General features: G+C 43.2%; 3 protein-coding genes across 4 annotated transcripts in view; all 3 read left to right on the forward strand.

The window, feature by feature from the left end:
• Nucleotides 1-3,319, forward strand: part of LOC115408252 (uncharacterized) — an 11,186-nt gene extending 7,867 nt beyond the window's left edge. The window contains exon 5 of the mRNA XM_030118896.1: nt 458-3,319. Within this exon, the coding sequence (XP_029974756.1) occupies nt 458-2,118 (1,661 nt within the window). The 3' untranslated portion in view covers nt 2,119-3,319. The remainder of the gene's footprint in view (nt 1-457) is intronic.
• Nucleotides 3,320-6,762: 3,443 nt separating this feature from the next.
• Nucleotides 6,763-13,141, forward strand: LOC115408256 (E3 ubiquitin/ISG15 ligase TRIM25). The gene is made up of 4 exons (XM_030118904.1): nt 6,763-7,558; nt 8,237-8,376; nt 11,384-11,551; nt 11,699-13,141. Exons 1-4 carry the CDS (start codon nt 6,926-6,928, stop codon nt 12,405-12,407), a joined length of 1,650 nt encoding a protein of 549 aa, XP_029974764.1. The 5' UTR covers nt 6,763-6,925; the 3' UTR covers nt 12,408-13,141.
• A 401-nt stretch (nt 13,142-13,542) lies between these two features.
• On the forward strand, nt 13,543-100,434 carry chchd6a (coiled-coil-helix-coiled-coil-helix domain containing 6a). Of its 2 annotated transcripts, XM_030118928.1 has the most exons (10): nt 13,543-13,729; nt 15,084-15,177; nt 15,608-15,713; nt 16,546-16,678; nt 48,563-48,586; nt 50,962-51,045; nt 65,863-65,933; nt 76,025-76,160; nt 98,767-98,807; nt 100,424-100,434. In XM_030118928.1, exons 1-9 carry the CDS (start codon nt 13,646-13,648, stop codon nt 98,788-98,790), a joined length of 756 nt encoding a protein of 251 aa, XP_029974788.1. In that variant the 5' UTR covers nt 13,543-13,645; the 3' UTR covers nt 98,791-98,807; nt 100,424-100,434. The 2 variants fall into 2 exon arrangements, with proteins under 2 accessions (XP_029974788.1, XP_029974789.1); XM_030118929.1 differs by lacking the exons at nt 48,563-48,586; nt 98,767-98,807; nt 100,424-100,434 and adding an exon at nt 94,279-95,129.
• Nucleotides 100,435-144,179: the final 43,745 nt, after the last annotated feature.

The raw sequence follows: 144,179 nt of genomic DNA on the forward strand, positions 1-144,179 counted from the left end.
TTGCCGTAGATTTTCAGTTTTACCATTAATTATAATTTTGCATAACTGTCCACTGGCTGAGAGTCAGCCTGCTGCACAAATGATTACTAAAACAACCCGCAGCACCCAGTTGTGGCACAACATACTAGCTACATTGTCTTCAGATTTTCTCCTGCTTTCAAGCAAACAGACATTCTTCTCAAAACATCTCCTTATAAACGTGAACCGAAAATGCAGAACAACACGTTTAATTCTCATGTAAGTGGGGCCATAGATATTGTTGTACATAAGCTTGTCTAGTAGCTCTTACCTTAAGAGCCTGTTGTTCTTTAGGTCTCACTGAACACAGATCAGTCAGAGTTTGGTGACGAAACCTTTTTGTTGGGACTGTCTCCTACTCTCATGTTGATGACTGAGATGAAAGCAACTGTTTTAGCTGTCACTGAGTGTCCAGTTAGATCTGTCTCTCTGTCCTCAGGCCTGTCGGCAGTCACCCTCTTCTTTTTTGGATCGATGTTGGGATTTCCCGGAGGCGTGCTGCTGGGAAGAACAGGGGTCGCTACACTTCGGTCTTTGGAGCTTCTGGCTGATGACAAGCTACTCATGGACCACTTAGAAAACTACATGAACACTGTCACGGACTATGATCATTACATATCTGAAAAAATGAACATAGCACACAGGAGTGATAATGTCCACATGTTTAACGTCTTCATATCAGTTTTGGCTGAGGAGTTTGGTGGCCTGGCTGCGATCTTCTCTTTACCTGTCGGTCTGGCTGTTGGATCGACAATGTATAAGCTGGTGATCAAAAAATCTGGTGAAACAGCTACAGGGAAGGCTCTTTCTGTGGCTGGGCCACTTTGTCTGGTGGTTATCAGCACAAGCGGGTGTCTTCTAGGTCTTCTGTTGCGCATGTATCTATCCATTACTTTACCTGTCATCATATGTTTCTTTTTTTTTGTGGTCTTTTTGGGGATTTTAATCGCTTTCTTTGGGAATTGTGGCAGATGCAGTTTGCTTTTTGGTGTGCTAACAATATTTGCTTTCTCTCCACTGAATACGCCCATCGTCTTGTCCATGATGTATCTCATGACATTTGTGTTCCAGACAAAATTGATTCTCTCTGAGTTAGTTCCAAAGACATCACCCCTGAGGACGTTTGCAAAGTCATATGGCTTCGACCTGATTATCACTCCAATATTACTGTTTTTGATTATAACTGATGTGTTTAACTTTGCAAGACACCCCATTGTTATCCTGCAGCAAACAAACACAAGCAGCACAGGCAGCGCTGCAGTGGAGGGCGTTTTTGTTGGTGTTTTGTCCTCTCACTTTCTGATGGTTGCTGTGGGAATGTCATTATTCTCCTTTAAAGAAGTAACCGGAGCAGCTAAAGTGTGTGCTGGTGCTGTGACTTCAGGTGGAGCAGCTATCGCTGGGATTGAGTCTGTTGTGTCTCTGCTGGGTCCAGGTCCCACTATAGGAGCTCTGATGGGGGTGGCAGGGGCAGTAGGGGTGACTCTTACTGCAGCTGGGGCAACAGCATTTCGTTATGGACAAGTGATGGGCGGCCATAGATTGATGGGACTGCTTGGAGTGACAGCTGGAGCAGCTGCAGGAGCATATCTAGCTTCATCTACCCACGGTGGGCTGTCAGCTCTCTATATGGCTCTGTGTGCTGCAGCAGTTCCAGGTACACTCATTCTGAACTGGATGACTGTCGTCCTGAAGAGACATGCTCGATGGTCAGTGATTAACATCTGTTTCTACTTGTTCATGGGAGTGCTTTCTGCAGTTTGGGTGTATTTCGCCATCCCCATTCAAGGTGTACTGACTTTTATAGCTTATTCGATTGTTTCTACTGCGGCAATTGTAGTCCTTGCTTGTGTTTCTTGTGCTTTTGATTTCTGGGGACTGACGGCCTCCAGCGATGAGGAGGAAGATGAGAGTGACCCATCTTCTCCAGAGGCCCAAAGTAATAACCGACTAAGACAACTCTCAGACTTATTTTCATTGTCCAGCTTAACACAATCAAAACTGGACATTCTGGAGAACTTGTACAATGATGCCGGCGGAAAACTGGTTCACTTAAGCAAGAGTCTTCGGCTTCGAGCACGTCCATCTCAAAATAACTAAGATCCTGACTCCAGGTAACACAGGCATAGCCTGTATCATAGTTATCTGGCAGTGAACTGCAGAGACATTTATTGTCGCAATAGCCAGAAAGTGACGATCAGCTGTGTCAAACTTCAAAGAAGTCGTTCGCATCTGGAGCTGATAAGAAACAGAAATCACCACCAATGATAAAAGTCAGGACAGTGAATGAGTGCATGCTGAGATTGTGTGTCTTGTATTTGGAGAGTATAGTTTGATGCTGCTCGTAGCATTCTTCTTCGTTTTCTGTGGTATGTCTTTTCACTTGAAGCTTTGTTGGGCCAGATCTATCATCTCAGAGACTGGAGTGAAAAACAAGTTCAAGATCATCAAAATTTGTTTTCTTCTTCTTCCTTGGCTAAAACGGCAATGTACATTCAATGTATAACAATCAGTGGAACTGAACCTTAATAGTTGTGTTTTTAATCACTGTTAGCTCTGAGCTCCCAGCTCATTGCCCTGACTGGAACTGTCAGTTTATTCAAGGCTGGACATTACATCTCTGCACTGTGGTTAAAACTCTGTGAGAGCAGCTGAGCAGCAAAGAAAGAGACAGATTTTGATGGAAGCAAAAGAGAAATGGTTGAACTTTTAAAATCATTCTGCTGGTTCATTAAATCTCAGATATGACGTTGAATGTAAGTCACAATGAGAGTATTTTGGACTCTGAGAACATGTTTTGCTAAGGTAAACAACTCGGTGCTTTTCAAACAAATGTGTGTCATGATGTTGAATGAACAGGGAAAATATGTCAGTTTGTTTTACTACACATTTATATGAATGTATTGTTACGGCTGCTGCCGTATTGTTTGTGGCTTGTGTTGTGTGCGTGTGTGTGCACGTGCAGGTGTGGCTGTTTCTCTCCTCTGCTTCACCTGAGAGAAGCAGAGGAGGGTGGGGGGGGCGGAGGCGGCGGCTGTGTCTCCCCACTCGTCTGGCTCCGTTGCAGTGATTAACTGCTTGTGTTTGTGTGCTCCTGCTGAGCTTTAGGAAGATAGCCAGTGGTTTTGTGTTGTTTAGATATTAGTTAGGGATCACCTTTTGCAGTAGTTTTATTTCCCCTCATTTCGTTGTGTTCGGCTTTTGGTGTCCCTTAGTTTCGGTAACCCTTTTTATTTATTAAACACCTCTGTTTACCTGCAACATCTGGGTTTTATGTTACCTCCTTTTTCCTCCTTAAAGAGCCCTGGTCGTAACATGTATAATAATAAAGATAGGAGAACAATCCACAGCCTTCTGTTTTTATTAGGTCTGTTTTTGACCATGAAGTGAAGACATTACTGATGACGAGTCAACTCAGAAAGTACAACACTCAGTAATGTTTAGCACAGTTTATAGTCATTTGTTTTTATCAATGTCCATAAGAAGATCTCTTTGTACGAAGCTCTTTGAAAACTTTAATCATAATATTCATGGAATCTGAATTCTAACGAAATGATTTCCTTCAACTTCCTGTAGAATTAAACCCTGGCCAACTAACCCGTCTACTCACATAACTAGTTTTGATAATTTTCCAAAATGCTTGAACTTTTCTGGGGTTCCTGTACAGATCTTTGGGGTTCACCACGTTTCAAGCAGAGAGGTCTTCAGCCTTACCGATTTAGGTAAGCCATTGATGCCGGTGTTCAGCTCAAAACAAATTAGAGAGGAAGAATTTTATCAAGGAATCAATCAGATCTTGAGAAGTAGAAGATGAGCGCCACAGTAGGACAGTAACCATTCACCAGCAAGGGGCTCGAATCAACTGGGACCATGCAACTGCCCGGAAGATCACCTACAAGAAATTTGGAAGTCAGAAGCAACAAGACTCAAGTTTCTGATCAAGGTATGATGTACTCTGTAGCCCACCCGACCTGCATGGCTGGGGCCTCACAGGAACACCAGCATGTCTGTGCGCAGCAAGAAGCACTCTGGAGAACATCCTGAGCTGCTGCCCTGGGGAGGGGAGGTACACATGGCTCCACAACCAGGTGTTTAAGTAGCAGATGGCATCTGTACCAGAATCCAGCTGAGGAGACATCAGGCCCCGGCAAGGTACACAACCTCTGCTCAGACAAACAAACAAGCCATCGCCGTAACAAAAGGAGATTTAAAAAAAAGAAAAAAAAAGACTTTTTTTCACAAAAAAACACTGTCCTATTTAAGTTTAAGCAATGTGGCCAACTAACAGTAGTAAAATTTTCTGATATTGGTTCAAATATTTCATGAAAGCTTTAAAAAGTTTTTTGTTTTCTTCCATTTGAAAGAGATTGCTGTGCATTGTTGTTCTGGATGTTGCCACCAGGGGGCGCCAGCTGAAAGGCACTTCCAAAATATCACAGTCTGCTTGTGGCTTTAATTCATGAATCCATAGTAACAGATGATTGAGGATAAATACTTCATATGCACGTCAGCAGGTTCGAATGGCAAAAATTAGAGAAATATATAGTAATAACAGGCATTTATGTAAAGTAACTGAGGGTGTTTGTTACCAAAGTGGTTGTTTTGCACACTATCGTACAACAAGGAACACTGGAGAACTCTTGAGTGTTTTTACGGTTCAGTGAAGCTTTATTTAAGACTTATTAAACAAAAACAATAAAAAAAACTCGCTGTAGTTTCATCCAGTACTTGTATGTTTGTTTGCTTTTTTAATTTTCTCTTCTCTCGATCTCCGTCAGTCAGTCATGCAGCTCTTCTGCATTAAGTGGGACACTGTTTTCATCATTCTTAAATTAACTACATATCCTGTTTTAAATGTGTTGCTTAAGATGAAATATTCCTTCATTTGTCCCATGACGGGGTAATTTGCATTATTACTGCAGCAAGTGGACAGCAAAAGAAAATAAGAAATAACTAGTATGTATATACTGTATGTATGTATATATAAATCAAGACATTGACCATAATAATAATATAATTTACATTTTTAAAAGTTTGATGTAACAGTAATGTTTTGGTCAGTGTCGAGGTGTATGAGCTCCAACAGCAAATTCACCAATCATGTTGCTCAATTGATCTATATATGTATTTTTTCACTTGCACGCAATAAAGTAAAAACTTTTGTTAATCAAAGATAAAGTTAAAACTAAAAGTTTCTTCCTCCTGATATGTAGATGAATAGAAAATGGGACATACCATAATTAACATTAGTCTAAAATCTTCACATTTCATGAAGAAGCGCGCCTCATGTTATCCCACATGCTATGAAACAAGCACACAGGATACGGTGCCTGCAGGTATTGAACATTTTGAAAATAATTTGTTGTCACTACAATGAAATGATTGAGTGGGTACTTTTCCATGAGATTATTTCCTTTCCCTCACATGCAGTTGATTTGTTTTGTTTTTGCACTCATCACTTGCTTCTCAAGTGACCTTGATGTTCCAATTGAGAATACACTCTAGCTGCCTTGATAAACCATAAATAGGCTTAGAGAGATGGAAATTTTTCCTTTTGGAAAACAGAATTCAGAGTTTTACTGTGTTTATGATTCCTGTAACTCTCCTGCAGAAGTGAAAAAAACACATGTACACACACACACACACATATATATATATATATATATATATATATATATATATATATATATATATATATATATATATATATATATATATATATATATGTATGTATATAATAGACATAAAAAATAAATTATACACCATGACAACAAGAAAATGCAAATTCACCTCAGACAAACAGTATAAGACTGATAATGATGACAAAAGAGTCGTGCAAACATGCAAAACTACCTTGAGAAGTAGCAGAGTGGATACACAATGAAACCAACCATATGAACACCGGGGATTACCACAAATACACAAAAACCAAACAGAAACAAAACTGACAACGAAGATAAGTAAAAGAGGTGTAAAAATACCACAAAGGGACATAAAGTCGTAATTACAGGACACAGGTGACCAAAACAACTTACACTAATAAGAAATAGTCATCAAACCACTGTAAAGACAGAACACAGCAAAAAAAAAAAAAAAAGATGCACAAGACAATGAATCACCAAAAAACAACACATGACACAATAAAACAATGCAAAACCACTCGCCATTGTTAATGTTTATGGCGTACTGTTCTCCGTGTGGATGTGTACATGATTTTACTACAAAACAAACAATAGCCCCCAAAGTGACCCAACATAAAAATGCATCATTTTCTGTGTTTCTGCCACCGAAAACCAGGGGTAGTCTAATCCCACGACATGAAATTCACTGCAATATATTCACTAAATGCTTCACGATAAGTATAACACCACAGAAAACCACTATTATGTAACGCACAAACAAACAAAGCGACTTGGACATGCAGCATGGCCCCAAATAACTGAAAAAGTTTCCAAATGAGCGATTCACCTGAAATTTTGAGGCATTAATACTTTTTGGAGCTGATTAACACTGAAACAAAAAAATTGTGATAACTTGTACTTGTGCAAGTCAGTTCAGCACATGCTACGATTCTACAGTGATTTTCAGTGACAGAGGTCTTTGTCTTGTTTGTCAGTGTGCTTTGAGAACTTTGCATATTTTTACCATCAACAGCAGCCATGCTGGTGCAAATTCCCGTCAGCACAGATGACTGGGCCTCCATGAAAGGAATGCTGTCTTGTGCACGTCTGTGGACGCGCCGCCTCCCGCTACTCCGGTTTGCTGTGTATATCACCTGCTGCCACTGCAGCCGAGTGAGAGCAGCGCACGAGAGGCAGCTGGATGACTGGACAGCTTTACAAAGAAGAAGCAGAACAAGAGAAATTGTGAAGAAGAGCAGAAGCTGTGTGTCTTGTCACCTCGCGACATGTCTTGGTCGACGTCAGAGGACCCGCTCACCCACGAGCTGAGCTGTCCCATCTGCCTCCAGCTCTACTCTGATCCGGTGGTTCTCCCCTGTGGACACAACTACTGCCGAGCTTGCATCTGCAGGAGCACCGACGCCACGGCGGCCAACAGCAACGTGCGTCCACGCTGCCCGGAGTGCCGCCGCGAGTATCAGGGTGTGGAATCCCTGCAGAGAAACTTCAAACTCCGTGGCATCATTCAGAGTTACCAAGCCGCCGCGTCGCAGCTGGGCCGACGGGCCAGCGATGGCGAGCCGGCCTCGGCGACGGGGAACCTGTGCGACCACTGCATTGACATCCAGACTCCCGCGGTGAAGACCTGCCTGAACTGCGACGTCTCGCTCTGCTTGAGGCACCTTCAGAAGCACCAAGAGAAGGAGACCTTCAGGTCCCACAGAGTGGTGGGGCCAGACGAGGAGCTGGGGGTCACTCGCTGCCTCGTCCACCGACGTCCCCTTGAGTACTTCTGCTCCAACGACATGACCTGCCTGTGTTCAGCGTGTTTCGTAGAGGGTCACCACAGGGACCATGACATTCTCACCTTAAGCGTGGCCGAGGAAGAGATGAGGCGAGCGCTGGAGAACTGCAACAAGGTAGTGTTCCAGTCACTGTGCTCAGTTGCTCCCCACCCGAACACTAACCGAGACTGACACTAACACAAACCAACCACAACAGACAATATGCACCAAAGGATAATGACGCGTGATAATATTTGGTAGCTTATAGTTCCAGATAACATTGAGAAAATGGATAAAAACTGAATTAAACTGGTTCCTGAAAGCAACGCAGGGTCAAACTGATGCACAAGTCAATGAAGCATGTCAAAATCTCAACAGGACCCGTTCAAATGAAAGAGAGTAAAGAAAAGCACATTGTGGATGAACAATATACCTAATGCTTAACAAACTTGAAACACCAGCTTTGAATAAAGTTACTGTGGGCTATCTGGCGCCCTGCCAATTTTCTTCAAAACATGCATTGACTGGTGGGAACAATCTCATCATGCTTCACAGATTGCATGAGAGATCTTAATCCCTGGTGGTTGATTCCAATCTTTGAATTTTAGTGCAGATTACAACTGCCAAATGTTGTCTTGAGAGGCTTTATTGGAGTGGAACACAACCCAAAGTCTCCCTGTGACTTTATTTCATTATATTCAGGCACATGAAAAAGGTTCAAGCATTGCAAGCTGACCAGAAGAGACTCTACGACGAATTCCTTCTGTGGTGAAGACACAAAAGATTGAAAGAATGCTGACTGGGTGTTCACAGGTGGTTTCCAGCAGGCTGCACCTGACAGAGAAGTTCCTGCAGAGAACGGCGGAGGAGCAGGGAGCCTCTGAGGCAGTCGGAGACAAGCTGGTCAACAGAGCCGTCATGCTCATGGACAGCATGGCGGCACTCGTGGACAGGTAACAATCTGCATGTGAGCGCTTCACCGCCTTTCAAATGGCAGGAAACGTTATTTTTTCAAGTGGTGCTCACACTTGTGCCTACCAGCTCACCAAGAACTCAACTCTTTGTAGAATTTAAGGAGATTTGAAACATTGTCCAATAAACGAGGTTCGGTCCAATCGATAAGGCTGTCTTCCAAAATCCCAAGTCATGGCTGGAGACGTACCAAACTGGCATCGATAAAATGGCAGCTATAAATAAGTACAAGGAACGTAGAGATTACAAAATGATGCCTGGATTATGTAAGATAATTGAATTGTATTTCTTAATTTAAATGGACATGCTCACATTAAGGGAGCTGGGTTGTATTGTAGTATGGGAACTGGTTCGGTGAGTCTTTAACTTTCATTTGTCTTTAGCAGGGTTTCTCAACAATGAAATCTCGTGTCATCACATTAATGGCAGGCTTTTGTAAAGGCTTGAAAAGCAGACTCATTAAGACAGTGACTGGTATAGATACAAATGAAAGTAAAAGCACAACACACCCATGTTTTACAATAACGTCTCGTCTGTCGGCATTTTTAGATTTCTGGTAAACCTTTTGTTTCGCAGTGTTATTGGTTCTTCCTATTCATTAAGAGAGTACTGCAATTCAGACGGCTGCAAACTGTTTAAACAAGCATTGTTTGATTAAAAGAACCCCGCTGCACTTTCTGTTTCATTGAATTTAAAGTGTGAAAGTGTGGGAACACACACAATGAAAAATGAAGACTTGCAGGACCGGAGAGATCTTAACAAGCGCTTTGCAGAGGTTGACAGGTTGAAGGTTTCATATCCCAGATCAGAGCTCTGTGGTACATCGCAAAGACGTGGCCGAGCCAGAAGCTACCATGCTAAGCTAACAACTACAGTCACTCATAAGTATTCGATTTGTATCAGAATCTCATGTATTCTAGCTAATATGTGAAACTTTGACCCGCCCTACGCATCCTCTGACTTGTTGATTCCTGCTGTATTCACTGGTCCTTCCGGACCAACTGCTGCTTTTAGACCTGACCGATTACCCTGTTGGAAGAACTCATGAGATGACGGTACACTACACCCTTGTTACGTGCGTCTCGTTTGTATCAGTGCTCAGCAGACTGAGACGTGCCAAGCGGCACAAACCGTGCCATGAAAATTACTACCAAAACATTGCACGGTCAGCAACATCTCGTAATGTTGATGCAGGATGCCATGCTGTTTATGACTGAATCTAACCCCGTGATCCAAATCTTACATCACACAGGCAGGCTCATTTATCCTGTGGGAATCGTTGCAACAGTTTTTAGCTGTCTGAAGTGGACCAGTTTTTGTTTTCTGGTGCTATGAAGCATCGATGTACTGCGAGTAAGGATTCCTTACACCAGGGACTGGATCCCACTGGGCTGGGGATGCCTTCACACTTCCACTTGGTTTGATTTGAATTCATGGAATGAATCATTTCAAGAGTGGCTCAAACTGGTGCGACAGATCATGCATCTTTATCAGCTGCTCATCTGGACAAACACCGAACAGGAATTTAAAAAGCACAAGAAAGAAAAGAATCAAGCTTATTTGTTGGCAAGGACAGAAAACGAAAATCCGCTCACTTCCCACACCTTCCAAAATAGCCACAAACCAACAAACAATTCAAACAATTTTCAACATAATCATCTTAATCAACCCTTCTCCTTGTCATTACTGCCAAGACATTTTCCTAACTTGTTTTTTGTGTTCCTGACCTTCCTCAAACCAGCTTAGTTTTTTTCTACTTGATTGCTAAATATCACTATCTTTGGTTCACTTCCTGTATCTGTCCTCCCAGGTAGTCTGGAGGTATTTCTTCCACTGTAGATGAACTGCACAAGCGTTCACCTGTAAGTGAACCTAGAACCATGTTTGTCCGCATACCAGAGTTTGTTTTGCACTGGCAGATGCAGACCGTCGGATCAGTCTGGTTCACCTGAAATGGGCCAAACAGCACTGGTGTGAATGATCTTCTGCATATCTGGAGTTATTATGCCTTCTGTCATCTCAAAACATCGTTCTCTGAACTCTGGCATCGTGGCAGATGTTAAAAACAGTCTATTATAGAACAGGTGACATTTGGTCCACAAAGATCCAACACGTCAGGGAATAGTATAAAATAATTGAACCCAAGAAAGACAAAATATGGTCGAGAACAAATTGAACTGAACTCACAAGACCAGACGGTTCGTACAAAACAGTCAGTAGACGGGAAAAACGGGCTGAAGACAACACTTTGCTTACATGCACACAGTGAGTGAAGAATCGTGACTCAGTTGACAGTAATCAAGGAGGTGGGATCAGCACGTAAGATCACACAGTGGGCGGGGAAGACTGGAAACCTGGAAGCAGCCATGAAGCTTTTGGAACACAAAATGACAGCAGTGCTCAGCCTTGGCACACCCAAAAACTTAATCTCACTTTATGTTTTCTTTATGTGTAACCTTTCTTGTAAGATACTTGTGTGTAGGGAAGCAAATCACCAAGATCTTCAACATCGATGCCATTCAAATCATTCACTCAGTTCCTCTTCATCCTTCATAGAGCGTAGATCTTCCACTGGGGCTTGTAGTCTGCCCCTATTCTGTTCAGGATCTTTTGCCTTAAGCCCTTTCTTCTTATGTGGGTTCCACCCAACAGTCCTCTTTGACCACGTGTCCATCTGGCCTCTTTGGTGTGTGGCGTCCATACCTCCTTTAATTTACTCTAGTGGGATAGTTTGTGTCTCTAAGACTTCTAGAGTTGCAGGATGTCGACTGCAGTGTTTTTGCTGAAACCGAAACTTACATTACCATTTCCATTGATGAACAGACTTCAGTTTATGAGCTGAGGAACAGGTGTACTCAATACCTTGTGATACTGAAACAGTTCTGTCTGTTGTGTTCTCTACTGGACAAAGTACTAGACTAAACAAGAGATGCTGGTCAAAGCAGGAGGACAAAACAAGTCAGCAAAACTTTTGTTTGATATGTTCAGATACAAGGAGCGTCTGAGCGTGCTGTTGGAGGAGGAGCGAGGGCAGCGCAGGAAGAGCTGGCAGCTCGGAGTGACGACGCTGGAGGAGCAACAGCAGCAGCTGATGGAGGCCCACAGGAGCGTTGAAGAGACCCTGAACGAGACAGACACCAGCGCCTTCATTCAGAGGTACGAAAAAAAAAAAACGCATCTAAGTAATCCATGAAATCTTTTCCTTTATTTTGTTGTATTTCTACTTTGCTGTCACATTAATTGCCCCACAGGGACACAAATAAACACTGAACTATGAGCTGATGACCCTCTTTGTGTGTCCAGGTTCATGCAGATCGAACAAAAGCTGAGAGAGGTCGTCACAGCCACCATTCCCTCCTCGGTCCCCTCCAAGGCTCCGGTCAACACCAAACGTCTCCAGGCGGGCCTCAAAACCCAAGACTTCCGCTCAGAAATGACCCGCCTGGTGGAATCTCTTCACATCCTCCTCAACCCCCTGGAGCTCACCTTCAACGTCTCCACCGCCCACCCGTCGCTGCTGGTGTCCAACGACCGGCGCACCATCAAGTACAGCTCGGTCAAGCAGATGCACGCCGAGAACTCGGAGCGGTTCACGAGCGCGCCCCAGGTCCTGTGCAGCCAGAGCTTCCAGAGCGGCGGGCACGTGTGGGTGGTGGAAGTGGGGCCCCAGACCATGTGGTCGCTGGGCGTGTGCTACAAGAGCATCCCCCGCCGCGGCGACCACAGCCGTCTGGGCCACAACTGTGTGTCCTGGAGGATTCAGTGGAAAAACGGCAAGCTGACGGTGTGCCAGTCCTCCTGCAACGTGGCCCTGGGGGAGGTAACCAGTCAGCCCACCAAGATCGAGGTGGCGCTGGACTATGAAGGCGGGACGCTGGCGTTCCACAGCGTCAAAGGGCGCAGGGAACACCTCCACACTTTCAGGGCCGTGTTCAAGGAGCCTGTGTACCCTGTGTTCAGTATTCATTCAAACACACCGGAGTCCTGGATCACACTGCACAGTGGCGTTTAAACACTCATTTCTATTACTGATTGAATTTACTTTTTACTTTTGTATTTACCTTATTTTTATGCCTTTAAAATCATAATTTTGTTTACCTGTGCTAATTATACCTAATAATCCAACCATTGAACCTTTCTCTGACCAGGTTGTGCATCACAGGATTTATTTAAACTATGAATGGTGAATTGAAGGAAATATTAGACTGCAGGAAAGGGCTGTTACTCTCAATGATTGTTGAAATGGATGTTATTTTTGTAGTATTAATAGGGTTTAGCCCATATAACAAACATCTGGTCAAAGTTGGTGCACCTTGTTGATGCATTAATCTCAAAAATTTAAATATACTTCAAATTCTAGTGTCTATTTCTAGTCTAAGCTAGCAACTCACATTTTTGTTTTGGAAATAACTGCAGAAATGGTGAAATATGTATAATTTTTCTTGGTTTGCAAGAGATTTTATTGCATAATTCCACACAAGGGCAGATATTTAAACTGGCATTCAAGTCTTGCAATCTTCAATTCAGAAATATTTATACAGCGTCAAAGAAAGGGTTAATTTCTGGGCTATGATCTGCTGGCTGAAAAGAGCCAAAGTCAAATTATAACTTGTGACTCTTTAAATGAAACTTTTATCATGCTTCTATTTGAACATCAAAATATCCTGTCGATGGTGGGTGTTTTTTCTTCTTCTGTGTACTGTAGATGTACGAACACTACAAATAAACTTCCATTATTACTGTTAGGCTCTGGCCGTCTATGTAAATGTGTGTGTGTGTGTGTGTGTGTGTGTGTGTGTGTGTGTGTGTGTGTGTGTGTGTGTGTGTGTGGGGGGGGGGGGGGGGGGGGGGGGGGGGGGGGGGGGGGTGTGGTGTGGTGTGGTGTGGTTTGTTTTTTGGCTCAGGCGGTTCATTCATTTGAGGCTGCCTGACTCCCGGATTGCCAGGTTTGTTGAAAAATCCGTAAAAACAAACAGCACTTCTTCTCGAACTCACTGCAGGTTTCAAACTATTTTATCAAATTTTTCAGTAATAATGAAATATAAATTGTCTTTAAATGATCAGTTATTAGGACATAAGTCAGTTGTGTTTACACACGCACGTTGAAAGGGGGACGTTTTAAGAAGCATCTGGCAACCCGAGTCTAATCTGTCACATTGTGTCATTGGGCAGGACACTAACATTATTTCATGTTTGTGAGATTATTGTCCACACGTTCCCCCCAAACACTGCCACTTCTCATCAGGAGACATGGGCTCGGGAGAGAGCACGACCAGGAAGGTATCTTTCGGTGTGGATGATGAGGACAGAGTCAGGATTCTCCGCGGAGTCAAGGTAATGCTAATTTAGCTTAGCGTTTGATAAGCCCTGCTAACTTTGATGTCACGCCCCTAGCCTCCTGGGTGTTGTTTGTACACCACATATGGGGTTGTCGGCGTATTCCCGGTTCGTTTAAGGTTAGATAGAGCATTTGCTGATGTGAGAGAGGATGCGGACGGATGCAGGGGCGAGGACAGGTTGATGAAGGAGCCGCAGCAAGCGCCCCTGTCTTCACACCAAACTCCAGTCAGAAACATACGGAAACGCAAACACGTCCTGTATTATGAAGAAAAAAAGTTAATGTGGCTAATACTTGACTACATTAATTAACCAACACAGACTTTGGATAGTTTCGGCTGGCATCCCATTCAACAATAAGTAACATATTTCAATAAAAAGACACATTTATCTTCTGCTTTGTGGCGTCTGCTAGCATGGTTAGCTATGATGCGCTCAACTTGCAAACGACAAATAAACTCAGATTTCAACTTTAATAATTGTTGAATTAAGAATGTCAGTCGACCGGAGGATGCCCCGTCAATGAAAGGACTGATCTGTTTGAATGCTGCAACGACGTTAAAAGTAGTTGTAGCTGAGAATAGTAGTAGTCTTTAAATGTGTTAATTTCAAACGGGGTTTGGTGGCTACTGACAGTGCTGCCTTCCCGAGCTGTGGTGCGTGTCGGATTTTTGAGTGATAATATGATTCAAGTGTATTCAATATTTATTGTATGTCTATAAAAAGCCAATGTGTATCAGGCACTTCTTACTGATACATTGCCTACATTTGATATGTTGTGGGCCAACAACATAAAAAGACTGTAGTACCACACGTTTCGGCGTTTATAACGAGCTCTAGGCAACAATTGTTGCAACTATAGGTCTTTTCCTACATCACTTGAAAGCACCACGAGACCTACAAACGCAAGCTGTCAAATTTTGACATCAAAACAGGAGTTTGTTGTTCTCTTACTAATGTATAACGAATATAATCGACACTTTATAATCTCCAGTAAACTTAAAAGTTAACTTACAAAAGAAGGAAACTAACAAAGAGTTTTCAGTTAAATTCTTTGCTTTTGCAGTTGTGGTTTGTGGTGCCAGCTGTGAGTCATAGAAACAATGAGTCAGTGAAGGCTGCCTGTGTGTGTGTGTGTGTGTGTGTGTGTGTGTGTGTGTGTGTGTGTGTGTGTGTTGTTTAACTCTTTGTTTGAACACATTTTTGCAGCCTTGTGTTTCCCCTGAGGCCAACTTACTGTTCTGCTCTTAAGCATAAAAATGAAGGACTTATGAAGGAAAGTGTTTTCCAGCTGAATCCAGTCCAGTCCCCATCTTTACTTTTCTAATGTTTACTTCTTGTTTGTGAACAGCTGTCGGAGGATGTTCTTCAGAGGATGCGAGGAGTAGCCAACATCGCTCCAGAACGCACATCATCACCAACCTCCAGCCCTCGGAAAGACACAGGTAACACACACACACACACACAGGCGTTTTGCATCTTCTATTATTCATGGTTTTTCACATGAACACTCAGATTGTTGCTTTCATGCATCACTTATACACTTGCTATTCACGGCAGTTTTCTTTCTTTTTTTTTTTTTGTAAAATTGATGTCTAAGTTATTTTTCATTCCGTTTTGGCTTCTCTAATTGAATAATTTTGACTTTTCACTTAAGTAGTGTGTACGGTGTAGCATTTCCGCCATGTTTCCACGTGTGGTTGCAATTGTGTTTCCAGCCTTTATGTTCCAATGTCCCAACATGTCTGAGATATTTTGGACTTTTTTGTGACATGTGACACAGTTTCCCAGCTTCACTGGAATTTGGGTTGTGTGTACACACACTCTACCTGCTCGCTACATGAGTTTCCCCTGTTGTTTTCTCTCCTGACTCAGGGACGTCTCACTCAGGATCTCCACCGCGGAAGAGTCCGCAGCACCGAGCCCCCCCGACGCCCCCACCCGGGAAACCCTCCTCCCAGGCCAAGGAAGAACAGAAGAGGTGGGCCAAACTTCCTTTATGTTGAATTTGTTGCATTTTCTGTACTAACTGTTTGCTTTTTCTAAAATGGAGACATTTCCATCACACTTTACACTTCAATACAGCAAAGAGAAACTCTGAAGTTTAGCTTTACAGGTTATTTGGCTCTGCTTTACTGAGATGGGCTGTGTGCCTCTAAATTAAAATAAGTTTGACTTAGAACTGATAGAATCACCGTCATGTCATAAAATCAGCTTCGGACTGCTTCACGTGCTTTATCGTCATGTTCTTACTCTGTTTGCTTTAATCTCAATGCAAATGGATGTTTTTGGATTACTTACACTCCCTGTATGAAAACACCTGAAGGCAGGTGAATCTGTTTGTGGAAGCTCCAAATCTTCTCCCCAAGTGGATTTGAAGAACTTTTTACACTCTATTACACGGCTTTATGAAACTTTATCACTCTCTAAAGTAGAAATGTATCACACACTGTTGTGTTAGGAATATGAAGCCATTGAGGAGAGTTTAATTTCTCCATCACGTGTGTCTGAGTGGAGGACGGCCTCCAAAAATATATATCTTGACAAATGACATTTTCTTTTTCTTTTCTGCGATAATTCTCAAATTAATGAGTCTTCATTTTATTGCATAAAGATTTCACAACGCCACAGCATCACTTCCGGTGAAAGCAGAGCTTTCCATTGAATCTGTGTAATTCAGCCTTGTGTGAAACGCAGCACAATGCTGCCACCGTGTGGCTCAGGCTGGTTAAAGCATTTTGTCCATTTTGAGGACTCCTGGAAAGTATGAGCTGCAGTAGGATGAATGATGAATGTTTTCTGGTGTGTTTCAGGTACGAGCGGCAGCAGACGATGCTGAAGGAGGAGATGGCCAAGGCGGCCCAGAGAGAGCAGGAGGAGGCGGCCAAAGCCGCGAGCCGGGAGCGGCTGCACGCCCGCCAGGAGGCTCAGAAGGTCAAACAGCTGGTGGGTGAATCATGCAAACGCTCAGACGGCTCAGTGACGTGCTCGAATGAAATGCTGACTCCTCTATTTCTAAAAGATGAAAATACTAGCAGTATCATTAATGCACGAAGTGGCATCAGGTCAGCACCAGGACTGGGGATAAAAAGAGCTTTTTCACATATAAAGATGGTTGGAGGTTCATGACTGACTGCTGTCAGTAATCTGCAACCTTTACAACCGAAAGAGCTGTTTTCATAATCTTCCACCAAATACAATTTATCTGGAGCCACAAAACATGCTGATTATTTTATTTTATTAATTTCTTTATAAATTAGAACTACAACACCCCGTTTTACACGGAACTATACAGTAGGAAGATTTAGGTTGCAGTCATATGTTATTGGTATAAATTAGTTCTGTTTTATAATATATTTTTCTCTTTAGACATTTTTTATTCTTAGAGATTTTTTCCTTTTTTTTCTCACTTTGATTTTTTGATTTTAGTACTTTCATGCATCTTTACTGTGTGTGTTTTCTGTTCGTAGTTTGATCAGTTTTAGACCTGTTCGCAAGTTTGTTTCTTCTCTCCTCCTTTTTTCTCATTTCCTGTTTTCTTTCGCCCCTGTTGTTTCCTTTCTTTTTTTCATTTTCCTTTTTTCTTTTCCTGTTAGAATTTGTTGTGACGATTTTAATAGTTTCAGTTTGATCATTTTTACAGTTTATTTTTCCCCCAATTATTAATATTTTAGTAATTTTTTTTCAGGTAGTGCATCCTTTTTTGAGCAATTCCAGCTTTTTGCTCTGTTTTATGTTATTGAGCTGTATTTATTCTAGATTAGATCGTTTTTGTAAATCAGTGTGGAGTGCAAATCAAGTGTTTATAGAAAAACCGTGAGATTCAGATGAACAGGAGAGACCTCTCTGCTTTAGGGACAGTGCGGCTGTCAGAGGTTGCTGGTGCGATACTTTACTGGATGCCTCTGGCTCGTGAGCACGGTGAACACAGCTCAGTGCAGAAGCCACGCTGCACGCTGCAGCTCTGTTTCAGTTGAAAGTCCCGCTGCTCTGATGGCTCGGGCTCCATGGTGCCTCTGGAAGCAGCAGCTTCCACATCTGGAGAGGCGTATGCAGAGGTTCCGGACCCTCCAGCCTCAGCTGCGGGCGCCGCTGACCTGCGGGGGGAGCTGTTGCAGTCTGCACGCGGCGCCCGGACGCCTCTTGACTCCCGGTCCGGCGCTTCTGACTGAACACTTTGAGGTTTTTACAGGAATACAAGCGATAAAGCCGAGTCAAAGCGGATTAACTTGAGTGTCTCTCAGTCGAGGGGAGGAGATAAGTTTATGTAGGGTCAGGTCACGATTCCGTCTGCTGAGCTTTCCTGCACCTGAATCACACATTGGAGCGTTTTTGCGTAAATTGGTTCTCGGGAATGCGTTTGTAATTTCCATGGTGATCCTCACTCCTCCTCCTCCTCTTTTCACCTATCACATCCCTGTTCTTCCTCCTGCTGGTTTCTTTCTCTCCTCACTCTGTCCCCCACCGTCTTTCTCACACTCTCTCTCTCTCTCTTATCCCAGCCCATCGCTCCCTCCAGTCCGTCCCCACTTTGGGAGGTGTGTTATCGGAGGAGTGCAAAGCAGTAAATTGCACCCTGAGAGCCTCCAGGAGAGATAGGAGCTGGGGAGGGGAGAGCTTGTTGCCCATTTCACGTGACTCCTCCTCCTCCTCCTCCTCCTCCTCCTCCTCCTCCTCCCCCTCGCCATATGTAGAGACGCGCTGTAACGCCGGCCTTATCTCCACTCCAGCATGCTCCCACCGCTAATGGGAAGCTGCTGGAGGGACGTCGTGAGCAGAATGACCGGCCGGGCTGTAAAAGACCTCCCGACGCTCGGGGCTCCCAGTAATTGCCGCCCCCTCCCGCCCTGTGCTCTGAATACATATATGCATATACACATCAATTGCAGATGGATTTACTCACATTTTGAGCGGGAATGAGATTTCCTTCCCCCTGTGGCGGAATCAGAGGGCCATGATCACCCGTCATCTCCGGCTCTTTGTGGTCTGCAGCCACAGAATCACTGGATAGCCAAACAAATTAGAGGGCTGTTGTGAGCGTGTTTCACAGCTGTGTGACACCTACATAACCAGGGCTGCGCACCACGTTTCTATTCTTCAGAATAGGGACACTGTTCTAATGTACAGCCTCGTCTCCACTCGCATGTGTCACATGTGTCTCGTTTGCATTCGTTAAAGTATCAGATCTTTGCTTTGAAGCATTCTTCGTTTAATCTACGTCTCATTTTAGTTGGGTTCAGTTTTTTTTTTTTTATTTCTCAATCTTGTGCATATTAGTTATATTTTTTTCATGGTCATTTGTGCTACAGTAGATTCCCAATGGAAACTGAAGGTGCAGCAAAAGTTGATGTGTCCCCAATGTAGTCCAGTAGTGACCGCTGCTTTTTGCTTTGATCAAATTCAAACCAATCCTAATGAATAGAGATCTTCTGCTGGTCATTTTCATTAACTTTTAACTCTTGTATTCGGCACATCCCACTTCTTAACAGGTGCTTTTGTAACGGCGTTGAGTGAATGAAAGCCGGATGACACAAGCACAGCTCGACTTCACATTCATGGTTTTTTAGAGTCAACGTCTCAGAGTAGATTAATCATCACTTAAATGACTCACCACTCAGCCCAGGCGCAACACCTGCGTCATGCACTTTTTCAATGGCCTGTTGTCCGGTTATTGCCTTTACCACACATGTGGAGCAGGAGGGATCCGACGCAGACCCAGAAACAGAATATCCAGTCTGTCTACTTGGTTTATTTGAAGAAAGCAAAAGATCTACAGCCTGTGTCGAACTAAAACAACCAAATATCCAAACCCTAAAAAAAAAAAAAAAAAAAAAACTTATATTACATAGCTTGCCAAAAATTAGTGTAAATAGCTCCTACAGCAAGAATTCCAATTGTTTCACCTGTTCTGGAGCACCGGTGGCGGGGATACAGAGTCAGCCAGGTGCTGTGGTCCCAACCGGCTTACATTTGGCAGGTGGCCCGTTTTAATTCCACCAGAGAAAGTTTAAAGACGTGACAGTGATGCAATATCGCAGAGAGAAGATCGGAGAGAGGGGGGAAAAAAAGGATGAGGAAGACTGAACACACGAGAAGATGAGAAATGGGAGCTGACAGCTGATTAAGCATTTACTAAGTAATTGGGAGCAAGAAGGATGTGAGGATGAAAAAGAAGTGACTGAACATTTTGTGAAGGGTTAGGATGAGGAATGAAGAGAAGGCGAGGATGAATGGGAGTGAAAGAGGAGATGACACACGTTTCCTGTGGAACTGAAGTGAAGGGAATGAACCGGGCGGCTGAAGAAGGCGCTCTTCACAAGCCATTCAGCGTTTCCTGGAGGAGCAGGAGGAGGAGGGGCGGCACGGGAGGGAAGGAGCCACTGTTTGGAAGAGTCGCTTGTTCCCTTAACAGAACGAAATGCCGAATACAGAGGGTGGCTCATACAAACGGCAGAGCAAGATGGCTAAACATTTAGCTCAACGAGAGGGGGGGATAGGAGGAGTTGATCAAATACAGGATCTGAAGGAGGAGATCAATCAAGAATGACTGTCGGAGACAGAGGAATGAAGTAGGGTTGGTTTTGAAGATGAAAATGATAACAGTGAAAACAAGCTGTTGTTCTTTTTCAATAATGAAACTGCACGCATGCAGGAAACAATACACGATAGCATTAGCAATGAAAGTACACAGACATTCATACAAACCAACGAGTGACTTTTAACTGCTGTTCCCGGAGACTCTCAAATATTAAAACTTCCAGGTTCCAGGAGAGTATAGTCTGGGAGTCATGATTTTTGAAAAGTTCCGCCTTTCCACAATGACTATTTTCCATTTTCACTTGAAAACTTTGCAATCTGAACAGAACCTTGATGTTAACTTTCTTTTTCCTGTTCACATAAGATTTTTTTAGTATGAGAAATTAAATTGAAATATAGAGATATAAAGTCCTTCCATCCACCTTCTATACTGCTTTATCCTCTGCGGGATCACCTGGCGCTTCAGCCGATACCAACCAACCGTGGGTACAGCCGGCACGGTTCTCTAGTCGATCACATTAAAAATCTAGTACTATGTGAAAAGATGGAATTGAATTGGACAGTCTCCTCCTATTTCTTCAGATGATAATGAGCATTTCTATATATTTCTGCACAGTATTCACTCGGAATTGGAGGCGTACGCCCATCCATCCATCCTTATACCACCTCTCTGACTGCAGATTTTTGTCATAAATAACAGAAAACCCACACAGGCTCAGGGTAATCATGCAAACCCTGTGCAGAACAGGACTTGTTGCACACTATGCTTTAAACAAATTTGCACAACCAGTAAGGATTATTTTAATCTGATGCCCAAGAGATGATTAAAGAAGATGGATGGGGTAGAATTCTTTTGATGTGTGCACTTTCACTTTTCCGATTTCTGCAATCTGAACCTGCAACATAAAAAGGTTTGGTGGCTTTCTCAAGGTCGCTTTGAAATTTGTATCAAAAGCAGAACCTAAAACCTAAAACGAGATCCCAAACGTGGAGTTGGACTGAAGATGCGAGGAAGCGGCGCCGCAGGTGACTCAGTGCTTCCTGTCTTTGTGTGTGGGTGCAGCTCTGAGTCACAAGTCAGACAGAGACGTGTGGCGTCTGCTCCTCAGTCTGTCACTCCCTCGCTCGTTTCCTCCCGTCTTTTGTCTTCTTCCCGGTGAACTGCCTGATCCCTCCGTTCCTCCGGCCCCCCTTTCGTCAGCCCTCAGCCGCGGCCCTCACCCGTTGCACTGCGCTCCATGAATAGCCTTTGTTAACGGAAAATCTTCTGCAGATTAATTTCAGAATGAGTGAGGGGACCGGGAGAATGGGAAGAAAGGACGGCAGTAGAACTAAAGGGCTAGAAGGGATTTTCTCTTTTCCTAATGTATTAATGGCCTTTCGGAGCCTGTTGAAAGCAAAAAGAGGTTATAAGTCACATTAGCATATGGTGAATTTCTCTCTCTGTCTCTGTGCTCCCGCAGAACAATTAGGGAGCCTATTTTATTAGCTGCCCTTTAACTTCCTCTGATGGAGCTTCGGCTTATACAAAATGCCATCCGTGCCTTCCTCATTCTTCGAACACGCCTTTGAAACACGTGTGAATCAGCTGCGTCTTAGTTGGGTTTAATGTATCAGAGCAGGGGAGATATCAGCTGGTGAGCGCTACATAGTGGTGTTTTTTAATGTTCATTTACTGTTTTTTATTTTTTTAATGTGCTGATTGTGGATTCAAACTCATATTTTAAACTATGGTGTGGATTAATGCTAATGCTGATGTTGTTCACGTTGCTGTCAGGAGGACTCACTTCAGGTTAAACAAGGCATTTAAACAGGAGTTAAGTGAAATGGTAACAAAGCTGATCCTCACTGGAAATTATTGCTTCGGCTGATGGTTTTAACACATTCAGAGGTCTAGTTCAGAACCATGTCAGAGCTGTTCATGCAACAACAGTGAGTGAAAATATAGGTTTGTCATAATATTCTTGATCAATAGCTGTAAATCATGTGTTGTGTTTCCATCTTTTAGCCCGATTTAATGAACCACACAAATGTGAACAACAAACAAAAAAATTCCAAGACGTTATAAGCAGTATATCTTTAAAACAGTATTGGCAAATTTATGCTCAATAAAGAACTAAAGGTTCAGAATAAATCATTTAAATTGGAGCGATCCTGATCATTTCTGAAGGCAGCAGTTCCTCTGTTTGCCACTAGATGGCAACAAAGCCATGTCTCATCTTCCGCTGATTTCCCACATAGGTGTGAAGGTCTGCACTCCTCTTCCTCTTTATTTCTTTAACGCCCATCCTACACACAAGCAAAGGTAAATATCAAGTGTGAAATCGTCTCGGTGCAAAACTGAATGTTAGTGCACAGGCCCCCCCCTTATCAACCTGCTGGCTTCTACAACCCTCTTTCATCTCTCCCAACAATTCACTTCTGCTCAGATCGGATGAAGAGCGGCTCTTTTGATTACTCTTATCTTAATCTTAGAATAAGTTCTCACGATCTAATGGCTGTTGGTGTTTGTGGGGAAAGTGTTTGACCCTGCAGTCTCAGTGGTTTGGGAAATAACAGGAGGTTTGTGAAATAGCAACTAAGCTTATTCTAACAGCAACGCGACAGCGTTTTCAAGTGGAAACAGAAAATCTCTGTTGCGTGTTGGATATCTGTTTACATGAGTCCCTGAAAACTGAACTTTATGAAAACGAAAACTTTTTCTAAACTCTGCTCCTCTACATGATCCAAGCAGTCATCGTAAGTATCTCTGCACATGAATGAGGAGGATTAATCCATCACAGTGAATAAGGTGTGTGCTGTTCATGCTTGAATTCAACAGCGCTAATCAAGCATAATTATACTGCACCGTCATCTGGATCACATCCAGAGACGCACTTGATTTCTTACATATAGACACTGAGTGGGCCAAAATGGATGAAGACAGTTTAAAAGAGCTTCAATGTTTACAGTGAAGTATTCTTTCTATGCATACACGGAAAAAGACAGAACCCGCCCAAACACAAAAGTTTTTTTGCGAACAAAAATGTTGTTGACAAAAAACCGTTGCAAGAAAAAGTCAACTGGACCAAAATTAACAAAAGTTCTTACTGTTAGTCGTTTTCTGACACTGCGACACTTTTCCCAAGCAAGAACACATCCACATCCCTTTTTTTCCCCTCCATCTCTGTATCTGGAATGAGCCAGATGTTGGCTCTGATTGGCCAAACCTGCCTCGCTTGTTTATAGCTAAAACCATGTAATCAGTTGGAGATTCTCTGCTGATGGAGCGACAGTTTTGCTTCTCTCCCTACACACTCAGGAAACTCATTGAGACTTTGCTTATGGTTGCAAGAGAAACAGCTGTGTTTATGCACACACACACACACACACACACACACACACACACACACACACACACACACACACACAGAGGAGTGAACCAGACTGGGGCAGATGGGACATGCTTCATTATAGCAATACATATGAGCTGGTGAATTGCTCGGTGTTTTATCATGTACCCCTCTGACTGCTTATTTAGTCAGACATATGGTAACACACTGCTATTATGTCGTTTAGATGAGTGAGAAAAAAAAAAAGGTTAAATGAGTTGTGCAGCAGGCAGGTTTTGTCTTGAATATCAATGCTTTCACATGCTTCAAGCTGTCTGAACATTATCACCCAGTGCATGCAGAAGTCTCACGTCTTGCATGGAAACGCGCCGCGCAGAGACCGAGGTGCCGAAATTAAAATAGTTACACACACTTCCTCCTGGATTTTCAACATGCTTGTTCCAGGTATTTCAGAGAACTGGCTGCATTTTACAGGATATGTTCAGTTACTTCTATCTTTCTCCTGCTGAAATGAGCATTTTATGGAGTTTTTTTCCCCTTTTGCTGAAGAATACTTAGGATACTTAGGATATTTTTGTCAAATTTAGAGGAATAAATTACAAGAAGAAACTTTTAAGAATGGGATCTTGATTTTAGTTGCTGTTTTCTAGGAGTAAAATGAGGTTAAATATTGATTACCACACCTGCTTACCCTGTCTTTTCAACATACAGGGAAGAAAGTGTTTCCCATGCTTCAGACGGGGTCTTTACCTTGCTTTATGGGAAAAATATGTAACCTGATATCGCACTGGTATTTTATCAGTTTGTCCCAAATGTGTTTTTAATAATGTGATATCGGAGAGGTGGCCACGAAGTGATGTAATGGATTTGCACCTCATAGTGAGAATGTTGTGGGTTCAATTTCCAGCCTGGCCTCTCTGTGTGTGGTTTGCATGTTCTCCCTCCACATGGTCCCAAAAGCATGCATCTCAAGTTAATTCCAGAGAAATGTCCTTGTTAAGACAGAGTGATTAAAAAAAAAAAAAAAGATAAAATCAAGAATCAGAATCATGAAACTCTTGTTAAAATGTTTTAAAACTGCATTTGGCAGAAAATTTTTATTTAAAAAGAACAGAAGAGGATTTATTTAGTGGATTCTGCTCTAAGTTCCTCTGTGGGAGACTGAATGCATCAAATTTTACAAGGTGGGCATAGATCGAAAGACTCGAACTCTCTGTATATGAGCTGAAGCTACTCCCAAAGCTGCTAAAACTTAGGCAATGTTTACACAATATTTTCAAATGAGAACTGAAGACTTTCGTTGAGTTCTGGGTTTGCTTTTACACAACTTGCTTGCTTAGAGCCACTGAAAACACAACTCCTTGAAAAGGCTTTGACTCCGTTTCTTTGTAAACAGGGAAAAACACAGCTTTTCAGAAATGCTGCTAATGTACGTGCTACCACAGCTGCAGAAAATAGTTTTATTTCTGCACATGCACAAGCAGATGGACAGTAAGAACAATGCTTACCTCCAGAGTGTCATGGCCTCCAGTCCAGATTTCTCCTGGACTTGGTAGTTTTAGACTTGACAGTCACAGTCCAGCTTTGTTAAATGTCTGTGCACTCCCATCGTTAGTGTTGATAACCTACTGTCCTCTGCACACGTGTGCATTTGCTTTCATTTCAAAATACCTACCAGCCCCAGATCGTGGCCTGCAATGCTACATCGGTTTTAAAACGTTGTAAAGTAAATGCAGAACTTGTCTGAAACTCAAATGCAAGAACAACATGTTTTCATTTAAAATGTTGGTCCTTAATAATAGAATTCTTACAGTTCACGATACAATATAGATCTGCTGTCCTTTTGTGATCTAACTCGATTAGTTTATATTCTTGAATGGAGAAACTGATTTTTTTTCTTTCTTATTTTTATTTCATTATATTTAAAACGTTGACAACAAAACAAAATCCTCAGTGTGGTTACATGGTGTTTTTAGTTTGGAATTGGTTTATTCCGAACTTCGCAGTACAGAATTATCTTCCTGATCTTGGTGTTTACATGGGAAAAAATGAAGGATTAATCCTCCCTAACGCCGGGGACTGTGAAGCGTTCTTATTGGACAGGGCCGCCGTGACGTACTGACGTCTCCCGGAAGTAAACAAAGCATTTTGGTGGAGATTTTTCTCTTTTTTTTCTCGATTAACTTTGATGCAACAGCTTTGAAAATGTATGTGTCCATCCAGCTGCACCTTTCATGATATCCAGTTCTTCTAAAACTCCCGTTGAATAAACCGTCTCCATACGGGTCGAATGGTGGGCCACGGGCCACCATCTTGGAAAAACGCACCATTGTGAGGATGCACAGAACAACCAGAATAAAGTCACGCCTAATTTACATATAATTCCGCTCCCAGAGGAGAATAAAGCAGTCGGTTTATTGAGGCTTAAACTTAATTCCAAAGTTTTCAGTTGTTTACATGCTCATTTTAGAGTGCGACTAGGCTTTAGTCAGATTTAAACAGGAATAAAAAGTCCCGTGTGAACGCACAGATTGTAGACTGAGAATGATTTTTATCTTTTCCTCAGTATTAAAGGTACATCGTTCATGAACAGTTATTGCATAAAGGTGAGAAGCGCTGGCAGTTCAAAAAGACAGTGAAAGGAAACAGTGGATGAAAAGGAGGTTGCTAGGGAAAAGCAAGGAGACGGAAGCAGTGGAAGGATCCTGGAAGCAGAGAGTGATGGCCTGGATGAAGGAGGAGGAGGAGGAGGAGGAGGCGGCTGAGGTACCGATAAGCCTGCGGTTGTATCAGTAATTGTAATCTGCAGGAACTGACATGGTTGTGCATGTAAAGCTATTAGTTTGTCTGCGTGCTCACAAGCTGGCTGCAGGGACAGATAGTGAAGTAAGATAAGCTAAATAAGTGGGCAAAATAAGTTTGGATTAAACCAACAAGCTATACAATTAAAAAAAACAGGTATATTGTAATCCTGTTAGTAAATGGGTAGTAAATAAACCAATTAACCATATGAAACACTAGTAATACTATGGAGGGCCTTTCTATTTGTTCTGCCCAATATGAAAATATCTGATTAAAAACGCAGCGGGTTACAATCTACCGCTCCTGCTCTGCTGCATGTTGAGTGTTTGTATTTCTCTCTGTTTTCTGAGATAATTTGAATTAAAATGTGAAAGATTCCAATCTTTCCACCCTGAGTGGATGGGTGAATGTGTTCCCGCAAGCCTGAAGTGTAAAAATTACCCCGCCACTTTCAACACAGAAGGAAAGCCTGCTCTGAATAGAAGGCATCTTGTTTTCCTCTAACATGGAGCGAAGCCGCAAACAGGAAGCCTGAGAGAGGAAGGAAGGTGGAGATAGAGGAGGAGAAAGGGCCAGTTGCCCATTTCATCTCCTTCTCCTGCGTCTGGCTGGTAATTATCAGTCGGATTATTATTGAGTGCTAATTTATTGCCTCGCTGGGAGCTATGTGTTAAATAAACGTGGCGGAGTAAATAAAGAAGAGGAACGGGCAAACAGGCTGCGGCTGCTATCAGATGGCGACACAGCACACGGGCTCAGGGAAATGAGTGAGTGTGTGTTTATGCGAGCCTCTCCCAGACGTCCTCGGGAGCCCAAACACTAGCGGTCCGTGCCCATGTGCTGTGCCGACGAGCCGTTGGACTGTTAGCGGTGCGTTGAGGCACACTTCGCTTGCTCCTTCTGTACTGGATCATGGAGCTGGCCCGCCGCAGCTGATATCCACTCCTCAGACGCACTGCCTAACGGCTCACCCAGCCACCATCTGTTGTTCCCACAGCTTAACCTCGGAACCTGCGGCATGGCTCCAGTGCCGTAGAGCCGGGAAAATATTGTCTCTAATTGACGTTGAAGAGCGGACATTTCATCGTGAGTGTGTTTGAGGTCGATCGGTGGTTCTGGGTGTCTTGATTGCGAGCTTGTCCTGTGGTCAGTCCAGGGCGTAGCTGCCTTCACCCAGAGTCGGCTTGGATTGGCCTCAACGCCCCACGGTGGATGAGATGGGTGGAGTGGTGTGCACTTCTTGTTTTGAGGGTCTGAGACTCATTCATCTGTTTAACTGAGTCTCAGGTCGTCTGTTCTAAGAGGTGTACAGGTTACCTCCTGGACATTTCACACACACACACACACACACACACACACACACACACACACATTACCTACACACATGCCAAAGGAAGAATCAAGCCAAGTTCTTTTGGTTCTTTTAGTGTTACTGTGACATTTCAGCTGCGCTTTTAATATTGCTTGGTTAAATAAAACAGCTAAATCACTTCTGAAGTTAAACTTAAATTAAAAACAATTAGCAATATGAAGATACGTCCTATGTGTTCCACATTTTGAAAGAAATAGATATATAAACTTGTGAAAACAAAAAGAAGCAGCCTCAAAAAAGTTGAGATAAACTGCTAACATGCTGGCAGCTCTTAGAAAGCCAAGCTACTTTATTTTTTTCTACTACATGAGACACTGTTGATGCAGGCTAATGCCGATATTATTTACAGTAAGACATCTTCCTAGTTGACTAAGAACGGAGTTCAGCATAAATGAGGCATTTCTCCAGTTAAAACCAAATTTGGGGAAATGGTAACAAAGCTGCTCATATCAAGAGAGAGCAATATCTGAAAAGTCTAATACTAAAGCTAACAGTTTTCTCATTGATCATGTGAGAGGCCTTCTCAACGGGTGTGAAAATGAATCTTTCCAAGTGGCTCACTGTTTTAAGCTTTGTTGTTTATCTCCTGCAGTTTAACAAAAGTCTGACAAGAGTACTTTAACTTACAAGTAAATCATTGGACAGACCTGATGATCCGTCTTTGTCCGCCATTGACTCTAAAAGGGCAAAATCTCTGAAAATCAATGTACGGTGTACTAGGTGTACTGGTTCACCAACTGACCATTCATTGTATTAGCTCAGCTCTTTGAGTTGATAGTAATAGCCACCTGTCCATTGGCCAATCTCACTCTATAGCAATGACACTGTTTCACATTACTGTGTGGTTGGGTCATCACCTTTAATGAACTGCACCGCTGCATTCTGGGAGCCTGGGGCATGTAGACAGCTGCAACCAACTGCTGGAGGACAGAAGAAATGGCCGAGCAGCAGTGAAGCAGCATTTCTTCCACATGTGCCTCGAAACCCGTCAGTCTGGTTAAAAAGTTCCACATTAAGCTGATGGTGATAATGGTGGAACATTAACATATATTGGAAAAGATCATGGTTGGCTAATGGCCATTTGTTTCAAACTGTGTGCATATTCGAGACTTGTTAGCCAACCATATTATATATTTCTTGATTTAATTCAGGGCAGTGGGGTGCTCTGGCTGATCTCTGCTGGCCATGATGAAGACAGGATGAAACATCTGCACCTACATTCATTTTATAGTCACAGATTAACCTCACTTCATGTTTTTGGGTTGTTGGATGATGGAAGCTCATGCAATCAAAGGGAGAACATGCAAACCTCACCCAGACATGCCCCTCAGCCCCAACTCAAACCGAGGTCATTTGTGTTGTGAAACAACCCAAATGTGCAGCCTGTAGATTGTTTTTTAACTAAGGGTTGATGAGTGGTTATTTCTGCAGAATAAATCCCATGACCCTTTAGTGTGTCAGACTTCACATTCATGCAGAGGAGACTTTGACGCCCTTTATAAAGAGGGCAATCTGCAGAAGCTGATTGGTTAAAGGGCAGCCGTTGTTGTGGAAATTCTATTAATAAATGCACCAACGATGAGTTCCTTATTGATTCCTTTATTTCCAGTTGCAACAGGAGAGAAGTCACCACTGCTCAGTCAGTGTGAGTTCTGAAGTTCTGAGACACAGACTGATATTTATACCCTGCCCTGAACCCCTGTGGCCAGGGGCAGACATGTTAATGTCATTAACATGTCTTAGAGGCTGCCCTCAGATAGGAAGGGACACATATTTAACATATGAAGTGACAAAGGAACAACTCCAACCACCCAACCTACTTCAACCCCCTGTGGCTGCCGATGCATCAGAGGCTGTGTTCACACCAAAGCATTTGGCTCGACATAAATGACGTGGTGGAGCCGGTACCGACAGTGTGAACACGTTTTTCACGTTGGAGCGACCTACTTTCGGGTGGAGCCGGGGCCGCTTGGAGGAGGAGGTCCGAGGTCGGCACCGGCTCGATCTGCATGCGGTGAGAACACGGTCACTCCCCGGGTCCAGCTCGCTTTCCTCGTTTGCCACACTTTTGTCCGTGTGAGGCTTCCGTAACGCACGACACGGACTGTTATTCTGAGCGCGCACGTCGAGCATGGCAGAGAGTCTGTGCTTCCTTCTGAAAGTCGGCGATTTGTATGGTCTGCAGAAAAATCATGTACAACAGAACAACCGTTCTTCTGGCTGCGTTGCGTCTGCAGAACGGAATCACCGCAGCACCGTCTGCGGTGTCTCTGCAGTCCGCTGGAGGAGGTTGCCAGATATGTCGATCTGGTGCCATAAACCCGTTTAACACAATAGAAAGCAGCCCAAACTGCCATCTCGGTTGAAAATTCACGTTAAAACCGTATTTGTATAATTAAAAAAAACACTTCATAAACACATAATCGTTTCATCAACCCGTCTGACGTGTTCAAAAAAGAAGCTTGATTTGGCGGAAACCCGTCCAATCTGGCAACACAGCCGCTCTGGTCAGAGAGCTGTTTTGTGCAATTTTGGAGCTGTTTGACTTTCCTGCAGTGACGAGGTACAAAACCGTTCATTCTTCTGAAGCGTATAATAACTACATCATGCTGTTTGTTCTGTGTTCTACCAGAAGAAGTAAAAAATAGAATATTAAGGCAAAAACACGACACAGCTTTTATTTTGATGTCACTTATTTTGGAACAAGTATCGCGTTTCCTTCCGGCACCCGACTTGCTTCTGTCTGGTTTGACACCCCTTCGGTTCGACGCCGGTGAGAACACGATTCAGTTATTTATGAGGAGGCTGATTTACAAATTCACACTTCACAAAAGGGGTCCTGGCTCGACTCAATTCGGTGTGAACACAGCCAGAGAAGAACAGCATACAGACCACAGATACCATTTGGAGATTACACCCGGTCAGGGGGAGACACATCTGCTTAAAATGCAACAGGACAAACAGGAGAGAACCCCCATTTGGGTTTCTTGGTGTCAGGAGTCCAGGGGGCCGTCTGCTAAGGAGTCTACTTAAAGTTGATAACCATCACTTGCATCAAATACATAAAATTTCCATTACAGTTTCCCCCTTTTGATTAAATCAAATACATTACAATCAACATTATTGAATGGAAAATTTTACTCAAACATATGCAACTTTAAATCTTCAGCAGCAGCATAGTCAGGGTTCTAGCACAGTTCCCCAATAAGAGCGCAAAACCCCTCCTTTCTCGACAAGAAGGAGATCCAAGGCCACTCTGTTCTGCAGGCTCATGACACGCATGGTTTCCTGTTCGTCTGTGAGAGTCAAAACGATACAGCTGGAATTATGAAGTCCTCGTGCTCCTGTGTGGACTGTTTTCCACCATAGATTGTCTTGAGGTCCCATGAGGTCTGCCATGTGTCTGTGCTGAGGCGAAGGTGCTGTTGTCGTCTGAGGCAACAGCTTCATCAGGAACAGGAACATCTTCATCGCTGCCTCGTGGAGGGTGGACCACCTCACACGGGAGTTGATCTCAGGGATTATTCTGCCCTGTGGCTGGGAGATCAACTTAACAGCAGTGTTGGCTTGTCTTCCAATGTTTCCTTCAGCAGTCCTTTACCAGGACCCGATCTCCTGGTTTCAGCTGATGACGAAGTCCTTCAGCAGGGCGAGGGAGAGCTTCTTTCACTGTCTGTCGGTCATGGAGACTCTGTCTTCTCGGAGTTGCATCCTCCAGCGTCTGTCGAGTGGCTGCTGCCTCCTCCTGGGTTGACCTCTTGTTTTGTGACTTCAAAGGATGACCTGGAACTCTTTCCATGTACATCCTGTGACTGTCTGTCCCCATTGGAGGTGAAGCGTTGTTGAACTGCAGTCATGGCATCTGAAAAAGAAGAAGAGAAACAGAGGCAGACCATCCTACCCTAACTTTGAACTAAGCCAAATCTTTAAACACATAAACACAATTATTCGTTTAATCTAATGTTCCCTGACATAACATGACCATTAAAAATTCCTAGAAGTCAGTTACTGCTTCATTGTAAAAACCTTGACTCATTAGTTTCAACCTGAACCTTCGTTGATGCTAAATCACCATTGCAAATTGCCAAATTAATCCTTGACCTTGTATAACCTAAAGAAGTCCTAAAGCATAATGCAAGAATTTAGTGTCAAATTCAACATTATATCCCAGATAAAATGTTAGAATTGATCAGACAATTTCTTCCCTCTGACATGCTGGAACTTCTGAAATGATAGAAAACAAAGTTAGACAATAATTCCATCAACCATATTCATCATATGATGGTATTGATGGAGGTGTTGGGTTCCAGGATCTTTGTCACCTGTTGGAAAAACTGTGAGTCTGGTTTAGAGTTAGTGGATTATTTCTGTTAGTTTAAGTGTTAGTCATATCATGCTTGAGACATGCCAGACAAACAGACAAACAGACAAACAAACAGAACATTTAACATTTAACATCCTATCAGAAGCTGATTGAACATCCCTCCATAAAACTGGATGCTGAGCGGAGCGCATCACAGCAGCACATCCACCCATTTGGTGAGTGTGTCAACCCCCACCATGTGATAGTTCTTCCCCTCCACAGGGGTCAGTTCATCAGATGATCTAAAGGAAAGTCTGGTGAGGATGAGCAGCGTTCTCCACAGGTTCGACCCGGCCTGCATTGTGAGCAGCACACCCCAAACATTTTTTACAACTCTGTTCTACGACTACTGAGAATCCCTTAGTGGACTGCAGTGATGTAATCTGTTGAACCGTTCCTGCTCTTCAACACATGGTCAGAACCAGGTGTAACTCTGCAGTTTGAGCAGAGTAGTGAGCAGGGAGGGAACCAGAGATCAAAGTTTCATAATCTGAACAGACAGCGAACCCAACCCGGTTCTTCCTCTGCCTCGAGGGTCCATGGAACCGGTTCTCCAGCTGCGAAAATGAGACCCATAGATGCCTCTGTTTAGAGAAACACTTGTGACCTTACCCAAAGAGATGCTGCAACAATGTCAGGGTGTCAACTTGACACTAGGCCTCTGTAGGTGAGCAGACCAGAAGATCATCTACATACTGCAAAAGGAAGAGCAAAAGATAAGAGAGGAGGACACGCAGCACTGAATTGTAAATAACCTTGCCACAGCCATGTGAAGGTGTTGGTTTCCCTTGGAATTCAAATGCAAACCAGCACATCTGGGTGAGCTGGGCCAGAGAAGATTGCATTTGAAAAGGTCTACCACAGAGAAGAACGCTGCTGTTGGTTCTCTTGCTCTGTGTCCTGACCTCCTGCAGTGTGAAAAACACATCTCTGCAGACTTAAACTCCAAATTAATTTAAAATTACTGAATGTGCTGTGCAACCACTGTCTACATAAAATCTCAGCACTGGTCAAAAATTAAGGTCTTAAGATTATTGATCACAAAAACTTTAACACATCACAGAAAAGTTGACCAGAAAATGTTAATTCCTCCCCCTTTAAACTGGTGTGTCCTCATCCTGCAAACACCAGTTTAAAATATATTTATGATCAATGGTGACATTTAAAAACTGTTGACTTGTAACAGAATAATATTTCCACAATGAAAACCACCATTCTACTGCATTCTCTTCTCTGTCTCGCAGTATCACATCAACCATGATCTCATGACGATTTGCCGACAGTGCCGGACTTACAAATGAGAAGCTGTATAACTATTTGCCACACAACATAAAACATAAACCATACACATGTTTCAGACCTCACCATGTACTCACTCACATCCAAGTCACTTTCTGGATGTGGAAAATCACACCTTGCTTCCAAAACCCAAACTACACCCCACAGATTGAACTGGGTGCAGTAGGTGTCCACTGAGTACAAAGCCAGAGCTTGAACACACCAAAAAGATCAACACCATGTATTCAAGGCCTTCAGATCACTCAAACTTCCACATTCATACTCAAAACATCGATGTTTTTTCCACTGAATACATTCACACTCACACAGGTACATTTGGGTTTCCCGTAAAAACAACTAATTTAGATTATTTAAAAGTTTCTAATTTTTCATTTTGGTATATTCTGAAGTCAATTTATTACAGTTCAGAGTCGGCCTGACTTTCCCAACTCTCCCCACAGCCTCTGCAGCAGCTGTGGGCAGGGATTGTGAAACTGCCCCTCCTCTTTCTTAAAATCCTATTTCGCTTCCATTCTTATTGTCTATTTGCAGTTTACTCTTCTTTTTTTTCTCTCTCTTGTTAAGTTTATTGATTTTGTTTTTATTTTCTTTAGAGCTTGAAGATATACTAACACGTCAGCTGCACAGTGCGCTGGGCAGGAAAGACATTTGAAGCAAAGATCCTTCACCCCCCCTCACAGAGTGAACTGTGAAGGAGTGAGGGAGACCACAGTCCCACACCAAGTGTGAAACATCAAGTTTGTCATTTTGTCATGTGTCTCTCTGAACAGCTGTTTTTCATAACTTTCATCTAGACCATCATAGCAGGAATAGGACGTACAGCGCAAATCTGCTGCTTCCATAACAACTAAGGAAGACACCACTCGATCATAAATCTTTTCAGCCAATGCAAATTAGTTGGTTGTTGACCAAGTCTCCACTGATACACACAGCTGGGTGTCAGTGGGCAATCTTTCACCATTGTGAATTTGCTCATATTGTCCTCCACAGGAAGAACTGGGGCCCAGCCCCTCAGGTCCTGACACAACCGCGAGCCTGAGTTTCCTATTAGATCTCTACCCTGTAGATTGATCGGGCATAATTTTGATAGAAGAAATTTGTGAGTGAACTGTGGTCCTGTAGACGGTGAACAGGCTGCTGGCGCTGTAAACCACTCTCTCTGCTGATGCTCAGATGTGGCTGGAGTTTATGGAATCCTCACTCAGTCTTAGACCTGGAGTGAGGATGCCATGCTGTATGACTGAACGGGTGGCTCCTGTGTCCACCATAAATACTACAATGTGACTTCTTGTATCGCTAAGTGTCTATATATGCACGTGTGTGATGTCTCGCGTATATGTTTGTGTGTGTGATGTCTCACTTCCCTTTTCTGTCGCTGTTGAAATCTCATCAATGGAATCCACCTTCCTGGAGTCGCCTCCCCCCTCTCACACCATCAGTCTGCTGCTCTTGGTTGTCCAACGTCCATGCTGTCTACACATGAAACAGCAACCAAAATCCCTTCTGTGTTGACCTCCTCTTCCACAACCTCCTCTTTCGTGGCCACGTCCTCTCTGACTTCCTTGGACAGGTGCAGATCCGGAGCACATGGTTAGAGGCGCCTTATGAAGTGCAGCATCTCACTTGGCAGTTTGTGCAGCGGCCTTTTCCCTGAGCCTGTGTCGGGCATGGCTGCAGAGCCTCCTCAGCAGAGACGGATCTCAGGTCTCAGTCTCATGTAGAGGTGGCTCACATGAGCTGCTGTGTTGGAAGACAGTCCATCCATGATTGTAGCACACAGAAGTCTTTCCCAGGAACCCGCGTCGTTCCCCAGTGTTGCAGGACGCTGCAGACCAGAGTGAGACTGAAGATGTCTTCTGCACGATGCATGAAATTCTCCTCCATTTTCTGAGGGCCCTGCTTCAAGGTTCTCAGGGCTGTCAAGGCCATGCGATGTGAGGCATTGTCTGCGTAGTCCCAGTCCAGGTCTCTCATGTGGCTCCATCTCCTGCTGGGTCGCCTGCTGAGGGTGACGGTGCCTGGTGTTGCTGCTGGTGGCGAGGTCTTCTCTCATCTCTGCTCCAGTGGGTCTGAATTCTTTGCAGAATGCTTGAAACTCCTGTCCAAATGCCTGTCCATTTTCTATAATGGTGGAATCTGCACCCCGATGGGATCTGGTGGACACAGAACGCTGCCGTTGGTGAGTGTGTGACAGAGGTCTCACAGGACTGCGACCTCGACATCTGCTCGCAGCAGAATCTGAATCAGCGTTTCCTCTGGCTTGATCGTCTGCCGGTGCGGATGGCGGTGGTGAGGGGGATGCGAGTCCAGGTCAGGGTCCACTTTCAGCGCAGTTAGTGCCTGTATAGCAGGAGCAAAAGGCCAAGAAAGTGAAGCACCACTGTGTGTATTAATGTACGGCGGGGGCCGTGTGAGACGGCTTGAAAGTTGTTTCCTTTCTGTTTCCTACATCTAAACTCACATCCAAATCTCCTGCCATTTTACACTTAGTTGCTTTCTTATCTTCTTTTTTTTTTTTTTTTTTTTTTCTTAAGTTTTCTGGTTCACACTCAAACTCAAACTTCCCCCTTTGGGGAGGCCAAACTTCTCACACCATTCTCTCACTCACTTCACACACTTGGGCCCATATTTCTTAGACATGTCATTACATATCGGACTGTCTGGAGGACTTTCTACTTTAACAGATCTGTTACCCATCCTCAGTTGGAACGTCTTCCACTGGCCTTTGCCTTCGTGACCCCGTCACAGGGTGCAATAGTGCTAAAAACCCCCTTCCCTTAATGTAACCCAGTTACTGTGGCCCTGCCACTTAAGGAAATGTTCTTTGTGACCCAGGCACTGTGGTCCTGCCACTTAGATATCTGGTCACTGTGGCCCAGCCACTTAGATAGGAAATGCTCTAGGTGGTCCAGCCACCCTTCCTATCTCAGTCCCCCAAACAACCCGATATGAAAGGAACTCACCGGGTGCCTGATGAATTTCCTCTGAGGAGAAAAAAAAATCTGTTCGTGGATCCTATCGGTGTCCCGGACGGTGGGCTCAGACCCAGTCCCCTTCTGGTCCAGCAAATGCGGTGGGGGCTGCAGGAATATGTCTGCAGGATGATCAGTCACCGGGTCGTCGTCCGCCGCCGGGGTTCACTCGTAGGATCCTGCCGACAACGCCAAACTGTTGTGGAAATTCTATTAATAAATGCACCAACGATGAGTTCCTTATTGATTCCTTTATTTCCAGTTGCAACAGGAGAGAAGTCACCACTGCTCAGTCAGTGTGAGTTCTGAAGTTCTGAGACACAGACTGATATTTATACCCTGCCCTGAACCCCTGTGGCCAGGGGCAGACATGTTAATGTCATTAACATGTCTTAGAGGCTGCCCTCAGATAGGAAGGGACACATATTTAACATATGAAGTGACAAAGGAACAACTCCAACCACCCAACCTACTTCAACCCCCTGTGGCTGCCGATGCATCAGAGAAGAACAGCATACAGACCACAGATACCATTTGGAGATTACACCCGGTCAGGGGGAGACACATCTGCTTAAAATGCAACAGGACAAACAGGAGAGAACCCCCATTTGGGTTTCTTGGTGTCAGGAGTCCAGGGGGCCGTCTGCTAAGGAGTCTACTTAAAGTTGATAACCATCACTTGCATCAAATACATAAAATTTCCATTACACCGTCTATAGACTCCTGGATCAAAGCAAATTCATGGGTAGTTGACTGGAAGGGCGGAATGTTTGAGGAAAAGGTCAGAAGCTGCAGAGCAGCTGCCAGAAAGAGACAGTCAAGCAAAGCCAATTCAAGAAGCTGGAGGAACTTCGGAAAGCATGGAAGCTTTGAAGCATAGCCTTATTCGTTTGGGTTCGAGGAATGTCTAACATTCACAGCACACACGCTCCTTAACAGGAGGCAGAACCAGAACAGCCCTACCTGGGCTCAGCAGTAAAAGACCCGGATGTGGACACTGGAGCAGTGGAGAGGCTCCCAGCCCGAACTGTTTTATGTCCTGAGGAGTCTATTCAGTGAGGATTTGGACTGTTGCAGCTGCTCGACTGTGTTTTATCTCGTCCAAAGTCACCGCAGCATCGACCAAAGCAGCTGCTCTTCTCGTCTGTTGAAAGCTTCATGGAGATGTTGAGTTTTCCCTCCAACAAATCCCCTCAGAACTGCTCTGCTGATGTTGGTATCTCTGAGCTGTGACTGCCTGGCCTGATCTGAACCCTGCAGGGACTGTGGGCTGCTGTCCAGAAGAAGATTAGAGACACCAGGGCAATTCAGATGGGCTAAAGACTCTTATCACAACAACTCATAACACCTCGGCAGGTCCATATGCTTGTGACATAATTTATTTATTTTTTCACTGTCCTAGTGCAGCAATTCTAAAAAAAACATAAATCTTAATATATTTATATCACTCACATTTTACTTATGCTTGGAAAATGCTGATCAAATACAAGTGCAAATTGTTTTACTAATAATTTTTTCACAAATCAAACAAAGTTAGAACATCTACCTTTCATATGTTTTTTTTTAATGCAATATAAACCACAGTTTCAAAATCAGAGCTTGCTTGTGGTCATTGTGCACAGTACACAGGTCCTTCGGGTCAGTTCTTATATCTGCCAGCGGTAATCTGTATTCCAGTACTACCTGCTTCAGGGTCGAGTGGCCAGCAAGCCCCCCCAGTGAGGTGGGTGGCTAGACTCCCTGATGGATTTAAAAGATCTATCAAATATGGTTGGTTTGGAAGAGCAAATGACAACAATCTTAACTTCTGGATGGATGGAGCTAGAAGGCTTGGTTGGTGATCCATCCAAGACAATTAAAGTCTTCATGTAACACCTACAACCCAAGGACCTCCTCGTCACCGTCCAGCATGCTAGACTGTGTCTAAATAACCCAGGGTGTAAAGGATGGGGGCATTTCCAGTTTTCATTTTTACTTCATCTTAACTACAAAACTCCATTGCACAAGCCAAAGGACATGTCAAAAAAACATTAAGAGTTTATAACAATAAAGGAAGAACTGTGCAACGACTGCATCAAACCCAAATCTGACTTTCACCTAAAAAACCGACATTGGCCTGCATGACAGTAGAATGGAACTCCCCGCTGCACATAGGAAGCTTGCATAGAGAAATTTAAGCTTTTCTCTTCCGTTTCAGTGTTTTTTATATTGTGCAAAAAATACTTATTTGCTTGTAAAGTTTGTAATCCCTTCCACCAGAACAAGACGAAATACAGAAAAAGGCACACTTTTTTCCACATTTGCAAGGAAGCGGTCGGCAGTCACATTACAGCACACTGGAGAGCTGATGGGGTCAAGGGTCATGTTCAGGGTTCCTCAGTAGTGATGGGTTGATCTTTCGAACCTGCAAACTTCTGATCCCAAGTTTGCTTCTCTAAACTCTACACCATTATTACCTCTAAAGAGAAATATTTAAAGTTATCCTGATGTAAAAAAGATTGTGCTTTTGTTTGCCTGGTTCAGTCTCCTGGAGATTGAACTGGGCCGTATATGACCTTTGACACTGTCGTCATGTCGTCATTTCTAAAAGCAAGACTGTTAAAAAAGCCTAAAAGTGGCTGCAGGTAACGAGAGCATCTGCCTCATAACTGTGGGAACCTCTTTAACTTTTCTTGTCAGAAGTTCCCAGCACAAATCCCTTCTTCCTCAGCGTTCAGACTGTGATGTTGTTTTGCCTTTCCTCATCTATTTTTTTTTTTTTTTTTTACCCCTTCGTGTTTGTTACCCGTTAAACCTGTTTTCTCCTCTCCCGCTTTTCCCTGGCTGATTTTTCAGTCTCGCACACTCACACACTTCCCTCCCTTCTGTGTGGAAGCCTCACACCTCTGGCTGTGTACTCAATTGATTCATATGCAGAAAGTTTCCCGGAGAGGGAAAACTGACGGTGATACATTTGTAAGCTAATCTTCTGCTTCGCTCGTGGCTAGCAGCTGCTGGATTCAATTACTCTCCTCGTTAATAACTGAAGTTTGTTTTCCGGCACTTATTTACATTTGTTATGTATCTGACCTTCCACTTATCTTGAGTGTTTTCTCTCTCCTTGTTTTTATCACCTCAGACATATGAATCTTTTCTAATTTAGCCATTTAGGTTACTTTTTGAGACAGATTCACCATACGCCATATAGACTCATTTGCTGTTGTGATGTATTTCCAGAGCATGTTATCTGTTTTTACTCTGACTGAAGTGAAACACCTTTGGCGGTAACGATGCCTCCGTTCGTCTAAAGCACAATCCGTCTCTTCACTGTGATTTAACACGACTTTTTGGCTGAGAATCTCAGCAAACTGAATTCCTTTTGTAGTTGTTTTTAGACATAAAAGCTGATTGTGACTTGGATTCAGTATTGGAGTGACAAAATTAAAAAAAAAACAAAAAAAAAAAAAAAACAACATTTTACAAAATGAATAAATGGACAGCTCCAGCGCTCTTTTTTAACAGTAAGACTGAAATGGCTTGGCAGGGGTGTAATTGCGAGAACATTCCTTTGTGCTCATGAATTTTTGTGAAATCAATTTCTTTGTCAAACTCGAACAAAACAAGCACTGCCGCTTTGTTCTCTGCGCATTTTTAGAGGGTCTTTGTGGAGGATACAACTAATATAGATTTTAATAAAAAAACATTCTCATTAGAAGTGAATAGAACTTGAAAAATTAAGACACTTTGTGTAATTGGTAGTCTGTGGGCTACATGCAGCCCCGGTCCTCATTCTTTGCAAGCCAAAAATTAATACATGCCTGTTTTCACAGGTAGTGAGAGGAGAAAGAGAATTGTAACCACATTTGAACATCATTTCACATGGAAAGACTTGGTGATTCCACTTTTTTTTATCTTTCAACTGCTCCATTAAGGGATAGTGTGTGATGTAGTTGTAGGTTGAGGGCCTTGTTAAGGAACCCATGGTGATGTCCTGTCCTTTGATGGAATTTAATTGGCTTACCTGTAGAACATCCAGGCTACCACTGACCCAGCAAATACTTTACAATTTACATTTCTAAATTCAAATTTGATTAAAAAGTTTTTCAAATATACAAATCTCAGCACTAATTAATCCCTGCGTTCAAAAATGGTGAAAATGGTAAATGGTCTCATTTATATCGCGCTTTTCTCCAAAGCGCTTTACAACATGAGTCACATTCACCCATTCACACACTGATGGCTGAGGCTGCCATGCAAGGAGTAATTTGGGGTTCAGTATATTGCCCAAGGATACTTCAACATATAGCCAGGGGAGCACGGGAGTCGAACCGGTGATCACCGGTTACTGGACGACCCACTCTACCACCTGAGCCACAGCCGCCCCCGTTCGAAATACTCAAAAATATCATTTAGCCCTTTGGGAGCGAAGGAAGCAATTCTGTAGATGTTACTATTGTCAAATTGCCCATCACTGAAGAAACGCTATAAAATCAACTAGTTCTAGAAGTTCTACACAACTATGCTTTTCTTGAGAAGGAAGCTTTGACTTCTGTCTTTTATTATTATGATCTCTTCCAATAAATATCCCAAGATCCGCTAAATTAACACAATCTTCATTAGGAAGTTTGTATTTTCCAATATTTCAAATAATCGAAACGTTTAGCTTGTGAAACTACCTGCTACAGTATATGATGGAGGTGTATCTCGTATTTTAATTTGAAGTAAACCTCGTTATGCTACTGACACTCGGTCATAGCAGATGCAGCTCTGAAGAAATGCAATCCATCAGATGAAATAGTCGCTTATCTGCCTAAAAATGATGTAAAACGTTACAGATTTTATACTGAGACCTTCGTTTGGATATTACAAACTATCTCACAACATAAGAAGCTTTTATAGACCAGCTCTGTGTGCATGGTAACCCAACAAGATGTGCAAGAACTCTGATTTGGCTTCTACGGTGTGTTAAAGGAAGACTTTAAAGATGGAGACTGAAGAATAAAGACCTACTAACCCGACTACAACATCAGTAGACAGTTAGTCTTCCAGTCATTGCCTGTGTTGGACTTGTTTTTGTTTTCCCTAATGATTCCAAACCACATCAGCATTAAAGGAATACTCTGAAGATTTTGGACCCATGCCCTATCCCTATCATTTTAATAGTGAGACAAGATCATACATACCTTTATTGTCTCTCTGCGTTCAGTGCCTGGCTCCCAGCTGTTAGCATCGTAGTTAGCTTAGCTCAGCTGCTGGAGGTGAAGAGGAAACAGAGCCGGAGTGACGAAAGTGGAAAAAATACTCCTTCCAGTGGTCCAGGGGACGGCGTATGAGCACGTGAAGTAAATCGAAATGGTTATAAAACATTTTAAAAGACATGTTTTCTTTTCAATCCGTTAAAATAACGTTTTGATACACACAGACCTGCACATGCGCAGTGCTCCATGGAAGGATATACCAGAGCACAGCGTTAAGGCTTCAGCTCCCCCGTCGCCGCCACGGCGTTCCTATGCCGGCAATCCTACGCCGCTACTGAACATATCTTGCTTCTCCGTCAAGGGAACACCCTCCTCTGCCAAGCCGCTAGCAGTCACAACAACAATGCGGCTTCCGTAGCTCCGGCTTTACCTAGACATAGATCTGTAGACATAGATTTCTAGACATGCGTATCTAGACACGCGTGCATTTACCGAACATATATCTGCATATATGACATATCTGGCGACACTGGGCTGTGGTGGAGGAGAGGCTGAGCGGACCATGATGAAATATTGGTGAAACTAATGAGCTTTTGGACGATTAAAGCCATTTTAGGAGCGGCTATACACATAGCCCCATCTGCTAACACTGCTAACAGTATAGGGATGTGCGCCGCTCAATTTTGGATCTAAATTTCTCCTGAAGCACTGTTCGGATCAGAAAAGCATTCCATGTGAGTTCTACTTTATTCTATAAACAACGCGAAAGTGGACCAATCACAGCCCTCGACGTTCACGTCACCATGCGTCGCCTCGACGCAAAGTCACTTTTTTCGGGAGGCGCACGTCAAGCCCCAGCGTAGCCTGTCGTAGGGCTACGATGTAGACGTTGTAGGGTTGCCGTCGCGGCGACAGGGGAGCATACCGAGGCCTTTAGAAGCCGTAGACTCGGCCGCTGTGCACCGCTATTAGGGCTGCCACAAACGATTATTTTGGTAGTCGACTAATCACCGATTATTCTTTCGATTAGTTGACTAATCGCATCTTATATAAATTAAATGTAGAACATAGTTTATCACACCACCATGAAGCTGCTCTTATATAGCCACAATTAAATTTCAGCTTTTAAATGTTTAAGGTATATTCTAACTAAAAATAAAGACAATTCAGATGGTAGTTCATAAAACCTTTATTAAAATATGCAACAAACACTTGTTTAACTGTGTACCATAAAGTGCAAATACTTGAGTAAAATAAGGAAAAGGCACTTGCCTAAACAACACAAAAATAAATCTTTCATGTTAATTTTTTATTCCTTAATTTTTGTTTGGCATCAAGCATAGCAGCAATAAGGCAGGCACCTGTAACTACGGAATTATTGAAGTTTTTGTCTCACTGACTCAAATAAAACAAAGTGCATTTTGTGCTCAGTGCTCAACTGTATACAACTTTATTACACTCTGACTCTACATAATCCCAAACTACACAGGGCTCTTGTTCACAGCCAGGAAAGTCAGCATTTCTATATGTGTTGGATACAGGCTTGCTCTCTTTTGGGAGCAGATGTTCTGCTGGGCAGAAAATCAGAAACATAACGTTAGAAAACATTAGCCTGACATCACTTCTTATTAAAACACATCACTGTTATAACGTTACAGAAAACATGAAATGTGTGCTAAAGACAGCTAATGAATCAAATCACCACTACTAATGTTAACATTTATGAGTAAATAGCAAGTTAGCCCTCTATACTAATATTATTAGCTTACCGAGACGACGGTCAGTCTTCATCGTTGTCACGAGCCACGACGTGCTTCTGTTTCAGGTGCTCATGCATCGCAGTTGTGCTGCCGTGGAAGGCAAGTTCTGTCCTGCAGATACTGCATTACACTTTTCTCTGAGGTTTTCTTGTCATGCTCCCACACTTTGGAGCTCCACTGCTGCCGGGTAGACATGACACCAGTCCGGTGTCGTCGTGGCTGACACGACTGCGCATGTGTGTCAAACACAGAAAGGCAGATGCGGCAGTGGAAGGTACCGCAGCAGTTTCGAGACAAAAACAAAGATTAAAAAAAAAAAAAAAAAAAACGACAAGTCGACTATTAAATTAGTCATCGATTATTTTAATAGTCAACATAAAACATAATCATGATTAATCGACTAATCGTGGCAGCCCTAGCCACTATATCCTTCCACGGAGCGCTATGCTTGTGCAGATCTGTGTGTATCAAAACGTTATTTAAATGGGTTAAAAAGAAAACACGTCTTTTAAAATGTTTTATAACCATTCGGATGTACTTCACGTGCTAATACGCCGTCCCCTGGACCACTGGAAGGAGTATTTTTTCCACTTTCGTCACTCCGGCTCTGTTTCCTCTTCACCTCCAGCAGCTGAGCTAAGCTAACTACGATGCTAACAGCTGGGAGCCAGGCACTGAACGCAGAGAGACAATAAAGGTATGTATGATCTTGTCTCACTATTAAAATGATAGGGATAGGGCATGGGTCCAAAATCTTCAGAGTATTCCTTTAATGCTGATGTGGTTTGGAATCATTAGGGAAAACAAAAACAAGTCCAACACAGGCAATGACTGGAAGACTAACTGTCTACTGATGTTGTAGTCGGGTTAGTAGGTCTTTATTCTTCAGTCTCCATCTTTAAAGTCTTGCCATCAACACTTCTAAGAATACAACCAACAGTTTGAGCCTCGTGCATTGAGCAGCTCAGCAGGGAGACGGAGGCAATAAACAGGAGCATGCGAGCTCCAGCCAGCCTCTGCATGTGCGTGTTGGTGTGCCGATGAGGTGAAGCTGTGTGTAAAGTCACGGCTGGCTGCCTGTTATCTACCATAGACTCACGGGTCCCTGGAGGCACACCGGAGGAGCCATCTGATTCACTTGCAGTTTCTTCCCTGACTGCAAATTAAAACGGGACATACACGGAGAGGTGCAGATAGGAAGGAGAGCTTTTTCCTCTCTCTCTCTTTTTTTTTTTTAATTAAATCCGTTCTGTTTCTGCTTAATCCCCGCCAAACAGATACTTGTCTAACACATAAAACGAACACACGAGCAGTTTTCAGCCTCTTCCTTTCACCTGCATTAACATGCAGCAGCTGCAGCCTTTCAGCATGACAGTGGGAGCGTCTCCCACATCAGAAGCCCTCTCGCTCTTTGTCTCTCCTCTGTTAAGGTCTGTTTATGAAACACAGACGATTGGCTGTGATTTGATTTGGCGTTCAGCAGCCCTGATAATTATGATGAATCTTCCCCTCGCTGCGCTGTGCGTGCAGACGCTCTTCACCTCGGCTTGTGCTGCTCTTGCTGCTTTTCACAGCCGCTGTGCTCCCAGTCAGACCTGCGACTCAAGAGCTGAAAAACATATTGATTGGCGTTAATTTACCCGGAGCACCAGATGTGTAGGTTTTAGTACATTAAGGTACTTCCAATAGTGACAGCCTGTCACTCTGTGATACTTTGCAGTGATTACGTATTTCTACATTTTGAGTTTTACTTACATGACAAAAGCGCCCATCTGGCATTAAAATGAGCTGAATGAACTACGTGTGCTCTAGCAGTGTATATAAAGTTACTGATATATCCCAGTGTCGACGCTATTGAGGTTTTTAAAAGGTTCTGATCTGCAGAAACATTTCCAAACAGCATGGTGCTAAAATGGCATTTCATCAAGGTTTTTTATTACTGTGTAAAAAATAGCCTGTTATGTAGCTCTTCCTCAGAGCTGCTGAAATAGATCGAGACCGTAGAAGGTTTGCTGTGGTCTCATATCAGCAGCCACTGATGCCATCAGTTCTGAAAACACCAGCTTGGCGTTTGTGAGGCCAGTCCCCCAAACTTGCTCCGCGATTTAATGAGTAGTGCAATTATGAAGCTGTCGACGTCAGTTAATGAGTTGACTGGATTTTAAAGATTTTGACCGTGCCTGTTGTGATGTGCCTGAAGGATGCTACACTCTGTGCAATTTTTGACCATCCCAGATGAAAAGTAACAATTGTGAGAGAATGGTAGTAGTGTCTTTGGCCTTGGATCTAAAGCAGTGGTCCCAGTGTCAGACCGGGTTAAGGACAGGTGTTGCTATACTCTTATCACACTGATAATATTTTGACAGTATCAAAAATGTGTGTTAACAGTGGCTAACCAATAGAAATGTAGTATGAAATGACGTATTAATCAGCGTGACACTAAAGCTCTTTGAAAAATTGACGATATAAGTCTTGCTCTGTCACATCAGCTCACGTACATCGCACGCTGTGATTCAGCTTCCATTTCCACCATTCAGTCTGCACACAGTAAACTTCATGTTGTACCCAAAGATTATTAGATCCTGGCTGTGAACTTATGAGATTGCTGAAATTACACAGTGTGTAGCGGCCTTCAGAGGAAGTGAGATCTCCACCTTTGAATGAGCAAACACAGCTGAGCATTCTGAACATGGTTACTGGGCGAGATGTTTGCACTAACTTGACCAGGTCTGGCTGTGTGATAGGTTTTTCCTCCATCATGTTTTTATACGGGTTTTATTAGAATGAAAGTTTAAGAACTTATAGGGTGATAATGATCTCAAACACCTTCTACATTAAAGTGCAGTGTTGTCGGAACTGGGGCAGACTGAGCATCTTGTTTTCACAGCCTAGATTGTTCATTATCATATTTGCAATTTAAAAAAAATAAGAATATTCCACCAATTAACTTCAGCTTCTTCACATGCCTGGCCTGTGCTGTGGTACCTAAAGTGTCTGTGCACTTGAGTATTTGTTTACTTGCTATTGTTTGCTCTAACTATCCTGGCCCTGCCAGATATAACAGCCCAAACTTACTCAGCCGTCACAACTGCCAAACAAACTGCGATCAGCGGCAGCTTGTTCTGGGTCATCGGTTGTTTACGTTCGCTTGACCCTAAAAGTGGCAGAGGTCAGCAGAAGCCTGGGCGTGTGACGTCACATGAAATTATCTACTGTCAAAACATAAATAAAATGAAATAAAATAATCCGATGACAAAATATTCTGTGTTGAAGTTCTGTCCAACTGAAAAACATCAAAAAAGAAAGCCCAGCCATAAGTCATACCAGTGTTGGCTTCATTCAAAAACATCAATTCCTTGAACTTTTGTTTATATTCCCCAACCCTTTCAGCCCCATTGAATAGGTATAATTGTGATAGGTTTCTTTATACTCTTGAAAGTTTTATCTGGATGACTTTAGTTCATATGAAAAACACTTTTATGAAAGCCAAGACTAAATGATCGCTAATAGATCATCCCTTAAAGCACATTTAAAACAAGCATATCTTGTCAAGTCACTCCGAAACTGCTCAGTAACTTTGAGGGAGGGATGGTATTTTCAGGAGGAGCTCAGAGCCTTCACTCTGTAGGCGGTCAAGCCCCTGCGAGGTTGAGAAGAACTGAGGAGAAATCCGTTGGGTTCTCCTTCTCCATGTGTCACATAATCAACTTTGTTGTTCAGTGAAAAAACATTTGTGAATCGGTGCCAATCTCCAAGGCCAAATCCAAGTGTTTACTTCAGCACCAGGAGCTCTCTCCTGGGTTCAGTTCTGATGCTAAAGGTTCCCACTAATATGAAGAAAAGTTTACCTTTTTACAGGTTGGTGAAAACCACAAAGACCAGACTTTACCCCTCATGGATTTTGGCATTTATGAATGGTTCACCTTAAACAGTTAATGCTGTCCTGTCAGGTAATAATAACTACATATCTATAACACCTGACAATTTGGCGTTTTCTTCACCTCCATTTTTTTTCTTCCAACATTTCAGTGTTTGTCCACTCGATGTTTAATAGATCCCATCCTTTGACAGATGCTTGTGTCATAAGACAGTCGGTGTTTCTCATACAGACCTCGGGCGTTACAGTCAAAACTCTGCACTCAAGTTACTCTGTGGCTTTCAGATCAAACTCTTAACAGATACTCTGATGGCTCCTTTACACCCAAAATCAACAGACAATAACCTAACAGACTGAAGAACAAAAAAGTTTCGCAGTCGGTTCAGTTTAACTTGTGAGGGACTTTTGATGTACAGTTTGATGGCAAAAGCTCGATAATCTTCACATAAATTATGAGGAGGGTCTGATGTAACACTGCCAGGCAGACTGCGTTCTCTACTTATGAGCTGTTTCAGACGCGATCGGTCCGCAATTTCTCAAGCAAACATGGAGCATATTTTTAACTTTTAATGGCCAATCAACATGTGAAGCCTCAGGCTGGCTAGGCTATGGCTGCTCTGTCTTATAAGGCGTAGCTGCTGCATCTCTATTCAGCGCTTTATTCTGAAAGAGTTTTCAGAGTTTACTTGTAGCTGTAAGTTTGATGGGCTGTTCAAGGCGAAGTACATCATGTAGCAACTCATATTTTTACATAAATTCACATAAAACATGCATTGTTAGTATTTTTGAGTCAGTTTCATAACATTTGATTTGAAAAAAATCTAAATGTTCTTTCAAAAAAGTTTTGTGAGTGTTTTACTAATGGGATCTTTCAACCTTGGGTGAGGGATTCTTGGTTTCCTAAGACAGCACTCTCATTAAAAATGATTCTGCCTATTGATATTTGGATCTTTGAGTTGACTGTTCAGAATGAAGCACACAACCCTTCGACAGTTCAATGTTTTTTACATTTGCAGTTTTCATGAAAATATGATTGATCACCAGTTTTTTCTTAGCTCTCACCTGTCAGAGCAATGCAAATTTGTATCCGTGTGACCATTTCCAAGGCAACGAATGTCATTTTTGAAATGTTGCCTTCTAAAAGCAAAACTTTTCTGCATTAATGTTGTCGCCTCTGCTTGCTGCTCAGCCTCACCCTGTGCTGTGTTTGAGCTGTAGATCCTCACAGTCTGTGCCTTCTTCTCTCTTCCCTACATCTTCCTCTCTTTCTTTACCCTGCTTTGGCTTCTTTCTACCGCCACTCTACTTCCCTATTCTGTCTGTCCCTCAATATCTCCAGTCTGCAGATGAGATAGAAGAGATGGTAAGCTTCATTACAACCTGCACACTTCGCCCATTGTTTGCTTTCAGAGGCTGATCTGAGTTCTGCCTTCTTTTCACTGTTTATCCTTGATAGTCGTGAGAGCAAAATGTCTCCAAATAACCAAAATCTACTTTGATTCATCTGAACTGAAGGCTGACTGACTCCTCTGTATTGTTCCCACCCTTGTATTTTTTTTTCTTTTCCAATCCAGCCTCTTCTTCTCGCTCTGTATTGCATATTTGTCCCAGCCTCTTCCCTCATACCTGGTCATTGGATAAATGTTTTTCACATTACAGCTCATGAATGGGTTTAGAAAGTTTACTTGTTCCATCCCCCCCCCCCCCCCCCCCCCCCCCGTCTCCTCTCTCCAGCCACTCGGCACGCCTCCACCCGCTTCCACATGTGCATGTTTTTTTATGAGCATATGTGCACGCCCGCCTGTCATCTTCAGTGCTTCATAACTGCTTGGAAATAACGCCATCGCAGGCGAGACGTGTGTGTGTTTGTGTGTGGTGCAGACATGAGCGCAGTGGATTGATGGGTACAGATGGCTCGATGGCTCGGTGAGGAGAAAGATCCAGGTGAAAAGCAGCTTTGATTTCAGGGTTGTGGCTTTCTGTTCCTGCCAGGGTTTTTTTTTTTTTTTTTTTTTTGTATTTTCTCGACTTTATGGCAGCAGACCGGAGAAAAAAAATTGACAGAGATTTAGAGGGAGTGTGTACATGTGTCGCTCATGTTGTGGGGCCAACAAAGATTAGTTTGTACAGGCAAGTTGCTGGCATTGGATTCACTCCATTCCCCGTGAAGAAACACGTTCGATTTAGGCTGCAGAGTTCATAATTGGCTTGGTAATGCTAAAACTGACTTTTATTAACATCCTGTAATTATTATTTTAATTTAGACATCAAGATTAAGGGACGAGATTAAAATACATAATAGTAATAATAAAAAACAGTGCTATCTGACCTAATCTGAACCGTTTTCTTCGACAGAAGAAGTCAGTGATACAGGAAGTCAAGCATAGTCCAGCCTCTAGTGCAACTGGCTAGCGTGCAATCAGCTGCTAGAAAAATCTGAAAACAATGAAGCAATGGCATAAATCAAACTAATTATTAATACAACTCTCACTTTTCTTTTTAACGGCACAACAGGAAGATAAACTCGACTGAAAATCTAGTCACATTTTATGTGTCACAAACCACTAATGAGTGTTTAGGTATTGAAACAACATCGAATGTAATTTGGTGATTATAGTTGTATCGATTTGTCTGATTCACCATTCTCACAGTAAATTTTCATTGTGAAAGGACTAAAATAAACAATCTTAAAAAAAAGCAACATGGTTAATTGTATGGAGTAAATACATATGCAATATCATTTCATGGATGGATGGATGTCACAGTTTTAAACAATCGGTTTATTCTTCCCTCGGTTCATGATGTTGACTTTGACAGAACCTTTCGCTTTTAAAGGCACTGTAAAATTACAGGAAATAAATTTCACATTCTGCACATCAAATCTGTACACGTCATCTGTGATGTGTGTTTACATGGAAATAACAGAAACGCTGAAGACAGTGTAGTTTAATTTGATACAGTATAGAAAAGAAAACAAGAAAATACAGTAAAGGATTCAAGAGAAAGAATAAAAACATTTCAATGCTTCTGGAACATTTAGTTGAAAAGTAAAACCGAGCGCCAACACTTAGAAGCAGTCAGGCCTGCAAGCCAAAACATTCCACTGTTGAAGAAATTGATAATGCAATCTGCTGGTTAAATCAATTCACTTTGAGGTTCTGGGTCAATTTTGGATTAAATTGGAGACCGTGGCGTTATGCTTCCTCTCAAATTCAATGATGGTCTGGCTCGTACTCCGAGGTGGAGAAGAACGCCAAGGTGCTGGGCGGTGGAGTCACTGGAGCCATCTGCCAGGCCAAACTTACACATTGACTGCTGAGAAACGGGGAATAAAGTCAACTGAGGAAAAATACCCAAATCCATATCCTCATCATCGTCACAGCATAAGCCCATAAAACTACGCTGGCACTCTTCATCTTGTCCTAATTGACCGCGTTTCACATGAAACCCCTGTTGTGGAGCGAAATTTCACTTAATTAATGGCTTTCGAGCTAAAAATAGAACAGAAAGCAAATGCTGTGTAGTTCTTCACTAATCTGCTTCACTTTAGTGAGAAAACCCTACGTTTAATCCTGTGTGTGTGTGTGTGTGTGTGTGTCTGTGTGTGTCTGTGTGTGTCTGTGTGTGTCTGTGTGTGTGTGTGTGTGTGTCTGTGTGTGTCTGTGTGTGTCTGTGTGTGTCTGTGTGTGTGTGTGTGTCTGTGTGTGTCTGTGTGTGTCTGTGTGTGTTCTCATGCAGGCTCAGCAGCTCCAGAAGAAAGACTCACAGCTGAAAGCACTGGATGCCTTCTACAAGGAACAGCTGGCACAACTGGAGAAGAGGGTATGTATGTACAGTGTATATATATATATATACACACACACACACTCCAATATTAATATCAGTTTAAAACTTGATGTAAGGTTTGAGGATTTAGGTTTTTCAAACATACAGTTTCAGTTTATCTGTTGGTGTTTCACATCACGGCCTGATCAATACATTCAGTGTTTTATGACTTCTTGACTCCCTCTGCTTAGTAGGAGCTTCTTTATAAAGTTTATATTCGACCTTGAGAAAAACAGGCTTGTGCAGCTTTCAGCTTGACTGTTGCAGCCAGAAAAAAACTAGAACTTAACGTGCTCAGACTGCGTGGACATGACCGGTGGAGAGAATAGAAGTACTCAAACAGTCCCAGGAGGAAATTCTTAATGCCATGGAGCAGGGATGTCATAGGTCATATTGCAGTTTTTCAGTAAAGTCAGTCTGTCCAGCTGAGGCGACATCGTAGATTGGGTTTTTATCCTTGCACTGTCTTATGCAGTTTTTCATTGATTCTGTTATTTCTGTTATGATGAGTTATGCTGCTCATCACCAGGTCGACAGTGGTGTTACTCCATACGCTACAGATCTGCAAACTCCATGGAAAAAGAAACCGAATTACAGCAATGTCTAAATGTGGACAGTTTGTCCGGATCCATCTACGTACTGCACTAGCAGCAATGTCTACAGGACCAAATTGTGGACAACCGTCAATATTTGTTTATTTTTGCTGTTGACGTTTTAAATCTTAAAGCTTCAATAGTTACCTTTAAGGTAGGGATATGTTAGCATATTACTATAATATCCTTAAATACCGTAGTTGGATTTGATGCCAATAATGAAACCCAATGAAAACAATGCCTGCATTTATAAACGTGTTTACCGGCGCATGATTCATGACCTCATCAAACCGCGACCTGAGGTGGTTAGCCGTGGCTAACAAGTTTGCTCGCTCGGTACCTCACTGAGCTCTGTCTGTGGTCTGGAGTTATTTCAGTGTTTTCATCGGATACCAAATTTCCGACTTGGCAGCTGGTTGGTTTCCTGGTAATGGGCCTTTATGAATGAATTCAGTTATGGGGATTTAGTTTCAGTTAAAGAAACAGTTAATGTGTGAAGGCAGAAGTTTAAAGCATGATCCAAACGATTTGATGCAAACTAGTAAATTCTGTGTTGATTCTATGACAGGAGATATGTGATGATTCTTATAATTAGTTTGGGGGGATAAAGAAGCCAGCACATGTCGGTAGATTTTGCGATCTGAAAGTAAAAGTTGGACGTTATCAGCATATCAGGAAGAAGTTGATGACACTAGTCGCAGGCGAAACGTCTCTGCATTTTTGTGTTTGGTAAATTTTTGTATCCTGTGGTGCCCGATCCTGCCCTGCAAGGTCTTCGTGTCATTTCCTTTGTCTTCTTCCCTTCGGCAGTTTGTTGGCTGTCCGGTTTGAATAACAGACGAACAAACACACGCCGGCTTAAATCACCCATAGCACAAAATCTGTATTCTAATTACCGCGCGGTCTGCCTAAATAAACATTTATTACCTCTACGAATGGCGTCCACACAAACCAGAGGCGTGTGCGCACACACACAGGTCTCGGTGTCAGATGCCCAGCTATTTGTGTTAGTCTCATTAGTAACAGGTTGGGTTTGCAGAGGGAGTGGGAGACTGGCAGGCTGGCATACGGGTGGCACAAGCTGTGTTTACCGTTGAGCTTAGGATGTTTGAAGACAGACCTCGGTGTGTGGGAATGCGCGGCGTGCGCCGGATAGCGGCGCTCCTTATAGGCTGTATATTCAGGTGCACGCGTGCGGCGTATGCAGATTTCTCCGCCTATCTGACGGCCCGTGGTGTTTGTGCACTGCAACAGACGCCACATAATACCCAGGTCTATTTGCTCAAACTGTTCCCAGCGCCGTGAGGGTTGGCTTGCGGCCGAACGTGCAGAGACGAGGCGAGCCAAACTTTTAACAGCGCTGCTGTCAGAGTTATGTCACCCTTTACGTTAGCATACGCTGTGGGTGTAGTACAGCACCCTCAAGCTACGCACTGGACAGTACACACTTTCTCACTAATATTTCGGAATTTATACGCATGAAGTTCTGATATGGTTAACTGTTTAAGACATTCATTCGGTGTCAGTGATATAATAAAAATAAGGTCCTGTCTTGTGGCACCACTGTTGTGCAGGTGTGAGATAATTAGAGTTGTCAATCCATCTGGATTTCTTTAGCAAGTTAATTGTTTTTTTTTTTTTTTTGTTTCGTTTTGTTTTTTTTGCAGAGCAAGAAACCACACAGTGCATGTAAACATAGTTATACAAGTTTCTTCTTTAGTGATCTGTTTGCACATGTTGATATGACGATAAATTCAAGATATCGTGCAGCCCTAATTTATATCTCTTTGAAACTTATCCGGTTCTCATGTTTACATTCATGACTTACGTTTTTTTGTTTGGTTGGTCATGCAGCCTAAATTAACAAGGCACTTATACATTTAAATCTAAAGGTAAATGCTACTTAGGACCACTAGGTGTCACTGTGTAACAACAGAATGCTGCTTCAGTAAAACAGAAAAACCTTCAATACTGCTGTATCGGAAGCAAGTCGACAGCAAGAAAAAATGCAGCAGGAGATAAGATCCATGTTACTGTGATGAAGAAAATAAAGAAATGCTCTACTCAGGTGCGACTCGGTCATGGAGAATATAGTTTTTGCTTCAAAAACACAAACACAGCTCAGCTTTTTGGAGTGTCCAGGCTGGTTTCTTAAACTTGGACCGTTAAATCATTATGTGAATTTGACATCTCCCACCTGATGGGCTGCAGACAAACTCAACCACATTTGGATATTGTACAAGCTTCTAGTGACTCACTCCACGTATACATCTCCATTTATCATTTTAATCTATCTGATAAAACTGCATCTGCTGTTTCCTTTTCTCCAAAACGTCAACAGCATTCATGGAAATCAGATGTAGCATTTCGGGAAAATAGAAGCATAGTTTGTGTTCACTCTACAAGAACCTTTTTGTTTTTTAATCATCCATTTAATTGTGTCTTTTCCTCTTTGTTTGCCGCTCCGGCGGTCTTACTCTCTCTCCTCTCTCTCACACATACTCCTGTCATAGTGGAGTATAGTTGGAAGCCTGTGGAAATAGAGCGTACAGAAGGAGATAATAATCCTCCTCCAAGTCTGACAGGTTGCTTGACAGGCTGTCAGCAGGGGCCTCTATGCAGCGCTCCAGAAATATCTACACACACTCGCACAGCTTTACTCCAAATGATGCCTGTGGCACTACCTTTATTCCTGGCCAAACGGCGAGACAAAGGATGTTTTTCAGACGCGCATATAAACACACACATTTGTATAGCAAAATATTCCTCACCCCGACCCCAGCCCAACATAAAGCTTTGTCTCTCCGACTTTTCATGATGTTAAGCTGGTTCATTTACTGGGTTCAGTCTTACACGGGGGTCTGCAACCTGTATGACCACAACAGCAGTGCTGGTCCTCTTAATATCAAATAAAATTTGGCATAAAGATGTATGATCGTGTGACGTTTGGGAATGGAAAGTTTCAGATGAAAACTGTGAGTGGAAGCATTGATGGGAGCACAGATATGAGGAAAGTTTTCAGTGAAGAATTTACAGATCACCAAAGCAACTGGAGTCTCAATGCTGAACATGCAGCAGTGAGCAGGGTTGCCTGAGCTACGGTTAAGGTTATTCCTAGAGTTATATTTAAAGAACAGATAATTGTTGCAATTAGAAAATGAAAAAGTTGATTTTTTTTCAGTCATTCACTGAAATTGAAGTGAATAAATAACTTTTTTAATCAAATACCGACACTTGATTAAAATACTATTAAGTAATTAAAAGCCCCCAGTCGCCTTTTTAAAAATATCCTCTCATTATTAAAAATGTACACCTGTCATTCCCACAATGGGTCTCTCTCGAGATATGAAGTCTGTAATCAACCTCACAAACCTTTGTCTTCATGACTCCAGGAGACATTTATGAGGATTGCTGAACCCAGACTAAATATAAGCTAAACCATGGCGCATCGCCGTAACCACTGAAAGTATGGAACGATGTGGGTATACATGGTGGAGTTGAGACTCACTTTAACCGCATTTTGGAGTGTGGGATCGAGAGCATGTAGTTTGCATGTGTTTGAGTATAATCGGCCCCGTTTACACAAAAACAGAGCGCAGAGCCACTGAAAACGCAAGTTTTTCACAATGGATCCCGAGATGGAATCTTTCAAAAGCTTTTCAAACTTTTCTCTGGTGGAAAATATTTTGAAAACGCTCAGGCTCCGTCTCTGTGTAGACAGCGGAAACGCTACTGCACGTGCACACCACAACCGCAGTATATAGTTCTTCTGCACATGTGTAAGTAGATCTCTTCGCATTATCAATGTTTATAGTCTGTTGTTCTCTGCACAGGTTTGATTCCATTATGTAAACAAACAACAGCACAGACTAGTGGCCAAAGAGGAGTACTACATTGTTCTGTGTAAATGGAAATCATTTCCAGAGTAAACGCAAAAGTTTTCTGAAACCAAGATGCAAAAACGATGTGTTTTCACTTGAAACCGTGGCATAAATTGACATGGGTGTTATTGTTAGGCTGGAATATGTGTGTATGTGTCTGTGTGTGTGTCTTCCCTGTGATCGCCTGTCCGCCTCTCCTCCTGCTCTGCTTTTGCCCACGGTCGTAGCGATCCACTAAACTGTCCCTGTGAATGTCTTGCATTCGTTTCCTGGAGGTTCAGTCGAGCATGAACTACTTCCTGTTAAATTCTGGGTCGACCACGGCGTCAAAATATTATTCAGTCCTTCACATTAAGTGGGCTGGTTTTAGTTTTCCCCTCATTTTGAAGGCTTACACCTATTTATATTCCCACAATACAAGCAATTATAACACACATAGACACACACTTAACAGGTGTGTGTGTGTGTGTGTGTGTGTGTGTGTGTGTGTGTGTGTGTGTGTGTGTGTGTGTGTGTGTGTGTGTGTGTGTGTGTGTGTGTGTGTGTGTGTGTGTGTGTGTGTGTGTGTGTCCTAGACCCAACAGGACTCTGCTAAAGTTTAGATCAGGCCTTTAGTTATTTATTTCTTTCCTGCAGTGCCATATTAAAAAGTCCACTTTTCTGCTGCGCTGCACTTTCTTATGGAAATGCATACATTCTGGGCCTCATGTCGACCAAGTCAAAGTTTAACACGTTCTTCCAGCGAGCAGCTATCTCCTCAATATGCTGCAGCAAGGGCTTTGGAGCCGCTTATTAGTTTAGCTTGTTAGCAGCGCTTCCACTGGAGGCTGTGCCCATCTGGAGATGAAGATATGAATTTCATAATAAGTTAATGTTGCTAAACATTTCAGGGTTTGTGGGTAACATGCCACTCGCCTCATTATTATTATTTTTTTGGTGGAGAAAAAAGTGCTTGTGTGTTTCTCACCCATGGGAAACACTCGCAATGAGATCCAAGCTGTAATATTTAATAAGAGGACAAATGAAGGCTCTGCGAGTCTCGGCTGGAATTTTACAGTGAATTCAGCTTCAATACTGTCAAACTCTGAACATCATGGATCTTTACATACGTTACAGCCAGTGAAGGCTCATTATGCTCTGAATACATGTGAAAACCGGGCGGCTTCAAAATGGTTTGAATGCTGTCTTCATTGTGTTCAAATGAACATTTGGCATTCAGTGACAGGGCACTGCTGTACACCAAGGACCCTGTTCTGGATGTATTCTAGTCTCTGGAGGCTTTGGCCAGAGATCCCGATGAGGAGTGTGTTACAGCAGTCCAGCCTGGAGGAGAAAATCGGGACGAGCTTCTGCCAGGGTCAGAGCTGGGCAGAGATGAGCGATATTCCCGAGGTGGTAGAATGAAGTCTGACAGAGGTGTCAAAGGAGGGTTGAGGGTCCAGTTTAACACCAGCCGAGGAGAGGGCGACGTTTTGGCCGGAGAAAGTGATCCTGGTGATGGTGGAAGAGCGGAGCTGGTGTGACACGCCAGTGAAGATGTCTCGTTTTGGATCTGTTCAGCTGTAGAAGATGAGCATCATCCACACCTCTGCCTCCTGCAGACAGGTGGTCAGTGTGGGGGCTAACCGGGGAGCAGACTGGCCTCAGTACTGGGGTTTTTAATGAGCAGTTCTGAACCTGACGTTTGGATTAGAAATGTCTTTACATGACATGAGGAATGTGCACTGACGTCTTCTAATGGATGCATGACACTGTTTGAAACACACCTGCATAAAGGAAGCACCTCTTGTGTGAAATAACAATTTTATATATCTTCATATATGTTATTTATGGACAATCTATTGCTTACTATACCGTATCTGTTTGTGCTGTTCATTGTTTTGGTGTTTAAGCATCATTCTAAGTCATTATAAACATCATTAGTAAGATAGTAGTGTAGTTTCTGCCAGACTGTATCCAGATGATCTGCAAGACCTCATCTGACTTCTGAGCAGACTAAAGAAGTGAAGACCTAATGTGGAGCGGCATTGCAGTAATAACTGGACACCGTCGTGCATAAACTGTCACCTGTGGCCCCCCCCCCCCCCCCCCCCCAGGGTCACAGCTAATTTTATCAGTGGTTAGAATGATTCACTGGCCATGTGTTCCATCAGAGGCTTCAGTAGCCCTGCAGTTGCTACAATGCCGGACAAGAATGTTAGACATAGAAGAGCAGTGCTCGTATTGAAGGGATTGCACAGATTTAAGCAGGACGGAGAAGAAGACACAGCAGTGAAACACACACGTGGAGTCAGGCCAACAGCGTGAAACGTGAGAAACCCCTGCGTGTTGTTCAGTGAGCTGCTGTCAGGCCAGAGTCAGATGCAGTGGGAGTGTGTGTGGGTTAAAAGACTTTTACCGGTTGATCTAAAACCAGTGTTATCTGCATGTGTGCGTCGTCTTACCACAAAGGGCATTCAAGTTCGTTTGAGAAAACTTTTGGTACGTATAGAAAAACCTTTGCCAGTCTGTGTGAGCGGCGCCACGTCCTCACACGAAGCTTTGCAAGTTCACATATTCCATTTTCCGCAGTGCCTTTAACAAAACAGCAATGCCTTAATGAGGCACCGGTGATAGAAATAAACAGAAGGAAAAAAATAACTCCACCTAATTGCCTTTGAGCTCACCCTCGACTCCGGCGTTCTCCAAGCACCAAATTTAAGAGACGTGTTCCCATAGTTACGGGCGAGTTGTAAACATGTGTAGACAGCTGGGGAAATTAGCAGCAATCATCATCAGCGGGGAAGCAAAAATCTGTTTGGCTATTGATGACTGATGACTGCAAAGTACAGCTGTCGCCACCTTCTCGCTCGCTCGTTGGCTCGCCGAGGATTTGGCCGCGTCCCCTCCCTCCTCTGTGGAATTGTGCTAATGTTTATCAAGTTTGGAAGCTGGATGGCCATCTTTGAAAAGAAAAAGCCCTTATTCATTTCAGTTCTCTCCTTCCCGTTCCCCTTAACCCTCATCACCCCAATTTGGACCGAGGACCTGACCATTAGAGAAATGAAGAGGCGCTCCAGTTGTATGAGACGTCAGAAGTGAAAACCAAGGGAGTGGAAAAGTCTATGAGGTGGAGAGTAGGTGAGGATAAAATGTAGGGAGTACAATAAAGTAAGCAGCCAGTAGGATTACAGGCGTCCTTTTAGATGTAGAGGAAGTCTTTGAAAGTAGCCCCGTTTACACAGGTTCATAAATCCTCCTTGTTTGGATTGAGAGGTCAATCAGTTTGTAAATGTCTCATATAAACACCTAAGTGGATCTGATTTGCTTGGATCATATTAAATTTCAGATCACATTATAAAAGGTACTCCACGCTGATTGATAAGCCACGTGATGCCTCATATTAACTGCTGAAGACAGCGGGTCGTATTTTACGAGCAGATTATTTGTTCTGTGCATGCGCCCCCTCGCAGGCCGAGTCACGTACTGACGTGCACAGAAAACAGCAGAAGTAGCAGAAGAACTGGATGACAGTTGAGGGTATGTGTGGATTGAATGTGGATCACTTTATTTAGCGTTCATGTGTACAGATCCTTGTATTTCGGTTGTTTTCAATCGGATTGAAAAAAAAACCCAAAATGAAACACTTTTTTAAACGGGGCCAGAGAGTGACACAGGTTAAACTCTTAATGCTGTCATCAATCATTAAAAAAAAAGAAAGGTAATGTGGAGAGTTTGAAAATGCAGGCCCGAAACTCATGTGTTGTAGCTATTTTTTTTTTCTCCTGATTGCTGGGTTTTATAGCAGGAAGTGTACCGTTTCATTTGCATTGTTTACCGCGGTTCATTATCTTGTACGCCTGCCATGGTAATGACTGAGTGTGTTTGAGAGCGTGTTTGATCTGTGTGAAGAGATCAGGAGGATGTTTGAATGACTGGAAAAGAACGTGTTAAAGAGAGGAACGGGGCCAGATGTCAGATTACCGAACATCCAAACTCTACTGTAAACCGACCTTATTTCACCTGGGCCGCGACGGCAGCCAGAAATCCACTTGTGGTAAAGATAAAAGGATAATTCACACTGAAAGGAAAGTGAGTTGTTGTGTTGTTGATGTTTTCGTGTTCTTTTACTTTACATGTTGATACTGGAACTGATCCCAGAGTGTGTGGGCAACCCCGAGCTTTAGAAGATAAAATTATATCAACGCGTCCAAAAAGTACAACTCACTCACAGCCTGTTCTCAGCTTATATATTTGTGGACTCCTTGTCAGAATGCTTCTAAATGGACATAAGGCAGTATCATCTGTAAAAACTCTACTTACCAGTGACTTATTGTGACTGTTGCAGGTATGACGGAAGTGCGAAGTGCATTTTGTAAGCTGCAACGAGTAAAATCCATTTATAAAAGTAGTGTGCCACACACAACTTGACAGCTTCTTTACTATCAAAAATATTTACATCCACCCTATTATTATTGCACATCAGTCACCAAACCTGCATCGTTGCTGCAGTAATAATGTTCCAAACAGGTTTAATTCTCTCAAGTTTGCTCAATAAAACATCAGCAATTCAATTTTAGCAAAATAACATAAAAATCTTCTTGTCACTGTGCCAATCACCTGAATTATTTTTAATAGCTGGAAGAGCTAAAGCAGCTAAAACAGCTACAACATCTAAAAGAACGAAAAAGGCTAAAACTGGTAAAATACACACAATGATTTAAATGCTGAAATGGCTTCTATGCTTAAAACTGTGAAAAGAACAGAAACTTCAAAAACTATTATAACTGCTACAAATGCCGAACGGCAAAAAAAAAAAAAAAAAAAAAAAAAGTTTGAATGGCGAGAAGAGCTAAAATGAAAATAGCAGCAAGGATGACTAAAACCACCGCTGCTTTATCCACACAGTGGTTTAGTCGGTCCACACACACACACACACACACACCCACACCCCCGGGGTCCTGGCACGTTGCGGAGCGCTGAAGGTCCGGTCCAGCAGACACACACAGCTCCGCCGGGGTAATTTCAGGGCTGCAGCGAATGTTTGAAATCAGTAATACAGGAGGACCACTCGTGAGGACAGCTCCTCCGGAATCGCTGCAGATGCCACACAAACGGTAAAATTGGAGCACTTGTCGGAGCTCAGGCAGACGTATTGATATGCAAATGTTATTAAGGACATGTGTATGTTAATTGATTGCAAACTGAGTGGAGAGTTGCTCTCTGAATGCGATGTGTACAGCAGTAATGCATACCCACTGAGATCTAAATTTGACTGGAAAACATAAGTACACATATGGCTTTTCTGTACAAACTGCAAATCAGCATTTGTGCTGCACCTGGACTCTTTCATACTTTATTTTTAGGGATAATGAAGACACCCCAAGGCACAATTTGAAAAAAATCTAATTTATTTACACATTTAATTCCTTCACCTTCCTTCCACAGGCTGTATGAAGCTCATGCTGTATTTGCAAGACTGCACAATGAACTGTTTACAGTAAATATCTTTGTTTCTGTTTTTGTCAGAAACAAGTGAAATATATGTGTAAAATGGAAGAAACCACACTCTCCAAGCACAAACGATAAAACAATCAGAGCGGCCCACATTAATCTGTTAATTAAAAATAGAAGGTTCTTACAGTGACTGCTGCCCACAGCTACTGTATGGAACGCTCAGATCATTAAATCCCTGCAGCCATCTGAAGCAGCAGGACGGATATGTGGAGAAATCTGCCACGCCGGCCCACGTGTGTTTACCGCGTCCGCCGTGTTTATCTTTCCCCAACTACAATCAAGGAAAGAAAGAAGGAGCCTCTGCTCATTAATGTTTCCCAATGATCCAAGATTTTATTAAAATTCCTTCATTTTCTAACTTATTTTGAAGCTCAGCCTGTAGAGGAATGCTCTGTATGAGATTATATGAGCCCAAACAAGAAAACATTGTACTTCATCAGAGTAATTAATCTATACAGACATCAGAAGGACTAAGTTGAATTTCATTCAATGTTTAAGATTTTTTCCAGGATTTCTTGTTGTCTTATTATGCTGTTCTTGTCCAAACTTAGTAGAAATTGCTTAAAAACCTTCAGCTTCAGGGGGTCCAGTGCCCCCTCAGACCCCCAGAACCTTCATCTGAATGGCTTTTTTGATGCTGCCATCCCTGATTCTCAGAACTTGCCTTTGGAGGGTTTGTGTCTCTGAAAATCTTCTGAACCTGAGGCTGAGCCTTCAGAACCTACAGTATTTTATTCAAACTTAAAAAACATAAATATGCCAGAGAAACTGTGATCAGTTAGGTAGAAATGACAATCAAGTGAAATAAAGGTCAGAACTTACCCTGTAATGTTGATAAGCTTTCCAATTCCAAGCTCGTAAATTTATTATTGCTGACTGACTTCACTGATTAACTAACTTGCTTTAAGGCCTGTGAGCACCTGTTGATATTATCTCAATCGTTTGTATTTGTTTGAACCACCCCACTATATTAAAACACGGCTATTTGTGCATTTGTCATTTAGCAGAATCTGATATTCATACACTTATCTGGGGGGGCGATCGGCAAATTGATCCATTGTGCTGGAAAACCAGCAGGTAACAACAATATTTAGCAGTTTTTACAACACTGTTGTAAAAATGTCATCAGTGTAGTGGTATCTTGAAAGAGAAAGTAACATCAGTCCAACATTCTGTTGGTACGGTGCCAGCACAGCTTGCATGCTTCATTCAATACAACTATTTTGATAGGACACCAAAGGATAGACAGACATCGGAGCAGGGTTGGTTTATTTGGTTCATGTTAAGAAACTCCACATGTGATCCAGATCTGGGGTATAACTTCTGGTTTTGGTGCCGTTCACAGCGCTTTGTGCTCCTCTGATGATATGGAGAACACCGTACAGGAAGCTCACAGCTCCAGTCTGCTGGTTTACACCATGAAAGGCAAGTTAAAAATTGTTAAAGCAGATAAATCAGGGTCAGCAGAACTCAATACTTTCAGATCAGGACATTCTTACTGGAAAGCACAGCAGCTCTTCTTTAAGATTACCGTTACTGTGGCCATATTCTTCAGTCTTCCTGCGTCTCACATGCTCACGTATCCGTCCTGAGTCATATTCTTCTTTTGCCTCCCTTCGACCCCCCCCCCCAATCAGTCTTCCCTCCCCCTGCTCATTTTTTCTCCCCAAGCTGGTACGCTGGTTAAATATTTGGGGGTGGATCCCGGGCGCTGAAGGACCTAAGCTGGGAGGATCAGCGGAGGAGAGGCTGCAGTTGTTGTGGATTAGCTGCTTGTTTTATCATAATGCCGCTGCCTGCTCGCTCAGGCTTCGCAAGCTGCAAAGTCAGAAATCACGATTATTTTAAAAATGTATGAGTAATGCAACGCATCGCCGCTGAGCTTTAGATTCACTAAATAGATGCTGATGAGTACACAGCTCCCCAACTTCTCACCGAATACTTCAAGTTTTGTATTGAGGGAATGAGTCTAAATTGAAGTGAGAAGTGAGAAGGCGGCGTTGTAACTTTAAACACTCCGAAAAGTTTTCACTGTGGAAGAGACGACTTGAATGTAGGTTTAAGGAGACGAGGATGCTATGTATTATTCCCGTTCAAATATAAACTGTGACAATAGCAGGAAACTGCCTGTCAGCCTCTGTTTAACAGTGAAGGAATTATCTGTCTCCTGAACCCTGAACCTTTCTAATTGACATGCTCACTCTCTTCTGTTTACTTGTGTTTGAGTGTAAAAACAGCGATTTGGTCTCTCTGGTGCTGAGTGCACTTTATTTTTGCTCCCTCTTTCCCCAAGCTGTCAAATTATCTCCATTAAAGTTGTGCTTTATGTGTTCGAGCCTTTATACAGAGAGCGGGTGTGTTTTGTTTGCTCTCATCTGGGGTCATCAGAAGTCTTGGGTTTGTCACTAGAGGCTTTCCACTGGTCGCCCTTCAAGTTGGAACCAATTTTTTTTTATGGGGAACTTACAGCGGCGTCCCATATGGAGTAGAACCAGAAAACTTTGGGTGACTGTGATTTAATAGGTAGAGAGGGGCTATCTCTGTTTAGATGGTTGCAGGTTTGATTTCCTGGCTATTCACATGTTGAAGAGTCCTTGAGCAAGACGCCAAACTCCAAATTGCTCAGTGTGGGTGGACTGAGCACCTTGCATAGTATTTGCCTGATTGACAATCCAATAGTAACAGCTATTCAAGTGAATTCTACTATCAGTTAAATTCATTTATTTTGTTGAAAACAGTATGACTGTTATCTCATTGTAAAAACCAGAAATGAAACTTTTGAACAATCTGGGTCTTTCTCTAGACGACAGGAACATGTCTCTGCAAACGTGTGATTTCATCATAACAGTGAACAGCACCCTCTAGTGGCTGAACATGGAAGCTACGTTGTTTTGATTGTTTCTGCCATTTCCATGTAAACAGATATCGTCGTCAAAACGAAGAACTTTTCTGAAGTGCACAATGATGCATTTTCACCTGACATGGTGGCACGGTGGATGAGTAGTTGGCGCTCTTGCCTCACAGCAAGAAGGTCACCGCCGGTTCGATCCCCCGACCGTGCGGGCCTTTCTGTGTGGAGTTTAGATGTTCCTCCCCGTGTCTGGATGGGTTTCCTCTGCAAACATGCATGATAGCTCAATCCTCCAGTCAGGCGTTTCTGACCATTAGCCTGGCTCTCCATCTGGCGATGGGTCCCCGGGCGCTCTCGGCAGCTGCCCACTGCTCCTTACGGAATGCTTCAGCGGCATCAAAGGATGGGTTAAAGGGCAACTCCGGTTTTTTGACACCTGGACCTTATTTATAGGTGTGTGCATGCTCATATACTCACTCAGACAAACATCGTGCAGCTCGGAGTCCTTCAGAAGTTATTTAGATTCAAACGATGTAGCCGCACTAGCGGGGGTGCCACAGCAATGGAGCGTTAGCGCGGGACATAATCTCTGCAAAGTCGCTCATTTCGGCTGTATTTCTTCATCCATCGCCAGTGTTATCATAAAGTCAGCTCGTCTACCGTCTTCAGGTGGGTCAGCTGAAGAGCTGACAGTTTTCGCTAACTTAGCCACAATTAGCTCGGATGGGAACGTTGCGGCGCTACTCTCCCCAGCAGAGAGGCACTTTGAGTCGGCCTCGGCTGTCACGGTGCCCCGGCGTCTGACTTCCAGGGGCCGAGTTGGAAAACGGCCCTCAGCTGCTCCACGGAGGCTCCGGACACCCGCGAAGACGCACGGCTCACACGCGGCCGCTGGGCCGCTGGATGTCTCTCCTCGCCAGGAGGATGCGTATCTCCGCTCCCCGGCAGATGCGCGCTCCACGCCGGCCGCGGGACGTGCGACGGCCCGCCGCACCGAGGCCGGTGCTCTCTCCTCGCCGGGAGGAAGCGTATCTCTGCTCCCCGGCGGATGCACGCTCCACGCCGGCCGCGGGACGCGCGACGGCCCGGAGCTCTCTCCTTGCCGGGAGGAAGCGTATCTCTGCTCCCCGGCCGATGCACGCTCCACGCCGGCCGCGGGACGCGCGACGGCCCGCCGCGCCGCGGCCGGAGCTCTCTCCTCGCCGGGAGGAAGCATATCTCCGCTTCCCGGCGGATGCGCGCGACGGCCGGAGCGCTCTCCTCGCCGGGAGAATCCAGATCTCCGCCGCCCGGCGGATGCGCGCTCCGAGCCAGGCCGCGGGACACCGCCGGAGGCCCCCCTTCCGACCGAAAGGCAATCCAGCGCCGATGGAGGAAAAATACAGCCGAAATGAGCGACTTTGCAGAGATTATGTCCAGCGCTAACGCTCCATTGCTGTGGCACCCCCGCTAGTGCGGCTACATCGTTTGGATCTAAATAACTTCTGAAGGACTCCGAGCTGCACGATGTTTGTCTGAGTGAGTATATGAGCATGCACACACCTATAAATAAGGTCCAGGTGTCAAAAAACCGGAGTTGCCCTTTAATTGCAGAGGACGAATTCCGTTATACATTCACTGTATAATGACAAATAAAGCAACTTTTCCTTAACCTTTTTTATATGGTGTAAATGAGGCCTCAGAACAACTAGCTGTGTTTACATGGTAACATTTTTCCGAATCCGATTCCTCTGATTGAGAGATCAGATTGACCTGTTTACATGAGCTCTGATTGGCTGATACTCAGGGTTACACCACCGCCTCAAATCGGATTGGGTTTTTTTCAATCAGTGATTACATGACATTTCAATCGGACTGCAACGCCAGAAAAAAGTGCTTGCTATGCTTCTTTATGATACAAAAAGATCTGAGGACGTCCAAATGAACTCATTACATTAAAACATTAACTAACCGCTGTTGTACTTTCTTCTTCTGTCTTGTGTGTAAATTTCAGAATCTGGAGCGATATCGTGAGAGCAAAGAGCAGTTCCATGAAGCTGCCTCAAAGACGGAAGCAAACATCAGGTGGGACACACACACACAGACACGCTCAGACACACACACACACACACACACACACACACACCTTTTACAAAAACTGTAATTTAAACCTAATTCCACCTAAATCCTGAAACTAAGGGTTGTGCTTTGTAGTCGGAGCAAAGCATGTTTCAGCTTGCTTCAGCTCAAGAGACGTATTGTTACATAAACAACAGAGTAGCTCGATGATGCAGATTTCTGAACCCAGCACAGCAGCAGTCACTGTATCATTTACTTAGAAGTCAAACCTAAATGAATGAACTTTGCTCTACTTTCTGTCACAAAGCCGCAGTTTATCTGTCAGACAGGAGCAGATCGCATTGGTCACATATCCATGGAAATCTCTTTGTTCTTTTCTTATATCTTGGTAAAATCTGCCCTCCTATGTAATCCTGCACAGTAGTTCATTGTTTCTGGATCTTTTAGGGAAATAGAAAGAGAATAGAAACTGTTTTGATTCAAATACCACACTGAAAAAGGAAGAATTAAACATTAATTGTTAATTAGGGGAAGAGGACAATCCCATATGTTCACTTGACATTATTAGTGGCTGTCCAAGTGTCCTTGAGCAAGACACTGAACCCCACAAGCATAGAGTGCATTGTTTCTTATAAATGTGTATAATGTAAATAAGCTTCCTTAACATGGTTAAAGACCGTCTGCATTCCTCTTTATAAGTTACTACATACATGCGTACTCCCATGAGATGCTGACACACACCAGTTCTCACACACACACACACACACACACACACACACACACGCACACACACACATTCACACGGACGTGCATGTACTCAAAGGAATAGAGGAAGATAGCAATCTCGGCTTTCCCCTTATTTTTCAACTAGTTAAATGCAAACATTCTCTGGAGCCCACCGAGTAATGCGATAAATGTTTTAAATTGGCCACTTTAATTGAGCCAAATTTCACAATGCCCTATTTTCCCATCCTTTCTCCTCACTGTGGACTTGTAATGAGCCACAGTCGGGAAAAGGCAGCTAATTATTGCCACAGCAGTCTGTAAAGGTGTAATTTGCATCGAAGACCAGACCTTGATTTTCTGCTAAATGGCAATTGACAGGAAACTAAAAGATGCAGCCATCAGTGGGTAAGGACGAAATAACAAAAAATCTTTATGTACTGTCCGTCCTTCACCGTCTCCCTGGCCCTCGGGCCAGGATTTAGCTCGTGGCTGGCTTTTGTGCTGAAAAATCTTATCGCCTTTTTCCAATGTGGGCATGAATTTCAATTTCAAATGACTATTAATGACTAAAATGTGTCTTGTTGCCAACGCGGTACCAGTGTGACAGCCAGATTTTGAGGAACGCCAGCATGTTTTTGATCTCCAGCAGTGATGTAGACCAGGTGATCTTACCTCAGGGGAATATTTTACAGTAATACCTCTAATCCCCTGCTCGTCAGGATGTTTTGTGTGTGGAAGGGCGAAGGAGGGTATTCCAAATCCTCGAGTGTTTTATCAGAGGAGATAAAAACGACGCCGGCTTCCTGTATGGAGCTACTTTTATGGTCAATTATATGCAGTTCTTACTGGTTTCAGAAAGTGGATTAGACTCTCATTCATGCTATAAGCTAGTCTAACCCTGACCTCCGGGGAGTTCGCTACTGTTGCTTAAATGAGTGGATTAAGCAGGGAGGGAAATAAGGTATGTCTGTGTGTCTCCTGAATGAATGGGGAGGATTTAATGACAACCTGCGTACATCACTGAACACAGCGCTTCAATGGAAAGGAACTGTGGTTAATGTCGTTATAACACCTGTGTGGTTTCCTCTGTGACAACATACAACTAGCCGCTTTGAAAAAGTGACTTCATTTTATCATAACTGTGTGCTAGAACTGTCTCCCAACCGGAATGTGGGTGGGATTTAGAAATCACAGCTATTCTGCTGTTGTCTTAAAGTCACAGTTGCCAGTTCAATTCCCGATCTCACCCTGACCATGTATTGAAAGACACAGAACCTAAAATTTCCCTCAATTTTGCACTTTGTGTGTCCACACAAGTCCAAAGGATGCAACAAGAGTGCAAAAGATGCAACAAAACAAAATGCTGTAACACAATGGCAGACGCAACAATAACAAAGTAATATACAGCACAAATGCAAAAGCTGCAATGCAGATGCAGAAGCCGCAACACAATTACAAAAGCCGGTAAAGCAACGGCAAGAGCAACACCACAAAGCAAACACCAGAGCACAAGTGCAAAACATGCAACAGGGGTAGAAAAGCAGCAAAACAATGAAAAAAATCTGCAACTCAAAGGCAAAATGCACAACGAGAGCGCAACACCCACAAGATCAGCAGCATAAATGTAAAACCTGCAGTAAAGTAAACAGCAAAAGCTTCAATAACAATGCAAAAGATACAGAAGGAGCAACAGGTATTGAAATTCCACAGGAAGAATGCATATGGTGGGATGTTTTGAAGAAGTCACATGAAACACTTCATCATCAAACAAACACAGATAAACTAGTCGTGTAAAGATGGGTTGTAGTTTGGATGTTGATCAAAGTTTTAAGTCATTAAAGTGTACAGAATGCTGCAGAAAAGGCTGTTCTGAAACACTTTCAGCTTCCCAAACTATTGAGCCATCTGTGAGAAACTTCAGACGGACCTGAAGTTTTTTTATTCAGAAAGTATTTGAGCGAAGTTTTTTCCCAGTGCAGCGCTGTAGAACAAAGCTACTGTAAAATAAGACGTGGATGACTCCTTCGCCCTCCATGCCATGCTTTGAGTGAGTATGTGTATATACATGCTGGTGTGTGTGTGTGTGTTGTGTGTGTGCATGTGTTAATCCTGTTTAATCCTTGGAGCAAAAATGTGGCTTTGGCTGGCAGCACTCTGGCCCTGTGCTCTCTGGCTTCTTCCACCGTGTCATCGTCCGGTCTGTGTGTGTGTGTGTGTGTGTGTGTGTGTGTGTGTGTCTGTGTGTGTCTGTGTGTTCCTGTGTGAGGGGGTAAAAGGAAGGAGGATGGAGAGAGCAAGACGAAAGCCTGCAACCTGTAGCTCACTAAAATGTCACATTCAGTGGAGCATAATAGAGCAGCCTCAGTAACTTTCCCATCATTCTCTCTGTTTGCCGAGCCGTCTTTGTTAGACCCTTCAGACTTGCCAGTTACAAATTTATGTATTTTCTTTCATCCTTTGGAAGTTCTGTGCACACCAGATTTTAAAAAAGTTATTCCGTCTTTTAAACAGACAGTTTTAGAGTGAATTACATGCTTTGCTTCTCCTGCAGCCGAACATTTCACAGGAAGAGGGATGCCGGTGGATAAAATGGTCAGACATCAATCAAGCAATCATTAAAAAAAAAGCAAGCCAAAATCACTGCAGGCAGTGTACAGTAATAGTCTTTCTCATTCCCAAAATGTTTTTTTTGTGTGTGTGTAAAACTAGGAATTATGAAATATTTCAAGCTGTTTCAAGAAAAAAACTGTCAACTGTCTTGAAACTGTGGCAACAAAAGTCCCTACCAAAATATTCCTTTTAAGTTTACTAACTCTAAAATAAAGAGCCTTTCTGAAGCAAAAATGCAAAGATGATGTGTTTAACCTTGAAACATTGTGGAAACTAGTCCCACATGATGGTTTTCAAATCAATCCAATGTGTCCAGCTCATCTTGTCCTTCAATACCTGACCACTCTATTCCCAAATATTCACTCAAATCCTCTTCAAATGCCTCATCCTGCCCAAGAATGCTGTAAATTTACGAGAGTGCTATTTCCTGGGTGCTCTGGAACCACTGAGTCTTATTCAATGATTCCTTTAGGATTTCAGTGAATCAGGACATACTTTAACTCTTTATTGCCCAAGTAGTGAGAATCTAGAGTATAAGGAGACCTTGAGGTCTGACCAAGACCCCGTTTTTATCTGTTGACCTTCCATCCTCGTGCTTCTCTTCTGTGCGGATTGCCACCGTAGCCTTCTGTTAAGCTAGCAAGACGATGGCTGCACAGATAAATGAATGGAAAACTTCACAATCACACAGGAACTTCAAGTAACCATGAATTTTGTCAGAGCATTGATTGATTTAACAAACCCCTCTCGGGTTCAGAACAATGCAAGTATACAGCTATAATCTTTGTTATAGCAGCCACGGTACCTTTGAGCCTACACTAATAAATCTCCCATTGATTTTTGTATATAGGAACACGCAAAAGCTTCAGCAGGTGATCATTTACTATGCCTGACTGAGACTAAAGACACTGAAAGTCGAACTCTGATAGGATTTTTTTTTTTTTCCCTGAGAGTCAGTTAATAGCTCTGAAGTGAATGAAAACAGATTCCTGCTATAGTTCATAGCAGCTCAGCTTTATTGCTGGAGTTTCACATGTACACCCTCGATTCATCAGCTCCACAAAACTGAAGACAATCGTCTCTCAGCAATAGATTTTGGCTGCAGGTCTTTGTGGAAGTGGCAGGATTGCTACACTCAACCCTACACCCACTTCACAAAAGGCATCATGCATTTGCTAACTTGACAGGTTCCACAAAAACTTTGCAGTAAAGAAAACAAATATGGGGATGCTAACAGTTGTCTTTTTCATCGAAACACATTTTATGCTTGGAAGCGTGAAGAAAACAGCCAAGGTAGTCTTGCAGAGTTTCCAGTATTAGGGTGAGAAAGACAGTTGGAGGCAGACAAGACAAGGATCCCACGTCAGATCGCTCAGGCTGGTTTCCAAGGCGTTTTTAACAAGGCCTGCTGTCTGTTGCAGTAGTACTCAGGCTAGTCTTAATAGCCGCCCTTTGTCAGATATCTCCCAGCCTACAGAGATCACTCAGCAGTAAGACTGGGAAACCGTGACAAGCTGAAGCAGAACTCCTAACTGAACAGTACTGGATTGTTGAAGCACTGGAGGAAAATAACCAATCAAAAACACTGTGTTTGAAAAATTCTGCACCAAACTGAAATAGCTTGGAACTTTCTGAAAATGCTCAGATTCTCGCTTCATTTAGGCGCTGGAACCACTGCTGCACATGGGCACCGCATCCTCAGTTAACAGTTTTTCTGCACATGTGCAAGTGGATGGACAGTAACAACAATGGCGGCCTCCAGTGTCATGACTCCCAGGCCACATTCTGGTGGTTTTAGAATAGACAGTCACCTGTAATAGCAATGCACCTTTGTCTTCTCTCGATACGAATGTCTGCGTTCTCTCTGTTGTTAATGTTGAGATTAATATTGTTGTCTTTGTGTGTGTCTGGTGTCCCAACATGAACATGATATTGTTTTTAGTGTTTCTGCCGTTTACATGTAAACAGACATTGTTTTCTGTGCAGTGCCACATTAATGTTCATATCACATCTGGCCTTCTTGTTCGGGAAAACGTAAAAGTTTGAGAGTTGAATCTAGCACTGGAGGGTGACGTTAGAAAAAGACATGAAGTGTTCTCCCCCCCCCCCCCCCCCCCTCTTCTTTCAGGGAAAGTCTAGTGTTTGTCACCTTGTTTTTGTAAAAACAGCAGACCCAGAACTGACCACTTGATTGCAGAAAGATGCCGCAGTGAGAGCAAACCGCCTCTTCACCAGTGAAGTTACACTGACATCCAAGCCATACTGTGTTCACTGAAGTCTGCAGAAACTGTGCCGCCTGAGAGGCTACAGTCTGAAGAGTCACTATAGCGAAGAGGATTTCTGATCACACTTCTTAGAGGAACAACGACAAGGTTGTTCATATTGGGCAGTGCTTTTTCAGAGTGTCCTCGTCGGAACTAAACTGAACTAAACACTGTAATTGTCATTTAAACAGTATTATGCTGTAATTTTCTGTTTGAGGGGCAGAAGTGTGTTCATTGTGTGCTCTGTCGTACTCCGGTTAGTTTGTGTGTCTGACACTGGCGTTGCCATTGCGCCCTACTGTGGGGAAGTACAAGATGAAAGCATGAATCCTTCCTGTCCTATGAAAAGTTATCTTATTAGCCCTCAAAACATAAAGATGACTCAATGAGTGAAGTTAAAAAACTACTTCTGCACATTTGTTCCATATGAATATTCTTTTCTTCAGTCAACTACCGTCTGGATGGAGTTTTTTCTGGTGAGCCCTCTCACTCAAACCCAGTGTCTTACAGTGTTGTTCCTACCAGACTTTAATAGAAATCAGGCTTCGGAAATGTTTGGTGTGGCGCATCTTCGTCAGAACCGCCACAGCAGCGTGGAAAGAAAACATGTTTACCGGTTGAGGTTTGACAAAGGACTGAGGAGCAGTGAGAGGCTTTGAGAGGAAGGAGGCACTCCGCCCTCACTTCACTGCTTGGAGAGACAAAGTGAAGTCTGAGCATTGTGTATCGAGGGTCCTCTCCGGTTGCAGGGGTGATAGGAGAGCAGAGACGGGAGAGGATGAGTGAAGGAGTGCACAGATACAAGATAGGGCAGACGAGGATGTGTGCCCTCAGTCAATTGAAAAGCTGTCAGGGTGCAGGTGCATACAAGCTACAAGCTGCAGATAAGAGGCAACCCTTTCTCTCTAGCTGTTTTTACTCCTCACCTCCATCTCCCCCCCTCCCGTCCTCTCCCGCCCCCTCCCCGCTCTTGTTATCATCTCTCTGCTACACCACCGCTCCAGTATTAATCAAACCGGTAATGGCAAAGCGGTCTGTTCAGGAATTCTGACCCTCTAACATGTCAAATGCCATTTCCTGCTTCAGTAGATAAGGACGGACCTGTTTACCTCGCCGTCTCGCAGCATCTTAAAGCCATAATGTGGAACTTTTATACGCTTAAAAATCCAAAACCTGAGGTAGTCATTCGCTCCCTCTCCACCACCATTATCACAAATATTTCAAACTTTGTAAAAAAAAAAAAAAATTTAAAAAAAACAGAGAAATCGATCTTTAGCTTTAAGTAGCTAAAGGTTGGTCCTTGTACTTTAAAAAAAAGTGGTGTCGCTGCATCTCTAGATGTCTGTGTTTATGTTTTTGGAGTATACATAAACAAAAGTAAAATAGAAAACTGTAAAATCTATTTGAGTATTCAACCCTGCGTTACTTTCCAGTGCAGCCAGCAATGTAACTGCACCTCAATTTTTCGTGTAACGCCAGATTTCCCTTCATTTCCTTTCCTCGGCCGCGTCTTCCCTGTAAGATGCTAACGAGATTTTTTAATTACTGGTCTGAAACACGGTCCAGATACCAGCACTTTGTAGTTGGCAGGACAGGAATAAAATAGCGCAGAGGACAAACAATGCTTCACATGTATAGCCAAAGCCATTAAGAAAAACACAAAAACATCACTCTTAACTCCGAGGGAAGCATGGTTTAGAGGCGATAAAAGCATCTTCCTTATCAGTCTGGTAGCTTTGCCAGAGGCTTTTGTAGTTGCTGGTGTGTTTTGTGTCTTTCCCGTTTTCCAATTTCTCGCCTTTCATTTCTCTGCCTCCCTTTGTAAGCCGCGTGGTCCACAAGTCTGAGGCCTCCGCGTTGCCGCCCGCCTCCGCCTTTAGGCTGCCGGAGATTAAAAATAATGGGCAGCGCCATTAATTAAGCAACTAATCTCGCTGTTTATGTTTTGTCATATTTACTGCTCTCAAAAACTTACCCTCCCTTTCCTTAAAAAAAAAAAAAAAAACACACACACTCCTTCCACACATGGCGAAAATTACATGCGTGTCTCCAAAAGCTGTCCTGGATGAGGATTTAGCTCCATCCTGTCAAAGAAAAAAGAAAAAAAAAAATCTTCCCGCAACTCTTCCTCCACCCATGATGTTTCCTCTATTTTTATTTATTTCCGTAAGCGGCTCAGTTAATATTGTTGATTTAAGACCTCACCTTCAATTTGGTGGAGCATGTGGACGGAGCTTTAGCTTCCGCTGCAGCCGAACCAATTTTCTGCTTCAAGCGCCTTTAATAAACCACGTCGCACTATCGGGAGGCTTTGGCTTCCCTGATGAAGGCCATTTATTTCCAAATTAAAGGGGAGTTCCTTATCTCGCGCGGCCTCAAACGGAGGGGGAGATAAAGATGGTGCGCTTCTACTGTTGTACCCTCTGCGTCGTTAATGTGAACGGAGTGGGGGGGGCGGGGAGAAAGGATTGGAGGAAGACCAAAGGAAGGAGGAAGACCGATTAAACAAGCAAGATGTGTAGGGGTGTGTGAGGTGGAGTTATCTGATAGGCAGTTGTCCTTTTTCCAAAACCTCAGTGAACGTGTCGTCCTCGTTTATATCTCCTTTTCTTTCTTTGTGTTTGTTCTTCTTCTCTGCTCATTTTCCTCTTTTACTGTTCACCATTGATAAAGGTGCGTTCTTGTTGCAGCTCGCTCCTTCTCCTTTGGGTGTCAGATTTCAGGTGTTAGACGCTCTGAAGAAAGTCGCAGCCCTCCGGTAGTGAACGTGCGCCGCTCCGTGTTTACAGTGCACAACAAACACGTGCGTGGGCGTCCGTACCTGCGTGGGCGCCCGCAACTCGCCCGCCTCCGTGCCAATCAGTCAGAATCTATTACGGCGAGGCGCCGAGGCAAGCCGACCTGTCATAGTCGCCAATCAACACCGACAGACAGGCAAAGACAAATTATAACACAGCCCACATATCAAATTAAGCACGGCTAATTCAATCTCTCAAAGCACACTTTTCTGCTGGATTTGATCAGAATGATCCTGCCCACTCAATTAGCTGTGATCTGGCGCTAATTGCATGATCCGCGATGAGGCACGTAGCGCACGGCCCACAGGTTGTTAAACAGGTTGGGTGGGCGGGCGCAGATGTGGATTGTTTTCATCTTTGTCTCGCTTTCTTTTAATCAGATCTCATCTTTCTCAATGAATTTTCTTCTTTCCTTTGTTCTGCAAGAAACAAACAGTTGCAGACTGCTTGATTCTGTTTGATATATATGATGTGTAAAGTCTATTAATACACATTTTGAAATCATGCACTGTTACTGACCACTAACTCTAACTGTTGGTTGGATTTCAACTTTTATTGATGAGAGGATTTTTTTCCCCTGCAGTTTTTTTCTCCATATATTGTAACAGTAATGTAAAAGCTGTCATGCCTGTCAGTGTCATCGGTTTAACACTTACAGGCTTACAACTAATTAAAAAGCGCAAGAAAAATGTTGATCACCCAAAGCTAATATACTTAATTTTGAAATTCCTTTTTGACATATTAAGATGCCTGCCATTCAGAGAAGATTTACTACTTGTCGTGCACGTTGGAGCATCACTGATTTATTGGCACTAAAGGCCCAGATATGCTCCTGTTTTGCACATGAATTGGTAAATCATTGAAACATAGTCATACATCGCTGTATTCATACTTCATATGGGTTAACGTTTGAAATCCGAACATTGAGTGAAATGTGCCTCGTGTTTTTGTTTGTTTGTGAAGACGTCGCACATCCATACTGCTCAACACTGCCCCCACAGACCTTCAGTGGAATCACTCTCTTTGACACACATCTGTAAACTTTTGGACAATATGTCCATTTATGTATCCAATTATGTATATAATGAACAAAGAAGATGGACAGAAGCCTTCATCCATACCTGTTTTTAAATTTAGCATTGAGCATATTTCATCAGTATATTCCCAAATATAACTGGTCACAGTCCTCAATCTGTTGTGATTGTTGGTTGTGTTTGTTTCTGTAATTCTGTAACTACTGTAACCATGTATATGTATTTTGCTCTCATATTTTCTTTAATGTAGGTTTTCAAACATACCTTGATTTGTTTCAACAGCGTCTTGTTATTTCTGTCTTCTTTAAGGAACCGGCTCACTAAAATTCCCACTTTCATCCAAAACTGATATCTGTTATTTGGCTCCAGACTCAAAGAAGTTTTATCTCACTGTATTTTGAAGTCATTTGTTAATCATCAGTGAAACGGGAGGAAACTGGAAAAAGACAAAAAAAAAGCTGGAAAACTCCATTTTGGAATCAAACCCAGATCTTATCAATGTGATGTAACATTGCAAACCACTGCTCCACTGCTCCACCCTCTAAACATGTCTTTTCAGTTTTTTCACATCCTGAATCCTGATTTTCTTATTTTTTTTTAAATCCAAACAGGTTTGTTTTTCAGATTTTTTTTTAACTCCCACTTCCTGTGTTTGTATGTTGCAGAGCCCGAAACACGGACCCGGTGTGCTCCGGCCTGCAGGCCCAGATCCTGTCCTGCTACAGGGAGAGCGGGGATCGGAGCCTGGGCTGCTCGGACCTGGCCAGAGAATACCTGCAGTGCATCAACGCAGCAAAAAAGGTGAGCGCTGTCGACGGAGCGGGAAGCTGGAGTCATGAAGAGCGCCTTCATACCTCAGCTCTCATAACAACTGTGTTCCAACAGCAATAAGCTATTTTCACTTGGCCTCACAGAGCAGCTCTGGGACGGAGCAATCCAGTCTGAGTGGCGGCTTTTGAAGTTTTCAGCAGAGAGACATGTTTTTAACAATACTTCTGTCTGATGTAAAACAAAGAAATTCCTCGTCTTCTCCACATGTTCTGGAGATTATTCAGAAGCAGCTCAGAGCCAGAAGAGAGAGGGGAGAAGAAATCAGATTGATAGGATTTCGAAGTGCTGTCACTTTAGGTTTTTTTTACACGCAGAAAGCTTGTCATTAAAAAACAGCTTTCAGAGTGAATATCTGATGTAAAAACTCTGAAATCCCAGAGTTCTCCAACAAGTTTCATACCCATTATTCCTAACAATACTGAAAATGACACCTTTTGAAAGGCAAACATGTTTTGTTTTTTCCCCTTTTCTGTGAAATGAGTCCTCGCTCGGGACTCCACCTTGTCACTGGGCTAATTTTAGCTCGTTTTACAGGCACAACATTGTGTAGGAGTGAAGGAGGAGAAGAGGTTGAGTTGGAAAAGTCAGTTAGAAGGCAGCTGTTTTCCCCCCACACAACATTAATGGCACTATTTTATGTTTTTAACACTTAGTAACTCATATTTATAGAAGTAAATGCCCTCATCATCAGAACTGAGGGGTTTCAGGGAAACCTCTGTTTACATGGAGACGGAGTTGGAGAGTTTTCAAATAGTTGCTTATTCAGAGACTCTGAGTAACACCATGTAAACGAAGCCCCAAAATATAAGGAAGGTTTTTCATTTTCACTTGAAAACCTCGTGAAACTGGTCCTCAGTCAGATGATGGACGCTTTCTGAATGCATGAGGTTTCCCTGCACCACCTGTGCATTCGCTGCCTGAACCCTTCCTGTATCTTAAAACTCACACTGCCACAGTGTGTGCAGGAGAGTGTGTGAAGCTACAGCGGCTCACCGTGCAGCCGTGCTGCTCTCTGCCCGCAGCTCTGATTCTTCTCCTGGAAGGCAGAAATGCAACATGTGACGATCAGCATGGATCCCTCTGCTGCGGCGGCAGCGTGCAGAGCGGCGTGTTTGAACCTTCGCATGTCCTCCCATCACAACATGCTTACATGCACACACAGATATATGTATAACCGCAATGCTGTGGTTTTTAATCGACATTGTGTGTGTGTGTGTGTGTGTGTGTGTGTGTGTGTGTGTGTGTGTGTGTGTGTGTGTGTGTGTGTGTGTGTACACTCGTTTTCCTATCCTTGTGGGGATAGGAAAACCTGGCACAACGTGCCTTGTGGGGACATTTTTCCGGTCCTAATGAGGGGAAACAGTGTTTTCTTGACCATGTTGTTGTTACTGAAAAAAGTAAAAGTGCAAAAACATTCCTTTAGGGTTAGGCTTTAGAGTTTGGGTTAGGGTTAGGATAAGGGTCAGGGTTAGGAGTTAGACATGAATGGGAGTCAATGGAAGGTCCCCACAAGGATAGAAATACGAACCTCCTGTGTGTGTGTGTGTGTGTGTGTGTGTGTGTGTGTGTGTGTGTGTGTGTGTGTGTGTGTGTGTGTGTGTGTGTGTGTTCTCGTATTTCTATCCTTGTTGGGGCCAAATGTCCCCACAAGGATAGCAAAACGTGAAACGACGTGCCTTGTGGGGACCTTTTTCCGGTCCTAAGTAGGAGAAACAGCGTTTTCTTGACCATGTTGTTGTTACTGAAAAAAGTAAAAGTGCAAAAACATTTCTTTAGGGTTAGGCTTTGTTGTGGTGTGGGTTAGGGTTAGGGTAAGGGTCAGGGTTAGGGGCTAGACATGAATGGGAGTCAATGGACGGTCCCCACAAGGATAGAAATACAAGACTGTGTGTGTGTGTGTGTGTGTGTGTGTGTGTGTGTGTGTGTGTGTGTGTGTGTGTGTGTGTGTGTGTGTGTGTGTGTGGGAAGGTTCCCTCCTCATATTAGCTGGTGTGAGATAACGAGCAGTGAAAGGAAGACTCTTTGAAGACTGTCTTTAAAAGACTACAGCAGATCATACACAATGCAGTGTGTGTGTGTGTGTGTGTGTGTGTGTTTGGCACGCTGCAGCCCGCTTTAACCTACACATCAAGGTCTTTCGTCTTGATTGGCCCCCGAGGCATCTCCCTGACTTTCACCCCGTAAATTCCAAAGTTTATAAAGTTCTTCCTCCGTTTTGTGCCTTTAGAAGCCGTCAGGGTTAGTTTAGTTACAACCCACAACTTTTTGTTTTGTTCTCTTCCAATCGAGTTCAAGCTTCAGACATGTTAACTCCAGGAGTGTCGTGAACTAAACTGATCAAGGTAACATGGAGTAACGTTAACTTAACCGCAGTCCAGCATTAGGAGCTGATTATAGTTATAAAACCTGCTCTCTTAAACTGCTTGACAGAGCAAATTGAGTTATGATCATTGATCTTTATCCAAGTCCTGTTCATAAATATTCACCAATCAAGAGCGTATTATGCGACCGGTGCAGTGCAGGTTGCTGAAACTCTGTTCCCCAGTTATTTTTTCAGAAGGTTGTGCAGTAACTATTTACTGTTTGGCAGCTTGTTGCGGCGACGCACGGTTTTAAAAATAAGGATACACTTTAGTCAAGTTAGCAGATTAGAGACAGCGTGAGTGCTGTCACACTTTAATTTTTTTTTCTTTTCATATAAACTTTAGCTTTATTGAAGTGAAAATGTTTGAGTCCAGTTAAGTGGAAGAAAAGATTTTACTGTGTGTTTATCATGTTTAAACCTCTCCTCCATCTCTTCAGTTCAGTACAGTTTTATTTGAATTATTCTTTTAATTTGGATTTAAATAGGATGTAAAGAAATATGGAGAAACTGAACTATCTCTACATCCCCACAACTATAGAGGACGATGCAAAGAGAACTTGCATATGAAGAAGGGTAGAAATAAAGTTCTTATGTTTTTTTTCTATGAATAATTATAGCATAGATTTTTTTTTCATTTTTAGACGCAAAGGTCTTGAAATATTCCTTTACATAACCTGAATCCCCCCTTTAAAGGTGAAGTAAAGCTGATATCCAATAAAGCAGCAGTCCGAGCAACATAAATTACATTTCACTGCTTATTTAGTCAAATCAGCTTTGATGGAAACATGAAATACTGAAGTCTGTGGAAAGACTTTTCACTCCTGAGCTCTTAACAGGGTGAAAGACTTAATTGGAGCCGAGTTTGGTCCTGATCCTGTTTTGTGGTCCCACAGAAGCGACTGCGATGTGTTTTGATCAGTGTCACAGCGGGTCAGTGGACGGAGCTACGTACCGCAGACATCCTCCCGCTGGGCGCCGCCGCCAACCCTCCGTGTGTGTGTGTGTGTGTGTGTGTGTGTGTGTGTGTGTGTGTGTGTGTGTGTGTGTGTGTGTGTGTGTGTGTGTGTGTGTGTGTGTGTGTGTGTGTGTGTGTGTGTGTGTGTGTGTGTGTGTGTGTGTGTGTGTGTGTGTGTGTGTGTGTGCGCGCGCGCGCGCACAGGAGTGTGTTTGATGGCAAATGAGGGGAGGATCCCACCGAGGACGGCGCAGACGGCCTCCAGTCATTATCCTCCGGGAGTGTGGAGTCTGACGCAGCCGTCACCACCCAGGCTTCCTCCGCTCGTTTTGCCACACACAAAAAAACAATGCGCCGGCTTGATTTCCCAACTCTTTTCACCGAATCCCACCTCTGATCAATGCAGAGAACAAGGAGGAGGAAGACGCACCAGAGAGCAAAACAAAAGAAATGGAAGACATTCGGAAAAGAAGGAAGACGTAAGCAGAGAAAACCAAAGTAGAGATTATTCAGTCTGCTGCTGCGAAGGACGTCGGCTGAGACCCGTGAAACTTTAAAATGTTGTTATTTTCCCCTTTTAAACAAAGAGCAGGTGCCGAGGCAGGCTGGCACGTACATCCGAAGCCCTGCTGGGGATCACAGGTGTGCGCAGGCTTAGACTGCCCGAGTTAAAAGACTGGAAAGAGCAGGAGAAAATCACACCGCTGAGTCCTCTGCACTTTGAAAACGTTACAGCAAAATCAAACACACAAAAATAATACAAATAAGTTTATTTACAGGGCCTCTGTTCACAATTCTACTCTTCCCCCTTTCACCATCATCGATGTGTCTGGAAGGGAGGAAGGCCATCTTTGTGGCTCTTAACCCGTAACGGGTTTTATCAGGAAGGGGATCTGGTGAGAAGCTCGGGCAAAATATCAAACATGCAGATCACATGATCAGTAGCTGAAACACATCGATCCATTTCCTCAGACCTGCTCTCTGGTTTACGCACAAATCGCTTCATGATTAAAGACATGAATCAGTTTTTCACATGAAAATAATAAATTCACATTGTTGCCTTAAATCATTTTGAAGTCTTCCAAAGTCTCCAAACAGTTCGATCCCTAAATTATTCTCAGATTCTGCTTTCCTGTCAGCACACATCACTGAAGTTCCCTCGTAGCCTCCTGAGTCACTCACGCCGAGTAGAAATCCCTGTAATTACGTTTTTGAATCACACGTGTTCATTCAGAGTCGTCACAAAGCCAGAAGCTGCTTGACTCGAACGGCGCAGAGCGTTCTGAGATGGCAGTACCTCAGCAACAATAGCCGGAGCAGCGGCAGGGATGGCTGCTTACTTTGTAATGAAAGTGTAATTGGAGCTGGAGGGAACGCTGGAAGGCGCGGCGGCTGCAGTCGATGCGGCAGAGCCTCCGGTGGAACTGGGTGGGGACGGGATAGCGTTTTTCCAAACACCGGCGTGGCTCGTAATGGCCCTGCCTGTCGTGCGGGAGCATGTGCCTCGTGTGATGGTGCGATTCCCCGCGGATAGCAGACTGGAAGATAAAGGTGGAAAAGAAAATTGTTTCATCAACTTTTGATAAGTCCATTCTCCACCAAAGACCCTGTTGACAATGCAGATAATAAATCTGTATCTGTTGCCGATCTGAATGCACACAGGCTTTCGCAAAGCCAGTGAATCACAGCAGTATAAAACCTAATATTGATTTCTTTTTTCTTTTACCTTCAGCTTTATTGTTGATTGAACAGGAGTCATGCCGGTACAGAGATCACAGCAGCTCAGTCACCGCTGTTAGATAACAATATAGACAAACCGAGTGAAAATACAAAAAGAGAGGCTGTGGACAATGAGTTGTACTGGAAAAACAACAACAGGAAAAAAAAAAATACAATCTGGTGACACGCGGGGTTTTAGAGACGGCCAGATAAAGGTGGCAGATGTGAAAGGCCAGAGAGAAATAAACAGAACTAGAAAAGCATGTCGAGATAGAAAAATAAAGACAGAGAGGCTAAAAAAAGAAGAAAAGCACGCAAGCTGAAAAACGTTGTGCTTAAAGTGGAAGATCAGGAGTATTGATCCCCAACCTGAGACCAGCCAAAACCAAGACCGAGACAAGCCCAAGAGGCTGAGACCGAATCAAGACCAAGACCTCAAATACGTGGTCTGGAGAACGGTCTGGAGTACAACGCAGATGACATGTTAGTCCGCAGGAGCTTGGATATTGGTTTTGAATTAAAACAATGAAAAAAAAAAAGAGAGAAACATAAGCACTGCACCTCTAAATTTCCTTCATTTGAATTTTCTAGATATTTTTTGGTGGAGGTGCAGGTCTGAAACAAAACCGATTACATGTTTATACATCTTGTGTTGTGTGTGTGTGTGTTTGATACAGGTGCGTTAATGCAGCAGTATTGAAGCAGTTGACTCGTCATGAAAGGTTTATTTCATGTTAACCTGCTTTAAAGGTGCATTAGGGAGTTTGCACGTTTTATGCGAAACGGCGCCCCCTGCAGGCCTTGGGTGTAACTGCAGCTTAGTGAAACACTCGTGCCTGTGGCTTGCGTCCATGTGCATGCACGGAAGAGGGGAAGTCCTTCCTCACTCTGTTAGTAGCGCTGGAGTAAAATGTAAGTTTCTTTTGCCTGGTGGCTCTGTGCTGGAGTTGTGGCAGGGCTAGAAGCCGGTCTTTTCTTACTTTCTGGAAGATCCATCCTCAATACTGCTCAGTTGTTGCTCGCTAGGCATCTGGCGAAGTAATGGCGGACAAAACGAAGCCTAAGTTAATCAGGCCAGGGGGAGCGCGCATTACGTCAAATTCTCTGAAATTCTTAGTAAAAAAATTCTGGTGCCACACCGGCACTGCAACTTTCAAGTGACTATTTAACGCTGTTAGCGGGACTTGCAATGAATATGTCAGGGCACATTGTACACACCATTGAATATTTGTAACATATTTATGGTGGAAAATAAGTATTTTTAAAGTTGGAAAAACTCCTTAATGCACCTTTAAATGGGTGAAGAATTTATAAAGAGAAATAGGATTGATGCAGCTTCAGTTCAAAGCCACTGAAATCACTTTCCTGTCCTATTCTCTTGCTCAGTTTGAACTTCGGCAGCTCATTTTGACCAGTGGACAGCAAAACTTATTATACCCACTGAACTTGGTTTACAAAGTTTCTCGTTTTCTTACAAATAATAAAGTGAAAAATAGGTTTGAGTTACAAACAAATATCCCAAGCTTTGAACCTCACATGGAGCACTGCTGAAGCCATCATCTGAAAATGGAAATAAAATGGCACCGCTGCAAACCTACCAGGGCGTAGCCATCCACCGAAACTGACAGGCTGGGCAAGGGACGCATTGATCAGAGAAGCAGCCCAGAGGCTCATGGGAACTTTAGAGGAGGTGAAGAGATCCACGTCTGTCCAGACGACAACCATCAGTCTAAACTCCACAAATCAGAAGGTTTGTAGAAGAGTTTTTTTTGCAGAAACAAAGCCAGATGAAGTCCTGTGTGAAGCTTGCCACATGTCCCTGAACACACCATTCCCACTATGAAACATGGTGGAGGCAGCATCATGCAGTGGTCAGGGTTGATGGGAAGATGGATTGAGACTGGGGTGGAGCTTCACCGTCCAGCGGGTCACTGACCTGAAGCATCCAGCCACAGCTACAGAGGAAAGCAGATTCACGTGATCGAACAGACGAGTCCAGGTCCAGACCTTGATGTACTTCGGAATCTCTGGCATGACATGAAAAATGTCCGTTCAGACGCTCTCCGTCCAGTCTGACTGAGCTGAGCTGGTCTGCAAAAAAGAATGGGCAGTAATGAAGTGAATCATACTTAAGATGATTGGATGATTTGCATTAATGAGCAGTTAACTGGTTACCGTATGTTACAAAGGCTGTGCAATTTAACAAAAAGTCATAAATAAACAGGATTTTACAGGAAATTTAAAAATGTGGAAATAATATAAGCTAAAGCAAGAAAATAAAAGTTGTTTAAAGCAGAGGGACAGTCATCAGGGGTGGAGGCAGGTGAGGGCGAGGAGAAAAGTTCTGGGAAAAGATCTGCAAGAGAGGAAGAGACGGCAAGAGACACGGGAGGCGAGAATGGAGAAAGGAAAGGTGGAGCAGAAAATCATGAAGAAATGAGTTGAGATGGATGAAGAGATGCAGAGAGAGAGAGAGACAGTCGGCCCCACAGCAGTCAGCACTAATGAAGAAGAATGAGGGGCTTTAGCTGCTTGCTGGACCTGCTGCTGACCACACACACACACACACACACACACACACACTTCCCAACTACACTTTCACTTAAGCATGCACTCCTCAAGTTTTGACACAGAATTTATCAGGCGGGCGAGCAGGTGCCCGAGCTGCGTTCACCTCATTGCCATGCGTGAATAGATATCACAAAGCGTCTGCTGGCTTTCTATAAACCAGGCCTAATTAACAACCACACTTTCTCTCAGTTTTTGTATTTGTTCAGAGAGAAATCATCTTAGATTAAAAATTCCAGCAAAGGAGTGCCACATCCAGCTTCCAAATTAGTGCAGCTCGCTTCTAATTGGGGCTAAAGTCTCGGCAGTGTTTTCAGATCTCCTTTCAAAACGCAGAACTTTAACACAAAGTTGACGTACCGTGGAGCAGGAAGTGCTTCTTATTCTCTTTGCTCTCTTGTTTGTGACTCTGTAACTTCTTGCCCACTAGAGAAAACCATATTAAAACCTCGCATCTGCTGGATGTTAAATCCTTGCAAATTGCACAGTCTTTTCAAAAAGGTGACATTCATTTGGAGCACTTTTTCTTTCTTCCCCCCATTGACTGCGTTCCCATGTGCAGCTGGTTGAAGATCTGTTTGTGCCTCATTAGTTGTGACTGCCTACAGACCAAGAAAAGGAAAAGAAAAATCTCAAGGAAACTTTGAACTTTCTCCACCGCGCTTCGGATTTGAACAAAACTCGACAAAGACGAGACAGAACGCCGCGCGGCGTGACGAGACGGCGGTCTGCTGACCGAAAGTTTGACTTGCAGTGTGTTTTTCTCTCCGCCTGCAAGGAAAGATGCTGCAATTGTGCTTGAAAGTCCTAAATCTCATGTATACATCTTGCACTTAATTGTTTAAGTGACGTAGTTATATCGACCAGCAGTGTGTTGTTTTTTTGTGTGTGTGTGTTTAAAGCTACAGCTTTAAAACAGTCTGTATTTTTATGCTTCCGTCCAGTCAGTCTTTTCATTATTTCCATTTCTTCTGAGACTCCCATTAAATGCGTCATCTCCAAGGCCAACACTTGCTCCAGGCGGCCATCTTGGAATATGTGTGTCTTAGCAACAAGACTAGGGAAAGACCATGTGCACAACAACCGGAAATAACTTAACATGTCATAACAAGTCATACACAATCAAGGAAATATTTAATTCTGCTTTAAAATCAGAATAAACCAGCCACTTTATTTCGAATTAAGTTTAATTCGGAATAATTATTTTCTTTTGGATTTAGGTGTTTCGCAGGTCATTTTAAAGTGGAATTCACTTTTGTTTGACATTAAAGTGGAATTAAAACTCTCATGTAAACGTGGCCGTTGTGTGATTGGGCCAAAGCAGGACATTTGCTGTATTTCATGTCGCTCAAAAAAATGGGTTTCTGCATTACGTCTGGCCGTAGATTTTGCAAATTAGCGCAGGCTATAAAAATCTCGATTTCTCCTGCATTCATTATCTGAATTGAAAGTTTTACTTTCCTGTTAAGACTGCACAAGCTCCGGTCTGTCGATGGAAAAACGGCGCATCTCCTGATGATGACTCTGATCGTATGGATGCCAACGCATTTTTATTGACATATTCACACTCGGCGCCTCACTCAAGTATCGACTCCCATTACAGCCCAGGAATGTCTTCATTCTCAACACACACATGTGACTGTGGGCAGGTAATATCAAGTACTGCTATCTGCATGGTTGTTGATCTCAGCTGTTTCTCGCCCTGTGGGTTTTAAACTGAGCCCAGTCCGGAGCTGTTTGTGCGGTCGATGTATTTTGTTCAGATGCGAGCTGTAGCTTTCCTCATGAATTCACAATATCTGTAGACATAAATCAAAGCCGAGGTCGTTACTGAGGCATGGCCCAGCCGGCCCGCGGTCCACGGGGGACCGGGAATCGCTGATTGTGTTGCAATTACACCCAACGGTTGACTGTCAACAGGGAAACGCGCTGACGCTGGGTCCGGGGGTGGGTTGTCCGCCGGACGGCCGCACATATGTCGCCGCCGTTGCCGTATGCAAATGCTTGGCTTTCTAACCGAGTGCGAGCCGTCATGATTTATTTCAAGCATGGCTGATTTTTATGGGCTGAATTTGTACAAGTGTTGACTGCAAACATAATGAAGACTGCTGGTAGCTGGAGAGAGAAGAAGGAAGAAAAAAATAACACAAACAAACAGGAAAAGTAAAGTAACAGCAAAGTAATTTAATGGCTTCTGCTGCGCTAATGCCTGCACTTGGATTTTCTTTGATTGGCCTGTTGCACGTTCAGAAATTTCAGGCGTTTTGTGGAGTCTGGCAGAGCATTTTCATTACTGTTTGTTTCATGTCTGCCTGAATTCTCTTCTTTCTTCTTGTCAAAGCGTCCACGAGCGCGTATAGAAAAACATATATGTGTCAGGCACCTTTTACCATCTCTGCTCACTTTGAAGACGCGTACGCACCTCAGATCATCTGCGTTATCACCCACTGTTTATAGAAAAGTGTTTTTTTTTTCCTTCATTCGGTCGATGCAGATGTTTCTCAGTTTGTTTTTGCTTTAGTCTCCTTTTATCTATCTTTAAAGGATTTTCCTTCATCCGTCAATTTAGTTTCTGAGCATTTGCTTCCTTTAAACCAACACCTTTCATCTGGCTCCTTCATCTCTCTGCTCTCCTCTTTTCTCTTCCGTTTCTTCGCCGCTCTCTTTTGTCTTTCTTGTTTGATTCCGTCTTGTCTCCTATCTGTTGGGCTTTTTTTTTTTTTTTTTTTTTTGTTCGAAAAAGCTCTCTCCTTTTCTTTCAGCCCGCATCCTTCATTTCTCTCTCGCCGCTCCACAGTTGACTTATTGATTTCATTTTCATACTGTTGGCAGTTGTTCCCCCCGTCATAAACCATCAGCGATGCCTCCTTTCAAGCCGGCATTGATCACCGTGCGGCCAATCACAACCAATCTCCAGCAAGCGTCATTATCTGCTTCTCGCTCTTTCTCTTTTGTTGTCCGCCTGTCTTGTGTTGTGCGCTCTGTGGGCTATATTTTTTAATCTAGCTCCTCAGGACTCTGGTAAAATAACAGCCCTTTACATTTGAGGTGTTTAGGTAGTGATTTATGCTGCTGTCTTTTTTATTTTTCCTCCCTCCCTCAGACTTTCACATGCTGTGAAAAACACCTCATTCAGTCGGGAAGCGAAGCCCTTTCAAAGAAAGCTGCATCAACTAACTTTCATGTTCAATCACAATCTCGCTCAGTTTTCCTGAAAAAAAATAAAAGCATATTAATGTTTCTGTTACCATATTTGTGGGAAAACAAGATTAGATTGTAATTAGCCAAATTTACCCACCGTTTTCTGTAAATGTAGACTGAATTTCTTCATCCTTCAGAAGCTGCTGCAGAAAAAAATACATCTTGGGAGCTGTAGATAAAGTAAGATTGAGATTTTTAAAGGTTCTCCTGATGGTATGATGACAGTAATGGTGCAGAACTTTTGGGGATTATGATTTAGGACCATTTCAAAGCTCTGAAAGTGACCTTTCATCTAAAAAAGGATCTGTAAAGAAGAAGAAGGAGAAGAACAAATTAAACATAATCAATAAATCCCCATTGGGGAAATTCCTTTTCATTTACCCGTCCTATTTCCAGGATGTGATGGACAGCCACCTTCTGGCGCTCCAGGGAGCTGATGGGGGTCAACGGTCATGCTTTCAGGGAGCCACAGTGATGACCTGACTGCTATGGGATTCAAACCTGTGAACTTCCAATCCCAAGTTCTCCTTTCTAACCTCTAGAGATGCAGAAGATTGAACCCCGAACCTCATATATGCATGAATTCATCCAATGAAATGATTGAGACTTGAAGGCCAGTCCTGTTCAGATGCAGTGGTTGCAGTCTTGCCTCATGGAGGGATTGTCCCCAGTTCCAGACCAGCTTGTGTTCTGTGTGGAGTTTGTATCTTCTCCTTGTTTCATTGCCTTTCTGTGTGTGATTGTTGTGTCTAGTTTGCCCTCAGTGTTACCTCCCTTCACCAGTAGTCAGCTGGATGAAGCAGTATAGAAGATGAATGCATAATATAATAAAATAGGCCCATCATTCATTGGTCGATCGACTTCTGTACATGATGGCACCTACAAGAAAAAAAAATACACTAATTGAGAGGTAACATCCTGCACAGTGTGTAAATTGTGTTGATCGTAGACCTAATTTTTCTTTTGATGCTATTTCAACAGTTATTGAAAATTTTCGCGCCACTAAATCTGAATCTGTTAACTGAGATGAGATGGGATTGGATTGGGATCAGACTGACTGAATGAAATCAATTCAAGCTGGATTTAAATGGATTTCTTTGAATCAAACTGGATTATAGTTGGATCGAATTGAAGAAACACGTGGATATGATTACGGTCGGATTGGATTTGATGGAATTGGACTGGATTGAATTGATTTATACTTTATTAGATTGACTCAGATCAGATCGAATCACTTATTGCAGTGTGAGGGTGTTAACCAAACCAAAGACAAGCTTTTCTGGTGCTGCTGCTGCTGCTTTGCCCCCGTAAGGACCGTGAAAGTACATACCTCTCCTCTCCTCCGAGTCCTTGTTTTGTCTGACTTTGAAGTTTCTCCTACTTTTGTGACACTTGGCTCTGGCTGTCACACCTCTCTCCCCTCTTCCTGCCTTCAGTTGCTCTGCAGCGAGCAATCGAACGGCACATCAAACCAAACGCGGAGCCTCCGCTTCCTCTTTCATCCGCCTCGCGGCCCCCGGCGGCCCTCAGACGCCTCAAAGCTTTTAAACCGGGGGAATGGCAGGTGGGGTGTAAACCGAGAGGGCAGATGATGGAAGTGCAGTTGAGGCCGCGAACAATTACCTGATGAGAGAGGCATTTCGGCCCGCTGTACCCTGACCTTTCCCCACGCCGCCACTTCTGTGGGCTCGCGCCGCCAGACCCCCTACTCGCTCTCTGCCTCTTTCTCCCTGCTCCCATGGGGGGTCCCGATAGTAATCCAACACAGCCCTATATTGTGCTCTCTTGAAAGCCACCTGGGCTGCATAAGCAATTGACACACTTAGTTGTTTTATTTATTTATTTTTTTTTTAAACCACAGCGATATTCCAGCCAGTATTTCATCACCCCCCTCTCGTGAAGAAGTTTGGTGGACCTGAGACCACCAGCTGGGATAAGAGAGGACGACCGCAGGGTTTTTGTCGCCTCCAAACAGCCGCGGCATTATTGGAACAGTCCAGCTTCTCTTTTGTGGCCCTCTTGTCACTCATTCGGTCTGTCTCCCCCCTTCCTCCTTTTCTTTATAATTTGAGGGCTGCCTTTCCTTTGTGATTGCTCTCCAATTCACACCCGGTACTCCTGAGGAGATCGATGTTTTTTTTTTCTTCTTCTTTTCTGGCCTTTTTGTAAATAAATAAATGCCAGTGTGTTATTGTTTGCACCCACAGCTATGTTGACAAGTTGACTTTCATATGAAACTTTGAAAATTGCTTCCTTTCCCCCCCCACTCGTAGTTGTATAGCGCAGGCATTTCAACGTCTTTGTCTTGCAAATGTTCCAAAGACAGCTTATTATTTGTCTTTTCCGAAGCGAGGACCTGTGAACTCTTCATCTGAACGGTTTCTTTTGGTCTCATGAATCTCACATCTTTTTCTGCGTCCCGCTGACCTGCAATTAGCCCGACTGTGGGACCTTTTCAGATTCAGAGGCTTTGTAGATTATAGATTTGGTACAATCTGAGGACGTTTGTGCAGATGGTGACCAACTCCTTCTACCTTGATTTATCGAGCATCTACCTCAAAACTTCAGTGGACAGGGTTCTTTTTTTTTTTTTTTTTTTTTTTTTTTTTGACTGAACGAAACTTCTGCCCGAACCGAACTCAAGCGAGCCTGAAAAAGAAAATTATTTGACACTACAAACAATCAACAGTGTGGAAAAAGCTGTGAGTGAATCAATGTAACGAGCTTCAATTGAAGCTGTGAGTTGGTAGTTTCAGTTTTGTGCTGGTGGAGTTATCTGTCTGGGGAGAGCAGCCACAGCACTAAGTGGTTTCCATTTATAGGCAGTTTGCTTAACCTTGAAGTGATCGATACCTAAACTCTCCTAAATGACTTAATCTGCGTACTTACTTGCATAGAGCCACTACAAAGGCAGAGGCTGCTTCTTCACAGTGCGTATTTTTTGACGTCTTGGAGCAAATTTTGCCGCACTTATCTTGTTTTATTGATCGGGTATCGATTGGCTGAAGCATTACGGCAAATTCCAACTGATGGGCCGGGTTGTAAAATTTTTTTTTTTTTTTTTTAACTCTGATTTAGATGTTTGTATGTGCATTCATCCACATTTGTTTAGTTGATTTTCAAGTCACACCAACTTTTTCACCACCCTGTGGCTCACAGTTTGTCCACTTTGGTCGTTTATTGATAGTTTTTCATTCGTAACAGTATCAGTACAGCTCAAAAGTAAAGCTTGATTCAAGACTGTTTGATTTATTGAGTGTGTGTGTGTGAGTGTGTGTGAGCTGTGTTAATGTCTGTCTGGCATGCAGGGGGGTAGCACAGCCTCCAGACCGGGGCCCATGCGTTCAGAGCAGCCGGTCAATATATGCTCTCAGGTATTTCAGACGCTTCAAAACAGCCAGCCCATCCAGCGCATAGCAGAGCTGCTGAATGTTTACACGCCATGGGACGTTCGCTGCCAGACTCACTAAAGTCAAGAGCCGGTCGTTCAGCCCAGCAGAGCCGATCAGTGTCGACTTGTTTTCGCTGGTACCCAAAGTTCAGTTCTAGGTGTATTTTTTTGTGAGTTTTCCATCCTGTACGGTGTTGTGTTATCTTTTACTTAAAGTCAAGAACTTAAAGATTTCAGTTTTAATGGATTGAAATGAAGATAATTAGATACTTAAGCGATCAGGACTGACAACTATGGAGAGTATTAGGGCCACTCAACAAAAATACAAAGTTAAAAATAAAAACTTCATCATACACTTTGAGGAAAAAAATCTGTAATGTTGACAGTAAAGTTAAAATACAATGTACAAATAAATTGGAAACGTCTCCTCTGGTCCATCCCTGATACAGTATTACAGGGGTGACATTTCACAGAGGAGTATCACTGAAAAGTCGGTGAGCTGAGTCCTAATAACTGCACTGTTTGTTAGCCAACAGAGAAAATGTTTCTTTGTTACTGAAGTCTTCAGAGGTATAGTTTCTCCAGTTCATCAAACTCCCTGCGAGACATTTCATAGAAGCAGTCGCACATGCTGGCTATTGTAATCTGAAAAGGTTGGCTGAATTCACAACTTTTATTTTGACTTTTTTAGTGCATAATAATTTCTTACTGTTGCACTTAATCAGCTATTAAATCCTAACCTAATCATCTCCTTTTAAAGTCCGTAAGAAGAAGATAAGCAAGCCTAGCACTGCCCAACTTTTTAGCATCTGATAAGGGTTTAACCTGTAAATCTACTACTACACAGTTTTGAAAGAGGCCGCAATTGTAATAAATTCATTCTAACAAATGTTTCACCTTTTCGTTCTATTATCCATAACAAGAGAAGAAGTAATGCACATGAGATTAAAGCTGAAAATCCAGTTTAATTCCAGTCGAACACTGAAGGGGAAAGAGACGAACCATTGGCCTCCATGAGTTCACACTCATCAAGCATTAGTGAAAGTGACAGCTGAAGCTCAGACTTTCAAACATTTAACAGCTTAACTGTCTTTAGTAAAAAAAAAAAAAAAAAGAAGAAACATTTATTTTCATTATGAGGGCAGAAATCTGCAACTTTTGTTTAAAGTCATTAGAACCAAGCTTGGCTTCATTTTGTGCTGAACAGCCCTTTAAAAATCCATTATTACGAATCCTCATGACTGAATGAGTATTTTCAGCTCTTCTCTGCTTGTTATCGCCGTTGTACATCTCTGGACGTTTTGCTAATGGGCCCAATTTCTGCCGTAGTTTCAGTGTTTTGGCTGGCAGTAGGGGTGAGGTGATGGCTTGGGCAGCCTGAAATGAACTCTGTCAGGGCAGCCAGTTTCCTCCACATTCCCCTCCATCTCCATCCCTCCATCCCTCAGCAGCTGAGTGGTCAGGCCTATCAACTGCAGAGCCTCAGCCTATCACCTGGGAGCTCCAATTGCCTGCCAGTCATCAGATAAAATGGATTTCCAATTGAGTCAAGGCTCCCAGGCTGGGCTCTGCAAAATGGGGAGCAGTCAGACTTCTCCTTGTGCTCTTCTACCACTCCTTACCTTTTTCTTTTATTTGTTTTTCTCTTTCTATCTCCTACAGTCTTCTTCTGCAATCGTTACTTTTTTTTTTTACCCTTTTCATCAGTTTTTTTTCACCCCTTCAGTGTGATCTGCAGGCCAAAGCCACCTAAAGTGAGAATACTCTCATTGTAAAAACCCACAGCAACAAGCAGAGAAGCGTCTGACAGGCGGCGTGACGTAGCCTCGGCCGGGATTCACCGCCGGCCAGTTTTTTAACTCAGGAGGGATCTTCAATTAGAGCAACAGGTGGGAAATCCATCAGTTTACTCCAGGAGAGTTTTGTGGGGCTGCAAGTTGTTGTTTTGTTGTTTTTAATAGTAGAAGTGCACTGATCGTTGAGACTCTTTTAAAAGAAGAAAACCTACTGAGGAGTTGTGATTAAAGATGTTCGTCATTATTAAGGTGAATTACAGTTGGGTATATGGAAGTTAAATAGTACTGACAATGACTTTTTGGTTTTTTAATTTTTATTGACAGATAGCTGTTTTATTCTGGTGTTGTTCCCATCCAGTTTTTTTTTTTTTTTTTTTTTGAGTTTCAATCTCGTCAGGATTGTTGAAAACACAGAATTCTAAGTCTCAGCTGCTGTAGCCCATTCTGACCGAAGCTCATCACTCTTTGCTGTAAAGATTGTTTTTTTCAGTTTCAGCCATGCCTTTGAAGAGTTGCTTTTCTTTGCATATAATTATCGACTCTTTCAATGATTAAAAATAAATTCAAAAGACTCGACAGGAATTCATTCAGTTTTTAAATGGAAAAGCCCAACGCCGTGTGTATTTCTATTTCCTACAATCACGCTTTCAAAAGTCTTCACAGTTGGAAACGGTTCATGTTGTTGGACGTCCATCATGGAACCTCAGCAGTATCAACAGGCCATCAGGAGGAGGAGGGGGGGTGGGGGGGGTGTCGAGGGGGTCCGAGCTGCCGTGGTGACTGATTGGTTGAGCTCCAGACGTCGTTCGTTCTGCCGTTTCTACGCTGCATTGAGCAGAGAGCGCAGCAGCAGCAGCTTCTCCACTCCTGTACAATGGAGGAGCACAGCGGGGCTCAACCTGTGGTTCTGGGGCCACACGTGGCTCTTCAGCTCCTCTGTAGCGGCTCCCTGAACCTTTCAGAATATACAATGTTAATAAAACAGTTTTTATTTCCATTGTATTTGAATTCCACACTGATTTTCAGAGGTAGTCTAATCTCCAGGATTAAAAAAAAATAACAAAAAAAACAGCTAAATCAGGTAAAGGAGTAACATCAGCCACGGCTTTGAGGAAAAGAAAGAAAAGATGAAAGGGGCAATAGGAGATGAAAAAAATAAAAGGGGGAGAAAGAAATAAAAACACATTAAAGATGAAAAGGGGAAAAGAAAAATGCTGTTATGGTTAAAACTGCTGTAATTATTGGGAAATATACATCAAGTAAACATACGTCAGCTACAAAGTGGTAAAAACAGCCCGGATCTAGAAAATGGCTAAAATGTGAAAAACCTGGAAAAATGACCACAACAGCGCAAAAGTAATAAAATATCTCTGAATCACATCTGTGGTATTTCAATAATGCAACTTTTTTTTTCTTCATTTTAGATAATTGAAATGTTTTGCGGGTCTGGATGAATTTCATTTGGTGGATAATCTTAGAAAAACTGCGGTTTTGGTCATGAAGGTAGCAGATCTCTGGTCTAGAGGCTGCAATAAGCTGAAATGTTTGAGACGGACTAGTCTGTGACGTGTTCACTAGTTGTTTTCGGCGCTCAGCTGATGGTGTGATGATGGAGTGAACTGACCGGTGATTCAGCAGCTCAGTCATCTAACCTCCAATCTGCAGCCCTGTTCGTGCAAATAAATTTCCCTGCCTTGTCGTCCTTGGAGAAAATCCACTCATGCTCTGGAAGAACATGAAAATTCCACACAGAAAGAACTTTAACTAGATTGAAAGCATTAAAGGACGAGCTACTACTCCACGGTGCAGCAGGCGTCAAACGCCCATCCCACAATGTTTGGAAAACCTACTTTGTCTCTTAAGTGGACTCCATTTACAGAGGAGAGAAAAGTCTGAGTGAAGCTGCTGCACTCGTCTTCCTCCCTCCGTTTGGAGATAATCTGTGCTGTTCCCACGTCTGACCTTTCGGTGAACAGTGGCAAAGTGACTCAAAACACGGAGCGTCTTCCTACCTGCAGGCGTCTGAAAGGTCAGAGGGTGTGGCCGCAGTGCAGATGGACTCATTCCCTCCGTTTTCTCTCTCTGTCTTCCAGAACCTGCTGATCAACCACGGATGAAGAACGGGAGGAAAAGGCTCCAGGTGTTATTTGACGTAGGCGCTGAGGGCGACGCTTGTTGCCGTTTTGAGTTTTGAGAGTTGAATTTGCTGTTAGCATGCCTCGTTTTTTACAGCCATCTTTTTCTGCTATTTATCTGCATCATCATGTGTTCGGGCGAAGACGTTACTCTGCGCTGCGGCTTCTGAAAGGTCATTTTGGTGAAGAAGTTCTAGCAGTTTGGATGAATTCAGGCTCATTGAGAGAAGCTCCTGTGATGCGTTCAGGATCAGTCCGCCATCTGCTGAATGTACAATTCAGTTATAACGTCCAAACCTGAAGGAATGAATGAAAGTGAGCTGAATGGAGAACGTGAAGGCCACGCAAGGTTTGGTCTCCAACTGAAAGAACTGATTCAACTGTTTTCCTTTTTTTCAGTTTGATGGTTTTGTATTCTTTTTAAAACGGCACAGGAATCAGCTCAGGTAATCCTGACCATGGCTTTAGTTTCATATGACCTGTCATGTATTATTTGATTCTATTAAACGTTTCACATCCTGTGACTCATTTGTTTCTCTACTTTTTTATTTTAATTGAAAACTTTGCAACGCCTTTCCCTTTTGTGCTTCTTTCACTTTTAAGATCTCATGTACATTCTCTGTCCCAAAATTAAAGCACTTAATTTTGAACGAGTTCACAAAAGCTTCAACTGGAACTGAAGGTTGGAGCTCAGCTTTATTTTTTTAATGCGCTGTGTGAAGCAGTTAGTTGCCTGATTTTCTGTAAAATCCAAAGTAAACTATTGAATCTGTTTTTTCTGTAAAATGTATGATAAGTTATGAGTTAATTAAAACACACCACAGATTTCACAGATTTTCAGCCTCGCATTCTTCATTTTACTTTGAAGTCAAGAGGTTTATGTGAGCGTACATTTCCGCCCAGGCTTTAACAGGTAGACAATTATCCATTGTTGTGTTTTGGGTGTAGTATCAAGTTTACGAACGCATCACCTTCAACCCCTTTAAAAACTCCACATCGCTGCAACTCGCCATTGCTCTCATTGAACTTATTACGCCATGGTAACAGTGAAGGAGTGACGGCAGCGGAGCCACAAATAAACTGTTTCAGCTCATCTGTCTGAAATGAAGAGCCGTGAATAACTTCATCTGATTATCTGCTGTCAGGCTTCTGCCCTGATGTTGGTGCAACTGCGCGTTTCCCTGCTGTGGAAATAGTAAATCAATAGCAGATCCCTCAGCCTCCCCCTCCCCTGTGCATACAATATGCACAGGGGAGGATGTTTAAGAATAACATAAAGAAACGGCTCCACTGTTTCAGTTAATCATCTGCTTTGAAGGTAGAAAACCACCGGTCTGCATGTGGAGGGAACATTTCACGGCGTTTATTCTTTGTTGTGGCCGAACCGCGGACCTGGAAGAAGTTGGACGGAGATAAAAACAATAGAAAGAGATGAAATGAAAAGATGCCAAAGTGAAAAAGAGAGACTCAGACTGGAGGAGAAGGAGAGGCGAGCAGAGGGAACCGGTGGGACTGGATGAGGAGCTGTATTGATCCCCCCCTCCCCCTCTCACAGCCTCTCTGTGGCTCTAATGGTTTGAGTTTCGCAGCTGGAGTGAACTCTGTGCTGCTGAGGGCCGCTGCCTGGCGCTCCGCACACACGTGCCTGTACAGTACGGACGCGCACACACCGCCGTCCCCGCCGGCTGCAGGTCAATGCGCCCCGGCCGGCGGTCAATGGAGCTCATTGGGCCGTTCCACATGGATCACCCTCCCCCCGCTGCCGGCCAGCCTTTGAGGCCGAGCAGGCCCACCTGGATCAATCCCTTTTCTTTTTTTTTCCCCTCAATAAGCCAAAGTGATCACACAAAAGATTTAGATTTTTACTTATTTTTTTGATCAAGCCTGAATTGATATCTGGCATCGAGTGGAGAACATAAACCCAAAGAAGCAGCAATGAAGATCCAAATATGAAGCAGTTCAGTGTCAGAACAAAGCAATACCCAAAGTTTAGCCCAGAGCTAATTTCTCAAACAGCTTATAGCCTCACAAACCAGCTGGCATGGACCAGCCATCCATAATCGTGCTCGGTACTCTTCTCCCATCCCACAGCTGATACCTCTGTTGAATAAAGATGGCCACCTGTTGCTGTTTCTACCCAGTTCGTCTGAGTTTCAGCAGACTGTTGTCAGAAGTGATGCTAATACAACATTCAAACCGTTCTAGAGTCTTGAGCTGCACGGTCCAACAGTGTCTGGATAACGTATATCTATAGTAAAACTGTAAAAGAAAACGTGAAATGCATTTCTTCTCTAACACAGCCGAGGCATGGTAATCCTGGTGAAAAGCTGATGTAAGGATCATAAAGGTCACAGCTTCCTGCTCTCCTGCAAGTCAAGACCAAGACCTTGACTTCAACCTGATAAAGAAGGAAGAGATGCGAGCCCTTTCAGCTCCGCCGGGTCAACGGCCCTGCAGTGGCGCTCTGGATCGGGGACGGCTCGGCGAGGCGTGCACGCTGGGAGCTGGCGTGAAATGAAAGCGTGGCCACAATAGACTAGTGATTACTGATGCAAACAGCCACGTCTTCCTGTGCAGCTGTTTCATACAAAGATTATTCAATATGCAACAGCGACACCTGAAAGACAGCGTCTGTATTCAGACATACGGCCGGAGATAACGGAGAAAAGTCATCCTGTTCAGTGTTTTGTATCCAGTCACAGGTAGAACCTTCCATTAAAGCCTCTCACTGTAACTTTCTCGGTCTTTTTGAGACCGCCCCATGTCAGAACCATGTGCGAAGCCGCGGTCCAGACGGCTGATTATCGCCGCTGTTCGACGGGCAGCGTCAGCGTTTCAAGGCGTTAATTCATCACGGCTGCTTCCCGGAGGAGCGCTCAAGGTCAAGCAGCTGGAAGCCTCAGCGTCAGACCTGTTGACTTCTCCCTGAGACGAGGTGTTGCTTTCGGTTTCAAGGCCCTCATTGATCGTCGGTTGAGGGATGGAGGTAGCAGCCTTTGGATCAATCGCCGGGAGCTGATTCCAGAATAGCAGGCGGCTGGGTCCGATGGGCTGCTGCAGCATCCCGGAGGTCAGAGCAGAGGAGCTTTCACCTGCTACACAGCTTCCACTTGTGTGATGCTGTTGGTGTTTCTCTGACCGTCATGTCTGCCTGAACTCACACTTATTCTGGACTGTAAATAAAACAAAACAAAACAAAAAAGTGTTTGTTGAAGTTGACATAGAACTGATTCAGTGATGCGACTGACTTGACTAAAACTTTAGAACCACTGTGCAGCACGACTGCCGTGTGCCACAATCGTGTTTCACTGTTTTACCCCCGGATGTACTCTAATTACCATCACAGCCCACAGCTCGTCGGGCAGTGTCAACATTTCAAGGTCTTAATTCATCACAGCCGTTTCCGGGACAACCTCCCCGATGGCCTCATGTGAAAACCTCTCCTTCGGGTGAAGATCGGACGATGCGAACAGCAGCTCGACCGTCCGACTCTTAATCCCCCCGTACGAGAAGGAGACGCTGATAACAATGAAATAATGAGAACGTAAACCTCCCATCCTCGACACACTGTCAGATTGTCTTTATTTACTCGGGAACGGTGATTTTATAAAGGAGGAGAACGATGCCTGTCATTGTCTGGGAAACAATACCTCCTTTCTTTTCAGGAATCCTCTTTGTGGTTTGGATGGAAAATAACATTAAAAGATTAAAACATGTCAGAACAACGGAACAGAGACTGGTGCATCTTTTAGCCATTTCTTGGTGCACTACAGTGATCCCTCCGGCTCTTTTCCCATGGATAGTAAAGGCCCAACACAGGCCCCAACTTTTTGAAAATGTAGTGACTGTTGCCATGGAAAGGGGGGGAAAACTGCAACTTCTTTAAAACACTCTGACTCTGTCTCTGTGGAAATGGCGGAAATTCAACTTTCCTGATATGTCACTGTGTGTGTGTGTGAGTAAATGGACAATAACAATGTTTAATTTTTAGCATGAGCATGTGGTTTCATAACAAAAACTAGTAACAGTGCCATCCCGTGAGACGACCATGAGACAAGTGATGCTGTCTGAAAAAGCAGCTCAACATGTTTTCAGATGGTTCCACAGCTCTACGAAAACACTTTGGAAATGATTAATAAATGCAAAGCCAAAGTATCTGTGACTGTAAATGGTAACAGCAGCTCACAAATGGAGGGACTTTCAACTTATCATTTGTTGGTTTTAGGTGTTTCACTGTGAAAAAGTCTGAGTGAAGCTGCTGGACTCGTCTTCCTCCCTCCGCTTGGAGATAATCTCTGCTGTTCCCACGTCTGACCTTTCGGTGAAAAGCGGTAAAGTGACTCAAAACACGGAGCGTCTTCCTACTTACTGGTGTCTGAAAGGTCAGAGGGTGTGGCCGCAGTGCAGATGGACTCATTCCCTCTGTTTTCTCTCTCTGTCTTCCAGAACCTGCTGATCAACCACGGATGAAGAGCGGGAGGAAAAGGCTCCAGGTGTTATTTGACGTAGGCGAAGACGTTACTCTGCGCTGCGGCTTCTGAAAGGTCATTTTGGTGAAAAAGTTCTAGCAGTTTGGATGAATTCAGGCTCAATGAGAGAAGCTCCTGTGATGCGTTCAGGGTCAGTCCGCCATCTGCTGAATGTACAATTCAGTTATAACGTCCAAACCTGAAGGAATGAAACAAAAGTGAGCTGAATGGAGAACGTGAAGGCCACGCGAGGTTTGGTCTCCGACTGAAAGAACTGATTCAACTGTTTTCCTTTTTTTCAGTTTGATGGTTTTGTATTCTTTTTAAACCGCACAGGAATCAGCTCAGGTAATCCTGACCATGGCTTTAGTTTCAAATGGCTTGTCATGTATTATATGATTCTGTTCAACAGTTCGCATCCTGTGACCCATGTTTCTCTACTTTTTGTTCCTAATTCAAAACTTCTCTTCGCCTGTTCATGTAGCTGTGAAGCCCATGTTTTTTGTAAATTACCGACGGCTTTTTGTTAAGATTTTGGACTATTTTTTCTGTAACTTTCGGTTTCTCAAAAATATTGATTTTTTTTTTGTTTGTTTGTTTTTTTGTGCCACAAACTGTGCACCACCACTACAACAACAGAAAACTTTTAAGTTTAAAAGTTCAAGGTTATTATGGCATTATGTTACTGGTTCGGCCCCCTCAAGATGAAATTGAGCTGCCTGTGGCCTCTGAAGAAAAAAGTGTTTCACAGCTCTTATCAAGCATATTTGAAACAAACACAGTCATAATCAGTGTATTTGCTTTTAGAACCTGTGAATCACACTGAGTGTCATGTATTGTATGAATTCCTCTCAGTATCTTGTGCTATCTGATACAATTCAGTTTCATTTCTGGAGCTCCAAATCCAGCACAGTCACTTCAAACCACTCAATACTCCATGTTCATGAAGGGAAATGTGCTGAAGTGATATTGTGTGCGTTATTTTGTGCATCGAAATGGAATTATGAGCAGAACAGATTTGACATGTACAGGATTAAATTTCACCAAGTCAGGCCCACTGTCGGCGCTGCAGGAAGTTTTCTTCACCACGATCCTGCTGTTATATAATCTATACACAGCCATTAAATGAAGGTATGATTTGAATCCATGTATAATTTCAATCAAGGATGAGATGTTTCTGTGTCATCAGCCTGGAACTTCATGAAATAACGTGAAAGAATAAAAATGTTTTTCATGGATGAAGAAGAAACGTGAGGCTGGTGCTGCAGAGGAGGAGGAGGAGGAGGAGGAGGAGGAGGAAGGATGCTGGCACTGAGCCAGGCCGAGGTGTACCCAGGTGTGCAATAATGTGTTTGATTGACTTAATGTAACAAGTTTGACTCAAGTGGCTACGTTTCCGCCGCCCGGGGTGACGCTTCCTGAGCCTCGGCTTTAAAAATCTGTAGTGAGGCTTCGGTAATTGGCTTGGAGCGCGGCGCCGAGGCTGCCAGCGCTCTGCTGCTATGCACCGCACTGTAGAGCTGCTGCTCACACACCACACAAACACACACACACACATATCTGGGCAGGAGCGGCCAATCTTAATAAAAGAAATGACACGGGGGTGGGGGATGCGGTCACACAGATGTTGCTACGGTAACAGCGCCGAGCGAGGCCCGTGAGCGTGTTAGGATGGAGAAGCGAGGAAGACGACGTTGGACGCATTCAAATGGCTTCCTGGCGCTCTCCCTGTTGATCCCGTGTCATACCCAATTACCACTGCAGCGAGGGGGGAGACGGGGAGGGGGGGGGGGGGGGGGGCGTGGTAAACACCCACGCTCGCCATGACAAGGAAGAAGGTTACGGCAAAAACCTGCAGGAAGACGCATCATGGATAACATGCATGAGTGAGCTCCTGCCTCTGGTTGTTCAGGAAGCTGCTTCACTCATAAAGTGTCGTCCACATTATCGAGCATCTTTCTCGCATTAAGTGTGTTCAACACAGCGCTCTGGCTCAAAGGTCTGAGTCTGACTTTGGACTTTTTTGTTTGTAGTTTGCAAGTTTTGTCTTTGTATCATTATATTTTTTCCTGATGCTCCAGCTTCCTGGAACTCTGAATTACTTGTAGAACTACGTGTGTGATGGTCTGTCTCTGTTTGCCCAGTGCTGGACTGGTGATGTCTCTCTGCTGAAAACTTTATCTTCTTCTTTTTAATTAATTGTTAAATGTTTTTAGATTAGCTAAAATGTTTTCCTGTATTTCTCCATTCAGGCCATAAGACGTATCCGTCCTGACAGAACCGGAATCAAGAAGCTGAAACTCGAGGTTTTGGATTTCTGTGACATCTTGTTTTGGACTGAACCATTTTCATTGTGTTTCGGGTCTCAATGATCCTCACAGCAGCTTAGAAATACAACTTTTCAAAATTACTCTGACTCCGTCTCCATGGAAACAGAAGAAAAGAAAACTGTTTTTTCTGAGACACTCGCAACCACAGGCGTAGTAAACTGTTCTTGTGCACATGTGCGAGATGATGAACAATAGCAAACATGGTGGCTTCCAGAGCATCGTGACTCCCAGTCCATATTCTCCGGGGTCTTGGTAGTTTTATAGCTGACAGTCACCATAACAGTGCTATAGTCATTATAAATACAAAACCTTCCTGAAATGAAAATGCAAAAACGAAGAGTTTTCACTTGAAGCTTTGCCAAACAAACAAGGTTTGAATCTCAAACAATCTCTGTGGAAACCTCAACGTCACCGTCTCCCTCAACCTTCGCTCTACCTTCAGCAACATCAATCACACCAAACCGCGTTCAGCATCATTCAGGAATCGGTCTTTCCCATCTTCTTTTCTGTTATTTCAGTCATTTTCTTACAATGATAAATGTATTCAAGTTCTTTCAAAAGTGCTTGGAAAGTGTCAGTTAATAATATTATTATTATTAGTAGTAATTATAACGAGGCTGGTGTCAAATTACCAGCACTTCATACTGCATGAAGTAATTTCAGGTACATTTTGTGATGAATTGGTTTTAATTATAGACCCTCCAGAAAAACGCGATTATGCGATCGCATGAATTCATGCATAAATCACCCTTTTGCCGCTGATTTTGCAGGGGCTACATATTTTCCAAAAGGGTGCATAATTCCTGTAATAATCTCACATTTACCGCAAAAAAAGAGAAATGGTCTCGCTTGAAATGCTGTGACGTTCAATGAACGAGTCGTTCATTTGAACGGCTGTTTAAAGTGAATGATGAGAGCCGTTTCACAGCTGTCTGAGAGCCGTTCCTTTGTGCAAATTTTCCACGCTTCCTTCACGTGTCTCCTGAGTGTCTCCTGAGTGTCTCCTGAGTGTCTCCTGAGTCCAGTTGTCAACGCTGCCTTCATGTGAACGACCGAGTTTCAGTTTTCCGCAGCTCGCTCCAGTCACCTGAACGCAGCAGCTAACTAGCGGAGGAGAAGTGTCCAGAACCCGGAGAGGAGCCGGTGTTTTGGAAGAACTGGTTTCCCTATTAACTGGAGACTGGGTTTCTTTCAAGTCCCTTGTTGCTGATAGATGTTAAAAACCAGACAAAAAGCCGTGTCCGACCTTTAATGAGTCTAATTTCAACATTCTCGACCACGGACATCCGGGGAACTAAGCACGTTCGGGTATGTGCGGTCCTTAGCAACCAGTGCGAGGGGGCAAACAATCACGACAGTGCTGCAGGCGGAGCGTTTGTGTGGAGTTTGTTCTTTTCTGGCGTGCCAGGCTCTGGGCCTGTTCCTTTAAGAGTGGTAACAAACAAGCGCTAGCAGGCGAGCTAACGCTAGCTTGTTAGCATCCTCATTTTAACTGACGAACTGCGTTCGTCGAATAAAATTTTTTAAATAGACACCTTTTATAGCAACATTTGTACTTACTGTACCCGGAGCTTTGGTGAGGTAGAGGTACACATCTGGGTACCCCAGACGAGGCCATTGTTTTGGATTATTTAGCCAGGAATCAGCTGTGTGCTTGTATGGGCACAAATCCAGCCCGACGATGTTAAGCTTTGCCTTATATCTCGCTAAAAGCTTCAGGCTTCAGCCCATCCTGATACTGGTGAGTCATACCTGGTGCCACTGACCAATAAACTTGTGCTGCTACTAGGGGTGTCCTCAGATATTCGATGATTCGTTCAAAGGGGCCTGATTCGACAGCCAATCATACAGCATCGCAAAATGTGGTTGTTAAACGAGAACCATTCCATTACAGCTGTATGGGGGTGCTGAATGACTGATTTTACATAGAATTGCTTCTTTTTTTTCCAAATAAACATGATATAAAGCCTATTTGATATATATGTTAGCCTATCAAATATACTGTGGAAAAATTTACTTAACTTGTACTTTTATTGAATATTCTATCTATTTAGTGTTTGTGAATGAACCACCATGGTGAGTGGTACAATCCGATGCAGAGCTCCATCACAGAGTAGCATCTCGGTGGTGATTTGGCTTAACTTTAAAGGGGAACGGTTGTTTTTACCATCTGAACCTTATTTCACATTCGTAACAACAACATTTTCTCACCCGTTTGACTTTCGTGTGATTTGCAGTTGGTTCGGAGATAATTAGATGCTCCCATATCCATATAACGGCACCAACATGCAGCCATTACAGACGCTCCTTTCTCTTATGTTTGTTGTGGTGTGGTAGATACATGTAATTTATTAACTCAGCATCACTTAGCGCTATTGGGAAGTCTGTAAACCGGCTAGATTGAGCAACTCTCCGGGAACTCTTAAGCGATGATGTCATCACACTCATTCTGTTTGTTTATATGGAAGTAGCGTCTCTGCTCTGCAGTCAGACCACGGCATCTTTTTTAGGCAGTCAGAGTTTATTTTCAGCTGGTTGTAACTTTGGTACAATGGTTCCAGTGTGCATATATCCTGGCTGTGAAAGTAAAATGACCAGCTGGACGTCACTGAGCTCACAGGCTCCCACTTCGTGACCAGGATTTATTGAAGCTATGGCTAATAGCGCTCAACATGGGCCCCAGCATCAAAGTTCAAACTTTACGACGTTTGGATTATCGGGTGTGTAGTGCCCACTTCACATCTGTGGACTTCTTCCCAGTTCAGGAAAGAAATGAAGGCCAGAAGATCCAGAGAATGAACCTCAAAAAGAATGCCATTCCAGCGGCTGCAGGAGGAGGACAGGTCGAGGTAACATGATGCTAACGCTGTTCATTTTTTGCTTTACTAATGTCTAGAGTAGGGCTGAACGATATGGGCAAAATTTCATATCTCGATATCCATGCCAGATATCTCGATATCGATACGATATATTACAATGGATTCAGTGAAAGTTAAGCATTTTTCAGAAAAATAAAAACATACAGGGCATGAAATTCGTCAAAAAATTTTTTATATATGATTTATTTACAAATTTTCAAGTGATAACAACAAACAAACACCATGATCATGATGCAAGCTTCAACTACACAGCGCCTAATCTGAGAGCAGATTGTAATGCATCAGTCCCAAGAAAGGTACAAAAAAACAAGAACCCAAAAAAGAGAGAAAAAGAAGAAAAAAAAAATACAAATATATACATATACACACATATACACGCATACATACATACACATACACACATATGTACATATGCCAATACATATACATACATATATAAAAGAAAAAATACAAAAATAGTAATAATAAAAAAAGAAAAGGTGGAAAAAAGAAGTAAAATAAACAAAAAAAATAAAACATATACAGTAAATTACACAGAGAAGAAAAAAAAAGAAAAAAAAAAGAAAAAAGATATTATCATTCCATGTGTTCCACGTGCTATCAAAACAAATAGTAAAACTCGGTCAATACGTGATTATGTCTGAATGAGATATAGAGGGTTGCTCAGTCTACGGGGTCAGTATCCAGTTGAAGGGATCTAACATGCTCTATAAACGGTAGCCAAATTTTGTTAAAGTTTGTAGTGGGACGATGCAAGGAGTATCTAATTTTTTCCAGTTTCAGAAAGGTTAAGACATCCTTGATCCATTTGGTGTGGGGGGGCGGGTGGGAGCTCTTCCAACACATCAAAATTGCACGTCTTGTAATCAAAGTTAAAAAAGCTATGAAGTCAGCAAAATGAGGGGGCAGTAACTGGTCAAAAGGTAAGACCCCAAACAGGCCAACCAGTGGAGAGGGAAGAATTATAACAGATGTGATGGCAGAGAGTGAAGCAAATATAGATTCCCAATAATGGAGTAAAGCTGGGCAGGTCCAAAAACATATGTGCAAGACTAGCTGGTCCTGTATGGCATCTATTACAGTTAGGATCAGTACCGGGATATATATGAGCTAGTTTACTTTTAGACCAGTGGGCTCTATGGACTACTTTGCATTGTAAGACTCTGTGACGGGCACAAATGGAGGAAGTATGAACACATTTCAGCGCTAATTGCCAGACTTCAATGCTTATTTCTATATTCAGATCTTCGGACCACTGAGAGCGTAGTTTATCATAAGCCGAAGGTTTGTATTCAAAGAGAGTATTATACAACTTGGAAATTGTACCCTTGTGAACAGGATTAATATCAAAAAGAATGTCAATCAGAGTATTTGTAGGGGCGGCAGGAAAACCAGGGAAATTACTACGGACAAAGTTTCGGGCTTGCAGATATTTAAAAAAGTCAGTTCTTGGTAGGTTAAATGTGCAAGCTAACTGGTCAAATGAAGCAAAGGTTCCATTAATGTTGAGATGCTTAATAGAGACGATCCCTTGTTCCACCCAGGATGCGAAAGATTCAAAATTTTAACAGGCCCTCCAAATTTTTTCAGCAGGTCCTCAGAAACTTTTAACAGTTCCTCAAAAGTTTTAACAGGTCCTTAATTTTCAATTTTGTAAAAAGCCGATCAAAATAGGATCCAACAATATTTTTTAATTAAACTGTTGTATTTTGTTGTGCTTGTTTAGTTCTGTTTATATCTATTTGCTGCACTGTGTCTGGGATGGTATATCTTCTGATGCTATATGGCCCACCCTAAGTTGCAAATTTATAAAATGATTTTTATTTATTTTGGTGCAGGTATGCATGTTGCTAATTGCTGATTGAAGAATCCCAGATTTGACAAGTTCCTTTGGTGGTGGTGGCACATTAACCCTAGAATCCAAACCAGCACAGATCACATTTCATATAATGTAGTTGCACCCAATTGAAACAAAGTATTTTAGCTAAGATCCTGCTGATGGCTGTGAATGTTAGTGTAGATTCTGATTCTATTCAGTTCTTAATCTGACCAGGTTTTGTCTCTGTATGTATCAGACCCTAGAGGACCTCTCTCACTGATGTTCATTGATGTTGTTCTGCAGCTGTGACGGCCTCATTCAGGGGTGGAGAACTGTAGTATCGCAGTAAATCAATAACTGTTTTGGCAGATTTGCATATTTACAGTTACTACTGTTTACACCCATTGCTGTCATTGTGTTCTGAATTATTTGTTGTTTGTTCACAGCAGCGCCTGAATCAAGCAGTACCTCCTTCAATCCAGCAGAGGGCGCATTGTGATTGTTGATGCATAGTGCAGCGTGAAGCACAGAGAAGAAGAATGCAAAAATGGAATCCCAGAGTTGCAAGGCGTGTTGGTTTTGATTGATTCATTAAAAGAGAAGCAACGCAATTTCATGATTAAAAAAAGCCAACAGGCGGTAAGGACCTACTGATATGGCACCTAAACCGGCGGAGATTCGATCTCAATTGGTCCCCGCCGCCATTTTATAGGGAATTTCGCGCCCTGATAATAGAAAAGGATGTAAAAAAAATGCAATTTTTTTTTATTATGAGAACTCACTGCCACTACCACCAAATTCGTTTGTGCAGATTCTGCAACCGCGCTCTCTTCAGCTCTCATGTTGTTGTTTTGCTCACTCTCCACCGCGTGCAGCACATGTGAGTGTGCGTCTCCGTCTCCCTCCTGCCCCTCCCTCTGATGTTTCTCATTGGCTGCCATCAGCTGTCAACCAGTAAACGAGGTTTGTGGTTGGCTGGCCTGACCTGTGCACGGGCAAGCTTACATGCAGGGCAAGCAGGGGAAATCTTGATATCGTCGATTTTGAGAAACTAATGTCCTGAATGTTCATATCCTGATATCGATATGATAACGATATATCGTTCAGCCCTAGTCTAGAGGCTGGGATGTTTACTGTTGAGTTCATTTGAGCAACAACAAAGGATGATACAAGTATATCTGTCAATAACAAGAGTTGTACATAAACAGTAAAATATTCTGTACACTGCTGCTCAAAAGGAGTAGGAACAAGTTTATAACACTCTAGCCAACTCTAGACATTAGTAAAGAAAAAAAAAGAATAGCATTAGCATCACATTACCTCGACCTGTCCTCCTCCTGCAGCCGCTGGAATGGCATTCTTTTTGAGGTTCATTCTCTGGATCTTCTGGCCTTTATTTCTTTCCTGAACTGGGAAGAAGTCCTCAGATGTGAAGTGGGCACTACACACCCGATAATCCAAACGTCGTAAAGCTTGAACTTTGATGCTGGGGTCCATGTTGAGCGCTATTAGCCATAGCTTCAATAAATCCTGGTCACGAAGTGGGAGCCTGTGAGCTCAGTGACGTCCAGCTGGTCATTTTACTTTCACAGCCAGGACACACTGGAACCATTGTACCAAAGTTACAACCAGCTGAAAATAAACTCTGACTGCCTAAAAAAGCCGATCGAGATGCCGTGGTCTGACTGTGCAGGTCTCACTCAGCAGAGACGCTACTTCCATGTAAACAAACAGAATGAATGTGCGCCACGGCGCAGTGTGATGACATCATCGCTTAAGAGTTCCCGGAGAGTTGCTCAATCTAGCCGGTTTACAGACTTCCCAATAGCGCTAAGTGATGCTGAGTTAATAAATTTACATGTATCTACCACACCACAACAAACATAAGAGAAAAGAGCGTCTGTAACAGCTGCATGTCGGTGCCCCGCCCGCTGCCGTTATATGGATATGGGAGGATCTGATTATCTCCGAACCAACTGCAAATCACACGAAAGTCAAACGGGTGAGTAAATGTTGTTGTTACAAATGTGAAATAAGGTTCAGATGGTAAAAACGACTGTTCCCCTTTAAAAGGCCCACAATGTCAAGGGAAAAAAACGCTGCGAAACGGAACCGACACAGTGCAATTAAGCCTATTTCATTTAATTTGAGCAGATAATGTGAGAAATTGTTTTGCCAAAAAATTTGAGCTTGTCTGCAGAGCTTATAGATATAAATAAATTACATGCTTTAGCCCATTTGTTAGAAGTGGGTTTGGTTCTCGTCATTTGAACTACTTCATTTGTTTGATGTTTAGAGTTACCGACACTTTGTTCCAGTCTGTGTTTCAGTGTGTAGGAAAAAAATAAAAGTGTTGTTTTACCTGCCTGCGCTGTTTATTATTATTATTATTGTTATTATTATTATTATTATTTTTATTATTATTATTATTATTATTATTATCACTGCAAAATTCTGCTGTAGCCTATATTCAAATGATTCAAAAAATAAATAAATAAATAAAGATGATAGATTCGACTATCAGTCGACGATCAGCAGGATCGGATGAATCAGATTCGACTACACTGTAAGAAATTTCAGTGTAAAATTACAGTAAATTATTGGTTAATAATTGCATTACTTTCACAGCAATTAGCTGTAAATATTTTCACAAAAATTTACCGTAATTAATTCACAGTACTTTGCTGCAATTATTCCACAGTAATTTGCAATAAAACAACAGCACTTTACCGTAAATTCATGGTTGCCATGCCCAAGGAATTACTGTGATATAGCAGCACGTAGCTGTGGACTTACTGTAAACAAATGTGAAATAAGTACAGTAAATTGCTGTGAAAATATTTACGTTGAATTACTTTAAAAGTAATGCAATTATTAACCAATAATTTACCGTAAATTTACAATTTATTTAACAGTGTAATATATTGTAAAATCCATTTCATTCATTCATTATCTACCGCTTCTCCCTTTCAGGCTCACCCTGGACAGGTCACCAGTCTGTCACAGGGCGAACATATACGAGGGCGTACCCAAAAGTTCCCGGAATTTGACTGTAACTTTTTATTTCTGACATTTCAAAATAAAACATTACCGTCGCCTTCAAAATAATCTCCATCCGCATTAATGCAGCGCTCCAGCCGTGTCTCCCACTTCACCAATGTGTCGTGACACCCGTGCGTAATTGTGCCATTCAGGGCCGGCTGCAATTTTTCTGTCCCCTCCTCCACATCTGCAAACCGCTGTCCCTTCAGCTGCTTCTTCAACCTGGGGAACAAGAAAAAGTCACTTGAGGCTGGATCTGGCGAATAAGGCGGATGGGAGAGGAGATTCATTTCATTCTTCTCCAGAAACTGCGTGACGCGCAGCGCCGTGTCCGCTGGCGCTCTGTGGTGGTGGATCAACCGGGCTCCACTCCGCCACTACGCTCTGCTTCCTCCTCACATCCTCACGGAGCCGTCTGAGGACTTCCATGTAGTAGTCCTGATTTACAGTCTGACCTGGAGGGACAAACTCGCTGTGGACTATACCCTGGACAGCCAAGAAGCAGCTCAGTATTGTTTTCACTGCTGAGCGGACCTGACGCACTGACATCTGGCCCTTCTTAAACCGCCCGAACCACTCATGGACCTGAGTCTTCCCCAGAGCATCATCCTTGTAGGCTTGCTGCAACAAGGTGAGTGTTTCTGCCGCTGTTTTTTCCCAGCAAAAAGCAGAATTTAATGTTTGCGCGCTGCTCTGGCTTTCCAGTTAATGTCGCCATTTTGGAAAAAATTGCAGACCTCCTCTGCACTCTGTTGCTATAAATAGCACCTGACAGGCGTCAGTGTCACTCTGGGAGCTCAGCTTTTTAACAGATATGCACGAGGCTTACCTGTAGCACATCTGACGGCCAGAAGTCAAAACTCATTACTATTGTATGACCTAATTCAGGTTTCTTTTGGGTACCCCCTCGTATATATATACAGACATACAACCATTCATACCTGGGCAATTTAGGGTGGCCAACTAACCTGACATGCATGTTTTTGTACCGTGGGAGGAAGCCGGAGAAACCGGAAAGAACCCTGGGAGAACATGCAAACTCCACACAGAAAAGGCCCCATGCCCCAGCCGATATTTGAACCCAGGACCTTCTTGCTGTGAGGCACGAGCACTAACCACTGCACCACCATGTGGCCTGAAAATCCATTTGTTAATTGTAATTTTATTTCACCCTCACTTTATGCTCAAAAAAGAAAACAGAGCAAGATGATGACTTTTTTTCACTTTTAAATCAAGCTTGCGATAAGTGCAAAGTGCAATATTACATTTAAAAGGAAATTGTCCTGGGCAAACATGCTTCCAACGTATTCAGAACAAGCATACAAGGTCCTTTAAAAATGTATAAAAATTTGCAATAGCTGCATGGTCCCATCACCACTCCTTCCTCAATCGACAACATCCACGCCCTTGGCTTCATCAGGTCACCTGAAATAAGCAGCTGTGTGCTGCAGTAAAGATGTGGAATGCTGAATGTGTCATGGAGATGATGAGGAACATTCAATGCTCAAAGAAAAAATTATCAGAATCAGAGAAGATGGAGATAAGATACAAAATATAGCAAAAACATTTTCAACCAAGCATTTTCAACTTTTCAACAACTTATATCAGTCTCAAGTAAGGTTGCAAAATTCCGGGAATCTTCGAAGTTGGAAACTTTCCTTTGGAATTAACTGGAATATATGGGAATAAACGGGATTAAATAGGAAATTCACAAAATTGAAGGTTGGCCCTTAACAGGGAACGTAAATATAGTTGGGGGAATATATTGTAGCATAGTCTTGGCTAAAATAACCAGATTTAATGCAAGGACACTCCTCCATCACATGCACACAGCACACTGCTGACCGCAGGGCTGCTGAGGCCACGCCCCCTACATGCACTGTGCATTCATTCCTCCATCACATGCGCAGGTGATTTCTTGAAGCCTGGAGGCCACACTTATGAGCTCAAAGCACAAGACTGTTGAAGACACACATTTGAGCACTATATAAAGTGAAGTAAGTTTTGATAATGTCGTGGGGTAAATATATTCACCCCAGCCCTGTTAACTTGCAAATATTAAATAAAAATGTGTTAATGCAGTTGCAGTAGCTAACTAGCTGGTAAGTTAGGTGCTAAATGAAAGCTATTTTTTTCATTTCATTGACCATTTAAGAGGCTAGCTAATTATGGTGGTCGCGACCTCAAATTTGATGCTGTTTCTTGTGCAGATTGGGTGGGGGAGGGGAGGGGGTGAGTGTGTACTCAACATTCATGTTTTGGTTGTTCATTAAAATAATTGTTCATATAAGAATAAAAACTAAAGTTCTACTGAAATAAATCTGTTGAAATGTCTCGTTTTTTTATTATTTTGCATGGATGTCTGCTTAAAAATAATTACATTTATGTTTGGATATGATACAGTTTGTTTAAATTACCCCCAAATTCCAGTTAATTCCCATAAATTCCCATAATTTCCATAATTCCCATGGAAAGTTTCTAATTTGGAATATTTCCAAAATTGCCCAGCTTAACTTCCCATGGAAAGTTTTGGGAAATTCACTAGAAATTTTCCGCCCCTTTGCAACCCGAGTCTCAAGCATGATGGAGGTTTTGGGCTCTTTGAAGTATGCCTTGAAAAGACAGAACGAGGTGAAGGTGCACTGTGTGTTTAAGGGCGAGTGTGCGTGTGCTGCAGAGGCAGGGTTGCACTTAGAATGGGTGTGTGCACGTGATAATGGGTGATAAATCCACGGCAGGTCCCACAATTCAGTGCGGTTCATGTAATTTGCTGTGCTTTTGCGTAGAGAGTCTTAATACAGTATTTTGCACTGAAATAACACAATAAAATGCTGTGAAATCCCAGTAATAATTAAAACAACAACAACAAAAAACCCAATAGTTTACTGTGATCGCACTGTTTTTATAGTAAACTCCTAAATTACAGCGTCATACTGTGAACATTAAAGTTAAATCCTGTAAAGTAATAATACTGCAATTTAGAGTGAAATTTTGCAGTTGACTATTGTGAAATCCTGGTAATTTTTTACAGTGTATGTAAATTCTTAGTCGGGGACTTCTCTAGCTGCTACACAACAGAACACTGAAAGTTTTCATAACTGTGCAAGCCCTTACGGTCGCTACGGTCCCTTCCACGTTGTTTGCCCCTCCGGCCTGGTAACTAAGGAAGATCACGTGGTGCGTGACGTCACGCCGATATCGAGAATCCGCCGCTACTAGCAGCAGCAGCAGGAAGCGCTAAAGGAAGTCAGTCACCAGGTAACAAGGAAACCAGTTCATTTGAAACACCGTATTGACCGTATTGATCAGAGGTTTTAGCAATCAAAACACACACACACACACACACACACACAGGAACACACACACACACACACACACAGGAACACACACACACACAATTGCTAAAACCTGTGATAAAGTGTGTGTGTGTGTGTGTGTGTGTGTGTGTTCCATTGATGAGCATTGGTGAGTAACAATTTAAGATAAATAACGAACTAATATAAAATGAATGTGATTTAGTGGTGTGTGTGTGTGTGTGTGTGTGTGTGTGTGTGTGTGTGTGTGTGTGTGTGCACGTGCGAGAGAGTGGGTAACCTACATATCTGGCATCCTTTCGCATATTTCACAGCATACTTCACAACTATCCGCAATTTTACCGCATAAAATGGCATAAAAACCCCGCATATTCATTTGCATAATCAAGCATTTTAGCTCACATAATCTGGGATTTAAGTACGCATAATCAATCATTTTTGCTCGCGTTTTTCTGGAGGGTCTAAAATTAGGTTCCTTTAAAGGTTGTTGGGTGAGAGATTATGTCACATCTTTCAGTAAAGACAGTTTTAATCTCATCATTTTTAATCTTTTCACGTATATACTGTATATCACAAAGTATAAAGGACTGAAAGTTGCTTTGAATACTGAGAATAGATATATCGTTTCATTCGGAGCAGCTCGTGTTATTTTAGTTCAGTTTGTGTTTGTTATCCTTCACCAAAGTAATTAAAAAAGACGTTGGAAGCGTGGAGACGTCACTGAAATGAAGAAAAAACTGACGCGAAATGTCACTCGGTGTAATTTCATTTTTCTAATTTGCTTGGTGTGTCTCCCCCCCCCCCCCCGCTACCGTCGCATTAGATGATTCTCCTCTTCCTTTGGTGGTGATCGAAACCACGTTCACACATGTTGGCCTTTGGCCAGATTTGACTGATTTGGCTAAGATACGATATAAACTCCGGCCCGAGGCTTGAGGAGGGGTAGTTATTCAGACATACAGCAGCCTGTGGCAGTTCACTTCATTATGTATTATAGGAAGTGAATTGAAACAGAGAAATATATTTTACATTCTGGTTCTTTGTCAGCCTCCATGGGGACGAATTCAGGAGATGTTGTTGATGTTTTTATTGTGTTGTATTCTGTTAATTTCTACGTCTCTAACAAAAACTCCATAACATCTCTGTTTTTAATAGGAAGAATGGTAAAAACCAGGATGTGCTCCTCAGTGTGAGACAGTACAGGTTTGATCTTCAAGTTAATTAAGTGACTTTTACTCCTGCTGCTTTAGAACTGGAAGTAGGCTTTACTTGTATTTCTCCAATTTATTTGAATTAAATGTGAGGTCCCGGACTGGATGTTATCTACTGTGATCAGAACGATGGAGCAGGAGGAGGGATGTGTAGACCAGGAGGAGGAGATAAAGCAGCCTGAACATTCTGTCTCAGTTTAATGAAAACACAGTCGCTTGATATAGAACCTCCTCTTTGAGAGGGTCTGGAACACATAATTCCCAGTATTATAAACTATTAAAAGCTGTTTTAAAACAAGTTATATGTCCAGATTCTGTGTGAAGAAAAAATAGAATTCTACAAATTTAAAATATAAAGAGAATTGTTTTAGAGTGTTTTCAATACATAAGTTCAGTAAAACCCGAGTCAAACAAACTGTAAACAGCACTAAGATGATGAAAGCCATAACGAACCACAGTCCAGCCCTCAATGCCACAAGAAAAGTACCATCATCATCATCGGTATCGGTCTTTCTTTAATCATGAAGAAAAAAGGAGTTTAAAGACATAGATGTGGTATTTTAGATCTCAGAGTGAAGGAAGTCTCTTCGTCAGCTCAAGGCTTAAATTTAAAAGTTCTTCGTCCAATGTCTTTGAAATTCTTTGTAGGAAAAAGGATTTCAGGAATTTCAAAGTGAGTGTAAAGATCTGAAAAGTAAAAAGAACAGCGTTCCTTACAGCTGACAGAAAAAATAAACACCTGAGAGGATGAAGGCAGAGGGGCTGATGCAGCGAGTCAAGGTTCGAACATGCAGGTGATGGAACTGAAACCGACAGTGATTCATAGACCGGCGGCTTCACACTCATATCTGATGTGCGCTGTGGAACAGCCGAGACGCCCTGGCAGAGGTGTGTGTGTCCAGAAAGCAGAAGCAGGTGAAACTCCCTGTTAGGAACGGACTGAGAACGATTAGAGCTCCACTCTGTTGTTCTGATTCAGACAGGAAGATGGTGGAGTTTCTTCCAGCACCCTTTGGCTTCCTGCCCATTTGAAATGCAAGACACCTCCCCCAGCCCCAAACCCACACACACACACACACACACACACACTCTTATATTCACCTGCCACAGGGGAAATCAGCGAGTCTTTCTGTTATCTCCCTCCTCCATCAGATTATCAGAAACACTGACATCTATTAGCCCGACACTCCATCTGCTCAGCACTTGTGCACGCGCTCTGGAGAGGCCTTCCTCGCTTCCCCGCCGCCGATTAAAGACTTCCACCCTTCTAATGCCATTAAAAGGATGAGACGGGGAAGGTGGCTGAGGGGGCGAGCGGGGAGCGGGGCGAGCCGGGGCCGGGCGGAGAGCGGGCTGCTTAACCTCGCCTGTCTCCGCCGAGCGGGCCGGCCTTCGCTGAGAGAATGATTTAATCCCTCTGTAGTAGCCAGGATTAATCCTGCGATTTATCACTGCCGCTCTCTTTTCTTTGGGCCTTGCTGTCAGTTCCTCTTCCCTCTCGTTCCTTTCTTCATCCCCTTTTTCTCCCTCTGTAATGCGTCTGGTACTGAGTGGCTTAATGCTGTTTAATGTGGCGGCTTCCCTTTATCTGCCCATTGTCATTATTCTCTCTTAGGGACAAAAGGGGCTCCAACAGTGGAGCCTCCACGGAGTTAAAACGGTCCTGACATCAGTGTTTGTTAAAAATGAAGGCTTTGTGAATCCGAGAGGAAGTGCTGGGCTATTTTACGAGCTTTTTGTGCCAGATTTCAGCCACGCTGCTCTGGTGCTTTAGGTGTCAGTGGTGAGACTCTTCTACTCCCGTCCCGCCGATTTATTGATAATTTAAGACCTGGTTTACTACAGATCCTGTTTTCAGTTTGCATTTTTTTTAATGGTGATTAAATAATGAATAAATGGATGATCTTCAGCAACTCTTATCCCAAAAACAGAAGAAGTGGTTTTCACCACCTTCTCAGAAGGAGTAAATCACTTTGCTCTGTGTACATTTATAGGGAATACAGTCTGGTCGGCACCAATCCAAGTCGGCCCTGGCCAACTCGGCACCGGCCCCAGGATACAGTCAAGTCGGTACCTAGTGAAGTCGGCATCTAGCCAAGTCGGCCTCGTGACCAGGGGGCGTTCAAACCAGTCGCCTGCATTATAATTTTATTATAATTTTATTGTAATGTTCTCCACCCTTGAAGTTTGGTCAGCCAATACAATTAATTGATTTTTACCCAATCAGTGGAAACCTAGGAAGAGTGAAGCTGCATGATCTGACCACATGATCACATGGTCTGGTCATATGACCAGACAGCCGCTCGCGCTGCACGCTCGTAGCTAAGCTACTCGGTTCAAACAGAACGTCGAACATGAAGCTCCAGGTACATTATCCACCTCTAACCTGTCAGTCACCATAATCACACAGTTTGTCCTCCAGTCCCCCGCCTGCTACGTGAGGAGAAGCGGCACATGAAAAAAAACTGTGTAAATTGTCGCGCTGCAGCCGGCATCGTGATTAAAAAAAAAAAAAGAGGCTTTTGGCCGAGTTGGTAAGCAGCTTACAGTCAAGAGTCAAGTCGGCGCCGACCAACTCGGCCACTTGAGAGCCCCCCCGCGAGGCCGACTTGGCTGATGCCGACTTGGCTTGATGCCGACTTGACTGTATCCCGGGGGCGGTGCCGAGTTGGGCAGGGCCGACTTGGATTGGTGCCGACCTGACTGTAATCCCATTTAGCAAGTGTGCTTCATGGTAGACATGCTAAATGGAATTATCCCCCCCGTCCCCCCATCAGGTGTGATTCTTAGTGCACCCTGACGTCTAGTTGGGAGTTGTCATGTCTCAATCGGACAGCTGCGTGTTTGATCGCTTGAAATTTTCAGCATCAGCTTTAAAGAGCTCACAATCGACGGGCTGAGTTGCATCAATTGCTGTGTGTGTGTGTGTGTGTGTGTGTGTGTGTGTGTGTGTGTGTGTGTGTGTGTGTGTGTGTGTGTGTGTGTGTGTGAGGGACACCTCGACTCGGGATGTCGTTAGTCCAGCCTTGGAAGAATTGGAAAGAAAACCCCATGGTGGAAGTTCAGTTTGTCAAAAAAAAAAAAAAAAAAAAGACAAACAATCAGTGAATTTACTGATTTTATTATTGCGTTGCTTGTTGATGAATTACGTCAAACACACATTCACTGAAAAACATGCTAAAAAAAAACTTTTTGGCTGCTCAGATTCTCAGATTCAGACTCTGACTCAAAGCAGGGTCAACAAAATAAAGCTTCTGAATGTTGACGTGACAGTCGGCCTCCACCTGTACTTCTGGGTCACTTCAATGCTTCATGCTGCTGTCAAAACATCTGCTCTGCCGGCCGCTGTCAGGAGGCTCCCATTAAACGGCATCTGCCTTGTTACACAGTTCAGACTTGTTGCCTTCTTATTAAATACATTTTTCTCTTGTTTTTCTTGTTTTTCTGGTGAGTGATGGAATGATTGGAGCTCCGTCCACCAGCCTTGTTAAACTCTGGGTGAGGATGCCTTTCCCAACGTGGCCACAGCACATAGTCCAGTGTAAGCATTATAACCAGCGCAGTTCATTAAGATTATCAGGAGACATTAAATTCTCTATTGAATTCTTGAGGTTTTAATATTTGTTTTAGCACTTTCTGCTACAGAACCTGTTGTTCATGCAGTTTGGACATTTTCCTTCATTATAGCAGCTTTCTAAAAAATATGTTGCTTTTCAGTATTTGGCACATGAAGTCTGTATTCGGGACATTTATTTGGGTAGACAACAGGAACTCCAATAGACACACATCGACCACATCATCATTAAACCAGCTCTGCAGGCAAAAGGAGGTCAAGCCTGGTCTTTGTGACATCCACCCATCCATCCATCCACCCACCCATCCATCCATCCACCCATCCATCCATCCACCCATCCACCCATTCATCCATCTCTCCATCCATCTATCCACCCATCCATCCATCCATCCATCCATTCATCCATCCATCCATCCATCCATCCATCCATCCATCCACCCATCCATCCATCCCTCTTCTATACTCCTCAGTTCCAGCCACAGTCAGCCGGGTTCAGTGTTGATGCTGGTCACACTCAGCAGGCTCAGGATCACATTCTTCCCCACAGACTCGTCTGTCCGCCGCCTCCTGGCTCTGTGGGCTTCATACCAGGAGGAAAACTTCTGATCCACGGTGAGTTCTTCCACAGGCCACTGGGTCAGCCCGTCTCTTTGAAGTAGGCTCTAATATGGCGCCTCCTGGTGGACATGTCATCTGTGTGTGGAGATTAGTTGTTCTCAGATGATGAACCCGACCATCCAGCAGGATGGGAAGAAAAAAAAAATCATTCACAACTCTACGTTTCATTTCTTTTCACACACAAATCATCTCAATTATTGACCAAGAACCTGGACTGTAGCGCTGATCTCATTATTCTGTCTTCAGTAGTCGGGGCCTGCTCAGTGTGTGTGCACGCCTCTCAAAGCCTTACAGAAACGGCCATTATTCTTTTTGATGTGTGTGTGTGTGTGTGTGTGTGTGTGCGTTGGCGTGTCTGGAGAAAGCCTGCCCGTGTCTTTACATGTACCAGTGTGATCAGATTTCACAGGGACCATGGAGCAGGAGCGATAATGACGGCGGTCCACGGTGACCCGTGGGGCTGCGCCTCATTACCGCCGCGTCTTACTTTACGTTGCATCACGTGCGTTGTGGGTGTGTGTGTGTGAAGTCAGGTTTAACACCTTGTTGCTAAAAGCAGACAGAACAAAGTTAGTGGAAATCCGGTTTTAATTAAAGGCAGCACGCCGTTGGTGGGTTTAGTTTAGCGCTGGATTTAGAAACGTAATGAGTTGGATGATCACCTCCAATTATTTCAATTCCTGTGGATTAAAGACTGTAAATTAACTTTTCGCCCTTTAAATGTTAGATAGGACACAGCGAGGCAGACACTGAAACATGGTCCGGACTTTTAGAGGGAAAAGAAACATATAATTAGCTTATGAAATACCAGGGGACGGACGGACGCCAGCTGGCTCTGAGCGAGCAGTGTCTGACGAGTCGGCGTGTTTGGCCGCGGCTCTTGGACGCTAACGGTGCGTGGTGTTGAATTAACAATGTTTGATGAGCCCAGAGCGGCGTGTTGTCGGGGAAAAAGTCCAAGTTAAAACACATGGGGAATGTTTTTAGGTATTTCGCCCTGGAGGATCTCCAGTCTCTCTTCCGATTCCGGTCCAAAAGTCAGGAAGTATCTTATAATCCATATTCTTTCATCACGACATTATGAGAAGTAAGACTCAACATGAGCCAGACACTTTTTTAAGACGTTGGTTTCTCGGTTTACAAGGTTCACTTGAACTTTGAGTCTATTTGGAGAAATGAAAAGGATTCCTGCTCAGACTGAGCAAAGACAATAAAAACAAAGGTTTTCAAACGTAAGTGCAATAATATGATGATCAAAGTGGACGAAATTCAAACAAATGAGCTAAAATAACCCACACATGGCACAACAAGAAAGACAGACACACTGCTGCACCTTGTTGCAGAGTGTTTTATATTATTACGCCAATTTGATCAGGCTACTAATGATCACATTCAGCTTAAATTATACCTATAAAAATACTTTGATATATATATATATATATATATATATATATATATATATATATATATATATATATATATATATATGTGTATATGTATATATATGCGTGTATATATATATATATATATATATATATATATATATATATATATATATATATATGCACACATATATAAAGATCGTTCATGAATAAATCTCATAGAGTGTGTAAAGCCCTGCACATATGGGGAACATGCAAACTCCAAGAAATCACCCGGAGTCAAACTTACAACTTTCAAACTCTGAGATGAGATTTGCTCACCGAGCGCAGTGAAAATGGACAAAAATATGTGGATAGTTTGTTTAAAAAAATAACTTTGTAATGAAAATGGCAGAAATGTGACTGGTTTGATTCTCATTTTGAAGTGTGGGATTGACCTCAAGACAAGAGTGAAGGAGCCGCTCGATGGTCAGAACCTTCCATTCCTGCATTTCTCCTCTAATTCCAGCAGTGAAAAGACGTTTCCTTGTGTCTGACTTTCATTAGAGATGTTGTTTCCTATTAGGTGAAAACTGCTCCTGATCACAAACAACAAAACCCATTGTTCAGTCCCCAAAATCAATGGAAGTGAAAACAAATCACGGCTGTAGCGCCGAATAAAAAACATCTCATTCCAGTGGCAGCCCTGCACGAGGCACTCTGTGTCCACAAAACAGGATTTTTAATTTATTTTCAGCTTATCAGAAGAAAAAAATACATCCTTGAAAACTGATTGAATCTCACAGCCCAGCTTTATTCCTACTTGTGTTTTTTTTTCTTTCTTTCTTTGAAGTGCGGGTTATGAACGCTCGTCTTTCCTCCTCGAACACGTGAAGCGCAGCGTTTAGGCTGCAGTGACGTCCCGCGTCACAATTAAAACTCCACCTGCTCTCCCGTCTCCGCGTGTGAATCATACTTCATTCTATTTTTACGCTCATGAAAGAGGAAGGTGTAGAAGGGGTGAGTGCTGTGACCTTTATCTGAGCTCAAGCGTAAGATGTTATTTTATTTCCTCCACAGCGTTGGTCATATTCACCGATATATACACAAACACACACACATCAGCAGCAGACTGAACCCCACACAGTTTACCTCACTGATTTTCAGACGGACGTTAACTTTGTCGATCAAAGTATTTGTATATTTGTATATTACTGATGTTCTTTCATTCCACTTCTGAACTTTATTTGCTTGTTTGAGGATTTTTGACTTTCTTTTTTTGTTTGCCTTCTCTTCCTGATTTCCTGCCCTGCACCCCTCATTGTGTTCCCATCGGTCTGATCAGTTAAAGACTAAGACTGCCCAGATTTCCTGTAATGGGAACAAAACACTGACCTGAGTGTAATCGTCCTCCACAGACTGACTCTCAGCAGGTTACAGCGCCTCTTGGATGTGAGCACGGTATCCGCCTTTCACTCTTGTCTCATATCACGGCTCCAAAGCGTCGAAGCTCCGTCACAACGTGACGTGCGTCTCTGCAGCTGTTTTCGTCAGCCTCCAGAGGCCATTTTTCAAAATCGCGCCACCACTGGGAAGCGGCGCGGGGTGGCGAGGAGGTCGAACGGGGGACTGAGGCAACAGGAGGCCTGAGAGAAATGCTGCGTTTCGCTGTCATCACAAATTCACACGGAGAGGGACTTCAGCTCCGACGCCATAATTGAAAGGTTCGGCACACCTTTCCTCATGCACTGTGACACATGGATTGCCGGCAGATCAATAGGAGACGGGCCTCTACATAAATGAAGGTGTTAAAACACTCACCGGCTGCTCGGAGGCTTTATCAGCCCGGATCAGAGACGTAGCACCGCTGTCTCGCCGCCCTGCAGACACGCCTCGGGATCTCTTCTGTTATTTGTTCTGATGTTTTATGATTCTTGCAGATGTATTTTTCCCGGCAGCAGCGGACAATGCCATCCGTATGTTTGGTGCCCATTATGGCGGCTTAATAAACGCCCGATGTCAAAACCTGCTGGAGGATTTCATCATCCGGAGCGGCGGCCCGTCCGTCTGGAGAAATCCCTGTTTCTGTCAGTCTGTGGCTCACGACCCGGAGAGCGCCGCCGGCCGCCGCCGGCCGCCACTCCAGCTTCACCCTGCTCCCTGTTCAGACCGGATCGATGTTTCTGATGTGAGTCCCTGAAGCTTGCAACATGTACAGAGACTCCACATTAGTCTTGATGACCTTGGAGTGGCGTGGCCAGCTTTCTGTGTCACTTGGCGGTCTTCCCCCGGCGCTCCCAGCTCCCACGAGCAAAACGCAGCTTCGCAGGAAGATCAGGTGCAACACAGCAGGGGATTTCTCCCAAAGACAGGCCCACCATAAAAAAAGACGGCATATTAATAATGAAGACTCGGTGCAGGATGCAGCAGAAACTCTCATTATCAACAGTCTGAGGTTTGATGTCCACAGATTTAATGATGCTTCCCTTTGATCCTGAAATGCGTCTCTTTTCCCTCCTTTTAATGAGAACTCTATTAAACGTGTTCACGCTTAAAAGCTGCAGCCGGCTGACCCCGTGACCCCCGCGTACCGTTTGACTTGTTATCCAGCCGCAGCCTTTAAAGCGCCGGCCTAATCTGATGGTTTTCAGTTAACACGAGGGACAGCGACGGCGAGGAAGGGGCCAACGCCGTCTGATGTCCGACTCGTTGCTACCGGCAACCACAGAGACGGAGGAATTAACTGCGGAGCGGCAGCCTTGACATCTGCAGTCATCAAGTCTTTTGAAAAAGTGATGAAGCCAATGCCGCAGGTGGGAGGAGGATTTTTTTTTCATTTTGAAGACACTCTCTCACACACACACACACACACACACACACACACTGCGTATTTCATTTTGTACAAAAAGCCTTTCATTCCTTTTCATGCAGCCTGCCTACACGTCGTTGCATTACCAGAGAAATTGGCCGTTTGCGTCCAGCAGCGCAGCAGCGTTTCGGCCGTGCAGCAGGCGCCTGGTTCGACGTTCCGTCGCTGCTTCATCAACTCGTCACCCGTCTGACTCCCGTTTCAACCCTTAAAACAAAGAGGTGACGCTGGTTCAGACGGGATGCTGCAGCGCCGACTGGACTGAGGATTCTGGAGGATCTGTCCTGAAATCACATGAGGTGGTGAGTTGGGGCTCACTCCAACAAGTGATTGACAAATTTGTGATTTATTTACTGTATGTGATTTTCTATCAGCAAACATCAAACCGTTTCCAAACAAACCAGGTTTTATTTTGTGTGGATACAGAAGGAAGCGGAAAAGCAGAAAAGGCGTCGTAGAAATTTAGAATATATCTTTATCTTTGAATGGACAGAAATCCCATGAAACCCTGGATTTGATATCCTTCAAATAAAAGAGGTTTATTGCTTAAAAATGTTTGAAAGACCTTTATTTATGTTTATTTCAAAATGACGTTTTCAGCTGTGACCCTGAGTTAAACTCTTCGTCCGTAAAGCCATTTCTGCTCATTTTTATTGTCTTCTGTGAACAAACCACCTGAGACTAACGCAGTATGGGATCAAACACCTGACCTGATTTCAAAGACAGGGAATTTCAAAATGCTTCCCAGAGATAATCATCTCATCTGATCGTCAGCAAATCGCTCCTCACCGCTCTGTTTCGTTCTTCACCAGGTTCAGATCCTTTAACGGAGCCAAAGCTTCTTCTGTTTGTTTAATTTCAGTGAAAATCTGTCTTTAGGGAAGAGGAACCTTAAGAGACATGCTCCTGTAAGTTGAGGGAATCTTAAAGAAACAGATCTTTTTATGTGGGGCAACCTGAGAAGACATTAAATGAGTCCTTGTATCAACACATCGAGGTCTGTCCTCCTTCACAAAACATCTCTCTCATTTTTACAGTAAGACACAAAGGACATGCTAACCTTTTGACTATCATCGGTTCTCTGCTTTGGGCTGAACAGTCATCCCCTAAGTGTCACTAATTCACATCTAGATATGTCAGTTTTCACTGGAAATCATTTTCCCATCTCATAATCAATGATTAACATGGGTGACCCTCAGAAAACAGAGCACGATGTTCTGGTCACTGGGAAAACCTTCATACTTATTCTATAAGACAAATTGGTTTAGCTGGGTCAGATTTAACAAGAGGATAGTGGAATATAGCCTCTGCATACCTGCACCCTAAAAAAAAAAAAAAAAAAAAATCAATTATTAACAAGCAGCCAGGAGCCAAAACATCTATTTATTTGCTACCAGCCAGTCTCATGCTCCCTCAAACTGCCCCCTGGACATGTCATTATTTACCCAATTATACCAAGACTGCATTTTTTATTTTGCTATATCCACAGCTTTCGGACCAAGCCCTGCTTAATGATGTATGACAGCGTCTGGCCTGCCTCCCCCAACGCCGACGTGATTGGCAGAGAAGCACTTGACACAACACCGAGAGGAAAAACACTCCTGCTCACCTTTCGCAGGCGAAGCCCGGTTCCATCGCTGCGCTCCTGTGTTTGTTTGTTGGTTTCAGATGTTCTCCTCGCCCAACATGTGCGATCACATCAACGTTCATGTTCTGTTCTGGTCCATAAGTGCTGAAAAAGGGCGAGATGCTCTGGATTCTGTAAATATTTCACATTTTGAGTTAAAATCCCCTTTCAGACGAATAGATTTCTGGCATTAGAAGAAGCAGCCTGTGGGAAGAACGGCTCCACCGTTTCCACGCCGGCCTTCCAAATTTGTGTGGGCCGACTTAATTGGGGCTAAGTCCTATCAAAACCTAGTAGTGTTTTTCTGGACTAACTAGAGGTTGCCACGGCGACGCACCGGCAGGTAACGGAGGTCGAAAACACAATTGGAGAAATAAGACAATTTCTTTCAAGCTGGAGACGCGAAACCGACTTCAAAAACTCGTTAATGAGAAACCCGTTTTTTCCCTGTTTGTAAACATGTTTTTGAAAATTTAAAAATGATGTGACGGCGCCACTGTTTTCTCTTCCGTTCCTTCATTAAATCAAGACCTAAACGGCTGGAATACACTCAGAGAAAAGGGCTGGAGATGATGCCACCAGCGTGTCCAACGTTAAACCAGCTGGTTTAAAACAGGAACAATCAGAGCTAAAGGTTTTTAAACCCTAGCTGCATTTCTCCATGATGAAAAAGATGTGGTGTTGGAAAACCTTCCTGAAGCGGAACAAAGAAACATTTTTCACCATTAAAAAAGGACAAAATAAAAATAACTGGAGAGCTTTCCAGCCTACTGAGCTGATGAGCTGCAACATGACTCTCTAATAAAATAACATTTTAAAGAGGAAGAGCCTCTCAGGGGTAAGAACGAGCAAAACTAAACAGATTTTAGTAAAAATGTACAGAAGGACAAAGATGCTCGCAGTGACGGTTTATCGTGGAGGAGACCGTTTATACAACCGTGTTTAGAGCCACTAAAAACACAACTTTTTAAAAATGTTTCTTGAAAACGCTGCCTCTCTATTTTCCAGTGGCGGACCGTGCATTTCACACTAAGGCCTTCAGAACAGATCCGCCTGAACCAATCCACCCCTCAATAACTATTTTGTCTATATAAAAAAAATCTTATTAAACAGATATGCATATAAAGAGTTGTTGCACAGCAGATAGATACTTGTGCAGCCAGAATAAATGCCTTTGCTGAAGTGCACAAGTCTCCTACTACATCTGTGCACAGACAATAAGCATCAACTTAATAAAACAGCAATATTATTTAGGAAAAGAGGAACATTTTACTCACCAAAATTCCGATTATTTGTAAACAAAATCCATCCTCCTTTCCTTCCTCAAAAAGAGTTAAAGTGTTCTGTCATATAGATTATCCGTGCGTTTCAGTTCCATAAAGCCAGGGCTGAAAGTCCAGCTGCCCTGTGGTATTTCTGGCGTAAGTTTTATTTCTCTTCAGGTCTTCTTCTTCTTCTTCTTCTTCTTCTTTGGAATTATTGAGGCAGGCGACCAACAACTTAGGTGCATAGCACCGCCTACTGTATCTCTTGGTGAATGTAAATCAGAAGGCCTGGATCTGCTGTTGTTAGTGTACGCTAGCTAGAAGGCGCTGAGTCGCCAACTCCAAATCTGATTGGTTGAAGCAACTGTCTGTTTGACGCTTCACTTTACTTTACTGCGCCATCAGGAACGGACAGTGAAGGCCTCAGGCAGATTTCTTTGACCCTAGCAACAGATGATGCCTGAAATCTGATTGGTTAAATGATTTAAAATGAAAAAAACATGTCTGGAACCACGGGAAAACTATGAAAGGAACTGGAACATACCGTTTGGAATCATTTATTAATTATTTATGGACAAAATATAATTTACATCAGTCTGTAATTCAGATACTTTTTAGGCCAGCAGAGAAGGCTTTGCAGGCCCTGACGGCCCACCACTGCTATTTTCCTGTAAACAAGAGAAAAACTGAACTTCTTCTGAAACGCTCCTGCTGTGCAGCCGGAGTCAATAGTTCTGCACATGCTCGAGTGTCGTGTCTCCCAGTCCAGATTCTCCTGGACGTGGTGGTTTTATAGTTCAGATTCACCCAGAATATCAATCTTAATGCTGAACACAGCTTCTCTACTGTATATATATGAGTAGACCGTGGAATGGATCGGTAACGTAACCTTTTTTAACGGTTTATGAAGGATGATGCAGTGTTTGCAGCCCGAGCAAGTCAAAAGATTTCCTTTCTCTACATGACAGAACGTGACCTTTACAGTGAAACAGCAGCAGGACACCATGTTCAATCACCAAGACGTGAACACGGAACAGTCGCGGCCATCGCAGAGAGCAGCCGCAGTGATGAAAAAGGTTAACAGCCGAATAAGTGCCTTTACACTCAAGGTTTTCCTTTTTCCTCGCGTAAAACTGCAAACACAGATCCAGGGAGCACTCCTCTCAGGCTGCCGTAAGCCTCGTCACATAATCCAGCCAAAGTGCAGCTGATAATTTCCAGCGCTGGAGGAATGCAATTTTTTTTTTTTTTTTTTTTCTGCTGAAGAACTTTATTGAGTCCGAAGCAGAGAAATATATTGGTTTTGGACTCAGCGGCTCAGAAGCAGCCAGACTTTACATTGCGCTCTGTGATTGGATCTTGCAGCACATATCAGATCTGTCGGCAAACAGCCTCTCCGCAGAGCTTTCAGCATCGCAGCAACAGCAGAACATCCTTCTTTCCTCTGTCCCGCTCTGTGTTTCCACACGCTGCATTGTCCCACAGATAAAATGAACCTTTTAATTATTTTTGCGTGGAAGTCCTTGGTCTGGTCCACTGCTGAATTGTTGAACGCGCTCCGGCATGTTCTGCTCATGAGGAGCGTAAGCTGGAAATCTCCAGATCATCGCTGCTTTCATCCCATTAGTTCCACTGCTGCCATGGAAATGAGCGGCCGGCTTAAGACTGCGAGGCGTCGCTGATGGAAATCGGCACCGGGTTTTGGCTGCAGGTCGGCCGTCAGCTGGAAGACGAGCGGATCGAGGTTTCCAGCAGATTCGGGGAGGCGCCATGTTTCCGAGCGGAGTGTCGTGTTTTGGTGTCAGAATCAAAGAGCAAATTGAAGCAGTTTAGTGTCTTCGCACTGAAAAACACCTCAGGCAGTGCCGCCGCCCGACTCCATGTTTTCAGGAGGTTTTTCCACAAACGAGCACCCGATCTGTCTATTTTTGTTTTGTTGTGTTTTTGTTTGCCTCCGATTTCACTTGATCATGATGTTATCTGTTTTTTTACATCTCGGGGAAAGAGTTAGGAAGTTGTGTGAAACTGAGAGGAAAACAGAAGGCAGTCACTCGCACTCATTTAAAGTCTAAATTCTAAAATCGAATTGGAGTTTTTGCATGAATGCATGATGAATCCGGAGCACATGCTGGGCTTGGAGCTTTTGCATTATTCCTAACTTTACTACCAGAAACACAGTGTTCCAGAAAAAGTTTGGTCAATGGGACTATGGGAAAGTATTGATATTTTTCAGATTAAAACCAGTCCGATAACCAGTTCTGAACTAGTCCACAAATATTTTTAAAATACTACTCAAACCAGTCCAAGGACCAGCTTCAAAAACTAGCTATATTTCAGTAAAAAAAAACAGTAAACTATTAATTGATTAACTAGTGTAAATAAAATCACATCGGTTCAAAATCCTGTTATAAACAAGGAGACAAATAAAGCTTCTTGGTAGTTCAGAAAAAGTCATTTTAAACCAGTTTTAAAACCACCGATATTCTCGCTCTTCCACCACTTTTAATTCCATCCTTTCAACAGTTTTGATCCAGCTTCACAGCAGTCCAAAAATGTGTTAGACCAGCTTTCAAACTATCTCTAATCTTTTCTTAAACCAGTACTAAACTAGCAGCACAATTCAAATCCAGTTTATAAGAAAATCCTCACTTCTAACTGAAGCTGTAAACCAATCCAAACACGATTTGAAATGAGTCCAATAAACACTTCCAGACCATGTTTTTCTTTCAGGAGTCTCCTTTAGAGACCTGTCTGCCCTTTAATGATCACCTCCATATGTAAATGCTTTTTATCCTCGTCCTTTATCCTGCACGATGAAATTCTCCACCTTCTTGGATTTTTCTTGAAAAACTCTTCTCGTCCGTTCAGCATTTCTATGGCGCTACCTCGGACAGCTCCAAGGAGTTTTCTCAGCAGCTCCTCGCCTCAGTAAGACCTCCCAGGAAAATAAAGCTGAAATAAACCAAATTTGAGGAAGTACTGTGAGAAAGAGACACATCAAGATCGAATACTGAGGCGGCTGAAACATGAACAACCCAAAGCATTGTGGAGAATATCACATCTCCCCTCAGTGGAATTGATCGGGGGGAAGAAGCAGCCAGCCAGGTAAATATGAACACAAGACATGATTGGAAAACCAGGACAGCGGATCCAGGAGACCCCATGTTTACCTAACCAGCTCGGTCCTTTAGGAAACAGAGCCTGAAAGCAGAACAACAACCCAGAGCTGACCGCTCAGGGGACCGGCGACGCAGAGCCCTCAGAAGACGAGAGGACGGACAGATGAAACCCCCGATATGTCTGACTGCACCAGATCAATAACTCTAAATCAGCAATGTGATAGATAGATAGATAGATAGATAGATAGATAGATAGATAGATAGATAGATAGATAGATAGATAGATAGATTTGACTGAGGCAGCTGTTGATGAAAACACCTTCACTGGAACAGATCATGTTATTTCGCCCCCATACTATAACAGACCATGACAAGAGTCCATTTAATGAGCCTAAATCACTCAGAAATATTGTTTCCAACTGTGAAAAGTTAGGTATTTATTTCTTTAACAAAAAAAAAAAAAAAACAGCCACCAGTTAAGAGGGTGATGACTTCTTTCTTCGTCCACTTTTAGCACCGACAGTAACGTACAACGAGCCTCTGTCAGAGTTTTTCGCTGCTTACAAGTAATGTCAATAATTGCATTAGACCACAAATTGATAACAGTCACCTCTGTTCTGATTGTGCACGACACATCATTGTTGAACAGCCTCCAATCGACAATCTCTCTGTGATCGATCAAGATTTTTTTCGCTCAGGTAACAATTTCAAGTGAAAATAGAAATCTTAGGTTGGGTTCTGGGGTCTGTTTACATGACAACGGTGCTCAGAGCCACTGGAAATGCAACTTTTTGAAAACGCAACTAACTGCATGAACTCATAGTCCAACTTCCTAACTCCAACTTTTCCATAGAATATAGAACTGAAACAATTTCAGTATGATTACATTCCTAACGATGCCGCCTATCACCAAACAAAACCACTTTTTTTTTGCAGGATTTTGCAATATTCCTGCTTTCTCCACATTTGATGCTGATAATACTTCACTTTTATTCATCCTACAGTCTGCTGGTCCGGTTCTGGCCCACGTGCCATATGTTTGATGCCCCTCCACTACACTATGTATCATGAGAAACCCTTTGAGATGCTCTTATATGCAGAAAAACTGTTTTATAGAATGAAATTTGACTGATTGATGATGAAACTGAAGGCGCCTGTATCGGTTTTTATGTATAATGTGACTGTAAAGCTGCACGGTGGGAGCCTGCACGCAGTGAAACCAACGATAGATGGCAGCCTTGGCTTCGGTTTACTGCTCACACACACACCCACACACACACTGAAGCACTACACCAAGGCTGACAGCCCGTCGAGCTGTATTTCTCCGTCTCTCACTGCGTACCTGACACACTTCTGTGCTCAAAGGAAGAGGGAGAAAGCAGAAAAGAGGAATGATTGAAGAGGACTTAAAGAATTTAACCTCAAGGTAAAAACAAAACCAAAAAAAAAAGAATAAGAGTTCATTCAAAGCTGATTAACAGGAGTCTTTATCCACTCTGAACTACTGAGACATGAATGTGCAGCATCCTGGAGGCAGACCTGGAGGCAGCGGGCCGATCATTAATCACACAAGGTTGAATTCACAAGATGAAATTACTCAGAATCCAAACCTTGACTTTAATTTAAACTTGATCGATTTGGATTCTTCCAAATTAAATATGTAAATATTTTTCCAGGGTTGAGTTTTTGGCGTAAATTAAACCTGGAGGAGGTGAAGGAGGACAGAAGATGGGAAGGAGAGGCTGAGGTGGAGAGGTTTGGCTGAGGAGAAGAAAAAGAAAAAAAAAGGAAAAGAAGAAGAATTTGCACTCTGTGAAGCTGAATGTAGGAAACTATTGAAAACAGACTGAAAGCAGCTTCAAATAGATGATAATGAAGGACGACTGCGAAGAGAAAAACTGAATCAAATAGGAATATATGAGCCATAACATCACCTGCCAGTAAATGATTCAGTTTTTAAACAAAATTCAGATTAAAACTCAGTTTTACAGTATTTGTGACTGTTATTCATATATCTTCACTGCTAAGCATCTGAATTTAAAGTGCAGGCGATGAATGAAACTGGCAGAGTTCTGGGTGTTTGAAGGTTTTGGGCAAAACTGGATAAAAGCTTTGACTATTGTGGAGCTCCAAGGGTTAAAGTCAATCAAATTAGGTGAAATATTAAGAGATATCTTCATGAAAAACAATTTAATATCTTCAGAATCAGTCATTGACTTTAGAGTCAATTTATAGCTAGAAAAACACTACATAAATACAATAATTATTTTTTTTGCAATGATCTGATGGTTTTAGGTTGAAACAGCCAAGAAAGAAACATGAGTTTTTGCTCAACCTATTTGAAAAAAAGGGAAAGGCAATTAGAAAAGAAGGAAAATCGGTCATATTGCATGAACAATCTATATAAAATTTCAATTTTGTCATTATTTCTCATCAACCAGAGAGTGAAGTCCTCATGATCACTATTTCACTAAACTCCTGTTAACCAGAGCATGAAACTGAACCACCTCAGACCCTGTTGAGGATTCAGGTGAAGATGCATCGTTTTTGGGTTTTCGTTTCATAGGAATTTTGCTCTTTGAAAACTGCCGTGGTGATAGCAGTGTTTCAGAACAGCTGTGTTTTTCTCCGTGGCCACAGAGACAGAGCATCTTTGTTTTCAGTGGTTCTGGACACGTTGTCGTGTAGAGAGACCCTCAAAACACAACAAAAGTTTCCCGTTCTCACTTGAAAACATTGCTTGAAGTTCTCCCTACACAATATCAAAGATTTCAACTGCTCATCAGCATTAACTCATATCCACATTAGTAATCTTGACTAAAGACTGACTATCCTTTCTAAAATCTTTCTGCATGTTTGCACTTTTACTCTGTTGCTCCAATTTTGACCTCCGTTGTTCTGCTGGGGGACTTCAATGTCCATGTGAGCAGCGACAGTGAGACCTGGAGGGGGGTGATTGGTACACAGGGCCTCCCTGACCTGAACCCAGGGGGTGTTCTGTTATTGGACTTCTGTCCTAGCCACAGTTTGTCCATAACACATAACTGAGCACAGGTATGGTGCACCTGGCACCAGGACACCCTAGGTCGGAGGGCGATGATCGACTTTGTTGTCGTGTCATCTGACCTCTGACCTCGTGTTTTGGACACTCGGGTGAAGAGAGGAGCAGAGCTGTTGAGCGATCACCACCTGGTGGTGAGTTGGATTCGCTAGCGGAGGAGGAAACCGGACAGACGTGGCAGACCCAAACGTGTTGTGAGGGTCTGCTGGGAACGTCTGGTGGAACCCTCTGTCAGCAGGGTTTTCAACTCCCGCCTCCGGAAGGCTTCTCCCAGATCCCGAGCAAGCGCCAACCTCCGCTCATAAAACATGAAGAAAATGCACAAGTGCAAAAAAAGCTGTAATTCCACGGAAATTCCAGCAGGGGGCGATGATGTTGGTTTCAAAAAGAGCCCCGGTCTCATTGATACCCATTCAAAAATGCTGATTTTCAGAGTGCAAATCAATATATAAAGCGTCCGGTTTCAGAACATGTTCTGGTCTCTGTCACTAGTTTCTACAACCATGCTGGCTACACTCTGATTTTCACATAAATCATCAGTTAATTTTATATTACGAGTTAAAGTTTTGCATAAATCGCCCCATCACAGCGCCTCCTCTGTCCACGTGATGCGGTCAGGTGACGGGCTGGACCAATCACATTTACACCCGGTTTCAAATATTCAATATGGAGGCGTCCTGCTGAACTCGCTGGAGTCTTCATAATGGCATTTGGGAACGCTGTGGGTGACGTCACGAAAGCTTTATCCATTGTCTATGATCCCGAGGGAGGCTGGGGACATTGAGTCCCAGTGGACCGTGTTCTCCACCCCCATTGTCAAAGCAGTTGCTCAGAGCTGAAACAGTCCCTCTGGATTGGCAGACCAGGGTCGTGGTTCTCCTTTATAAAAATGGGGACCAGAGGATGTGCTCCAACTATAAGGGGATCACGCTCCTCAGCCTCTCTGGGGTCTCAAGTCTATTCCAGGGTACTGGAGAGGAGGATTCGACCGATAGTCAAACCTTGGATCCAGGAGGAACAATGTGGTTTTCATCTTGGTCGTGGAACACTGGACCAACTCTATACCCTCCATAGGGTGCTCGAGGGTTCATGGGATTTCGCCCAACCAATTCACATGTGTTTTGTGGACTCGGAGAAAGCGTTCGACCGCATCCCTTGTAGGAGGTGCTTCAGGAGTACGGAGTATGGGGTCTTTTGTGAAGGGCCGTCTGGTCTCTGTATGACTGAAGTAGGAGTCTGGTCTGCATTGCCGCCAGTAAGTTGGACCTGTTCCCGGTGCATGTTGGACTCCGGCAGGGCTGCCCTTTGTCATTGGTTCTGTTCATAATTTTTATGGACATTTATGGAATTTCTAGTCGCAGCCAGAGGCCGGAGGGGGTCTGGTTTGGTGTTTTTGGGTCATGACATAAAGGACAAGTTCCCGGATACAAGCAGCTGAAATGAGCTTCCTCCGTAGGGTGGCTGGGCGATACCTCAGGGTGAGGAGCTCAGTCTCCAGGGAGGAGCTCGGAGTAGAGCCGCTACTCCTCCACATCGAGAGGAGCCAGCTGAGGTGGCTCGGGCACCTCTTTAGGATGCCTCCTGGACGCCTCCCTGGGGAGGTGTTCCGGGCATGTCCCACTGGGGGAGACCCCGGGGAAGACCCAGGACAAAATGGAGAGACTATGTGTCTCGGCTGGTCTTGAAACGCCTCAGGATCCTCCTAGAAGATCTGGAGGAAGAGTCTGGAGACAGGGAAGTCTGGGCATCCCTGCTTAGGCTGCTGCCCCTGAGACCCTGTCCCAGTATGGATGGATGCATTTTTACATCTGTGGGATTTTTCTTGTTATCTTGTTGTTTGATTATCTCGTTGTCATGACCCCATAAACCTGTTTATTACCAGATCTGCTAACATTGAAATTTTACAGCATTTTCTTCATAAGTGACTGATTCCAATAAGAAAAAATATTCTAATGTTACATTTTTTTTTTACTGTTTTCTGAGAAAAACTTCACAATATCAACATTCATTGAATCCGATTTGGGTACTGGATGCCAGCTAGCGGCTATTTTACTATTTATCAATTCTGCTAACAAATTGGTTGCTTTTTAAAAAAAAAAAAAATGTATCAGTTGTTTTTACACAATTATTTGTGTTTTTATTTTTGTTTTACCTTTTTCAAAATTAATTTCATGAATGCAAATTCTAGTGAAGTTACGGGTATTATTTTTATAGCCTCTTTTAACATTTCTTTTACATGTTTTTTGTCTCAACCCCAAAAATGTATATATTTTTTTACATTAATTAGCCATTATATTAATTGCAATTAATGCAGATTTTATTCCTCATGATGAAAACGGCATGCAGATAAAAGATTGAAGGAAGAAATTGTGAATGTGATGAGTTGCTCTGGATGAAAGAGGAGAGTGGCGGAGGTGAAGGGGGGGCTCCACTAATCTGTGTCTGTCATGCTTATGAAACACCAAGTGATGACCGCTGTGATTCACTACTGCTGGCTGCAAACCAGCCTGTGTGCGTGTGTGTGTGTGTGTGTGTGTGTGTGTGTGTGTGTGTGTGTGTGTGTGTGTGTGTGTGTGTGTGTGTGTGTGTGTGTGTGTGTGTTTGTGTGTGAGTGTGTGTGCAGGGGGGGGGGCCTCCTTTTAACAGCAGATTTGCTCTGACATGATTCATGGCGACCTGCCTCCAGGGGGGGGCACGAGGGACACACAGGCGCTCGTGAGCCACTTTCAAAATGCTTCAGTTAAAAATGAGGAGAGAATTTTTTTGCATGGACTTTAAATTCCTCGGCCGTCATCTTGCTCCTTTTTTTTGTGCTAAACACAATCGCAGGTGCAGTAAATGTAATTGTGTGTAGCTGTGGCAGAGGTTGAGCACACACACACACACACACACACACACACACACACACACACACACACACACGGGGGGTGGTGGCGTGGGAAATGTGTATGTTGAGGAGGAAACACGGTGCGGTCCTGCTGTCATCTCCCATCCACATCCACAGCAGTGGACCCGGAGCCACACAGCCTGGTGGCCACTAATGGAGGCTTGATTGACAGGTAGGGACACACAGCACCCTCGCTGTGACTCACTCACTCTCCCAAAGCCGTGTGTGTGTGTGTGTGTGTGTGTGTGTGTGTGTGTGTGTGTCTGTGAGAAAGAGAGAAAGAGAAAGCCTTTATCTAATGGAGTCAGTGGCTGCAGGTACACAGCAGAATGGATGAGAACATCAGGCGGTGTTGTCTCCTTTGGTAGGAATGTAAACTCTTGTAAATCCCATATTATGCAAAATTCACTTAATTAAGGGTTTTTATTTCAACAGTACTATGTGTCCCCATGAACTGTGTTTGAGACCCCAGAAGTGAAGAAAGAGATATACTGAATAACATTAGTAACATGTGGAAAAACCACCCGTACAGTTAGCAGGAGCTAGCTTCAGCGTCTTGGCTGACCACGGTTGAATTTGGGGAAATACGCTATGTTTGACCTCTGACACCTGTGTGAAATTGTATAAAAAAATGGTGCAATATGGGGACTTTAAAAGACTGCCTTCTTTTGGTCCATTCTGCCTGTTTCATCTCTCTAACCACACACAACACTTTGAGTTCAGTTTAATCATTGCTAAGGCCTAAATGTTGCATGCAGGATTCAACTATAATTCATGTAAAAAAAATAAATTATTTGAGTCCTCCAACTTGTTGAGAGCTAATGATTTTCCGTGCTTCATCAGAGCTGGAGTAGCAGCCTTGCTGATGGAAAGCTCTTCTTGGTAGCAGGTGAAGTTTACAATGCATTAACGCTTTCTTTCCTCCCTAAAGCTATTTTCCTTCATTATAAATTCAAACCACCCAGGGCGATATAAAAAAATCGTACCATGCCAACAACAGTATACCTTCTGCAGAAAGTCAATGGTGGATAAATTGGAGGGGTTGGTGTTTGTGTGAGACGCTGATTGGTGTGTGAGCACCTTGTATAGCAGCCATATCCATTATTATGTGAATGTGAGTCACCAATCAAGCGAGGCTGCTGGAGAGGTGGAAATACACCGTGAAAGTCCCAGTCAGAGGCTGTGAATCCAACGAGGAAAACTCAGCTCTTCTTCCAACGTGTCACTGGGATGAAATACTCTGGAGCAGCGATTCTCAACTGGTGGATCGTGACCCAAACACAGGCCACTGGTGTTTCCAGTAGGTCTACAATTTAGTGCTAAACACAAGAAAAAACACCCAAAAGGCCTAGGATTGCTGGAAATGGATGAAAAGTACAAACTGGTAGATGGATTCAGTAGAAATAGCCAAAAAAAAGTTCAACAATTCCAATGAATCAAATAATTAAAACTTATAAAACTGTCTGAACCATAAAAAAAGAGGGGAAAATGCGGAAATTAGTCACAATGGTTAAAATTCCTTTAGAATGAGTTTTTCAGATGGCTTCAAACCATTGAATAAATCCACAGCTACAAAAATGGTAAAAAAAAAAAAAAATCACAATATTTACTACTGTAAACTGAATGAATGAAACTTCAAAAGACACAGCTAGTGTGCTACATTATCTTCATTTACAAGGTTGAAAATTATATTTTTTTGGGTGGAAAGTCAGTTTTTTGGTCAAATAAATAAACAAGCAAACAAAGACATGACATCGAATGGAAATGGAAGAACTGTTTCTCAACATTTACACTGTAATGTTTTCAAACTGATGACTGTGCACATGAAAATGTCAGATATTCTACACTTTGCTTGCCAGGCCAGTAGTCTTTTTTTTTAAAACACCCACCCAGGAAATGCTTCTTTAAAATGTCTTTGTTCATCGTGTAGATCCATATTCAGCATCTGCTGTCAAAAGAAATGTTAACCCATCTGAGCAGATGATGGTTTAGTAAATGTAGATTTAGTCAGGAAAGCACCATTAAATTCAAAGAAGGGAGCAGATCAAGGATTACTTTGGAATCCTCCATTGTTGCTATTATTGTTGATCTTCTCACACGTACAGAAAAACTATTGACCATAAGTATGAGTGGTGTAGATTCATTCATCGGCTTTCTAGTGTTTTAGCTGCCTCTGTCCATAGCTACAGGACTGAACAGAGGAGTTTGATGGCCGCCATGACCCTTTGTGTGGAACCTTCTACAACAACAGGGACGGGCAAATTTAAAGGTGGTGCCTGAACCTGAAGGCAAAGACAGGGAAAAAAAAAAAAAGGTCATCTGATCGTCTTTTCCCTCCTCTTGACACGTTTTCTTTTGAGAAAACCCTCGGAACAACCTCGCTCCCGAGGTCGTCTGTGCCCCGGTGTGATCAGACCGAGTCCAGCTAGTGGCGATGGCTTTGAAGAGCAGCCTAATAATGCAACCTCTTGTTTGGGCCCCGCAGCTGCTGTTGTTTGTCTTGGCAGTCGTCGGAGGTTGAGGAAGAAAGCGGAGCCGTGAGGTTTTAAAGTGTCCCCGAGTCACATTTTGTGCCTTTCGTTTGTGTGTGTGTGTGTGTGTGTGTGTGAATTTTGAAGCTTTGACTTGTCAGAGTGCTGCATGGTAAGTGATGGATTTGGCTGGAGCCTGCGGCGGCCACGTTAAGGATTAGAATTTTTTTTTTTTTTTTTTTTTCAGTCAAACGCCAGTTTTGACCGAAAAGTTTTTGGGGTATTTTCACGGTCTCCTATAAATCCTGTGGTCCCTCTCTTAAATAAACTGATCCGCAATCTGTTTCCGCGGCGTTCGCTGGGCTTTCTCCTTCCTCTCAGCCTTCTCCTGCTCTACGTTGAGGGTCACTCTGGTGTAAATGAGAGCATTGTTCCAGAAGGGGAAGGCTGGCTTTGCGGAGAGGATTATCTGTCGGTGTTGAGCTGTGGGATTCAGTTTCTTCTGGCGTATGAGTCGGTCAGCGAGCTGCATCGCTAAGCTTGTTATTATTGTTTTGGGAGAAGGAGACTTCAGAGTTCTGAAGGGAGGAAAACAGGGAAAGGAAGCGAGGAATTAAGGAGGATATAAAAAGTCGGGAAGGGAGAGAGGAAGCAGTAAAACAGAAAATGAAAGTAAACCGTGCAAAGGTCCTGGCTAAATTTTATTTTATATTTCTTCAGTTTTCTCTGTATGAGGACGGAAGGACAAAGATGAGCAACTGCAGAGGGAGAGGAAAACCTCTGCATCTGCAGAAACTGTTGTCGGACACAGGTTTTAATGGGGAGGAGGGAAAATGCTGAGGTGCAGAGTTTTTTTTTTTTCCTTCTACAAATGAAAGCGGGATGAGAAACTTGAGGAAAAAGCTCAGTTATCTCCTATTGAGCAGCAGATGAACACAGACAGTCACACAGAGAGCTACACGGCTCCTCCGAGGCCGAGAGCTTCACCAGACAGGAAGACTCTCCGATCTTTCACCCAGTTTCTTACTGCAAACGTTGCACAGCCACATATACAACACTCCCTGTCTTCATATTCCGACACACGTAGGACTCCAATTATGTAATCTGCAAAAGCAAATCTAGCAAGGTGCAAATTAAAACTGAAAAGCAACCTAGAATAGAATTTAGTTTGATCATTGTGCATCACATAATAGAGCTGTTGGGACCTGTTGATCAATAAGGAAGGACAGAAGCATTAGTCACCTGGTGCGATGGATTAACACAAGGAATGGAAGAGTCGGGCTACGTGAAGGATCATTTCATTATTCTCTCGCACCTCATATTAGTCACATAGCAACAGTAGTAGTTGTTGTTGTTGTAGAAGAGGAGAGTCCAGACCTGGAGGGTCAGACCGGGAGAAGGGAACTGCAGTGGAATGTGTTGTAAACCGTCCAAAGGTAAGATCAGGGAGACAGAGGGAGAACTGGGGTTGCATGTTCTTCCTGAGCGTCAGTCACACAAGATGTCCCTCCTTTGTCACCCTGAATCGCCTTTCTTCCCTGTTCTCTAGCTCACTTCAGCAGCTCATCTCGAAATGTATTGATTTCCTTCCTTGTGATTGGCTGAGTAGCTATTTAATAGGTAAATGGTTTGTGGTAGCTAATGAGTTTCTGTGTGAGGAAACACTTGTTTCAGCAGTGACAGTCTCATGGAAAAAACAGAAGAAAAAACAGAAAAATTGGACTGAAATCAAAGAATCTGTAGCGTGCTAACAAATCAGTAGCAATGAGTGAACAGAACATGGTTACTAATTCGAACAGCATTGTGCTATAACATTCTGTTGCTGTCACTGTCCATCATGATACATGAAGTCATTAGTCCATATTTCCGTGAGAATGCCCAGATGTTTCCGAAGCTGAATCATCGATGAGTCAAAGTGCGCTGCTCATTGCAGTGACCTGCTGTTCAGGTCATCTTTAGCCATGTGCCCTGAAGCTAAGCGTTAGCTCCCCTCCAAAGTGCATCCCGTCTTCCACCAATCAAACGCCTGAACCACATCACTGCTTTTAATGCAGAAACACGTCCTGCACGAAGATGCACGCGTGCTTAATGTTTGCTGGCTGGCCTGCTGGTGGGTTCCTCCGCCCGCCCGTCCCTCCCGCCTGTCAGCGCTGTGACTGAGGCTGCTCCAGGTACTGTACTGCGCCGTGCTGACACTGATGGTTTCGCTGTGCACATCCCATGCACTCAGGCTGAAAACTCAACCTGGCATTTTCCTGGAGCTGGATGGGAGACGGGGGAGACGGAGCACTCCGGTGCTGACAGGCAGGTCCACGGCCCCGTTACTGATGGCACAATTTTATCTAGGAAACCGCTGTAAGGAGGCGACGCTGCTCTACACAATTAGAGGCAGATTTATTTCCTGTCTTCGCTCTCAAACAGTGGCGTCCATAATTTTGTGAGCATGACTTTGGCTTCCTTCTCTCGTTCTGGCGGACAGTGGATGTAACCTGCAGACGAACGCTACATGCTGGATTTATCTGAGTCTATCTGAGTCACCAGTAGAAGACTTTGACATTGATTCTGCAAACAGTGGGGTTCCCAATCCTTTTCTTAGGGGGCCCAACCAGACTGACTCCAAATGAGGGTTCAGGCCTTCTGTCAAATCTCATCCAAGTGAAGCCAAATGCCGGGCAGCTCACCTACGCTCATCTGTAGGTTTGGAAAGTCAGTCAAGTTGAAATTAGCAAAAAGCTACAATTGTAGGAGATGGTTGTTGTAGTTGAGGTTATTTGTATAAATGTATTTCGCACCATGTCGGATTGTTGATGACTATGTTGCCACTGGATTCATTTCTCTGATGTACTGGAGTTGTTTTGCATGGCAATGTTTTCTGTGTTGTCTGCATCTTGTTCTATTTTGAAATTTTATGCTCTTTCTTGATCCAGGCCCTGTTTGCATGGAAACGTTTTCAAGTATTGGATTTCTGACCCTTGTGTGTATAAATGCATCTGTGAAAAACACTAACACACCACGAAGAAGTCTGACTTTTAGATAAACTGCTCATAATCTGTTGTGAAAATAATGTGGATCTTATTGTTCTCCATGTCTTTATTTTCATTTTTATTTCAGACAGTATTTCTAGATTTCAGGATGTGTTATGGTCTCATTTTGTTGACTTTCCATCGTTGTTTTCTTCCAAATCCCATACTCCTCTCTCTTCTGTAGAGTCTTTGGCGATGTCCTCACATTACCTTATATGGTCTATATCCTCACACCCATAGCATCCCATAACTACCTTCTTCCCCATCCTTTCATCCCCCCCTCCGCCCGCCTTGCTCTCCTGTGTTCTTGCTCTTCCAGCACACCGTCTCTCCAGTATTAATCACAGCATCTCCGTCTCGCCACGGGGGAAATCTCCATCGCAACTCTTCACTTCATCTGGAATTAATGCAAGATGTCAGAGAAGGATGGGAGATTCCGAGCTGCCAAGAGTGGATCGTCAGGTCACGAGGGGAGGGTGCAGGCAGAAAGAAGTGAATAAACTCCTTACGTTGGGTATTTGTATGCAAGGTGTGTATCCCTCTGGAGGAAAAATAACCCATGCAAAATTCAAAAACTAGCGATGCTTTATGTGACACACGAAGCCATTTAATTCTTGTGATTTGTATTTTCCCTGGCTGGAAGGCATTTGACTTCCAGTGAGGAGGAGAGCTGGTGTGCAAAGAGGACTGGAAGCAGAGGAAATTGGTTACAGGGTGTGAAAATAAGAGCTCAAAGAGGGAACGAAAGACGATAAATGCAATAAAAAGGCCGGTTGAGGTAGATTAGAGTAGAAAATGAAGGTTTTGGGTCGTAGTCTGGACTCAGCCTAAACACAGTTTCTGTGGAGTCAAATCGGTCTTTTTCCTCACAAGCATCAAACCTTCTTACTGAAACTCAAGTGTCTTTTTTTTATTTCTTTGGAGAACTTTTCTGTTTTCCTGTGGTGGATTGATCTTCACCACAGGAAACGACAACAAACACACTGATCTATCCACTTCCTCCAAGTGCCGTTCCCCGTAGTCTCGTCTGTCCTTAAATGGCACAGTTAAATATAATGTGGAATATGGCTGAAAAAAGGGATTTCAAACGAGGTAAGGGACTTTGAGCCAACAGCGTTCGCATAGATCAGCCTTCATTTGGCAAAAACAAGTCCTGTTAGTCTCACACACGTCGAGCTGATGCTACACTGATGTCTCAATTTAGAACAGCTACAGTATGATGAAAATATAGGAGACCAAGACTCAGAGGTGATAAAAAGGGATCAGGACTGTTTTTTTAAGGATGATATGTCACCTTATGGCTGATTGTAACAGTGTCTTCACAGAAGCTTCAGTAGATCTCAAGCAAACAACACCAACAGTACCAACTGGCTTACAGTGCATGGTAAAAACCACAGTATTTAATGGTTGCTTTTAGGCAAAAAAACTAAAAAAAAAAAAAAAACTGTCATTGAGAACTTAGAGCCACTGAAGATTCATCATTTTGAGTGCTAAGGCTCCTTCAGTTTATCTTTTGGCTCAGTGATAATGGGGGAATTTTTCGAAAACGGTACGACTCTGTTTCCACAGAAATGGTGGAAAATGTGACTTTTCTGAAATGCTAATGATGCACTTCAGCTGAGGTAAATAATTCTTCTGCACATATGAGTAGATGGACAATAGCAGCAAAGGTAGCTTCCGAAGTGACACCTGCATGCAGAGGACTGTACAGAAATAAACAGCAGCACCCACTAGTGGCCCTTCATGACAACTACATAGTTTTCAGCATTTCTGCCGTTTCCGTGACAACTGACATCCTTTTCAAAATACTGCTGTGCAAACATGAAACGTTCCTGAAATGGACACACTAAAACAATGCATTTCTGTTGAAACTTTGTGCATCCAGTTCAACCAAGCACAGAAACATCATATAGCAAGACGTCGCCCAGCCTGTGTCTGTGCCGTTCATAGAGCGGTTTGTTCTTCTGACATGATGGTCTTCAGATGTGATATGACTTGGTGACTAAGTGCAAACCTGAAACAATAACAACAAAAACCTTCAGTTTAGACTAAAAGTGGCATGTTTGTCTCTTGGTTGTCACTTCGAAATGTTACTAAGCAGATGTGACACATATATGTCCTGCACAGAGACACACATCAACAACCATCTCATAATCCGTGTTTTGCTAAAACACTTGCAAGAACAGAAGTTTGAAGAAGTTTTTACTGTTTTTTTGTTATACTTTTAAATTTCCTATATTTTCGTACCTATATTGTACATGCCCCGCTTCGCATTTATCCATCAGTTTTCCAATCCAGATTAGATTTTCATTGCACAAAAGACCAGTTCCCTCCAAAACAGGCCACTCTGAAATGAAGCCACTCCAAAATAATTTGCCATTTTTAAAAGTGGACTTGTACAGAATGTGCTCTGCAAAAATGGCTCAGGATGTGATGATCAATGACGATCTTCACACAAGTTTCAAATTCAGGAAGAGTTACCAACGGAAGAGTTCATGTCGCTCTCTAATTGAACACACTGCATGCATTTTTCTTTTCATTTTGAACTACTCCTTTTACTGCCAGACGATTCACGGGGTTGAGATGGCAGCAGAGTTTGGCAGCTCTCATGAAAGATGCAGTCTCCGAGTCCTGGGTTCAAACAAACAGGGGGTGGACCATGGCCGACAGTGGATTAGGATTCTGCTAATGTTGCAGCTTGTGCTGTATTGCTTCAGGCTGTTGCTTGAAGGCTTTGCAGAGTCTCTCTGTCAGTCTGTCAGCTGGTCGGTCGGTCGGTCCGTCTGCGGCCCCCAGCCAGCAGGAACTGGGTTTGACCCACATCATCAGAAACAGAAGATGAATAATGAATGCTCAGACGGCCAACTGGCCATCCGCGCAGACAACCGGCCAACCTTTCCGCCTGTCAGGAGGCTCGTCAGCCGATCGGACCGCCGCGCCGCGCGCCGCCGAACCGACAAGCCAGCCCGTTGGTGGGACGCTCGGTCGCTCAGCCGTGCGGCCCACGAGGCTGGAATTCAGCCAACCAATCAGACGGCCAACCAGCCGTACGGGCAGCCTCGCAGTCATGCCCCCACACACACACACACACACTCACACACATCCAACACTCCGATCGTGATCTTCATCAGCTCCGTTCTCCTCTCCCTCCGCTCTGTCCTCCTCACTTGTTGGTCTGGACCCCTCCAGCGCCCGGCGCTCCGCCACCCGCCCAGCCGGACCCGCCCGTCCGCTCCCGCCGCGCTCCTCGTGCTCGCGCGGAGAAAAAAGGGCAGGCCTGTCAGAAGAGTTTAGCCACAAAGCGTTGTTTCCTCTCAGGCACAGACAGGGTCACCTGACCCCAGCTGTGTGTTTACTGCTGGGAAGGAGATTCATTGCGGAATGATCTAACAGCGGCTGAGTGTTTGACAATTCATTTTTCTTGTATTTCCTCAAATCACAACACGGACGTGAACTCACACGTGACGCGACTGAAACCAGTACCAGTGAGACAGGGGGTCTCCATCCTGAATTTTCTGTGTTTAAAGACTTTACTCAACGTAACTCCACCTTTCATCCTTCAACTGTTTTGACGCAGTCATGGAATTTTGAGAAATACTTTTTTTCCACCCAATTTTTCAGTTTTCCAGAATGTAGCTGGCAGATCTGCTGGACTGAATCCAAAGAGGGAAATGTCACTTTTTTATAAAATGCATTGAAAAAACGTTCAGAAAAGTTCTGCTCTGTTGATTTTCACTTTAAGGTACCCATTTTTTTTAAAAGTCAACCATTCTAAGAGCTTCACGAAGCTAAACGGCATTAGCTTTACAAAATGCTTGGTTCATCATGACAGTTTAACATATCATAATTTGCATCCCAGACATTTTCTTGCTACTTTTTCCATGTTTCCAGATGATCTCATGGCAGCCGCTGGTTTTATTGTTGCTTTGCAGAAACGCGCACCAACTTAATCACACATGGATAAATTTAGAAAGGTTGTCTGAGCATTACAAAGGAAGAATCCAACACACACACACACACACACACACACACACACACACACACACACACACACACACACTCATAATCCCCACATGACACACCGTTTAGCTTCAGTCTGTCGTCCAACCTGGCAGCCAAACTGGATCAGACCTGCCTGCACGCTGTATGCACAGACAGAATTAAAAAGCATTTCTCCCATGTAAATACTGAAATCCACCTTCATGACCAGTGCCACAGTTTAGGATTTTGTTGCGCCTGTATAAATGGTTTAAATTTGCTCACTTATAGAATTTTCTCAGTAGATCATCCAACATCCAGATATTTGATGAACTGTAGAATATAAAGTTTAAACTGTTAACTTTACCAGTTTGTAGAACAATTTATCAGTCTTTAAATGAGAGGAAGCAGAAAGAAGAATAAATTTACTTCAGACAAGTTTAACATTCAGTTTTGTAACATTTTGAAATATCAACAACATAATTTCACCCACAGACTTTTTTATACTTCAAAATTATTACTGTTGTTTTAATCTACTGTTATTTGATAAATCATGTGATATAATACTGAATCATACAGGTTTTTTTTTTTAATATTTCTCATCACAGGACCTTTATTTTTAATTTTTTAGCACAATTTTAATAGTTTGTCTTGCGTCATGGTTTTTAATGTCTTCTTGAATGTCACTGTTTGGGCTGTTTCGACAGAAATGCAGCGTTTCTTCCTGAATGTTGGTATTTTGAGTTCCCAGTGTGAGGCTGATTTATTACTGTTACTAATGACTACATTTTCAGTACAGAACCTCGGCGTCTCTTTTGTCTGAGGTTTCGCTCGGAGGGAAGTCGGGAGATGCTAAGTTCTGGGAGCGCAGACAGAAAGGCATCAGCCCCGCCGCTCGCTGCTGCAGTTCATCTACCGGGGAAGATGTTGCCAAAGAATCTG

This window comes from Salarias fasciatus, chromosome 20, assembly GCF_902148845.1.
Source record: "Salarias fasciatus chromosome 20, fSalaFa1.1, whole genome shotgun sequence".
In the NCBI taxonomy this organism is placed as follows: Eukaryota; Metazoa; Chordata; class Actinopteri; order Blenniiformes; family Blenniidae; genus Salarias; species Salarias fasciatus.

Excerpts from the sequence above, each read along its gene's own strand:
- LOC115408256 (XM_030118904.1), top strand. The coding sequence starts at position 6,926 with ATGTCTTGGTCGACGTCAGAGGACCCGCTCACCCACGAGCTGAGCTGT. Across the intron at positions 7,559-8,236 it reads CGCTGGAGAACTGCAACAAG|GTGGTTTCCAGCAGGCTGCA; the intron begins GTAGTGTTCCAG and ends GGGTGTTCACAG. Across the intron at positions 8,377-11,383 it reads ATGGCGGCACTCGTGGACAG|ATACAAGGAGCGTCTGAGCG; the intron begins GTAACAATCTGC and ends TGATATGTTCAG.
- chchd6a (XM_030118928.1), top strand. The coding sequence starts at position 13,646 with ATGGGCTCGGGAGAGAGCACGACCAGGAAGGTATCTTTCGGTGTGGAT. Across the intron at positions 48,587-50,961 it reads CAGATGAGATAGAAGAGATG|GCTCAGCAGCTCCAGAAGAA; the intron begins GTAAGCTTCATT and ends GTTCTCATGCAG. Across the intron at positions 65,934-76,024 it reads AAGACGGAAGCAAACATCAG|AGCCCGAAACACGGACCCGG; the intron begins GTGGGACACACA and ends TGTATGTTGCAG.